Genomic DNA, 143,420 nt, shown 5'->3' with positions numbered 1-143,420 from the left:
TAGGGGAGTGTATTAGCCTGGGCTCTCATCCCAGTGTGTGAGGGTGCACTCCAGGGGCTGTCAGGTGACCTGCCCCCTTACCCTTCATCTCTTATTTCCTTGGGACAGGGTCTTTCAGTGAACCTGGAGCTGGGTGGGGTCCAGCAGGCCCCAGTGAGCTTCCTGTCTCCTGCCTGCATGCATGGCCATTCACAGGTATTTTAGGGTTTGGTTGTTGGTTGGTTGGTTGGTTGGTTGGTTGATTGGTTGGTTGGTTGGGTAGGTGGGTGTTTTGTTTGTTTATCACAGCAGCAGAAAGCCGACTAGGACAGGAGAGAAAAGCCAAGACCCTGTGGGATCTCCAGGTTTTAGAGACTGGTAACTACGTGGAAAGTTACAACTAAGAAGTAAAAAGAAGAAGGGATAAAGGTGAGAGAAAAAAGGAGGGGACTATCCGAGATATGGCGGAAGAGCGTAGGCTGAGGGTCTTATCCTAAGCTGGGTGGAGAAACATGAAGAGTCAGTCCTAAAACCTAGCTGAGCAAACTCAAACACAAGCAGAGCTATCAGCAGACATCTGCAGAGTGGATGTGGATATTAAATAATAGATTAAAGGAATGCTTATGGACGAATTCCTGGCTCAGCAGTGCCGAGCTGAAGGGTGAAATTCTCAGATCCCTCTGGCTAGAGTAGGTTCTACGTGGTATGGTGTGGCAGAGGGGGAGTGGGGGCCACTTGGTCTCCTGTCCTAGTCGGCTTTCTGCTGCTGTGATAAACACCATGAGCAAAACAGCTTGGGGAGGAAGGGGCTTATTTCATAGCACAGTTTGTAGTCCATCATGAAGAAAGTCAAGGCAGAAACCCAGGGTGCAAACCTGAGGGCAAGAACTGAGGCAGAAGCCACAGAGGTGTGATGCTTACTGGCCTGCTCAGTTTGCTTCCTAAAACAACGCAGGGCCAGCTACCCAGGGATGGCCTCATGCAGAGTGCGCTGAGACCTTCCACTTCAGACATAAATCAAGAAAAGGCTTTCCCATAGGCCAACTGACGGAGACATTTTCTCAACTAAGGTTCCCTCTTTCAGCTAACTCTAGCTTTTGTGAAGCTGATAAGAAAACAAAGCAAAATCAGGACACTGCCTCATTTTTTCTTTGCACAGTAGATCTAATGCTTAATCCTTATCCTTGCCCACTCTACTTCTTTCTCACTTCTAATCCTATTAACTAAAATTTGAATATACTTTATACTATCCTTAGTTGTTTATTCTCCAACAGATATTGGAGTCAAAAGGGACATTGTTATTAATTTGCTAGTACAACAATCACATAGTGTAATATCAAGCAGCTGTGGTTGCTCTCCTACTTAATACCCTACTTGGGGAATATTATACAGCTTACACCAGACACCTTGAGCTCCTGGTCTGAGGAATTATTTTTTGAACTAAACACTCAATTCTATCACATCCAAATCCCACTTGAACATTACAAAATACATCAACTGAAAGAATATAGCTGATAAAAAAATAACAGCAGATGCATAAATCCCAACGCAGTAACATAAGAAACAGGAAAAACAAAGATGACTCCAAAAGTTATTAACCCTACAGCAATGACATCTAGTGAGAGTGTGTGAGATGAAATCCCAGACTGAGAACTCGGATAATGATAATGATCTTAAGTATGTTCAAAGTTACACCCTCACCCCCCAAAAACCAGATGAACTATAAAACAAAGAAAGAGGCAGATGGCGTGAAGGAGCAATTCAAGAAAGAGACAGGCATTCCAGAGCACACCCCTGTGAGATGCAGCAAACAAAAGACGGTAGTAAGCCAAATTCTAACACACTGTGGAAGTTTCCAGCAACAGGACGGTCAAAAAGACAGCACATCTGAGCTCAATAGCAAGGAGGAAGATCAGAAACAACCCAACAAGGTCAGAGATAAAATAGTAAAAAGGGACCAGGGCGAATGTCAGGGCACACAAACATTCTAAAAAGACTAAATGTATGGGTTATAAGCATAGAAGAAGAGGGAAATCTCATTTTAAAGGTATAGAAGATAATGTAAAAAAGAATCGTAACAGAAAACTTCCCAGAATTTGGAAAGGAAATGCTAGTGCAGATATGAGACATTTAGGACCAAACAGACAAAACTAAAAAGTTCCTTCTCGCCTCATATTTTAATTAAAACACTAAATACACAGAACAAAGAAAGCAGGTTGTAAGTTGGCACAGAAAGGCACCAAGTCACCTACAAAGGTGGGTCCCTTAGAACCCTATCAGATGAGCCAACTGAGAGTTTTAAAGCAAGAAGAGACTGGGATTATGCATTTCAGGCTCTCAGAGATAACAACTGCCTGCTCAGACTGCTATATCCAACAAAACTACCCGCTATAACCCAAGGGGAAATAAAAACTTCCCATGGTCAAAACAGACTAAAGAAATTTGTGGTCACCAAGCCTGCCTGTGAAGGAACCCTCCAGACTAAAGAGGAAAATAAGACCTCCATGAGTCCTCGGGGAAAAAAACCATGCTAAGATACCAACCAAAAGAGGAAAAAAAATACCAAATTTCATAAAAATTAACCAAAAGACAGGAATCAATACACAATTTTCAATAAACCTATGGATATTAGTGGTTTTATTTCTCCCAATCAAAAGACAAACTAGTAGGTTGGATCAAGAGTCAAGAGACAATCCAGGCCTAGAATGACAAATGTTGCCACATGTTTTCCATCCTGTGTGAGTCCTGGCTTTGTGTTTTTTAGATTTCCATGTTTCATATGGAACATCTGCAGAGCTCAGAAAGCAAGAATGGATCCTTGAGAGGGAAAGGGAAGAGGTCTTAATGGATGAGAAGATAGCAGAACACGTAAGATCTGAAGGTGTGGGGGGGGAATACTGGGTGTTAATGGTTTTTGTTGGTGTTTTATGACCAACTTTATTTTCTCTATGTTAAAACAAAACAGCAAAAACAGAACCAGCTACTACTTTCTGTGCACAACATCTAACTTCCTGTGCACACAGATCAGGGTTTCTGTGAAGGCGATCTTGTGACATCGTCCAGGCTATGGGACGGTAGGATGGGAAGAAGAGGGGATAAAGGATATATGAAAACCCTTAGGGAAACCTACTACTTTCTAAGCTAATTTAAATAGATATGATTTAAAAGAAAGTTTAACAAAGGCTCCCTGCATGGATGGACAATGCTCCCTTGGAAGACATGAATTACTGAAGGAAAATCTCAGTGCTAGGGGAATACTGTCCTCTGAGTTACTGGCAACGAGCTTTCAGAGGCCACTAAAACAAAACAGGCCATTGTCTTTGCTCTTGATTACCTAGCAGAACGAGATGGTACGATCCTATTGCTGAAGCCACAGCATACTTTGGTTGCAGGATACAGAGAAATCAACCAGAGGAATTATCTGAACACTGCTTCCCTGCTGGCTAGCTTTTATAGTACCAGGGGGAGCTATGCACGCTATTGGGAGAGAGAACTCGTCAACAGTCTTATCCTCCAGTGAACCTTGCATACTACAAGACTGTCCTGCCAGACAAGGTGTACCTACTAGTGTTACTGTGGCATGAGTGTTATGGGGACAACCACCACGTTCTGCTTTGACTTGAGGCCTGATCCCCAGGAGGACGGTTCATACCCGGTACTGTAGATCTGATCAAAAGATGCAGCTGAGAAGATCATAATACCTAAGCAGGGGACATGTTGTCAAATTGCCTTTTAAGTATTTATGTTTATGAATTCATATATGAGTGCTGCCCTCAACCTTGGATAGAGAAGCTTCTCTAGTGAGGGGCCAGCAGATAATGCTGAGACTCACAACAAGACCAGGATACTGAGGATGAGTGACAGCGGAATGCTCTTCCCTAAAGGGGACATCCTCTTCAGCTCCACCCAGGGCACGGGGAATACCGAGGAAGAGGAATCAGAAAGAACGTAAGATGGGGAGGAGTGTGCTGCTGACTGCTGCCTTTGGGGCGAGCAATGGTCCTTGCACACATGAGCTCACGTCGGCAATCATGATCTTCACTAGACCTGCACGGACACGGCAAGCTGATGAGATCAGTCAACATTCCAACAGGCAGTGCTAACTGAACTCACTTGTTACAAAAAGCGGAGATGGAGTGAAGAGGGGGACATGTTAGGGCAATGGGAGGAGCGGCGAGATGTCTTAGGGTTACTATGGCTGTGATGAGGCACCATGACCGAAGACACTTGGGGAGGCAAGGGTTTATTTGGCTTTTGCTTCCACATCACAGTTTGTTATCAGAGGGCATCAGACAGAAGATGCTGCCAAAGCCATGGAGCAGTAGTGCTTTCTGGTTTGTTCTTCACGGCTTGCCCCGCCGGCTTTCTTACAGAACTCAGGACTATTGGCCCAGGGGGGACCCGCCCCCCCCCATCAATCACTAATTAAGAAAATACCCTACAGGCCTACCTGTAGCCCAATCTTATGGAGACATTTTCTCAGTTGAGGCTCCTTCCTCCTAGATGACTCTAGCTTGTGTCAAGATGAGATGAAACTAGGTGGTAGAGATGAGGAACTGGGGTGTATATAATCAAGATGCATTGTATACACACATAAAATAGTCAAAACAGTTAGAGATGATCCCTTTAAAATAGAAGCAATTAATAAAAAACCAACATTACAATCCACACCTTGTTTACTTGACACACAAACACCTTTAACCTCTTATTCTTTGTTTCCACAGATGGTCTTGTATTTATTTTGCAATGCAGTCCACATTTTAAAAAAATCTCCTGTATTCAATATTCCCAACAAATTAAAAGCCCAAAGACTCTTAACTGTGAAATCCATTTAGTATAAAGAGCATGTTAGAGACTTTACACATATAAACAGGATACTATCAAATGAATAGTTACACCAAAGCAAAGCCAAAACCTAGAAGAGAAAATGTCAAATTTTACAGCTCCAGTGACCAGTCTCTTGGACTCCTGGTGTAATCTCCTGATCTCCAGAGGGCTGCCATGTGCAGCACCCATAGCTTCTCTGGTAGGCATAGGCCACCTCCATGCCACACCTGAAAGGCTGTGTGGTGGGAATCCCCAGCATCTTATATCCTGTGGTCTCCATTGCAACAAAGGCTTTACTTTCACCAATGGCTTTTCAAGGCCTCTCTGCAGGAATTCCAACACTGCCCCAAGGTACCGAGTCTCAGACCATGTATGACCCCCTGCATACCTTCAAAACCAGTATTACATGGATGACAATGGCCTGGACGTGTAGGCTAGCCCACTTTGATGGCAGCTGTATAAACACTCCTGTGCTTTGACCTGAAGGAAAGACTTTCCTATGGTCCCGGTGAAACACAGAATTCACCTCTGTGGTGCTGAGCTCTTTGGCCAGCACAGCTGCTTCTTTGGCCCATTTCACCAGCACAAACAGATTCTCAACCTTAACATCACACGAACACTCCCTGGTCCCGTTACAGTGAAGCCCTTATAATAGGGCTCACTGTCTCTACTCTCAGCGCTACCACCTTTCAAGCTCCCACAAGAACCACTCCTTATTCTGTGAGCACTCAGCGACTTTTCCAGCCCAAGATCCAAGTCTTCCACTTTCCTCTCAGTACACAGAGCAAGGTGAAAAGGACACGCGGTCAGTTATAGTGCAGCCACGCTGCTTCTTGGTCCCCATCTTCCTTCTGTTGCCCTGATCAAACACCCTACCAAGGGAACATTGGGAGGACATGCTTTATTTGGATTAGAGTTTCACTACAGGAAGTCACAGAAGCTAATGTTTGAGAAAGCTAGGCATGCTACACCGGCAGTCAAAACCGGAAAGAAAGGAAAGCATGCAGGCCTGTTGGCTTACTTCCTGGCTTGGTCTCAGACAGCATCTTTCTCTTGCACAGTTCAGGGTCCAGCCTAGGAACGGTGCTGTCCCCCCACTGACATGCTCACAAGTCAATGAGGCTCTCTTTTCAGGTTATTCAAAGTTGTGTCCTGCTGACGATTGAAGCTGGCTATCACCCTCACACACGTTGGGATGGTGAATTTCACTTTTCAGTTTGGTGAGATTTAGTGAGGGATTATGCTAGTTGATGTGGGAAAGCCTGTCCACTGTGGGCAGTACCAGTCCCTGGCTGGGATCCTGGGCTGTATCTAAAGGAGATAGGGAACACAAACCTTTATTGTGGATGTAACACGGTCAGCTGCGTCAAATTACTGTTGTTCCAATTTCCCAGCCACAGTGGACTGGAACCTGAATCTTGAGCCGACATAAACTCTCAAGCCCCTTGGTCATGGGGTTTTATAACAGCCGCAGAAACTAACTGTGCTGGTTTGAATGCAAACAGCCCTCATGGGCTCATGTGTTTGAATTCTAGATTCCCAGTTGGTAGAACTTTTGGGGAAGGGTTAGGAGGTGTGGCCTTGTTGGAGACGTGTCACTGGGGTGCGCTCAGAGGTTTCAAAAGCCCGTTCCATGCCCAGTTAGTGCTCTTTGCCTCATGTTGTGGATCAGGATGTAAGATCTCACTATTGTTCCAGCACTGGGTCTGCTTGTCTTCTTCCATGCTCCCCACCATGGCGGTCACGGTTCACTCTGGAACTGTAAGCCCCAATAAAGGCCATGGTTCACCTCTGGAACTGTAAGCTCCAATAAAGGCCACGGTTCACCTCTGAACTGTAAGCCCCAATAAATGCCATGGTTCACCTCTGGAACTGTAAGCCCCCAGTAAAGGTCACAGTTCACCTCTGGAACTGTAAGCCCCTAAGACACTATTTCTTCTGTAAGTTGCTTTGGTCATAGCACTTTGGTCATGGTGCTTTGTCATAGTATCGTAGTAACAGGAATTTAAGACAGTAACACACACACACACACACACACACACACAAACCAACAACAAAACTAAATGAAATAATTTGACAGTGTCGTGTCGAGTGCTGCAGACGTCAGTGCTCCATCCATCCTCACCATGCTGGTGTCCTTGTTATGCTCTCTGGGAATGCTCCTCGGCCCTGATGACCCTCCCTGCCACTTCAGTTAATATCATGCTTGACTGGACACTTGGTGAGTTTCCCCTTTGCAGCCAACCTAAGGACTGTCCAGCTCAGGGATGAGCCTGGGAGGTAGAGCAGGCCTCGCTGGGTCACAGTTTTGTCTCTCTCACTCGTCTCTCTCCCTGTCTACTGTCCCATTGCCACTCTCTCCCTTTTCACCTTTGACTCTGCTGCCTCCTCTCTCTGGCCTGCCCTCCTCCACCCTCCTCTTCCATCATTTACCTTCTTCCTCTTTTCCTTCATCTCTTCTCTGCAAACCCTAAGCACTCTTAGCATATGAGAACAGGTCCTGGCTGGTACCCCATCTCATTACCCAGGTTCCATCGGTGATTTGGAATCCCTGTGGAAGTCCGTTACCTCTGCTCAAGCACTTTTCTAGAGATGAGCTCTTTAAACCTGTGTGAATGTGTGGGCAGTGGGGGGATGGGTATACACATGTGTTCCTGTGCGCACAGAAGCAGAGGCCAGAGGAAGTGTCTCCCTCCGTCACTCCCTACCTTATTTCCTTGAGATGAGCTCTCTCACTGAATCTGAACATCATTGTTTTGGCCAGCCTTATTGACCAGCAAGATCTCAGGATTTTTCTGTCTCTGCCCCATCATGTTGGGTTACAGGCACACCAAGGTATGCCTAGCTCTTCCATGGGTGCTGAGAATCTAAACTCAGGTCCTTGCGCTTGTGTACAGCAGGCACTCTTAGCCACTAAGCCGTCTTCCCAGCTCCCATGCATGCCCTTTACTGTCTAATGAATTTTTATGTAGCCTTTGAAACATAGGTACATGAATTAGGTGTACAAATCAAACACTGATATAAATCATGAAGAAATTCATTTAAAAACAATTCTTTGATATACACATAATTTTACCATTTATTAAAGATGAAAGCAAATTTGCATGCTAATGAGATGGATGTGCCTGTTCATTTTTACATAAAGAATTAAGTCTTGGCTGAATATTTAATGCTGCAGGATGTCGAGCATCTTCAATGTTTTTCAGAGTTGCTCAATATTTTGATTTTATAATCATCCACGCTGAGAATAGCACTTTGCAGAAATACATGGTACAAAATGGTAGATGCATGTTTAGGGCCATTTCATAAACTGTAGGAAACTCGGTCCTAAACCCAAGGCAGGGTTCATTTAATGACTTTCTTTTTTAATGTAACTCAAGTCAGAAACTCAAACAGCAATTTTTAAAGTCAAACACTCTAATACAACGCAATCCAAATATCTACTAATTTGATATTTGCATGCTGAGGAGTGACGGGGGAAATAGGGAAAGTCTGTGTTTTCTGTAATTAAACAGCTCTGTCACTGTGAGAGCAGAAAGGTTTGCATGTACATCTGAAGGGCTGAGATCCAGACCAAGAAGGCAGCCCAGTCTGTAAACGCTGCACAAGGGTGAGGACCTGAGCTAGTCCTTATCACCATGGACTAGACCCACAAGTGTCATGGCACACACTTGTAGTTATGGTACTGGGGAGACAGACAGACAGAACCCTGGGGCCCATTAGCCAACCAGCCTGGAACTCTGTGAGCCCTAGGTCTCAGTGAGAGACTGTCTCAAAACAACAATAGTCTGGATAATTCTTGAGGAATGACATACAAGGTTCACCTCTACCTCCCTCCCCCATACAACCTACTCCTCACAATCCACTTCATTTTATAACATTTGCTTATAACTGTCTGGAATCTGAGCTGAGGAATTTCATTGGATGATGTGATGAACCAATGCTTCGGTGACGTTGCATGTTGCCGCGTGGGTGAACACTGCAAGAGATACCTTAGTTTCATGGTGAATTTCATTTTGAAGGAACTTGCTTGTTGCATGTTTAGAAACTTTTCACTGGTGACCACCACGTTCAATCTCATGATTTCACAGCGTTGGTGCAAGGAACTGGGTTCTAGAAGAATCTGTGGCACGCAGTGGAGAGGCTGAAGGCAGTGTACTAAGGCAACGGAATGACTGCACCCTATAATCCCTTTACTGCTGCAGATTAAACACAACTCCCTGCCCATGCGCTCATTTTCTTGGAAAGAACTCAGACACTTCCCTAGAAGTTCTGCAAGCAAGGCCAAGAATCGAGTGGGAAGAACCAGCAGAACAACAGAATGAGTTAAGACGTGTTTCCACAGTGTGTTGGATGTTCTGGCGGAGAGCAAGGTATTGTAGGACTCCTTAGGAGATGTCCTCCATAGCTTTAGCTGTCAGTTTAACAACCTAGTCACCTGAGAAGGGAGTCCCAACTGAGAAATTGCCAAGATCGGATAGGCATATGGACACTTTTGTAGGGATTGCCTTGATTGTGAAAAGATGAAGAGATCCCAGAGGGTACCACCATCTGTAGGCAGGTAGTCCTCAGCTGCATAAGAAACCTAGCTGAGTCTGGCAGAGAGGTAGCAAGCAGTGTTTCTTTATGGTTCTTACCTCTAAGTTTCTATTAGAATTCCTGCTCCGGCTTCTCTAGATGGGACTTGGACCTGGAAATGAAAGCCAAGTTGCTTTTGGTCAGTGTTTTGTTGTTATTGGATTTTTTTTGTTTGTTTGCTTGTTTTGGGGTGTGTGTGTGTGTTTGTGTTTAATTACGGAAACAGAAAGGACACTAGAACAGAAAGGGATACTGGGGAAGTGGGGTATGGCTGTGATGAACCTGATCATGTGACTTTCTACGTCTTTGAACTATTTCACTGGGGGATTGTGGAATTATCTAGAACTTTGGGCTGGAACTTCTCTCAGAGTTTAATGGGCCATAATTGTGGAAGCTTAGAAGTCAGTAGATCTGAGAGAAATGTGCTCTGCAGAGGCCTGGCTTGTGAAGTTTCACAGGGAAAAAGCACAAGCCTGTCAAGACTTGGGACACAGCCTGTGTGTGTGTGATATCTTGGATTAAGAATTTGTGTGTGCTCATCACCTGGGTCTGACACGGCTGTGATTGACAGGCAACTCCTACCACCAAAGTGAAACCTTTTCCACTTCACTAGGATGACAGGAAAGTCTTCCCTCAGAGTCAGCACACAGAAGCTGTGCTCCATGGGCACCAGAGCTATGTCTCCAGCTGGCAGCCCAATTTGTTAATGGGTAAGAATCTCCACGTGCCACTCGTTTTGAAGACAAGAAAGCTGCAGGATTAAATAGGTTCTAATCTGAGGTTTGGCACGATTGGAGGAGCCAGGGGGGCACCGGTGAAGGTGCAGTCTCTGTTACAATGGAGCCTGGGATACTGGAGATACCAGTGCCGAGGAAAGTCCACCAAGGATGGCGGCAAGGCTGGAGTGGAGAGGTGGAAGCCTGCAACAAGCTGTGTGCCTTGTGAGTGGTGGGGCTGAGGGAGTAGGACGGCCCAAGCCTTTTGAAGCCAGGAGATCACAAGTTGGTTCCAGATGCTGGACATGGAGCGCTAGGATCTGGGTTGACAATGCTAGAGTCTGGTTTGGCTCTGATCAGAGAGTTTCCATGCTCCAGTTCTTTTCTTTGAAAAGAATAAAGTGCACAGTTTTTTTATGTTATGGGAACTACTGCTAAAGGACTTTGTACCTTTAAAGAGACATTTAACATTTAAAGTATGAGAATTACTAAAGACTGTGAGACCTTTAGAAAAATATTTAAAATTTGTTTAATTTATGTATTTGCTTGCATGTAGGCATACGCACCACATGAATGCTTGGTGCCCACAGAGGCCAGAAGAGAGCATTGGCTCTCCTGGGACTGGAGCCGTAGGCGATCCTGAGCTGCCGTGTGGGTGTGCTGAGAACTAAACCTGAGTAATAGTGATTTTAACCTCTGAGTCATCTCCCCAGCTCCAAACTGTAGCACATCTAAAGTTTTATTATGCTTTGTATTTAATATTAACAAGCTATCTTGGGGACAAGGAGTTGAAAGTTCGTGGTTTAAAGTGCCAGCTTGTGTATCAGGTTGGCAAGGGGGTGGTGTGTGCTAATTAGCTTGACTGTCCTTGACACAGCCTAGAGTCAAGCGAGTAGGGAGTCTCTGTTGAGGGACTATTGGGATTGGGTTGTTTTAGGAGCATGTTTATGAGGGAGAGGGCCAAGCCTACTGTGGGCGGCACTATCCCTAGGCAAGTGGTCTTGAGAAAGTTAGCTAAGCATGAGCCAGCAAGCTTACTTCACTAGGATTCCTGCCTCCAAGTTTCTGCCTCTACTCTTCTCAGTGGTTGACTGAGACCTGGGCATATAAGAGAAATAAATATTTCATTCCTGTGAGTTGGTTTTGGTTGTAGTGTTTGTTTGTCTCCAAAATAGCAAGCGAACTAAAAGGGGAGACTGGAAAGTGAGGAGGACAAGGCAGTGGAGACCTGGACTCCAACCTCCCACTTTCTTCATCAAGCTCTAATTGGTTACTTTCCCCACCGCTGTGACCAAACTCCAGACAACATCAGCTCAAAGAATGAAGGGTTAATTTTGGCTCACAGTTCCGGGGTGCAGTCCCTAATGGCAGGAGAGTCATGGTAGTGGGGTGGAGGACCTGAAAGCAGCTGGTCACGCGTCTGCAGCCGGAAGCAGGCAAAGAGGAAGACTGCAGCGTAACTCCCTCCCTCCTTTTCATTCAGTCTGTGCCCAGGACATGAAATAGCAGTGCCCACACTTAGGGTAGGTTTTCCTATGTCAAACTACCACGTGTAAATAATATCAGACATGCCAGTGCTGACAACCAGGAATACTGTCACAGTCCTAGTCCACCATGGGATTCTGCTTCCGGATCCACCTAAGTGAGACCCACCTTCAAGGAAGTGACCTGAGTCATCTTTGGAGCACCTGGTGCCATGTCTGCTCTGAACTCAGGGTGGGTGGGCTTTGTGTTGTCTTCACGAGCTGTGTAATGCACCTGTGTATACAGGACTAGCTGGAGGGAGGGGGGCCCTGAGAGTTCCTACTAAGCAGGTTCCCCTGAAAGATGCTGGGCATCATTCTATGGGGCGTGGCATCAGTGAGGACTTGCGGGCTTTGCTGTCCAGTGAGCACATGGATCTGGTAGTACCCTGCCGGTATCTCAGCTGGGATGCTGTGTTTATTGCCTCCCTGCGATTGAACTTCAGAGGCCAAGCTGCTCCTTCCAGAGACTGCTTGTCATTGCCCCTGATACCGTGATAGAGTCCAAGCTCAGAATCCTAGCCTCCAAAGCCCATAGCCAACGGTGACAGTAGAACCAGCTTCGGGGACTATGTAGTGGCTGCTCTCGGTCCTGCTGCTGGACCTCAGTCACAGAAGTGGTGGGGAGCATCCTGTCCAAGGACTCCAGGGTCTCTGGAAGGCTCGCCTCCTCCCTCTTCCCTCCAGCTTCCTGCACTGATGGTATTGTCTGCCCGGGGGACTCATGAGATATTGCTTCCCCCAAGAACTCAAACAACAAGGAGATATCTGATGGTATAGTTTCCGAAAGACCTGTTCCCGAGAGAGCCTGCTTTGGAATGACTGTCAGCTTCTTCAGTGCCAAGGCTGCCTTCCTTGGGGATTATCAACATATGGAGTTTCTTTTTAATTTAAAATAAAGCAGACTCCCATTCCCGTTCCTCTCTTGCCTCTGTCTCCTACTGGCTGGCGTTCTGGCTGTCCTGTAAACATGGGAGTGTTGTGGTCTCCTAGCCTTTGTCAGTTTTACCTGGATATTGTCAACCACTCCCTTGGCTTGGCCATGCTCCAGGGGTCCCCTAGCAGCCCCCATTGTTGCTCATTTCAACCTCCTGGACCTCTTGACCTCTAAGCCAGTGAATCTGTGCTGTCCCCTCCCTAGCTAGTCCCCCTATCCTGTTCTCAAGCTGCCAGAGACAATCCAAAGAAGAACTTCCAGGGTGGAAAGGGTTTCCCCTGCTCATTCACACCTGCCTGTGTTTGCCCAGGAAAATGTGCCTCTCACCTTCAGTGTGTGCTACCTGTATTCATTACTGCAGCCCTGTTTACAGGGGAGGAAACTGAGGGAACAGATGTCTCTCCTCTAGCCCATAAAACCTGTCACCAATTCTGACCCCAAAGCATGCTCTTGACTCCGTGGGAGTATCCCTGGCAAAACCCCACAGTGGTCATTAAGTCACCTATATCTCGCCTCAGGGCTGGAGATGTCATGGCGACCTCAGTGTCATGGTATAGGTACTCTGAAGGCCGTGTTTTTTCAGATGTTAGGGTTTTCACAGGGGTTCAAGTTCCTAAGCTTTGAGCAACCAAAGATAGGGTGGGAGAGAGAGAGAAGACACCATGTGGCAAACCCAGCCTCCACCCTCTCACACACTTCTCCCTGGTCCTCTCCCAGCCCCCGAAGCCCCCTCCCCAGCTGTGACATCACCAGTCACCCCTCCCCCCGCAGGTGACAGCCCTGTGATCCATCACCAGCCATCTGCTTTTTTGCTGCCAGAGACAGGAGAGCCTGGAGCTGGCCCCACTGGGCTGGGAGGCAGCTGCACCCTGCCCATCACTGCCCACAAAAGGCTGGTTGCATCTGTCCATTTGGACTCCCTGCCCCTCCCCCCAGCCCTCCACCATCTGAAGATGTAACGTCTTCCTATCCAGGCCTGGAGTTTCCAACCAGACAGCTCCTAGAGACTTAGCAATGAGGTTGAGATTTGATGAGATAAAGCCTTGGGCATCTGTGAACCCGTGTTCTGGGTGCAGGCTGGGATAAAAGGCTGTTTGCTTAATGCCCAGACCAAATCCAACCCAGGGCCTGGCGCTTCAGAGAAGTGTCTCTGCTTTCGCCTCTTGAAAATTTGGGGCAAGATCCAAGCACTCATCAGTCTTATCCACCTCTTGAGAAGGGTGGATTTTGTAAAGTAACGTGGAACTGTTTGTCAAGAGAGAGCTGTCCAGCTGCTTCGCAGGCTCAAAGCCGGCATCTTCATTCTTTGGGTACAAGATGTAAGCTGTGAATCCCAGTCTCTCTTTCTAGAGGGGAGAGTCAGATGGGCAGGCCTCAGAGAGATTTAAGTAGCAGGAAAAGAAATGGACACCGAGCTTTGGCGGGCTCTTGTTTCCTAAAGTGTGTGGGGGAGAGGTGAGTGGAGAGTAACTGATTGAGCAGCAGACTTTTTCCTTGAAAAAGAAAAAAATTAAAAAGGGCTTTTTTTTTTTTTTGTCTCTACCCTGGGACAATGACCTCCCCCAGACAGCAGCCCCACAGGCCCCTTCAAAAGGGCACAATTACCTCCATAGCGTCTGTCGGTTCTGCTTGACTTGGAGAAATGGCTCCCTCCTCGGAGTTCCTAAAACATTTATCATCCCTGCGATTCCCCGGGCAATTAATCAGGTGCTGCCTTGACTATCTCTTCCAACGCTGTTGTATCGAGCGACTGTTTAACCCTTATCAGCAGCGGGGCTTTCCACAGCTTGTCTCTCTGACTCAACAGGAGCTTCTGGAAGGCCAAGCAAAGGTCCACCCATCACTGTGCCCTGTGCTTAGTCCCTGAAGGTGTCTGGTCTCTTCACCAAGAGGGTCTGTCTATCCTGAGAGATAGCATTTGCATGCAGGATGCTTAGCATCAGACTGAGACCCACAGTGCTCACAAAGGGGCCATCTGTACTGGTGTCCTCATGAATACTGCCACTGATTTGTTTGAACATGATTGAGTATCTGTGGTTTTTATTGTTTGGATTTTTAAAAAAGATTTGTTTGTGTGTGTGTGTGCGCACAGAAGAGCAGGTGCCCTCGGAGTACAGAAAAAGGCATCCCTTGGAACTGAAATTACAAACAGTTGTAGCCATATAACGTGAGTTCTGGAACCTAACTTGGGTCTTCTGTAGATCAACAAGCACCACTGAGCCATCTCTCGAGCCCTGCCTGAAGACTCCATCAGTGATTATTGCGGAGCTGGATATATGCCATGTGTGTGGGGGTCTGAGGGCAGTCAGTCTGTCCTTCCACTTCCAGCAATTGAGTTTAGGTTATCGCGCTTGTATCTTGAGCAGCAAGAGCCTCATCTGATAAGCAATCTCACAGGCCCTCAGGATGGATCATCTCTGGGTTCCAGGCATTGTGCTTCTGTGGGCATTTAGAGCAGCAATCATACTTTTTCCCGATGAGTTCTAGGCTCTGTTCTCTATGGCTAGCAAACTGTCTGCTTCAAAGGCTCTCCAACTGTGTTACAGTTGCTCAGTCTGGGTGAACGTAGTTGTTTTGATCTAACGTGTAGTCTGTGGCTTTCAAAGGACAAAGGGTTTGTGGATAGACCTCTCCTACAGTCCCTCCACAGACGTCAAGAAGGAGGGTCAGAGGGAGTGGGGTCACTCTGCTAGTCTGGTGTGGGGGTTCTGAGAGGCCCATGTCCAATGTTGCTGGAAAATGTTTGTGATTCAGCAATTCCTTTCTCCAGCCCAAGGATCCAGGTAGCACCAGCATGTTTATAGGATGGAGGATACAGGTAACACCGGCGTGTCTATGGGATGGAGGATGCAGGTAGCACCAGCGTGTTTATAGGATGGAGGATACAGGTAACACCGGCGTGTCTATGGGATGGAGGATGCAGGTAGCACCAGCGTGTTTACAGGATGGAGGATCCAGGTAACACCGGCGTGTCTATGGGATGGAGGATGCAGGTAGCACCAGCGTGTTTATAGGATGGAGGATACAGGTAGCACCAGCATGTCTATGGGATGGAGGATACAGGTAGCACCAGCTTGTCTATGGGATGGAGGATGCAGGTAGCACCAGTGTGTTTATGGGATGGAGGATGCAGTCATTGCAGGTAACCCAGCCATTGGTTGTCCTGTACCTGTGCTGATTCCTCACCTGCCTGCAGAGGCTCCTGGTTCCTATGCGAAGAATGAGGGTACAAGGGGAGTGGATGAGAGCTGTCATGATCCCCCAGATGAACTCTCACAGATGGAAATAGGTAGGTGTTGGAGGGAGATGCCTCCCTTCTAGATCTTTCTGACCTGGACTTTTGCCCTTTCCTGATTCCCTCTGTGTCCCAAGGCCCCATCATCTCTCCCTGCATATCAAGGTCTTCCATTTACAGGTGTGCTGCCCTTTGTGCTGGGAGTACCATGAGGGCAGAGCCCAAGATGTAGCAGAGCAGGAGTGGGCACAAGAATTACAGTGCCCCTGCCATGGTTGAGAGCCTTATAAAAAAAAAAAAAAACCATTTGGCGCATTCTTGCAGCCAGTTAGACCCTGGGAGTAGGGGAGCTGCCGGTCTCTCCTAGCCTGCAGATCATCCCATTCAAATGTGAGCATTCAAACCATGCCTCACTCCTGCCCGAGGTTTACGACTCTCCCGGGGTCCATTCCATAGCCCACTTCTCAGCTGAAGCCTGATTTGGGGGCAGCTGAGACCAGCCCCAAGCCCCAGAAGGAAAGAAACCTACATCTCCCCAAGGGCCACCAGCCAGGGACAATAGATCCTCTGTCATTCAGTAGCGAGTATTACAAAACCTAAACACATTATCCTGGCCCTGGTGAGACGCTTAGGAAATAAAACAGATTTTACAAACACACATAGACATGAGAAATGAGGCGAAAACACGGCTGGGGCTGAGGGACTCCAAGGTGACCTCACCCCCAGCTGGCCCTGAAAGAAAAGAGAATAATGTGAGGCCATTCTGAAAACCTCAGGCTATGGGCAGCCTTTCAGAGAGGAGCTTACCCCAGTCAGGGTGAGGTCAAGCCTGGCAGAACCCCACAAGGCAGCTGCAATGGCCCATTCTCGTTGTCAATGAGATGGCATTCGGGACCTCTGAGGAGGCCCACTCTTCCTATGGAGATGTTTGCAGAAGGTTTCACTGAGGCAGGAAGGACCACTCTGAAGACAGGCAGCCCTGTGCCATGGCAGGGGCCCCAGTCTGGATAAGAAGGAGAAAGAAACCAAGGTGAGCATCATCTTCACGGTGGTGGGCCGAGTGTGACCAACTACCTCACCCTCTGGCTGCTGTGCCTTCTGTGCCATCACAGACAGCACCCTTGAACTGTGAGCCAAGATAAGCTTTTCCTTCTGTAAGCTGCCTCTGTCAGGCATTTTGTCTTAGCAAGGGGAAGAGTTAACTAATACGATAACCTTATTTGGAGATTCTTCAAATAAGCCAATATGTGGGGATCCTGTTGAGAAGAGAGGATTTTTTTTTTTTTGCAGTTTTTGTGGTTTTATTTAAACACAAATAAAACATGCATGCAAGCCCTCTACTCATTCTTTTCGCTGCGCAGCCTGGTGTTGGGACTGGTGACTCTGATGGCCGGCTGTGCTGCTCTTTCCACGATGGCTTTTCGGATCTTGGAGGAAACATTGTGAGCGATCTCACACAGTAAGACTCATACACATCAGCAGCTCCTCCAGCTCCTTGACACTGTGGACCAGAAACTTCTGGAAGCCACTAGGCAGCATGTGCTTGGTTTTCTTGTTGCTCCTGTAACCAATGTTGGCCACCAGGCTCTGGTCCTTGAATCTTCTCTGCACCCTGTTGTCAATACCTCTAGGTTTCCTCGAGTTTCGCTTAATCTTGACATATAGATCTGACTGGTGCTGGATGAACTTCTTGGTCCTCTTTTTGACGATCTTAGGCTTCACCAGAGGCCAGAGGGCAGCCATGATGCCACAAAGGAGATGGCAGCCACCTCGCAGGTAGCGCCGAGGAAGAAGGCAAGAAAAGAGGATTTAAAAGAGTCACGTGGCAACAGAGCAGAAACTAGGGTAATGTGGAACACTCACCAGCCAAGGATATGCCAGGAGCCACTGAGACCAGAAAAGGCAGAAGGGAGCCTTCCCTGGAGCCTGTGAGTGCAGCCACATGCCTAGACTTCTGGCCCATGCAAGTATCCCCGACTATGTTGTTTCGTGTCAAAAGAGCGTGATTCCCCAGTTGCTTCCAAGAGTGTCTCCCCATGCTCGACTCCATTGCTCATGGAGAAGCTGAGCCCCCACCCTGCCCCCCGGGTAGGTATGGGGGTTGCAGAAGCCAGATTCAACAATGACATGAGCTTGTGCAGGAGACACAGCTCACTATGCAGTTTTTCATAGAAGTGAGGGCAGGTAGAGCTGTGACCAGTGCTGTGTGGGCCGCTGGTTTCCATGGGCAGTGGAAGAGAGAGGCTTTCTCACCAGCAGACCTTGGAAAACCACCAGAGCCTCATCCATCCTTTGGGTTGCAGATGGGAACTTACAGAGCAGATAAATACGTTGTCAAGGAGATGAGCAGACCAGGCCAGCTTACGCTCTAGAAGGAGAGATGGAGAGATGAGGTACCAGAGGGGAGTCCTGGGGAGGCCTGCTAAGGACATAGCTGGAGTCATCTTTGAGCAGTCACCGATCAGGTTGGCCCTGGACAATAAAGAATGGTGTCCCAAGCAGAATGGGCCATATGTGCAAAGGCCCTGTGCAGATAATTGGCTAGTGTCAGTGACATTCTTTTTATTTTTTTATTTTTGGTTTTTTGAGACAGGGTCTCTCTAATGTGGTCCTGGAGCTCACTATGCAGATCAGGCTGGACTCAAACTCACAGAGATCACCCTGCCTCTGCCTCTTGATGTTCTGGAGGCCACAATGGCTGGATAACAGGAAGGCCTGGGAGGCGGGTCCCTAGGGAGGAACAGGGTTTCTGATTTGTTTCTTAGCAACGGAAAATGCCCTAGAAAGGAGGCCCCTTCACTGCCTGCTGGAAGTCTCTCAGGACTACCTTTGTAGAGGTGAACAGTATCTCTGAGGAGTTTGAGCTCCCTGTAACAGCTCCTCCAGGCTAGGGGACCTTCCTGGAGAGGTGTGTGACACTTGGTAAGCAATGCCTGAGAAGTATGGGCAGGGGAGTGGGGTCAGGAATACCACATGTTAGTCATCCTTCATAGAGAACGTCTTGATCTCCCCAAGCCCCAAGTGTTTCCTATCTCCTAACCCTGGGGCATATATATGTCCCATTTACAAATATTTGTTATTTGACTGTCTATTCTGCTGGTATTTTAGAGGCTAGTGACCACAAGGTAGGTGAGGAGAGAGGAGAACGGCAATAGGGGTGTGTAAGCATGCAGGTGCTATAAGACAGATGAGATGGGCCTCAGAGGGAGGCCAAGCAGCTCACAAATCCAAGCACAGAATGTTGCTTTAAATGTGTGGCACCAGGGGCCAGGATTGCCACAGCTCTGCACAGGAAAGAACCTTTCTTTGGGGGAAAGGGCTTGAGACAGGGTTTTCCGTAACCAAGGCTGATCTTAAGTTCCACCTTAATTACTTCCTGTGGCTATGATAAGACACCGTGATCAAGGCAACCTCTAGAAGACAGAATTCATCTGGGGTTTATGGTTCTGGAGGCTTGGAGTCCCTGGTGATGGAGAGAGGTAGCACCATACAGGTAACTGGAGCAGCAGCTCAGAGTTTGTAGTAATATGGGTGGCGGGGCTGCGTCCCCAGCACCCCAGCTGCCTGCCCGGCTAGCTTATGCCCGAAATAACAACACACAAACTGTATTCATTTAAACACTGCTTGGCCCTTTAGCTCTAGCCCTTACAGGCTAATTTTCACATCCCAATCAACCCGTCTCTAATAATCTGTGAGCACCGGTCTTACCGGGAAAGATTCAGCATGTCTAACCTGGCGGCTTGCTTCATTGTGTGCGTCTGCCCGGGAGAGCAGAGCATGGCATCTCTCTGAGGCGTCTGCTCCCGAGAGGAGAGCTGTGGAGTCTGAGCTCACTTCCTCTTCCTCCCAGCGTTCTGTTCTGTTTACTCCTCCCACCTATCTTCTAACCAATGAGGGCCAAGCAGTTTCTTTTTATTTAACCAATGACCTTCCTCCATCAAGAGTTCATATTCTGAACTGCAAACAGGAAACAGCAAAGCACAGAAGATAGCAGGAGGCTTTTCAAACCCTGAAGCCCACACCGGAGACAGGCCACACCTCCTCCAACAAGGCCACACCTCCTCTACAAGGCCACACCTCTGATATCTTCCTAAACAGTTCCACCAACTGGGGACCAGGCATTCAAACACATGAGTCTGTGAGAACGGTTCTCATTCAAACCACATGTTCCTTTCCCTGCCTCCATCTCCTAGGTGTTGACATGCATCTCTGCACCCAGCTTCTCATTGTTGTTGAGACAGAGTCTAACTCTATAGCCCAGGCTAGCCTGAAACTAACTATCCAGCCTAAGATAACCTGGGGCAATGTTCCTGTCTTAGTCTTGTAAGTACTGAGATTATGGACTACCAGTCCCTCCCTCTACTCCAGGGAGGGGGTTGAGTTCAGAACCTGTGCTCTATCCGTGAGCTCTGTCCTCAGCTCTTCTTTTCTCTTTTAGTCTCATGAACCTTTTCCTGGAGACCTTGCTGGCCTCCTTCAAAGGCCTCAGAGCTCCCACCACCCAGTGTGTCCTACTTTAGTTTCTATCGCCATGACAAACCTCCCTGAACAAAAGGAACCTAGGGGAGAAAGGGTTTATTTCTGCTCACAGTTCCAGGCTGTAGTCCATCCTTGCAGGGAAGCCAAGAAGAGAGGACACGAAATCAACCGTCACATCCCATCCACACGCAACTTTGTGTGTGCCTGGGCTCAGTGTATCTTTTCCTCAAGCCCAGGGAATGGCACTACCCACAGTGGGCAGATCTTCCCATGCCAATTAATGTAATCAATACAATCTCCCAACAGTCATGCCCATTAGCCAACCTGATCCAGATGGTCCCTCATTGAAACTTTCTTCACTGGTGATGCTAGACTTTGTCAAGTTGACAATTAAAACTGACCGCCATAACACAGCCTCCTGTCAACTCGATACACAAACATACCATATTATATTAAGCCATAACTTCCCACCTCTTGTCCTTAACCGTCTCATGGTTTTTCCCTTATAATGTAAAATATCATCCAACCTTTAAGTCCAAATAGTAACAATTCCAGCTTTTTGAAAGTCCAAAGTTTCTTCACTGTGAGCGCTTATAATCTTAATCAGATTGTATACTTTGACCATGTAATAATGGCATAGAGAAAATATCCTTATTCCAAAAGGGAAGTGTGGTGGTTTGAATGAGAATGACCTCCATGGGCTCCTAGATTTGAATGTTTGGTCAACAGGGGGTGGCACTATTCTCTCTCTCTCCCTCCCTCCTTCCCTCCTGTAGATCCAGATGTAGAACTCTCAGCTACTTCTCCAAGCCATGTCTACTTGTGTGCCACCATGCTTCCCACCATGATGACAAATGGACTAAACCTCTGAAACTGTAAGTCAGCCTCAATTAAATGCTTTCTTTATAAGAGTTGTGGTCATGGCTTCTCTTCACAGCAATAGAACCGTGACCAAGACCGGAAGTATTAACATTAAAAGTAGCAGTGAACAATCACGTTAAAGTAAAACCAATGCTCAACAAGGAAACACTGACTCTTGCAGCTCCATATCCAGCATCTTGGGATGGTAAGAAAACAAAAGTCCTCTGGGCTGCAGAAGACTTGGATGGCCACAGCCCAGCTATAACACTGCACACACAACTTCTCTTGCAGGTGCTGGTCACCTGTGCTCTACACCTGCAGTTTCTAGCAGGCATCTCAGAATCCTCACAACGCCAGTGTCTTGGGATGTCTCCATCACAACTGAAGCTTTACCTTCACAGCTTCACCAAATGGCTTCTTAGGGCCTCTTTGCAAGGACTCCCATCCTACCAGAAGGTACCTGGCCTTGGCTGAGCTCCACAAATCTCCTCAATCTTCTATCTTTGCCTTTAAAACCAGCAGCTTGTGGACAATGCCTATGGCATTGACAAAGTCTACTGATAGCTTGAGATTTATCCCTGTCCCCTTGAACCACAGCCGCGTCACCTTCTGTGGGATGACCCTGAGAAAATATCTTCCCATTGTCTCAGCAAAGTGTGGGAGCTCCTTTACAATAGTGCTGAGCTTTCCACCAATCACTGCTGCCTCTTCAACACCACCCCAAATGCCATCCTACCTTGAAATTTCCCCTGGTAAACAAATCAGTTGATCATCTTCAAACTTAACCCTGCTGAAGCTCTCATGACACATAAAAAAACGCAGCTAGATTCTTGGCCGAAATGTCACGCGCATGCCTCCTCGCCTTCTTCCCCCGTAAAGTCCTTGTTCCCTCTGACACTTGATGAGCTGGCCTTCCATTGTTCTGTTTTTCTCAGTGTTCTTCTAAGCTCCCTCATGGACACCCTATGAAGGTCTGCTCACGACATGCAGCAGACGCTAGCCTAGAGTTCCAGACTCTCCCACTCCTCCCTCCCCCCAAGTTCCAAGAGCTTAAAAAAATCCACGTGGCTGGGTGTGTCGTTTCTGCCACTGTTAAAAAGCCCCCGTCAAGAGCAGCTTAAGAAAGGGTTGGGTTTTAGCTCATAGTTCCTGGCCCAGCCACCATTATGGAGAAATCAAGGTAGGACTTAAAACTGACTACATGCCATCCACGCACAAGAACAGAGAGAAATGGAGGGAGTGTATGCCCCTCTCAGCTCACTGTTTACCTTTGTAGACAGTCCAGGACTGAAACTCAGGGAACTGCACCACCCATAGTGGGCGGGTCTTCTCATCTAAATGTGCATAATCCAGATGACCCCCCCCCCAATACACAAGCCCATGGCCATGCTGATCTAATCAGTCCATCACTGAGACTCTTCTTCCAGCTAGATTGTGTCAAGCTGACAAACTGAAGCTAGCCATCACATAGCTGAACCGGCCGAGGTAAGTCCCAGTCCCCTGGAAGTGTGCCCAGAGCTAGTGGTACAAAGGCCCTCCTTCATGGCTCGGAATATGCAGAGTTTCAGCTTTCTTCTCAGAAGGAAAAGTTCCCTGCAGGTCCTGCCCACCAGTGCACACATGTGGGATTGATTTGCTCGCCTGCTAGTTGGCCAGCGTTCCTCCGCTTACTGTACATTCTTTCCTCTTCTCCAAGTGAAACAGTCACAGGGTGGTCTCCCAGGACACTCTCTCCAAATCTGGACTGGGTGGAACCTGATGCTGTGAAAATGCCAGAAGTCCTATCTCTTTGGAGGTCCCCACCTCTCTCCCCTGCACAGCATCCCGGGGCGGGGGGGGGGTGTGGAGGGGTAGGCGCCATGTGTTTCCGGAGTCTTCTCTGCTGTCACCACCTTTCTGGGTGAGGAACAGTGCCACTACCTTTTAGTGACTTTCATTGGGTCAGGAGTTCCAGGGACATGCTCCCCACGGTGTGGTGCGGAGGTACGGTACTTCCAACCTTGAGAGAACAAGGATTTTTCAGGTTCAGGAAGCTGCCAGCAATAAGACACTCAGTTGTCAGCTGACTGCTTTTGCTTCCAGGGTATATCTGCAACTCCTGGAGCCTTTGGGGCTGCACAGTGTGGGGGTCATGCTGTGGGGCTCCAATAGTCAAGGGATGGGATACTTTTGTGATCTGAAGATCCACCAGCACCTGACATGGGCCAACTGGACTAGAGAGATGCTCTCCTGGCCTGCCTATTCCCCAAGCATCCCTCACTGAATTCCCTTGGGCTCTACAAATGGCCACACCTGGGGCACAGACTGACCAGAGAAGCTCGGGGCAAAGGGCTTTCTTAGAGTCATTATCTGCCTTGCATCCCTCCTTCCTCACCTTTACCACCTCTTTTATTCCTCCACGTGTAGCCTGGGGTACCTTAAAAACAAAAATGAGTGGAGAGATTACACAGTATTCCTGCGATCATTCCAGTAGAGGAGAGAGAGGAGTCATTCGGCAATTCATCAATCTCAGACAAAATACATATCAAAACGGGTAGAGAGGAGCAAGAAAAAGAGGATGGGGAAAGGAGGGAAGGGGGACAAAGAGTCTTCATTGCTGGCCCTTCATGTGTGGTTCACATAGGTCTAGATGTTCTGTAGAAACTTCTGGAGAGAGGCTGTGCAGTCTTTCCCTTTGGAGCGGCAATGTGGGCAACTGATCACGGGGATGCAAGAAGGAGGCCACCCAGCAGGTGGGAACTGCCAGTCAAACCCTGAAAAGAAAGTCTGCCCCAGATCTTTCTCTAACACGGGTAGCTTGGAAGGCTCACGTTCCTGCTTCTGCCCACCTCAGCGCTGTGAGCATTTCAAAACCACAGGCTGAGGCCCATGAGTTGGCACAGTGGATGAAGGCTTTTGCTGCCAAGCCCAGCAACCTGAGTTTGATGCCTGGTACCAACATGGTGGAGGGACAGAACTAACCACACAGTTGCCCTCTGATCTCTATACCGGTAGGAACTGGTACTATCCAGTTTATACTTACCACACAAGTCCTTTTCCAACAGTATTACTGGCCCCTCACCTTTGTCATTTGCCAGTTTTTTTTTTTAATACCCTTCCTCTTTCCTGGCCCCTCTCCCTGCAACACTCAATCCCTGGACAGTTTCTTGGTCTCTGCTGCACCACCACCTCCTCCAGAGGCCTTTTCTGAGCATCCTTTTGCCATGTCTAATTTGTGCTGGGAGACAAGGACCTTGTGCCTTGCTGGCTATGTTTCCCCAGCAGCCACTCAGCCAGTGTCTCCATGCTTTGACTCCCTACCTTTATGGGCTATTAGGTACGACCGTTGTGGGTAAGATGAGTAGTTCTCCCAAATGACATCTTTGAAAAGAGAATGAGTGACCTCAGAACATCCATAAGAAATATCTGAAGCTACTTCTTCACCTGCAAAGTGGGAAAGAGGGTCCCCAGAGATGATTCATGAGGGGTGTAGAGCACAGTTATAAAGACAACACCCAAGATGGGGAGGCACAATTGGACAGCTGCCTGGAAACTCGTGTGCTCTTCTATGAACCAAGAGCCCGGGATGTTTCTTTCATACCAACTTCTACCATTACCCATTTGTCTGAAAATACCAAAGAACTGTGTGGCCAAGGAGACCCTGTGAACAGTTCCAAGCTGCATCCTTGGCTCCCACTGCCCCGATCCTGTAAAGGAGGCCTGCTGGGGCTTCCTTCTTCGAAACTAAAGTATCCCTAGTTCTGCAACCATCAACATATGTCTAACTCTGCTTCCAAGGCCCAAGGGAGCCAGATGGGGAACATCAGCCTGGCAGCCTCCAGGGAAGTGATGGTCACCTTCCATTTCTCCCTTGGGTAATGCCGGCCATCAGTAGTTCAACATCGCTCAGAAGAAGTGTCTCTTTACACTCCTTTCTGGGTGGGTGTGGGCTTGGCTTCCAAGTGGCAAAGGATCTGATCGTGTTCATGATTCTTCCTACCCCAGATTTTCCTAATCCCTCAGAAGTCCCCAGAACTAAGGCACATCTACCTGCATTGCCTCATCTGACAGGAGAAGCCCCTAACATCATGGCACACTGTGTCCTGAGCCCACCTGTCTGTCCTCCATATGCTAGCTCATGCGGTCACTCTTTGTGATATGACAACTGCCTGCTCCACGCTCCCACCCCCACTGTTCTCCTAACAATCTGGATCCCTGGAGCTATCAGGTAAGCCAATCATGTCAGATGTGGCGCCCACACTGGCCTCCTGTGACACTCAGTTGGAGGTGGCTTTATCCCCACAGCGAGGACAGCTTTTATCTCTTAGGAGGCTCAGCCATCCGTTAACTATTCATTTATTCCTTCATTCTCTCAACAAATATTTACCCAACCCTTGCTCCGAGTGAGGACAGAACAAAAATGAATTACGCACACACAATCTCACAGCTCTCCATGGTGCCAGAGGGGAGATAAGAAAATCTGTGCTAGCAACTCATTGTGGGGCTCCCTGTTCTTCTTAGCAGCTGGGGTCTGCTGCTAACAATGCCCTGCTCTTCCCCCGGAAAGTGCTACTGTCCCCTCTTCTCAGCTGGTGTGGTGTGTCAGGGAGGGGGCAGGGTGGGCAGTGCTAGATGGTTTGTTAGCCCATAAACTAAGCAAGGCCAAGGAAGGCTCAGTGACCTGGCTGTGGCCTGTGTGTGATGCGGGGAGGTGATCTGATTTCATTTTGGTACCTTTGAAGGGATGGCCCATGGATCTAGTAAGGACAGAAGTTACCAATGCAACTTGCCAAGGAATTCTTCCATCTGCCGTTGACCTGGGAAGGAGTCCTAGGGGAAGAGCTTCCTGTCTGGACAGAACCAGAGAGAAGAGAGTACAGCCAGTATCCACATGTGACCAAAGGTTACCTGCTGACCAGCTGTCCAGTGTTTGGTAGAGAGATGTTGTGTTCCCAGTAGGCTCAAGTTCTCCCATGGACTGTGCCGTTTCTTCACCCCCTGCATCCCACACTTTTGAACTACATCTAAGTCTAAGTGATTTTACCCTTAAGTGAAAAAGTAACACCAATTAGTTAGCTGGATGTGGCCCTTAGGAGGGACAAAAGCAGGAGGATTATGACTTTGGAGCTAGCCTGGGCTACATTGAAAGAGCTTCAGCAAAAAAAAGTAATAATATTAAGAGAGAAAAAAGAAGAGATCAGCTGGTCAGATAGCTAAGCGATGAGACACTGAAGGCCTTCACAAGGACAAGGGAAGATAATAATTCTCTGAGATGCGCTCAGGGCTACTCTTAGCTTCCAAAAACTCGATTTCCAGTTCACACTGTTCCGACTTGGGCAAATGGCTTCTTCTCCTTAGAACACACAACCGCTAGGTGTTTATCCTCTAAATGTGTTTGTTCTGTGTATTAGCTACATTTCTCAGTGCTGGGACAACATGCTGGACCGAGGCAACTTGAAAGAGGGAAGGTCTCATTTGGAGTCAGCCCTCAAGCTGATAGTCCAGCATTGTAAGACCGCAAGGCATTCAAATCCAAGATGCAGGGAAGGGTAAATGTTGGCACGCAGCTCAGTTTCTCCTCCTTTCCCAGTCTAGGACTGCAGCCTAGGGGATGGTGCCGCCTACTCTCAGGATGCGTTTTTCCTCCTCACTTACCCAGTTTAGAAACGACCTCTAACATCTATCTGGTGGTGAGTCTCTTAGAAGATTCTAGATTCTACTAAGCGGACAGTCAAATCAGTGAAAGAGAAGCACCCCAGCCAGGAGACTTGACCAGGAACTAGCGTCTACAGGCTGGTGACCTGGGAAGATGCTGCTTGCTAAGGGGCTCCACGCCCTGAAACGATTGCACTGCTGTTCCCAACACAACTTCTTAACACTGCTTCTCCCCTATTTTCCCCTTTGATTCCAAGCAGAGGAGGGCAGGACCCTGCATTAAATAAACAGCCTGGGTGCTGCTGTGACACCCAGTCTGGGGGCCAGCCTATGGGATGGTGCCACCCACCTTCCGGAGGTCTTCACTTCTCGGTTATCCAGTTTAGAAACTACTAGGAAAACAGCATGGAAAGCTACACAAATGACCCAGATCCACACGGTCCTTTTGTCAGAGGAAGCTTTTGTCTAGAAAGAGCTGCTTTGAGGGAGGAAGTCTGTGCCCCATGGAAAGATGGGTTTCTGAAGAGGCGGACAAGGCCTCCTAACAGAAGTGGGCAGGAAGGTCTGTGGTTCAAGCCCAGACAGACATCAGCACATTCAGCTCCCACCATCTCTGCAGATAAGAGAAAGACAGAGGCACAGATGCCATTTTACCCTCACTCTTCAAAGAAAAATCTGTGTGGCTTTTCTGGCCCATTTTGAAAGATGCCTTCCCTCAGGCATGCTCTCAAAGTAAGATCCAAACTCCCGCCTGCGTCTTCCAAGCCCAACAAAACTGGAGCCAGCTTCATGTTTCCCAGTTCCCTTGCTGCTTTCCCTCCTTCTGTCTGCTCCAGCCTGCTTGGCTCCTTCCTGTTCCTCGAAGACATCCTACTTATGCCACGACACAGTCTCGCCCTCAAAGTGGCCTCTGCACAGTCCCACCTCGCTTCCCTCGGGACTGTGTGCACAGAAAGGTCTCCTGAACTACAGAGGTTCCACGAGGACACTGGCTTTCTATTGGCAGTTGTCCCTCTCAAAGTCCTCACTGTTTGCCTTCTGGTTTCTTCCCTCAGAAAAAAAATTATTGTAAGACAGGACTGCTCTGGTCTTGTTCTTCACCTATGAGTTGGAAATGGGGCCAGGGCCACAACGGACATGTCTGCCAGGGAAGCAGAATTAAGAGTTATGTGTAATGAATGTGCTAGGGTTTATAGAGACGGGTGGCCAGTCCTGGAAGTCGGCAGGGAGTCTGTTTAAGGATGTGTCTCTGAACTTCTGTGGATGTCTGAGGTCCATAGGACAGGCCCCTGGGAGGAAGGAGGAGAAGCACGGAGAGCGGGAGCAGCCTGGGTAGAGTCCCAGGACAAGAGTGATCATTGTCTCTCACTGTGGGGCTGAGGGGCTAAGGAGTAGCTCTTGACTGGGAGTCAGTTTACAGGTGAGGGTGTAGGTGTTGTTGGGGTGCACATTGCATACTTCTTGGTTACAAAAATGGTCAGCACCTCCCCTTCCTTCCACATCTTACAGGAGTGTCCCCGGTGGCCTGTTGAACTATAAACATACCAGGAAGAGAATTCTGAGAACTGCAGGTGCACCAGCCAAGGGAACCCATTCCCCAGTCTTCATCACAGGTCTGCAGCAGCCTTGATTGATGGAGTGAAAAGCAGCTCTGGGCTCCTCTGTGACTCACAGAGACAGGTACCTTGGCCTCTGAGTGGTCTAGTTTCTGCTGTCACCTCCAGTCCCCATCTTCAACATCTACAGGCCCGTGAGACTGTCCCTTCTGTCCAGAGCCCGAGGCTCACGCACCTTTACAGATTCCAGCTTCACATAACACCTGTTTGGAGTCAGTTCACTTCAAGGCTGAGTCGAGCTGGTGTCTGCACGTACTTCTCTGCACCCTTCTCTGGGAGGACTATTATCCTACTTGGACACCCCCACAGTGAAAATATATATGTACTTTTTGTTTTCTCACATGAAATTCTATGTAGTAGGTTTTTTAAATTTTCTTTTTATTTAAAAAAATTTTTTTTACATGTATTTGCTTAGAAGGGGCACACGTAGAGGCCAGAGGTCAACAGCCAGGATGAGTGCTGGGAGTCGAACACAAGTCCTCAGGCTTGTGCCACAGGGCCTGCATTCCTGAGCCATCCTACCTGTTTCCCTCTCTTAGTACTGTATCTCAGAGATCTTTCCAGATAGAAAGACACAGAGCCACCTTATTCTAATGGCGGTATGGGGATCTACAGTGAAGGATCTTGGGTAACTCATCTTGTTGCTTTTTACCAGACACTAGGAAGTCTCAATTTCGGCAACAGGTCCTTCTCACACATCCTGGATTGTGTCTCTTCACTTTCTGTGCACAGCTCCCTTCTGGTGCGCCACAGGATTCAAGAGAAACATCCCCTCCTCCAAGAAGCCCACCTAAAGCATTAAACGTTAAGTTTCGATATGGTTTGGCCCTTTGTCCCTCACAGGCCTACAAACCAAAATCTTGGTCTGCATTAAGATGGTGGACTCTCCTGGAGGGTAGCCTGGTCAAAGTGGGGTCACTGAAGATATGTTCTTATATGGGGTATTGAGGTTCAGTCCTTCCTCTTGCTCTGTCAGTGGTCTCTCCAGCACACTCCCCGCCATGATGTCCCGCTTCGACACAAGCCTTGAAACAACAGTGCCAAGTGACCATGTACTGACATCCCTGAAACTGTGAGTGGAATAAACATTTCTTCCCTCTGTGTTGATTGTTTCCAGCTATTTTGCCCCAGCAATGGGTGACTCACACAGGCTGGCCTCTCTCCTTTGGCTTCCAGGTACACACTGCATACCTGCTGTGAGGCACTGTTATATTAGCAAATGTCTATTCACCCCAGATAGGGAGCCCACAACAGACCAAATAAAGAGACTGCTAAAGTCCTTCTTGGAGAACTAATGGATGTTATTGGGTTACTTACAGAAGTATGCATGAGGAGTGATTCATAACTGCATCGCCAAAGGCCACCCCAGCATGGATGACAGCTCATGAAAGCTGGGACCCTGGAACTTACTGCACAGTCTGCAGGCACAGGCAGCTCAGCTGGCCTCAACTTCTTGCATGCAGCCTGACCCATCTAAGTCTCACCCAGGCATCTCATCTAGCCAGTTTCAGGAACTTCCTGAAACTGTTCAGTTGGCTATTTCCTGTGTCCCAAGGAACTTCCCTATGGAATGGGATGCTTCACCTTTCCTTCGAACATCTTGAACCTTAGTGAGTTACCTCCACCATAAGAGATTGGCATGTCTGTCCTTCCTGTGTCCTGGCACTGTTTACCTTCGTCAACACGCAGTAGGATCTCAATGGCTTCGCGAGTTCAGTGAACAGCCGATTTCACGGACTGACTCCCGGGGCCTCCCCGGGTTGCCTCGCTCATTTTGTGCATCTAATGTCAGTTTCCAGACTTATCACTACTCTACCATTGACCGGAGCTTCGCCACTGTCAGGGCTGGCATCCCTCTCCCCGTCACTGGCACTCGGGGTTTCCCCACCTGCTCTGTCAAGAAAACGTTCGCTGAAGCGCATCTCATCGTCTCCCCACCGCCACCGCCTGCGTAGTCACTTCGGCATATTTTGCCAAGCTCCATTGCCCGCTAATTGTTTCCCGTCTGTTGGCTTTGTGTCCCCGGGCTAGACTGTGTGTTCTCAGAGAGTGTAACTGCTTCTGCGACACTATAGAATCCCCTACAATACAGTGCTTATGGAAGCTGCTCCATAGTTCAATAGAGCAATTGGTGCCTTCATTGATTGGGTAAGATTCCAATACTGATCGCTGGATGTTGCGATCACAGGAAACGCAGAAAATGACAGCGCCGTTGTCGCAGCAGCGGGTCCAAGTCACACGGAGAGTACCATGAAGGCCCTTCCAAACACCCCACATGTTCAGTCCCTCATACCCTAGACACCAAGGTCATGGTTGACAGCCTTCCCTTCAGAAGACACACCCAGTATGCACCCTCCATTCCCAGATCCTGAAATCACCCACCCTAGGAGGAGGAGACACAGGGTACCAGCGTGGATGTGATAAACTTTATTCAGAACCTGGAGTCTAGATATTTATTCAGACATAATTTGATATGAGTCCTGCTCCTTTAGCTTTATTTCCATCAAAAGGCAGTGGATTCTTCACCCCAGCCTGGTAGTACAGCGATGCCATAGCTGATATGGCCAAAGGGAACACTGAGCTTGGTTTAGAACTGAACATGGAGAGCAGAGAGAAAGATGGAGCCAGTGATATGTGCTTATTTCAGACAGCCCAACCGAGAGGTGAACATTGATTCAGACTGCGGGCTGCAGATGAGTCATCCACTCTGAAGGAGGAGATGTACCAGTCGAAGACACAAAATCACCGCCCAGGTTCATATATCTTCTCATTAACACACAGTTCCCTGTGGCTTAGAGATGCTGCCTGCTGACAGGTAGAAAGCCCTCAGAGGAAACATGGCTCAGGGGCAAGCCAAGCAGGGCCTATCTTACACTCCTTCCCCATCTGGTGGGGGTAGACAACATAAAAACACCAATACAAGGTGGGCCAGCGTGTTCTGTAAGCCATGGCTGACTGCAGTTTGTGCTCAGAGAAGTGGCTGAAGTCTCAGCAGGGGATGGACGAGGGAAGCGCTTCCTTGCCAACACCAGAGTTCTGCCTTGAAAGGCAGATAGAAATTTTGCAGAAGAGGGTAGTGTGGAGGGAGGCATTCACAATAGAAGATAGCAGCTCTAACAGGGACAGAAACAGCAAGGAGAGAGTGGAGGTGGGGGTGGTAGGGGGCATAGAGATACTTCCGGCTTAGTAAGGCAGTCTGAATCCACTTCTTCTGCAGACACACGTGGGCAGAGCGATCTTTCTAGAAAGAAGATGGCTTGGGAAACGCCCGAGTGGGACCAGGGCTAGAGTCATGGAGTCCAGCTCGACTAATCATTGCTGCAATCTCCCAGGCTAAAGAGGACAAAATCAGTACAGAGGCTGTGAGGAGGCCCTGGAGGGCAGACAAGCGTTTGGTCATTTAGACTCCGTATTTTGATCTCTGGTCATGGATGGCATGCCAACCAACCATTGTCAGGACCAGAGAGAAGCCAGACACTCATGCTATACCTGCAGAACGTTCCGGAAGCTCTGTGCAGCTGGAAGCTGACAACAGAGGGAAAGTAAAGGGGGGGTGGTAGAGTGTATGGAGATGGTCCAGGGTGACTCCTGAAACAATAGCAAATGAACGGTAATGGGATAAAATATGGGGTTGGTCCAGAGAAAGACTCTGACAACCAAGGCGAATCAGCAATGAGTTCCGGAAAGAATACATGGCAACTGTGTAGGTCACACGGTGGCTAGAACACTGACTAGACACAGAAATCTGGTGCACCTGAACACAGGGCACCCCTTTCTTGGCTCTACTACACTTGTTAGTGGGGTCTAACCCCGGCCCCTTTACCTTCCTAAATTATGGGAAGCGGTCATAAGACTGACCTGGGGGTGTGATCATTATTTCCTACCAGTTTAGGGCTTAGAGCTAAAGATGTGAGCCAAGACTTGTCAATGAGAGTCAACTGTAAGGCTTTTGTTAAAACCATTGGGAACACAAGTGTCCTGCTTCCTGCTGGGGTTGTGATATTGTAGGACACTCATACAGAGCTTTCTAGATACCAATTTGTCACCCCTCAGGGAGGCTGGTCTGTGAATGAAAACCAACACAGAGGAAGACAGAATGAGCACACACCGTTCGCCCTCCAGATCCCGCTGCGCCTAGGGATTTTGTTTACTTGAGTCAACAGAAGTTGCTTTAAACTTAAGCCAGTTTGATTTGAGTTCTTTCATTTGCAACCCGAAGAGTGCTGACCCCACGCATGGCTATCTAGTTAATGAGAAGCTTCTGGTGACAAAGGAACATTGGAGAGAAGGCCAGCATCTAGCCCTGCACCACACAAATTACCAGAGTGGGTCAGTGGTTATAAAAACAAAAAACCCCAAAACTAGAAATTGACAAGCTGGCTGCATCTCAGTACCTGTCAGTGTGAAAACGCAGTGATTTCCTTTCTGTTACAAGGGATGAGTCATGCTGATGAAGCCCGACTTGGCACGGCCATTTCACGCGCCTGCCAAGGGCGATGGTTATGATGGGAGCTGATTTATTTGAGGCCACATGTGTTAACATCATCTCAGCAACAGAAATGAAGATATGCTTTGCTGCTGTGTGCTGTTCCAAAGAGGCTCCTTGCTTGGCCAGGGAGGCCAAAAGCCAGGATGTTAGCTATTGTATGAGTCCTGAGATTGATCAAATGTGGGTTCTGAAGAAGGAGAATCCACTCCTCACAACATGGATATAGTAAGGGGGTGCTTTTTTTTATCTGTGCAAAGAAGCCATTTCGAGAAAGATCCAGAAAAGGGACACCGAGTACTCAGGCAGCCTGGACAAAGAGGATGCCAGTGTGGCTGAGGAACCACACTAGCTGAGGATTTCCACTCTCTCTGTTCACATTACCCACTTGGCATCCTGTCTTTATAGAGTTTTCTTGTACTTTCCATTTCAGGGTAATCTTTCCAGGTAGAAATCCATCCATCTACCCAACTTTTCCATTCATTCCACAAACATTTATTGCACCAGACTGTAGGGGGCGCTAACTCTGGAAGAAGGCATTTCCTAAGCAGAGTGGGAAGAGCCCATCCTTGCAGGGAAAGCTCTTCACCAAAGCCTTGGAGCGTAAGCAGCTTACACTGTGGAGCCAGTTTGAAAGGGCTTTGGATGCTGGCCCTCCATCCCTGGGCCTGAGGGTCAAGCCCAACACCAAGAACAATGGGACCATGAGAAGAAGAAGAAGAAGAAGAAGAAGAAGAAGAAGAAGAAGAAGAAGAAGAGGAAGAAGAAGAAGAGGAAGAAGAAGAAGAAGAGAAAAAAGCAGTGATGAAATGAATCCTGTCGGGATAAATCAGATGAACTCCCACACTATATTCTAATACAGCCATGAGAGCAGAGACTGACGCTGACGCTTGGAGAGAAAATGAGGAGAGAAAATACTTAAGATGGAGACCAGCCCATCCATTAGCTGAATTTTTTTCTGCCAACCGAGAGGGGACTGTCATTGCTTAGTATTAGCGATAGCCCAGCCGAGAGAAACACCTGCGTTATGCAGGCAGCTGAAGACAGCTGCTGTGGTCAGAGGGAGCTGTCTTGGGGCCTCCACCAGGCAGTGACATGATCAGATTTGCGCTCTGGAAAGGTCACAGCGGCTGCACTGCAGAGGGACGGGTGAAGGAAAAGAGACGTGTGGCTGTAACAGGGCTGCTGGAAAAGTGCACATGATGAAAGCTAGACTCTGGGCACCTGAAGTGGGGAGGTAAATCCCTCGAGGGCAAGAGTTTGGGTCTGCTTGCCCCCTTTGACTAACTGCTGGCCTCTGCCACCATTAGGATTTGAGAAACAGTTCTACCGCTGAATTGTCTCGGACAGAAAGCTAATGACGTCTGCATGAAATGAAACCGATGTCTCTTGCTGTTCTCGGCTTTGGAATGAGCATCGGAGCTGAAGGCAGAGCTGGGACGCTTCCTGGGGTCAAAAACCCTTGAGGTTGTGAGCAGCAATTTAGATGGACAGAATATAGAGCTGCTGTTTCCAGTGTCTGCCCATCCGATCAGATCTGTGCAAGTGACTGTTGCTTGGATGAAGGGATGTTTGCTGCTCATCTGGGTGAGAGAACAGCCACCTGCCTTTTCAGAAGGTGTTGGTCTGGATGAGCTCAACTCCCTTCCTATGAGGGAACATTATAGCCACATCTGGATTCCCAAACCATTAAACAAGAATCTCCAATATATGCTTGGATGATGTTCAGTTCCCACAACTATACCTTCCTCTTTGGGAGCGCAGAACCCAACCAGTGCTTTCAGATGGCCGGACTGCGGCAGGAGCAGCTTCCCAACGGGCTCACTGTGTTGAGGATGAAAGGGTTTCCCAGCCACATCTCCTTTAAATTCCTTCCCTAAAGGCTGTGTGTCTCCCAGTGCTGCAAACCCATCTTGTGGAGCCACTAGCCTGCACTTGAGAGCCTGCTCTTGCTGCCGGCCTGTCTTCACAAAGCAAGCCCATGTTTATGGCCCCCTTCGGCACTGATTGGGATGACGAGGAGACAATGGAACACTTGTTTCCCAAAGGGACTTCGTGGGCCCACTGGCAAAACATTTGAGAGTGGGTCTGAACCCAAGAAACAGGACAGGGAGGCTCTGCAAGCTTGGGCAGGATTGCGGAGTCCTACCCCAGGCCAAAAGTGAGTCATAGTGAAAGCTTTTACAATATAAAACCATCCACGTAGGTTTCAGTTTCAGGCTAACACATACTTGGTCATGAGGGAATGCTTTTAAAAAATCTGAAGCTACTTGACAGAAAAATAAAGCAGCAAAAAATATTGGAATACAATGATTTAATTCCCCCTTCCCTCCCCACTCGGTCCTGCTCCCCTGTAATGTGGGTCAGGGCCTACATGGATATGAGCACAGACAGGCAGGCAGACAGGCCTTATTCCCAGCTCTTAACAGCAGTACTGGCTCAGAACACTGCTCCTCCATAAGGCTGGGGCTTAACTGCTCCAGGCTGCCTTCTGGCCCCTCTGCTCAGCTTCTGAATTCTTCCTTCTCCCTGCTCCTGGGCTCTGGAGTTGCTTGAGGTGCCTGTTTGGAGACTAAAAGACTCCTTGTTCTATTATTCATAGATGCGAATACTGTTCATTTTTCTCAAAGAGATGCAGCTTCATTGGTCTCCTAAATGTCCAACAATAAATATTTAAGATTCACCAGGAAGGGTCATAACACAACACCAGGAATTTCATTAAGCTTCCCTAATGCAGAAAATGAATAAATTACCATTTTATATATTATTTGCCTGGGATCTGACAGTTTACAAAGTGCTTGTTTTTGATCTTCACAATAACCCCTGAGAGGTGGACAAGACATAGACTGCAAAAATTATTAAAATCGAACATATGTATACGTATACTAAAAGAGGACTCTAAAGGCTTTAGAGACACTGGATGGAGGTCAGACTATTTTGGGAACTTAATTTCAGGTCTCCCAATATTAGTGCACGTATTTAAAAACCTTTTTATTTAGAACTTGTTACAAGCCAGATAAGGCGGCAGTGGATACAAAGATGACTAAAATACAGCCATCCAGTGTAGGAGGCAGATCAGGTTCTAGCCAGAAGTAAACAAGTCCCTGCTTTGCAAGAGAGGGATGTGTGCTCTAAAGAATGGAGGAGAGAAAAGGACCACGGCTGTGTTCCTGCCTAAGCCCTGCTTGGTGGTTGTTTACTAAAGCTCTGTGCACTGAAAGGAGGAGGAAGAGGAGGAGGAAGGGGCTCTGCCACGTGACTGGGGGGCGGCTCTCACAGGCAGGGTCGGCAGTCGGTTGGCAAGGGAACTCTTCCTTCCCTCATTGCACAGCTATCTCCCGGGGTCTACACAGGTTTCCTTGCTTTTCGCTCCTCGAGATGAACCTGGGGCCTTGGCTTTGGGGCCGCCGAGTGCAGGGCTCTACGGTCTCCAGTGGGGTCTGAGTTGCTTGTCATCCCCGGAACAGCCCGCAGCTGATAGTCTGTTGCTAGGGGAGTGGGCGCCGGGATCCACACCGAGCTCTGAAGCCAGTCCTCACTATTCTTGCCATCAGCTCAAGCAGCCATCGCTGCTCGCCGGCGCCTCGATTCTTCTTCCATACTTTCATTGTGCTATGTACCTCGAAGATACGTTTCATAGGAATGCTTAGTTGCACACGAATGTACAAACACGCCCCCTTTAAGAGGAAAGGCACCCGGGACACCCGCACCTGACCCCACAGGGCTCTGACGCTAGGCCTCCCTGGAGTGCCGGCTTGGTCAGCCTCGGAGAGACGTAGGCGACCCCGAGTGTGGCCAAAGTGTCCCCAGTGTAACCCCCAAAGCTGTGGTCAAGACTGTGGGCGATGCACTCCAAGCATCCGCGCTGCAGAGATGCTGTCACTTGGGCTTGCCGTGGCCCCGTCTGTGCTCTAGAGACGCTGGCAATTGCAGCCCGGGGGTGGGAGTGAGGTGGGCTCGGCGAGTGACCCCCCAAGCCAAGCCACAGTAGCAGTGAATCGGATGCATGGCTCTAGAGACTGGGAAGCCACCCGAAGGCCCAGCTCGGTGGAAGGCAAACATAGCCACAACACCAAGTTCTTTTGCGGGGAGTGGGACTGAGGCGGTCTCTAAGTTAGCAGGGAACTTTTCCACTTGACAAGCACAACACTGTAGTGGGGATCTAACGACCCCCTGACTGCCCGCAGCAAGGCCGGCAAAGCCTGGAGCTCAAGCTATTTTTTTTCCCCCAGTTCCTTTTCATCGCCTGGTTGTTTTTCAGATTTTTATTTTTTTTTTTCAGCTTAAAAAAAAAAAAAAGGGCAAAACCATCTCAGCAGCGCCAGCCGCCTGCAGTGGAGCGTGCCCGGCCTGCAGAGGCAGTCGTCTCCCACTTTTTCCTCCGCCCCCGCTCAAGACTAGGCTCCACGAGAGCCACGTTCTCTCACTTTGGCAGTTCTAGTATAAGTTCACAACTGCCTGGACCCCAGTGGTGGTTTTCAGTTCCAGAGCCAAGTTTTTGAAGCCAGTTTTTTTGGGCCAGGACGCCCAGCCCAAAGCCTGCACACACTTAAGAAAAGGGAAACAGGGCACCCCGGGAACTACCCCGGAGAGGGCGGAGCGCTCCCACCCCTGGGGCAGGGCAACAAGGGAGTTCCCTCTCCGGAACGTTGCAAACAAAGCCCATGAATAGCGCAGGGGGGCACCCGCGAGAGACGGACAGGAAGAGGCTGGGGGACCGTCAGAGCCGGGACCACTGCACGGAAACGGCGTTGGGGGCAGGGCTGCAGCCTTATCCCGGGATGGAGGGTGCCGGCGAAGGAGTGAGAGGCCGGGGGGTCAGGCCGTGAGGTCCTAGTGGAGGCCTGCAGCCTGCTGGCAGTGGAGGACCAGGCCACCCGAGAAAGAAAGGGGTCAGGTCACTCTGAGCCCTAGAAGGCGCAGTCGAAGAGGAAGGGAGCTGCAGACACTCCCTTGTTCTGGGCTCAGGCCCTTTTCGTGTTTGGAGCAGGCCTTTTGTGAGGAGAGTTACCCAAATCTCCGTGTTAGAGCCACATGCCAAACACCCAAACGCTAAGTTAGGGTTAGGAGGCCAAAACCTTTTGGGGGCGGTCCTAGGAAATGAGTGGGTAGGGGTCTTTCCCATTCCCTCTCCTGATTGGTGCTTTAGACGCTTGTAGATCCACGCCTGGATTGGGGAGGGGTCTGCAGGACGTTAGATTTCGACGCTAGGATTGGGGGGATTCTAGTGCTTAGAGATCTGAGCCAAGCCTTTGGTAGGGGGAGCCAGACAATTGGAAAGCCTAGGTGATTTTTTGGGGAGGGGTCTTTGCGCTTTGGCGGAGCGCAAAATTGCGCCGTTTTTTTTTTTGTTATTTTTTTTTTTTTAGCCTAAGGCCTTGTAAAGAGAGGTTTCTGTACAAGGGTGGACCAGCTAGACCAGACTAAGAAAGAAAGTGAAAAAAAAAATCAAGATTATAAGGGGGTGGGGGACCCTGGAAGGGGGTTCACAAAGGGTGAGACATGGCCACCAGGCGTTTAACCGACGCTTTCTTGTTGTTGCGGAATAATTCCATCCAAAACCGGCAGCTGTTAGCCGAGCAAGTGAGTAGTCACACCACCTCCAGCCCTCTGCATTCACGTAGCATTGCTGCGGTGAGTCTCCTGGCGGCCTCTCCAGACACACAGTGTGTGCACTGCGGCTCTGCCTGTCTGTCTGTCTCTGTCTGTCTCTCTGTTTAAAAAGGAAAAAAAAAAGAAAGAAAGAAAGAAAAAGAACAAGACAACGGCGATTAGGATACTTAAGTGGAAGGGTTCCTTAGCCAGGGGTCATGGGGCACCTACAACCCCCAAGGGGCACTGCAGTATCAAGCCCTCTCTGCCTTACTTTACCCGTCTCACTTCCGTGGTCCTCCTAGTCTTCCTCTCCCAGCTACCTCGTTGTCACAGCACGACAGGCAGCTTCAATTTACATATGTTTTAGCCACGAGGACTTGGAATCTAGGCCTTTCTCCAACCTTCTTTTTGTTTTGTTTTGTTTGGAGTGCTCCCCTTCCCCGCCCTCTTGCAATGGCTTCACTTTGGTTCTTTGGGTCAGGTGGTTGGTTAGCTGACTCAAATCCTTGCAGAGAGAACTCTCCCCCACCCCCACCCAGGAAGGAGTTTTGTGTGGGGTGTGTGTGGGGTTGGGGGGGAGGTTGGGAGGGTGTGTGTGTGTGTTTGTGTGTGTGTTCATTTTCTTTTCCCACCATTTTTCTTCAAATGGCCCCAGTCCTCGGTGTAGCCTGTGCACCCACGAGTAATTGCTTTGCTGTTTTTCCTGGGGCTCATGTTGGTGAGACTGCAGGGTGCTATGCGCTTCGTTTTCCATTTCCCACACAGGAAATTAAGCTTTCCCCTCCATTCGAACTTTTTTTTTTTTAAAAAAAAAACCATGATGTGGATGTGAAAATTAACCCCCCAAAATAGCACATGGCTTTTGATTTTATTGACCGGAACTTCACTTGGTCTAGCAGTAGTGGGTTTTTTTTTTTGTTGTTCTTTTTCAAAGCAATGTTCCAGAAAGATTGCTGTATTTGGTTTGTTTTTGATGGAAGCTTTGACTTCCTGAGCCTCAGTCTACTGCCCTCTCAGATAGGGGCAGGTCTGAATGGTCCAACCAGACGAATATTGTTGGCTTTGTAATACCTTTAATCGAAAAGGGAAGGTTTGAATGGAAGCAGCCTTAGAACATAGGGGCATGAACCTTAGGAGGTTGTATTTGAAATACAGTTTGGGAAACCCTGCACCTTTGCACCTTTCCTACCTTTTAGATGCTGCATTGCCTTTTCATCTTTTCTTTTATCATTTATCGAAGTGCTAATGAAAAATTAAGCTCTGTGTCATGATTGTCATTGTGTTGCCAAGACAGTTGTCCCTTTTTTTTAAGTCACCGTGGAAATTATGTTTGGCCATATTATTCACAGAAAAGGGATTTGAAGCCGTGTGAGCAGTTTTTAACGATTAAGGTTTCAGATGTAAACTTTGGTCACAAGGCATAGACAACTACCTCCGAGTGTATAGGGGCTTCTCTTTGCATTTATATTTGAAGGGTTTTTACATTTAAAGGCTGAAAGAAATAATATTATATAGAAATAAGTAAAAAAAAATCTTAGCATGTTCATTCTAACACGGCTTTTGAAAAAGAATCTTCACAAATTAAACCGAGAAATAGTGAGTGGAGACGGGATGAATAGCACTGGTGGGTCTTCTCAGTTATGTTAAATAAGAGTCGTCTGTTCTTTATGACTTAATTTTATGCTACCTCATGGGGAAGGGGGAGAAAAAAAAAAACCAGAGCTAAACCCATACTAACGCTTCTAGGGCCTCAATTTTAATTGATGAAGAAGATATTGTTTGGTTTTTTAAATTTAATTCTGTATGTTCAAAGCATCCTATGATGAAGAAGATATTGTTTGATTTTTTAAATTTGATTCTCTATGTTCAAAGCATCCTGAACCTTTGGGTAGCGTGATAAAAAAAAAAAACAAACATTAATTCAGAGAGTTTAAAAACACGATGTCTCCGACAGGCAGCTTTTCTAAACTACGGTGCTGAGTCCAGCTGCTTTTTAAATGTGTTTCTAAGCAAGACTATTTGAATATGTATCTGTTTGCCTACCTAAATATGTGGGGAGTAAAGTAATTTAAAATGCTTAGCTGTAGTATATGGTTTGGAAAAGCAGATGATGTCAAGAATTATACAGATCCATTTAACAAATTCGGACAGCATTTTGAAAATGATTTATGAATGCAACTAAAATTCATGTTTAAGTTAAGAATGTTAACAATATTTTCATATATCATGCTATTGAAAATACTGAATGCTTTTATTAGCCGGTGCTTCCGGCATTTTCCTGCAATGGCTACGAGGAGTCAAGTCCGTGGAAATACCTGCACGATCAGTTCGGACTACTCAAAAAAAAAAAAAAAACAGATTTTTGCAGTCTAACAAAAATAGTTTGCCTAAGTTAGAATTTAAAAGGCAAAAACACATATTCACAGCTCTATATTTTAATTGTGTTCATTAAGAAAGCAAATGCATGCTGTAAATATCTGTGTTTAGAATGAAATGTTATATTTTCAGTTTGTTTATAAGTTTTTTTCACAGATTATTGCTGCACATAAAATAATCAAGAATGTCAAGATATTAACAGTAGAAATTGTAATTTTTTATAACTTCTGGAAATCAAGAAAGCATTATTGAAGAAAAAGATATTTTTAAGACAATTTTTAGAAACTCTTGCATCGTTCACACGGTGCTTTTGGCTCAGAAAAATTTGAAAACCACATTTTGACTTTCAATTTCAAAACTATCTGGTAAATCAAAACTTTATCAGTCAGCATTGAATATGGACAAGATATTAGATGATATTAGATTATCCAAATAATTATAATTAAATTTGCTAATTTTATTAGATAGCTATGAAAATATTTAATATTGAAATGGAACTTATTTTATATATTCTGCTCTCAAAAATAGAGGAAGCAGAAAAGCAAAACATTTTTAATTGTTGAATCTAGTGATGCTGATACATGCCAGGACATTTTAAACATTTTAATTGTTGAATCTAGTGATGCTGATACATGCCAGGACATTTTACTGCTTTGCATTTTTCTCAATATAGTTTCTAGCTTGGAGAAATTATAAATAAAAACTTTAAAAGTATGTATTTGTCTTAATCAAATGAGACAAAAGAGACAATTTGTAAATGCATATTTAAACTTATATAATTAAAAGGGAAGTAGCTAAAACTGAGAATTTGATTTTAAAAAATCATTACTTGGAATTTTAAATTTCTAATTAGAAGGGAAAACTGTAGACACTGATTTTAGTGTTTGTTGTCTCATATGTAATTAAAAATAAATATCTAAAATGAAAGATTTTATTTATATAAAAATTTAATATTGAGCTTTCACATCCCTATTGAGGACAAAACTACAGAAATGGATTACAAAGTAGTATGTGGATATACATATCTTATACACCTCAAAACAAACCTCGGTGGAAGCCTTAACATTTAAAAACAGTAAGCCCATACTTTTAAATAGTGGTTTGAAGAGAAAATGACAGATTTGTTGGTGATGGTTGCAGCAGGAGGCTGTGTATGCACAGAGATTTACGGCTAGGTACGGGGAAATGTGTGATGAATAAGGAGGGGTTTAAGGAAAACTTGCAAGCAGCAAAATAACCCAACAAAATCCCCCCCGAGGACCAGACTGGACGTAAAGGCCTTTGGTGCAATGTCCCTTTTTATGGAACCCTCATGTTTTCTTGCTAGACTCTTCTGTGATGGATCGGCATTCTGGCAGCTGTCATCTTTTACTTCTGAATTGTCTTTTCCTTTATCGATGCCAGCAATTTGTCTCCCACTCTAGGGTCTGTCTCCTGGTGTTTGTGGCTTAGGACACTGATTCTTCCTGTATGTGGACCCCACCATTGCCGTATTCCCTGGAGGGTTTTTTTTTTTTAGACTCAGCTGTCCCGGGTCAGACGCATAGTTTAAGTTCCTTTGCTGTGAATGAGGACTGATTTTTCTGTATTCTTTTTAAAGCTCAGCACAACAACTATAAGAAATTCTACTCATTTATATTTTTGTGTTCATATTAGTAAGGTTAATTTTGTTAAAACAGAATGGGGTTTGATTTTTGTGTCCAAGCCAAAGGCACTTGTTGGTACTTTTCAGGAGCTGGGTCCTGCCTTAAGTCTGGAGCATCCATCACAATGTCCCTCGGCAGCATGTGATAAAGGCAGAGTGATGGATGGAAGTCTGGGAATTCAGTCTGAGCCCTGCTCTTCTGTGGATGTAATCTTTTTGGACATCTTTAGTCTCCTTGCTAAATTGAGGATTTTGAGTGAGGTGATCTCCGGTGGCTCCATCAATTCAACAGTGTTTCTGCCGTTCTGTTTTAATATTTGTTTCTCCTGACCAAAGCACACAACCTTACCTTTAAATTGAAAAGGAGAAATCTATAGTCAACAACAGTGTTGGCTGTCAGCTCAAGGCTACGGAGGAAAAATACTTTAGAGTAGCCCAATACTGTACAAAAGTAACTTTTTGACATCTTGTCTGCCAAGCCCAGGGTTGAAGTCAGTGCCTCGTACAGGCAATTGCGAGCAGCTGGCTTCAGGAACCTGTGAGGATTTATAAAGTTAAATAATAATTAAAAAATAAAATCTTGGAATGACTGAAAAGGGGGAAGCTGAGTTGGCTAAGGTGCCGTGTTGCTCTTGTTCTCGGCTCTTGAGATGAATCTGAACCAGGGTGGGATTGCTTGGCTAGTGTTGACCACTGATATATACTCTGCTGTAAAAGCGTGCACGATCTATACATGGACGCCAATGTTAATTACTCCTAAATTAGTTTGAAACTAACCCATTATTTTTAATAAAATGTGTACTTTGTGTGTGCGTGGGGAGAGAACCTAAGGATTAACTGTGGTTTTAGGAACCTGAGGTCCTTACTCAGTCTTGAATGTGATATTAGTGAAGATTTATGTGTGCTTACTGTGTGCCTGGCAAGGCTGAGCCTTTTCCATGTGTGACCTGTGTTGTCCTGGATGAAGTTGGTGCTCATGGTTCAGATGAGCAGAGTGATGATGGGTAGAGGAGTTAGGAACTGACCCCGTCACCCATCTCGCGAATGTGGGATTGTGGGCCACAGTGGCCCCGGCTGCTTCCCCAGTGGGTGTGGAAGAACTTACTTGTTTAATTACATGTTTTTGTTTTTTTTTTTTCTCTTGCTAGCCTGGTTTTTTTACTTCTTTTTGCAGCCGTCCACGGTCAGTTTTAGCTTGCTCATCGTAGGGCCTCAGTCTGCTGGAAAATCATATCTTTGTCTGTAGGCTCCAAGTATGAAATCATTGTATATTTCTCTTTAGATATATTTGCTTTTCTGCATGTAAAGGTTCCATTTGAGCTGGGAGACTGACTTGTGAACGAGGGTGCTTTGTTGGATGAAAGTGAAGCATACTTTTATTTTTGCAGCAGCAGGAAGAAAGTAAACACAAGTATAGCACAGACCTGTGATTCCAACTCACTCGGCTCAGCTTGTCCAGACCCCTGAACAAACACGGATGCGCTTCCTCTTCTCAGTTCTCTGTAGGAAGTTCTTTAGACTATAAATTCCAAATGCTACTTGGAATTTTTCAATGTTTGCTTGATTGCTTGCCATGGGCAGGTCACAAGCCGTGGTTTAGACGATACAAAGGTTTTAGAAGGTGGTGATGGACTGTATTATGGTCTTTCCTGATTGTGATTCTTGTGTTTTAACTCAGGTCTAAATGACCAAATTTCCTGGGACTTTTGGGGCAGGAGTTTTGGAAACCGTCTGTTTTTAAGAAGGTAGAATGAGGGTGGTCTTTGAAAAGGTGGTATTCTGAGTTCAGTCCTGATGTGCAAACATTCCAGGAACGATTAATGGCAACAGCGAGGCTGGATGGTGGGGTGGAAAGGGTTGGTGCACCTGAGCTGCCCCCGTCCACGTCTTCTGGCTGGGATATTTTAATGCGTAGTTCTGAGTGTTTGTAAGTGTTGCTTTTAATCCTAGAATCTCATGATTGTAATTTCACCTCTTAGCGCCTAGTAATTGTAGGAGTGAATAGAAGAGGATGTGTGCGGCCAGCTAATAACCCAGCGGCACTGGCTCAGGTGCGAGATGGCTTAGACTGTGGCTCACGGTGCCCCTTCCCTCTTAGGAAGGCCCGGGAGGACTCAAAGGGGTCTAGGCTCAAGCCCCACAGCAGAAGATGTCATCCATCTGGGATATTGATAAAAGATGTCTGTGCTGTGTTTATGGATCTGCTTTGCTTTTTTTAAAAAATACATTATTTTTTCTTTTTAAAGCAAACTGAGATGAGGTAGTTCATGGCTTGTTCTCCTTGAGCCTCTACCATAGCAGCTTGTGTGCACCAGCAGAGTGCAAGAGTGCAGAGGCTCTCAGCTCCAAGATGCTCTCATAGATTTCTGTGCACAGGGATTATGTGATTACTTCGTGTGTGGATTTTGTTGTTGTTATTTTGATTCTTTTTTGTTTTTGTTTTTTTGGGTTTTTTTTTGCTAGCATTATGTGATAGTATTTTGGTATTAATAATCAAGCTTCATTTGTACTACTAATTTTTAAATAAGAAAATTATGTTATTTATTATTTTAATTTACTACTAAGTATAAAAAAATCAACACAGTTATTGAAATTCACCACTAATTATTTCCATGATCGATACTGTAGGGAAAAAGGACCTTGTTGTTTAGATTACCTGTCATTAGTAACTGTCTCTTAGAAGATAGCCTTTCACATTGGTCTAAACAAGAAGCTTTAATTTTCAACTGAAATTTAACCCTTGAGTGTCCATTTCCTCCTTCCCACACTGGTGAAGCTGGGTCTTTTTCCTGTCTGCTTTGTCTCCTTAGCTTACAGTACCCTGTAGCCATCCACATAGCTGTGCCCAATCCCAGCACATACAGGAGTGTTTCTTTCTCTGTCTATTTGTGTCTCCATCACCGGGGATAAAGCCGTGGCCATGGGGTTTGATTTGTACTGTCCGTGGGTAGATTGGCTGCACTATGATTTGAATGTAGCCATTGGCAAACAGTTTTGTGGGTTGTTTATATTTTAATTCCATTGCATTTGCTGAGCTGATTGTCATGTTAAACTATGTATTTATATGACACGGTAACGTTATACTTTAGCATTTATTTTATCTTTCTGAGGAAATTTAGAGGTGATATTGCAAGTGATAATTGATCTTTATGAAAAAAAGATTACCTCTGTATTTTAGTAAAACAGAGCAAGTATGTTTTGCTTGTTTACAATGTGTTTTAATTTTCACAACTATTTATAGATTACTACCTCCTTTACCAAAAGAACTGCAGTAACTAAACACACAGGTTGGTGTAGCTGTTCCTAAGCGGGAAGACTCCAGGGCAGCCTTTGAAGTGTTGGGTTGTGTAGTCACTTGGTTAGGTTGATACTGTCTCCTCACCTGATGGCCTTGTGTGTCTGTCTGCCCATGCCTTTCTGCTTTTCCTGCCCGGACGGCCCGACGGCAACACCACAACTGCAGGAGCTGGATGAGGTACTGTGCTTTGAGTATTTTTGTATGTTGGGTGGTTTTAGTTTATAAAATACTGTTTTCCTGCAGTCTTTGGTCACATACATGACACTAGCCATAGCATACATGTAGAGTTGATTTGAATTACTGTATGGAATGTATTGACTTCATACTTCGCCTGTGTTCACACCCTGTGAAGTGGTAACTGAGAAGGATGCTTAGGAACCATGTCTACTGTTTGGGAAAGTTCTCAGTTTGGAAGCAGCCACAGGGGAGAGTTGCTTGACTGGGAAACAAGCTTCCTGCTTATAGGTGATGACCTGGGCTCCTGATTTCTGAGATACAGGGGATATAGTGGTTGAGGTGGAGCAAAGGGGGACAGGCCATCTGACAGAAGCTTCAAGTAGGTGGGGAGGAGCCATGAATGCTGCTGCCATCTGGCTGGTCTCTCATGCTCCTGATGAAGTAAGGAGTGCTGTGTGTTTCGGCTGCTGCTGCAGGGACCACATCTGCCCTTCCTGACAGCACCTGCTTGACCTCTTGGTTTCTTGTTAGCGTCTCGCTGGGAAAGCCAGGAGAGTATGCATCCATATCATTTGGTTTCAGTAGCCCTGCTAACAGGGCCAGGAGACGGGATGGACACTCCTACCGACCACATTAATGGCCCTTTCTGTCTCAGTGATGAAGGGGCTGTGCCGGCTTTTCTGAAGGCAGGTTGACTTGTTTGAATATGAAGGTTCTACAGAAAGGCAGTTCAGGGGTCAGGATCACTTCCTTTTGTAACCTGCAGGTGCCAGCATCTGGGTTCGCTCTAGCCTTATATTGGGAGAGCCTAAACTCATGGTCGATGATGCCAGCACACTACACCACTCAAGCACCCTGTCTCGGGGGCTTTCTAGTCCTCATGACTTCAGGAGGATCTGCCTGTAGGGACTAGGGGCATAAGCGTCCTGACCTTTGGTCAGCTAGCAATGGTGATAGACTCCTGTTTCTTTCTTTTTCTTTTTCTGCATGTTAGGAAAAGGTAGATGGGACTCCATTAGCAGGATGTACCTCCTTGCTGAGCGGGTTGCAGCTGAGGAAAGGAGTAAGGTTGTGGGAGGGTTGGTAAGAGGTTCTAACAAGAGACACTTACTCTAGCCCCTCCTATAGGGCAGCTTCTAGAGATAAGCCATGTGTGTGAGGAGCTTGCAGGCCCACGTGTGTTTCTTTGGGGGTTTTGATCAGCATGTAGCCTAGGCTGGTCTCCAGGTACTGGGGTCACAGATGTGTGTCACTCCATCTGATCCCTGTTTGTATTTCTTGTGCTTAGCATCTGTGCACAGGACCCTGGCGGAAGTGCGGTGCGCTGAGCAGCCTTGTACTTGTACTCTTGGCTCTGCACGCTTCACTTCCCTCCCTTCCCCAGCGCCATTATGTTTTTCATGAAGTGTAGCTTCCAGAATTATGCACAACATACTTTATTTACCTCATCCATTCATTCCACCCATTTACTGTTGACTCATTCAGCTAATTATAATTGTGTGTTCATTACTGTGAAGTGCCAGGTGCTGAGCGGGAGCTGGGGATGGAGCTGGGGAAGGTGTCCAGAGGCTCCCTTTACTGAGGGAGAGCAGGCTTTAAGGTCGTGTCTTCTGGGAGTGGTAAACATCTGCCACTTGGGTGTCCTGGCATGAAGCCATGAATCTGAGAGCCCCTGCCCTCTCTACAGGTAGCCCTGCAAACATACATGTTAACCACTCTCTTCCTTAGACTAAGGACCCTGGAGACACTGCTTCCTTTCTGCTCAGGGAATAAGCAGTAGAGTTTTGGCCAAGAAGGAGGCCATTCTCTATCCACAGTGTTGTCCAGTACAGTATCCATTCCCTCCTCTGTCTTCTGTGCCTGGTCTTTGCATTTTCTGCCTTGGATAGATAATCTTCCAGAAAATAGGAGCTATTAAAAATTATAAGGTATAAAAGTCAGGATCCCAAACTACCTAGGCCTACTAGCTAGCCCTTGTGGTCTTTAGCAGGAAGGGTTTCAACATCCACTGAAGGTAGGAGCAAGCCCTAGGGAAGGATTGCTCTTCGGTTGCAGAAGTCAAGTCTGCAAGCATGCTCAGTGCCGTGGTGGTGGGCAGGAGCGGCTACTCCTCTTTCTTTCTTAGCTTGTGTATATTGAGTAGTATCAGTGAGTTAGCAAGACTGTCAAGACAGTGCATGAGATTCCCAGGGAGGAGAGTCAGTGAGTTAGCAAGACTGTCAAGACAGCGCATGAGATTCCCAAGTTTTGTGTTCTCTGTTCTGGCTGTTCAGTAAGTGTTTTCAGTAATTTCATAATGAGAAGAAAGCATTATTTTTTAATCTCAGAATAAGATAATATGGTTGTGACTTCAAGATTCTTCTGTCCACTTGCTTGTTTACGCCTCCTCGAGCCTGGCGATTTCTTAGACCGTGTTGTCTGTCCTTGTGCTCGACCTTCAAGATAGACAGGTCCATTGCAAAAGTTGCTAGGCTGTGGTTTGTAGCGTCCCTTCTGGACTCTTGAGTGTTGAGTGCTCATGCAGCCGGCTTCTGGTGAGAGCTGCGCTTGTTCTGCTGTTGAACTTGTTCTACTGTTCCTTGATCTCACTGTGCTAGCGTACACATGCGACAGGGTGTTGTAAGCGTGGAAGGCTGTGATTCGGAGCAGCAGGATCTCTAGGACAGGTGCGCATGTGTTTCTTGCCTAGGTCAGGAACTTGTCTGCAGTGGAGGCTGGTGGGGGACTGCTGCAAGCAGTGCGGTCCGCTTCAGCTGAATGTTCAGATGTGGTCTGTGACCTTATTTCAGATGATGCTAGTCCAGGTGAATTTAAAGATGCCATCTCTCTGCATCTTCCAGTTTAACATGCATTTGTAAACAGTGAAAACAGTGCAGCCTGTTTTGTTGATACTATCTGTGTTGTGACACACACGGGAACAATGCAGACCGGACATGAGCTCTATGGCTCAATAGTAGATGCTGTGGCAATTTCAAGTTGTGCTTTGTGTGATGTTCTGGAATTGAGCTCAGGGTCCACCCCTTGTGGTGCGAAGCTGTCAGGATCTGCTAAACACACACACACACACACACACAGCAGGCCAATCAAGGATGTTCTTGGTGGCTGTGGAGTGGAATTGTTTCCACGGTCGTTAGCAAGACTAGCCTGGTCAGACTTGAGTGCTGGAGCCCCTCCAGTCCCTGTGTAGATGCCACAAGAAGAGCCCAAGCCCTGGCCCTCCTTTGCTGTCTTAAGTGTAGCAGCCCTTTGTGCTGGCTGGTTTGCTTAGTCAACTGCAGTTGTATTGCGTGGGTTGCTAAGAGTGAGCTTGTGGGGCCCGGTGGGGATTCTGGAACCAGCTGGCCAGGTTTTAGTCTGCCACAGTAGCATGGTGCCTTAAGGCAGGCTACTTAACTTTTCTGAGTTTAAATTCTGTGTTTATGATTGAAATAATGGTCCTCAGCTCACCTATATTTTGTGAGGATTAAAATAATAAATTAGTGAAGGCTTAAGGTGGCTGAGGACCGCCACCAGGACCTGCGGTCAGCAGCACATGTTTGAAGGGCACACCATTAGCTCAGGCACAGATGGAACTTGGGCCTGCTGTGGTGACGTGGACAGTGGTCAAAACCCCCAGGCCTTGGGTCCATTTCTGTCATCATGGCCCTTGTTGGATGCTGGGGCAGGTGGAGGCCAGGCTACCGGAAGTGTGTGCAGTGCTGAAGATGACAGTTGGAGTGTGAGCTGGTACTTAGGGATCATAGGCTTATTCCTTGGAAAAATTTTAACGTTGTGTGTGTGTGTGTGTATATATATATATATTAGTTTTCCCTTCATTTTTGGGAATTGTTAGGTAAGCAAATATGAATTTGACAAATGCTTGAAAAACACACACATGTGATTGCAAGGAAGGAGGGTAGTGGGCGTTGCTCATCCAGTGCCTCAGTGTGCCCAGAAAGCTCGCAGCAGAGTGGACAGCGCCTCTTGGCCACTGTCCTTTGGTTATCATTTGGGTCTTTTGAATTAGTATTTAAAAATTCTGTGCTTTGCAGGACCTCTAGATCCTTTCAGATCCATTCATTGCCCCAGGCAAAATAAATAAATAACCAGGCCAGCCTGTGATTTCCCTCCCACTTGCTGGAATTTCAAATTTAAACAACAAAAGCTATCTGTCATTTCAAAGTAAGGTAAGTACTGCCAGTGGACATGCAGCTGAAGCAAAGCAATGGCTGTCTGCCGACGGTGCTGCTGAGACTGGAGGATGGCTGTGGTCCACACAGTCTAGTTAACCCTTTGAGCAGCTCTTGGACACATGTTAGCGTGGGGCTTGTGCTCTTGTGACCGAGGTCACGGGCCCGCCTGATTTCAGCAGCAGACCCGTTGCTTTCTCACCCAGCACATTCCCGCTCGCTCCTGCTGCCCTGGCTTTAGAGCTTGTTCAAGAGCGCTTTCCTTATGGAGCTGGGTTTCTGATGTTTTCATTACATTTCTGTAGCCAAATCAAGTCAAAGGCGTGTCCACAAGAATGTCCAAGGAAGTTAAGAACTGATGCAAGAAAAGATAGGAGTGGAGTTGAGACCCTAGTGTGACAGAGGCAAGCTTGTAACACAGGCACGTCATTTCCCCAGCCTTTCCACACCCTTTCAGGGACAGTAGGGGATCCATGTCCTAGCTGACCTCTGACCGTCTCTCAATGTCCGTCATTCTTTGTAGCTGGCTGATGACCGCATGGCACTGGTGTCAGGCATCAGCCTAGATCCAGAAGCAGCGATTGGTGTGACAAAGCGGTCACCTCCCAAATGGGTGGACGGAGTAGATGAAGTAAGTGAAAGGACAGCTCCAAGGGCTTTGTTTGCTTGCTTGCTTGTTAAGTCTGGGTAGTGACATGGCTTCAAGTGTCTACCGAATGGGTCAGTTTGGCTCCAGATATAGTTGTGTCCTCAGACACGCTCACATGTTGATATACCACACAATAGAGTAAGAGTGTGTCTGTCTGTCTGTCTAGATGGTGTGGGCTTACCATTAGCAGCAACTACTTGATTTATAGAAAGAAATGAAAAATCATGGAATAAGAAAATTGTCTGCTAGTTTGTTTTAGATGTATTTATCCATTTATTTATTTACTAACCTTGATTTTTTGAGGCAGGGTTTCTCTGTATAGCCCTGGCTGTCCTAGAACTTACTCTGTAGACCACGTTGGCCCTGAATTCAGAGATTTGCTTTCTTCTCCCTCCTGAGTACTGGGATTAAAGGCATGCAACACCGCCCCATCTGGCTAATTTTATTTTATGGGTGATAGTGTTTTGCCTGCATGTATGTCTGTACCAGTTGTGCACCTGTGGAGATAATAGAAGGACATTGGAGCCCCTGGCACTGCAGTTGCACAGATAACTGTAAACCAGCATGTAGGTGCTGAGAACTGAACCCGGTCTTCTACCATAACAACAAGTGCCCTTAACCACCGAGCTTCTCCCCAGCTTTTTTTTTTCTTTCTTTCTTTCCTTTCTTTCTTTCTTTCTTTTTTTTTGCAACTTGAATTTAAAAACTTATTTGTGTGTCAGTAAGCCGCTAAATTCAGCTGAACTCAGAGTCTGGTGCAGTTCATCATCTTGAATGCAGTCTATCTGCTAGGCATGAGCGGGATTCTTGTGACTTCGCTTGTTTAGGTACAGTATGATGTTGGCCGCATAAAACAGAAGATGAAGGAGTTAGCCAGCCTTCATGACAAGCATCTGAATAGGCCCACCTTGGATGACAGCAGCGAGGAAGAGCATGCCATCGAGATAACCACCCAAGAGATCACACAGGTGAGGGCACCTCCAGCGCCACAGACCCCTATTATAAACCCAGCAGGTGATGTCCTAGGGTTTTATATTCCTGCTGGAAGCCCTCACAGGGACTATGAGTTGCCAGCATGTGTGTGGTTTTCTTGGAGGTCTAGGCACTATTTTTCGGTTGTTGGTAGATCCCACTGTGTTTGAGAATGTAAAACTCGGTGCAGCATAGTAATGCATTTGATCATTTGATGTTAGAGTGTAATTGCTGTCTCACACCAGGACTTGCAATTTTATGCTAAAGCACAGCTCTGTAAGAAGACATCCTGGGGATTTTATTGGAAACACTGTTTAACCTTTAGGTGGTGTGACTCTGTGTTTAATTCGCCTTCTTACTCTGAGAGTAGACATCCAAATACCTGCTCTGAAGCCAAGTCACCAGGGCGATTTCTCCCTCAGTCTCTGACTCTGCCCTCCCATCTGTAAAGTGGGCATAGAAACCACACTGGTCCCTGCCTTGTGCTCCTCCTGTAGGAAGTGAAGGAATGGTCGGGCATACAGTGAGTGACAGGGCGTGGAGTGAGCAGATTGGGGCTCACCATAGACATCGTACAAACAGTCTACAGTGTGTGTACATGAAACCTCTAGCCAGCCCTACACACACACACACACCTACCTACCTTACCCAACCCTTCATATCAGTCTGCAGAGCAAGGTGCCTCCTGGCAGAGGCCTTGGTGAGGAGAGGCCTCTTGATGTAAGCCAGAGCTATTCTCTCAGCTCTTCCATAGGTGCCAGCGTGCTGTGCAGGCCCTGCCCAGCCAGGCGAGAAGGGCCTGCTCCGAGCAGGAGGAGCGGCTGCTGCGGAACGTGGTGGCCTCCCTGGCACAGGCCCTGCAGGAGCTGTCCACCAGCTTCCGGCATGCACAGTCCGGCTACCTGAAACGTGAGTGCTGCCGGTCCTGGTTGAGGGACTCTTGAGTAAGAAACATTGTTTTCTGTCCTCCTTTGGGGCTGTTTCTCTATCCAGCTCTTGCCTGTCATTGTTAACAGCTAGTTAGGCACATTGACAGCTTTTCAAGCAGAGGAAGCTGCTTCCTTGGGAGACCCTTGCTGAGGAGGAAAGGCCTGGCTCCTGGTGCGGTGCTATAGACAGTTCGTGCCCAGCCAGCTGGCCCTAGCTGTCTGCAGACTTGGAAAGCCGCAGCATATTTAGGGAGGAACACTTGTTGCGGTGTGATGGTGAGCTTTGGAGTTCTGAGGACACACGTGTAAGAGCCAGTTCCTCCTCACAGGGACATCTACATAGCCCTGGAGCTTGAAAGTAGGGTGTAAACACCCTGTTGCTGGGTTTTTCTGTATTGTCATTGTAGTGGGTAAAACCCCGCTTACTCCAGAGACCCTGCCCCTCCACAACCTACACATCTGTTTTGATTTTGACCCCTCACCTCAGAATCAGAGCGCTTACTAAAGATCTTCCAGGTGAGAATATTGGCTTTGTGTTAGTGTGTTATAAGATCAGTTAGAATAACTATTTCTGTTTTGCTTAGAGAGTCTCAGATGGTTGTATACTGTCTGTCTTGGCATCCAGTGAGTCGGGCATTTAGAGAGTGGCTGCCCAAGTGCCCCGAACACTTGCATGCTGTTGCAGTGCTTTAACACAAGGCCCCCCTGGAGGTGGGCCTCTTCAGACCTGTTTGGGGGCCTCCCCTTGCTGCTGGCTTTTACTCTTTAATGGTGGAGCAGTAGTCATATGCATCCAAGTAAAGTGGGCTCCTGTCTGGTAGGCATGAAGAACCGAGAGGAGCGGTCCCAGCATTTCTTCGACACGTCAGTGCCACTGATGGATGACGGAGACGATGCTGCCCTGTATGGTCAGGTCTGTGATGAAACCCGCATCTGCCCCCTCTTTTCCTAAGTTCCTTGCTCCTGTGCAGTTTGGGGATAGGGAGTGCTGCTGTCTTGTGTCTACCAAGTTGTCCTTACCACAGGCAAGAATAGCCATGCTGTGTTTTCTTCCCAGCTGTCACAGGGAGGCCTAGAGTGTGCTTCCCACAACCCGAGACACACAGACCCATCCTCAGGCTGTTTGTCCACTTCTGCTTCAGCTGCTGTAGTACACACTGTGCTGTTTGTCCTGTCAAGGAAGTAACTTACCTGTTGCCAAATGCTTTATAAAAACATTTTCAGAATTTGTTTTCCGTAAATGTTGTCTGAACTGGCTTGCCACAGCTTTCCTAGCAGGGAGACTCTTGTGTGGACAGGGTTTCACGGATGAGCAGCTGGTCCTGGTAGAGCAGAATACACTGATGGTGGTGGAGAGGGAGCGGGAGATCCGTCAGATCGTGCAGTCCATTTCCGACCTCAGTGAAATCTTCAGGGACTTGGGAGCCATGATTGTGGAGCAGGTGTGTGCCCTTTGGGGTGTCTTGCCCTTCCTTCCCTGTGGTCCTTTCACCCTGTACTCCAGTTGGGAAAACATTCAAATGTGTGTTCCTCACACTGCATGTGTTTGGGGGACTCTGCGTTTTCGGGTACTGTGGGCTTTTGTCATTCCCTGTGAAAATGCCATATTTTTAATCTAGAAGAAAAAAGGAATAGAAATTCTAATGTTTTTCTGCTTTGCCCCAAAGATATTCATGTGCATGCATCCTTTGGAGGCTCGGTGGACTCTGACCAAGCCTGGCCTAATTCTGCCATTGTACAAGATTCCCTTCTGACAGTGCAGATTGTTGTGGAATGGCTGTTGGAACCACCAGCTTTTAAGTAGAATTAAATCGTTGTTCATTGTTACAATCTGATTAGGGCGTTTTATTATCTTGCCAGCAGGGATTTGTTTGGGTCCTGGTCCCCTGAAACCAACTACAGAGTAGAGCATTTGAGGCCCTATCAGAGCCGGCTGGTTAACTGCTGTGTTTCCCTGTGAATTGCCGTCTTTTTTCCATGCTTCCTCTCAGAACCAAGAGACTGTTTAATAATCTGTCCTTGGGATCCAAGCTGTCATTTCAGATGGTGATCGGAGCAGCCTGGCCATGGGGGAGAACCTAGCTGGTAGTCTCCGTCCACCAGGCCCCAGTATCTGAGCAGCAAGAGTGGAAACCCATGGCCCTTTGCTTCCCAGAGCCCATTTCTCTGAAACAGGTCTCTAAGCCCTAGTACATCTGAAGGTGGTATTTCTATAGGAGCTGCATCAAAAACAGAAATCCATGTGGTTCTTGCTGCAGCTGACACAGCACTCTCTACAGAGTGCCTGGCACTGCTCAGGAGTGAGTCCTGAGGTCTGTGACACATGCATGTCTCAGGGCTTGAAGTTTAGTCTCCCTAGCTGTAACTGACTGTCTCTACTGTCTCTTATTACTCAGGGTACAGTCCTTGACAGAATTGACTATAATGTTGAACAGTCCTGTGTCAAGACTGAAGATGGCTTGAAACAGCTTCACAAGGTACCAAAGTTCTCTATGCTGGGTCTTTAGGAACTGTTATCAAATCCTGGGGATTTCTAGGAAGATCTCTTCTGTCGCACATCCTCAGCCTAGCACACAAAGGGGTAGAAATGGGAGCTGATGTCATGCTGCAGCTTGGTTGTCGGGCAGGCCTCATCAAGAGGCCAGACAAGCAGGGGTCCTCCTGTGGGCCTGGAGCCTTCCTTCTTGCTTTCCATCTTTCCGAGTTTTGTTAGAGAAGTCAGTTGATTGGCCTCTCTTGGTGTGGGCTGAGAAGCCATCTGCTTGTTGCTGGTAACTTATGGTTGTTGGGGGTTCACCTCTGACAACTTACTGGTGAAAGACTCTCAACAAGGAAAGAAATCTAATTACCCCTTCCTGTGTCACCTCCAGGGAAATTTGTAGACAGTAGGGTGGGCTGTGCTCTTGCTGTCAAGGGAGCTCTATCGTGGGGTTTGCGTGTTTGTTAAATTTCTTTTTAAGAATTGGGTGAAAATCATTTTAAAAATCCTACAGTCAGTTATGAGAAATGGACTCATGAACACCAAGGTCATGTGTGCGGTTGGGCACAGGCCTCCTGTAAGGGGAATGCAGCCGGCTCTTCTAACAGATCACTTGTCCATGATGCCCACTGGTGCCTCTGGCCATGTGGTGAGCATTGCCCCAAGTCATGTTCTTCTGAAAGTGGAAAGCACCCTGTCTCATCATGGTTCCAGGTTGCAGGGTCTGGCCAGAAGCCCTGTGCTGCACCTCCCAGGCTAGGGACAGGTCTTGCTTAGTGGGTGTTTGGAGTAATGGAGGCGTCAGCCTTGTCTCACAAGCAGGAGCTCCCTGAGCTTCTCACTCCATAGTGGGTTTGAGGTGCTGCTAAGTTACCTGTCAATCCTGGAGTTTCCTAGGGAATATGCTTTGTGCTGTGATGCAGACCCAGGGGGAGGGGCGTCTTCTCCATGGGAGACTGGGTCTGACAGAAGCTGTGACTTTTCTTTTGGTCTGGAGTATTAGAGTTTTCCCAGTGTATGGTCTGCATTGGCTCCTTGGTTCTTGGGGTTGCTCTGAGGAATGGGTCTGTCCTCAGCCCACACTGTGGGGAGGGAGCTGAGACTTGGGAGTTGCTCCCATTGGCCAGTTCTCAAGGTAGTCTCCTGTGCTGTTTCTAGGTGAGGAGGAACTTCTCTGGGTGAGTGGTAGATTCCCTAAGGATGCTAAGCTACAGTCTCAGCAGTCTCTGAGCATGCTCTCCTTCTGTGGGGATCTGTGTCAGTCGTCAGCCATGTGAAAGACACATTGATGGGGAGAGAGGAGTACAGGGGTCAGTGACCCCAATGCTTCTGTAGGAGAGAGGGGTGCAGTGGGCAGTGACTTTGGGCACTGCATAGAGGGGGAGGTTGCAGATGGGGCTTTGGGAGCTCGTCCGTGTGCCATCAGTCATGGGTAAGGATGGGATTGGTCCTCAGGTGTCTCTTAAACCAACAGAAATGGGCACATTCACCATTTCTTCCTCAGACAATGAGGTATTCTCTTTCCAAATTCAGAGGAAGTAGAGACAGGGCCTCTTGGGGCTACTGGTTCCGTGCTTCCTGGTCACTCTTTCCTGTCCAGGGAAGAAAGACAGTGTCCATTCGTCCTGGGAGTGGGGACCTTCCTGAGAAGCCAGAGAAGGAAGAAGCAGGCCAAGCTGAGCTTGGTTTTCTTGGCTTCTGTCCTCACAGCAGATCTGAATGTTCACACTGAGGGAGGGCCACCCTGCAGGGCCCAGGCTGGTGTGAGGTCTATGGGGAAATGATGCCTTCCCTCCTCTTTTGTAGGCAGAGCAGTACCAAAAGAAGAACCGGAAGATGCTTGTGATCTTGATCTTGGTTGTCATCATCGTAGTCCTCACCGTGGTCCTCATCGGCGTAAAGTCTCGCTAGTGGCGCCAAGTTCTGGAGCGTGCTACTGCATGGGTTCCTTGGGTAGGAGGGTTTGGCTGGCACCACTTCACTGTACTGCCTGCAGAGCACAGCCCACTGGCCCAACGGCAGCTGCGGGCCTTCCTGTGGATGCCCTCTCTTGGTGGACTGGAGTGCAGGCATGGCTGTGGGTTTCCATCTCTGTCCAGGGTTTAAGGACCTGAGGCTGTTGCTGAAGAGACTGGCCCTGTGGCCAGCTGTGATCTAAACACTTACTAGAAAGTGAGGGAATGCAGGTTTGCAGGCCTTGCTGAGGCACCAGTGTGGTGTGCATGTGCTTACTGCTAGTGCTCACGTCTGAGCAGCATGTTCAATAATTTTTCAGAAATTTTTTTTTTAGCCATCTGGTTTTTAAGAAGTTTGGTACCAAAAATTTATGAGTAGAGGCAAACTGCCTCTTCATCTTCCCAGCTGAAAACAAACCAAGACGTTCTTCAAGAATTTATAATCCGTTCCCCATTAACTTAATTTAGCTTCTCCATCACAGTTAACGATCAGAGTAACAAAGTGTGAAAAATAAGAAACCATCATTGATGTTAATTAACACATTTAGACGGGCCAGTTAAACCAGCTTCATGCGTTTAAATCAATTGTAAATAGCATACTCCTCATTCAGAATTTTGCACTGCATTTTCTGCTGTAAACCAAGAGGGGTTACTAAGCAAAACCTCCTGAATCAGAGAGTTGGTCATTTGAACTGACCTCACATTACAAGAAAACTTGATGGTATCATGAACTAGATTGAGCCATGTGTCCCCAGCCGTTCTTCCTCAGTCCGTCACTTACAGTCTAGCTATGTAATCACCTGTCCAAACCCGACTCCACTTAGTGAGCTGTAAATTACACAGAGGCCGCTTTAGATGGGCCACCCCATTTAGGATTAGTGGATCTCAAATTATTAACCAAACATCACTCCATTTCAAAGTAAAATATTCTACCCATGATTTGATTTATCGACTCTTCCATTGCCACTTAACAATGCCCAGAAAGCAGGTATTCCTGAGGACAGTGAGAGCCTCGACTAAGGAAGCCCTCTGTGTGTGCTTGCTGTGTGTGTGTGTGTGTGTGTGTATGTGTGTGTGTGTGTGCCCACGTGTGTATCACATGCATATCAGATCACTAGAGTAAGGTTCTGTTTACTTCTGTTTATCTACCGGTGCTTGGGTGCTTGGCAGGACTGGAGAGGTGTGGACAGTGTTGGAGTCAGAAGATGAGGTGTGTGTCTGACTTGCCATCTTCATTGATGCTGCTATACTTTTAGTGGTCTTTGTGTCATTTTCGATAGCTTTTAAAATTGTCTCTGCTTCTCTTACGTTATTTAAGAATATGGTCCTTTTGAGTGTGTGTGTAGACAAATGTGTGTATTTACAGACTCACTGCAGGGGGAGTTCAGAACTCCAGCTCGTGCAGAGTTACCCTGAGCTCAGCCTCCCTGCTCAGGCTGTGGGACACTGAGGTCCAAAGGTTTACCAGACCCCTTGACGACATTAGTAGGGAGGGTTGGAAGGGGAGTTAGCACCTACCCCATCACTTTAGAATCAGGAAAGGGGGGTCCTACAGGCCTCTTTTCCTGATTTCTGAGGTTAGACAAGCTGCTCCTGGATGGACTGGTCAAATTAGGGGACCTGCTTTAAGCAATCTGTGGAGGCCACGCTGAGTAATTATGAAAGCCTTGAAGAAAAGTGACCTTTTAAAAAAGGATCACCATTTATTTATATTTATTTTCCTAAGTAGGGTTTTTTTGTTGTTGTTTTGTTTTTTTTTTTTTTTCTTTTGGTGGGGGGAGTTAGTTTTCCCCCAACCCTTCTGGGTAACCTAACAGGTCTGGTTAGAAATTGACCTAAGGACCTGTGGGAAGAGGGACTGTCCCCTTGTGCTTGAAGACAGTATGGTTCTGATATGGGCCCAGCCACCCTGATGGCCATCCTTAGGGGGCATGGACAGGCCTGCCTTGTATGTAGCTAGATCCACAGCCGTGTATGCTAGCTCTTTGGGGTCCCTCCCCATTGCACTTTTCCATTGAGCCTGTTCTTGGGGGAATATCAGAAATGTGTGAGGACACAAGAGGGATTAGTGCCAGGGTGCTGGTAGGGACCTCAGGATAACTGACTTTGGAAGAGGACTCTTCTATCTGCCGACAGCCACTGTCTGTGGGCTCATCCTGCCCTTCAGTCTGGCTGTGGAGGTGACAATCACATCTCTCCCTGTGCCTGGGAAGTGCCCTGGGGAAGAAGCCCAAGCCCTGGATACTACCTTCTTCCATGGTCCTCGGTGACTCCTGTAGAGTGGCGGGAAGGAAGGGGACAAGTGCTGGACCTTTGGGGCCCCTGATCTTTCGTAAGACTAGCCTAAAACTGCTCTCTGTCTTTTGGGGCAGGGAGGGGGTTGGGGTGCTAGCTGGGCCACTGTGTGAAGCAGTGTGTCTAATTTAACGGATGTACCGCTTTCTTTGCTAATTGAGAGAGCATTATTTATTTGTTTTGACACAAGTGCTTGCAGTGTTTCATCCCAGCTAATGGCTTCTTAAAGGTAATAAAACCCTCCAACCTAATTGGCCAGATAAGACTTTTTTCCTTGTGTGCTTAAATAAAGCAATTAGTGAAGCGCTTCTATCCAAAATGACTTTTTTTTTTGTCCTGACTAATTTACTGTTACTGGAAACTTTGTACAATAAAGTGATCTCGCAGACTGAAGAGCATCCCGCATTCCTATATTAATGTTAATGATGGTCACACTCTGTCCACATGTGTCTGTGTTAGCAGGGGCCTGGCCACATATGGGGTCTCTGGGTCCGTGGCTATTTATTTCGTGCCCGAGGCCTCTGCCTCAGTGTTTAAAAGTCAGTTTGTCTTTCTAATGGAGGCCTGCAGAGGGACCAATCAATTTGCTATCCAATATACAAAAAGGGAAACCACATAAAAGACATAATTATTTTTCTTTATGAAAACACACTTTATGTGAGCATGTTTGGCAGTCTTCGGATTGTGCCCAAAGTGGTTTGCACGTGCAGGCTCTAGGACCTAGCGTTGACAAATGCCATCCTCCAGAATGGAATGACAAACTTAAGGAACAATGTCTGCTAGGAATGTCCAGGTCTTCTTCCAAGGCCAGAGCAGAATGTTGATGCTCATTTGCGTGTGTACCTGGGAGACAGACATGATGGAGGGCCAGAGTTGGGTAACTCTCACTGCCAGTGAATCCTGTCAGACAGGTGGTCAGTCTTGAGTGCTCCCCAGAGAGCTTGCTGAGCCACAGATGGTGTCCTGCACTCTGTTGTGTGGTCCCTTCCTTCTCATCAACCATTAGCGAGCTCAGAAGTCACTCACTGTCAAAGGACAGCCATCGTCCCATGGTGGTGATGCTCGGTCTCTACGTCCTGCTGTGGGAAGGCCTGTAAACAGAGACTGGCAGCTGCAAGGGGATGGTGTGTTTTCTGAGACAGGGTCTATGTAGCCCAGGTTGCCCTTGAACTTGTGACCTTGTCTTTACCTTCCAAGTGCTGGGATTATGGCAGACAAGTGCAGGGCTGTGGTGGCTCAGAAGGGGAGCACAGTTACATTTGCAATGGGGTCTTTGGTGATCTGGGCTTTGAGTGGTCACACCGGAGTGCGCACATTCCACTTACTAATTATCAGTGGACATCGCCATTACGCAGACTGCTCTGAAACTTGGGCATTAGGTCAGGGTTGGTGAGCATTTGGCCTGTGTGACCCTTTGAGTCTCATTTTTCCTGTCAGAGGACTGGATGTATGTGGACTCACTCTGCTAATCGTGGTGAACATCATCTGTGAAATAAGAGCAGCCTTCTTTATCTGTCTGCCATTGCGAGGTCATAAGCAGCCCGCCCATCTACCCAAAGATGCACGTGAATGCCATGGCAGAGCAGGCCAACTGTGAGCCTCCTTGCTTTGATGGTCAGGATCCCTTCTATCTCTGCCACATGGGGACCATGTGAAGAAACCTTTTCATGGTGAGCTGCCATTAGGTAGATAAAGGGCCAGTGGCATCTGTGGTTGTACAGTAGGGTGTAATTTCTTCTAAGGAGGCAGTGCTGGTCCATCTGATGTGTTTTGGGAGCTTAGCTCTGCTCAGAGCCTGATGTGTGGGTCTCAGTTGTATATTTCTGTGTTTATTGGCCCTTTGAAACCTCTGGTTTTTCTCTGCGTTCTCTCGACCACCCACACAGCACCTTGCACCTTGTGTCTGATGTTTTCGCGTAGTTGTTTTGTACTGAAGGAAAGCAGACCCTGCAAGCTGACGGGTGTCAGAACAGCTAATGAGGGCACCGGCGGACATGTCGACAGCTTGTGTAGAAGTGCTTCCTATCCGGGGCTCAGAATTAGACTGAGGGACGCCAGCTGTGTGCATCTTGTCCCCAACTCCATACCACCCTCAGACAGGCTAAACCCGGCAATGCTGGGTTTTCTTACCACATCAAGGGGCCTTCCACAGAGCCAAATGGCAGAGACTCGTGCACAATTATCTGGCCAATTGAGGCAAAAGAAAATAATCATTTGTCCAATTGTGCAAATGAGCTCTCTGGACTGTCCTGAATGCTGCGATAATTGTGTGGTCCTCCACTTTCCATCCCATAATCTGGCAAAAATGGGCTATTTAAACAAGGCTCCATTTGAGAATGCACATTCAATCAGGCTTCGGTGAAGCACACCACTGGGTGTAGCATTTTCTGTTTGTCAACTATAATTCTATAATTGCTTTAAGCTAACCATCCAAATTCCACCATTAGTAATCACTGTTTCTCATTTACAGATGTGATAGAGGCCAAGGGCCCTGTTTGTATCATTTGATCTCCTTCTCCCAGGAAGTGCTGAGGGAATCAAATGCTTGTTTTTTTTACTTCACGTTCTGACCCAGGGCATCAGACCTCTGTGCCTTCCCCTTTCCCAGATGGGGAAACTGAGCCCCATAGCAGGATGTGCTGTGGTCACAAGGCTGACGTAGCTCAGACCTGGAACTGTCAGCCCCCTCATTTCTAGACCAGCGCTCCGTTTTAATTGTTCATTTCTTTCCATAAAATTAAATGACCTTCTTCAAGAAAGATTTAATGGTCAAGATGGGATTTGGTAAAAGCTTCCTCCAGGGTTTTTTCTTATTACAGAGATGATGCCAGGCTGCAGCTAAGAGAGACTCGCAGACAGTGGTGAGCCATTATCCCCAGTTGAGCTCTGTGTAATTGGTGCGAAGAGATTGCGGCTGACGAATCAGCCTGCTGCTGAACAGAAGAGTGATTGTGTGCTGGCGGGCCCAGTGGCCGCACATGGGAGCTCGCAGTTGTTTACAAAAGGTATATGTGTGCATAGAACGCTCACGGAGATGGATAATGTCATTTTAAAGTTGTAAATAATAAAAAATAGTCTCGGGTAGACCTGATTTTACAATTGCCTGAGAATGCGGTACTTCATTTCAACACTATGCGATGGCTAGAAATTGATTTTTTTTTTAAATCCAATTAAGCCTCAAGGTTGGTTATCCATTTAAAAGGTCGGATGAGTTGAACAGTGACAGTACCTTCGGTTCATGCTAATAATTAGATTTACACAGAGCTCCAGCCCTCATGTCTGCCTCATGGAGGCTTATGTTTTCTGTTTGCATGGCTCCCAGCTGTCCAAGCCCCCAGCCCATAGTACAGACAAACCAGCAGAGCAGGGGGACCCAGACCTCCTGAGTCCCCAAGCTGGTAACTGACCCAAGCTTTCAGAATCCTCCCTGAAGATTGTGTGTGGGTCACAGCACCTGGATGCCCCCTCTTCTGTAGCCCTGGGAGTCCTGGGAGATGGGAAGTCGCACCTCATTTGAAGATTTGGTGCTGTCCAGTTTCATGTGCAGATTAATTCAATGCAACAAATAAATCCTGGTTTTAAAATGGCCCTTGCGGAGTGTGTACCTGTCACCCAGAGAGAAAGGCTTCAGAATGCCCTTTCAGAGTTCTCGTGGGTGATGTGTGAGGTGTCACTGTATCACGAAGATGTCGGGAAACCGTGAGACTGTGTGGAATGCTTTCTTCTGTGCGTGGGCTGGAGTGTCCACTCAAGCTTCCAGACTGCCGAGGTCTAGCATTTCATCCTGCACTGTAATGTGATGCATTTCAGTAAGCTCCACCCATAACCAAACCAGCCTGAAATGAGAGACTTGTAGAACATTCCATCCATAACTATGAACTAGCCTGAAATAAGAGACCTTCCACAACTTTCCATTTTTAATTATGAACCATTCTGAAATAAGGGGCCTTCCAGAATGTCCACGCCATAGCTGTGAACCAGCCTTACATAAAGGTCCTTCCAGAATGTCCATTCTATAACTGTGAACCAGCATTACATAAAGGTCCTTCCAGAATGTCCATTCTATAACTGTGAACCAGCCTTACATAAAGGTCCTTCCAGAATGTCCATTCTATAACTGTGAACCAGCCTTACATAAAGACCCTTCCAGAATGTCCATTCTATAACTGTGAACTAACCTTACATAAAGGTCCTTCCAGAATGTCCATTCTATAACTGTGAACCAGCCTTACATAAAGGTCCTTCCAGAATGTCCATTCTATAACTCTGAACCAGCCTTACATAAAGACCCTTCTAGAATGTTCATTCTATAACTGTGAACTAACCTTACATAAAGGCCCTTCTAGAATGTCCATTCTATAACATATACATAAATACACACACATAAATAGCCTTACATAAAAATCTAGAATTTTCCATCCATAACTTTGAAACAGCTTAAAAATAAAGGACCTTCCAGATCCTGTGAGAAGAAAATATTGAATTTGCTTCCTATTGCTCACGGCTCCAGACAACAACAAAGAATTTCAGGTTAGCTTCTTGCCTCCCCCACCCTTTGCTCACACCACTCAATTGCCCAAATCCTCAGCAACAGATTTATGATTCTTTTTGAAAGGGCTGCGTTGGAAAGCACAGATAGACGTGTAATAAACACAAGGGTGTTTGGGAAGTAAATGTGACGCAGGTTGCAATGACTCATTTCAATACACTGGAGGAATCCGCCTTCTTACAGGATCCTGCCGGGGAAGGTTTTTCCTCAGGAAAAGATTTGATCAGAAGAAACATTCACCCCCATTTTGCCTTTCTCTAAGTCTCTCTGTTCACAGGTTGAGTTTGCTTAAGGGACTGTGGGACTGTGGTTGCTGTTAATCATCTCCCCTTCCTTCCTGCAACCTCCCCAGTCCCAAGGCTCTAGGTCTTCAATATGCCCTCGAAAACTTTTGCAACTACAGAAATAATTGTGCTGGTGTTCAGAGGTAAATAGGAATTGAGTTCCTGAGACATGAGGGTTATTGCTGCCTCGAGCTTGGAGCCTAATCAGGGACAAGCTCAGCCCCTCCTCTTCTCCAGAAGTCTCCAGACCTGGTGTCAGAGGACCAGGTTCAGCTTGTCAATCAATGGTCCCACTAGTCTGTCTTTACACACACGTTCTCTCTTGTCCTGCTGATGGTGGAGAGTGAAGAGAGTCAAAGAGATGAGATTGCATGACCTGCCTTTTAAGCACGGTGCAAAGATTGTGTGGTACCTTTGTGTCAGATGCGTGGAGGTAGGAGCTATAAAGAAGAGGCAGGCGAGATAAACCAGAAACTAATGGAAACAGCTACCTGTGGGGGTACAAAGGTGATTTCTGAGGGATGAATAGAAGCAGGGACAGGAACAACCCCTTTTCCAGCATTCCTTTTTACAGCTAGAATTTCTGAGCTGTATAAATGGTTCATGTATTCAGAAAATACAACAAGAAGCAAGAAGAGAAAACCTTCACCTGGACACAAACCTAAGTGCCTGTCACAGATAAACCACACAGAAATGAACCGACATGTTGGTGGGCATGCTGCAAGCATACAAAGAACAAAGAAATGGCAGGTGTGTGGTCAGGAATGGAGCCTGGTGCTGCTTGTGCTGGCTGGAGAGCAAATGATCATCCTTGGGAAGGTGGGTGGGTGGCAGGAAGAAGGCTGCAGAAGGCTCAGCATGGACGGCGTCTCCAAGTCCATGGTGTACAATGTTGGCTCATCTCAGCCCAAAAAATAGGACCAAAAGCCAGGACCCCATGGCAAGCAGTGATGTGGGATCCAAGGCACTCCTGCCTAACCAACCACTCCCAGTGCCCGCCAAAGGAGACACAGCGTCCTAGAGAAGTGACTGGCTAGAATTTGGGCAAGAAGGAACAGAGTGAGCTAATCATCTTATAATCCCAGACCAAACAACAACAGCGAACACTTGTAAGAACGTGTTAGTTACATGGACATATGAGCCAGCACTACAGGGCTGCTACTGATCACAGCAACTGTACTGAAGACAGGCAGGCAGGTACCTGTGAGTGTTCTTAAGGGCATGGATCAGGGTGCTGGCACCCTAGGGCCTCAGGCTTGGTTTAATTCCCTGCCTTGCTCCTTTTGGAGACAGAAATTCTGCATTTTCATTCTATATTGGATTTAAAAGTTGTAGCCAGTCCCAGGGAGCGAGAAGGAGATTACTGCTCAGAAGTAGCTGGAAAGAACATCCTACAGGTTGAAGCCACAGGACCATTATTTGCACCTAGTGGAGGACAAGGGTTGGATCTGCTGACACTAAAGACACGGAGTTGGTATTCCCAGGACATCCCAGCAGCCCCAAAGTGTCCCTCCAGCCGTGGCAGGGGTCTCAGTTTCCCCACTAGGAAAAGAGAAAGGTTCTATCTAGTAGGGGAGATAGCCTCTGCCCCTCACAGCCGATGAAACAACCGTCTGTCCTGGTGCCCGGCTCAGAACACCGAATCAACAAAATAAGATCACAGTTACTTCCTTCTGTCTCTCCTGAGGAAAGAAGACCAACAGTGCAAGCCAGAGCCCTTTGCTGCTGTGCATATATTAAATGAGGGAAGTAGGGACTGGGAACGCGGCCCAGTTGGTAGAGTGCTTGCCTAGCATGCATGAAACCCTGAGCTTATTCCCAGCTGCTAACGGCACACACCAGCAAGCCTAGACTTAAGGGGCAGAGGCAAGAGGATCTAAAGTTAAATATCAGCTTCAGGTACACGAGTTCAAGAGCATGGTAGGCTATATGAGTCCCTGTCTCAAAAAATTATTTTTTATAAAAACAAATGACAGAAATGGTGGTTATGAATGGCAGAATTTGGTTTCTAAAGCAGGCATTGATTTTTAATTTTTTCATTTATAAAGGGGAACTATCTTCTTATTGTGAAGAGATCCCTCAGACCCCACTTAAACCAAATGTAAGCGGCACTTAGATCCTATGCCGCCCCATGAGGGACAGTGCAAAGCATAATATAGATTGTTGCCAAACACTTTTAACCCAAATCCAATCGTGAGGAAGCAGACAAATGCAAACTTGGGGCTTTTACGTGACATGTCCGTGTTCTGAGAGGCAGAGGCGGGGATTATTCCGGATTCAGGGAGACTAGAGAACATGACAGCCAAATGGAACACCTGATCCTCGCTTGGATTCTGGATTTTAAAGGCAGAAGCCACAGCGGATGTCTAAGGACAACGAGGATAGCTCTCGGAGACGGTGTTAGAGGATAGTGTAGACTCCTAATAGGCCTACATGGGCCATTGCTGGGGTGATGTGGTCCAGCCAGTGTTCTTGTTCTCATGACACAGTCTGAGGTTCATAGGGATAAGCGTGCAATTTGATAGGAAACTATGTTCACAAACACACATGACTATGTATAGATTATAAACACGCGTGGCTTGCTGAAGGGTGCAAAGATGCTCTCATTGTCCTAGCTTTTCAGCTTTCCATACTTAGTGAAAGTTTCTGTTTTTGTTTCCACCTTTTCAATGTTCTAGAGAAATGTGGTTTCCACGGCAATGAGCTCCTCTTTCTTCAGGGGACTCTGATGTGAGCAGAGGTGAAGCATCTCCTACCACCAGTTACAGCAAGCAGTGCAGAGAAGGCATTTCCTCATCTTAGGGAACTCAGGACACGTTACAGAAAGGCAAGACAGACATCACAGCCTGAGGCAGCGTTCAGGAAGGTCACATAAGCATTCTGGTCTTCACTGGTCTGGGCTCACTTCTAAGTTGGTAGCTTGAGGAAAGTGTCATAGAAGGGATCACCAGACCAGACCTGGCCCCCACTTCCTTTGTGCTAACATTATAGATTATTATCAACCAGTAATGAGCCTGATTTTATTTCCCATGAGTCTTAATTGTGGCGCTTGCAGCTGGTGTACAAGAGCAAGTGTAAGCCTATGGCTAAGGGTGTGTCTTAGGCACGTGCTGGGTCCAGCCACGTGAGTTCAGATATCCCAAGTGGACTGTGTCCTTTACTGCCCCAGGGCACCCTATAAACAGTTACTTCCTGAAGCAGTATCAGACTGCCAGCAAACTTCAACTCATTCCTCAAGACCCAAGTGAAAGGTCTTTCCCAGCCCACAGGGTCTTTCCTGCCTCAGTCCTCTCCCAGCGACTGGGTGTCTGGATTTGTGGCTGTGTGACTCCTCCATCCACACCTTTAAGTAGCTTTCACTCACTAGTGCTCTCTTTGGACTGTCCAAAACTGATGTTTGCTGTTGAACTGAGGAGGCTGAGGCAGGAGGATTGCAAATTCAAGGCCAGCCTAGGCTAGAGATGAGCTTAAGACCAGTCAAGTGACATAGGACCCTGAAAATGGAAAGAAAAATGAAGAGATCTAGAGATGGGACTCAGTGGCAGAGAGCTGGCCCACTGTGATGAGGCCTTGGGACTCAGTTTCCAGCACCAAAGTAAATACGTGAATGCATACCCGACAGGCGAATGAGTGAAGATGCTACAAACCACGAGGCTTGCCTCTCATGCCAGATCCACCAGCATGGAAAACTTGTGGATCAGTGCATCTAAATGACCTTAGGGGACACATAGGGGTTTTAGAACTGTGTCCCAGAATGCGACTTAATACCTCCTGAGAGCCGTTCTCTGCTTTCTTCCAGAAGTCTCTACTGTCCTGCTGTTTCTGAGCTGCCGCTGAATGCCCCATTGGGTGTGGAATTGGTTTCAAGGCATCAAAATTGTAAGTTGCAAAATCATAGTTGCAAGATCTGGTCATTTGGCTTAAACTTTCATGTTTTAAAATAAAGAAAATTATGTAGAGGTTGAGTTTTTCCTTGATGGTGAGGTGGATTAATACCTTCATAAAAATGCTCCTAAACAAAGCAGCCCCCCTGTTGTTTATGTTACTGCCTGTGACGTCTGCCGTGAGAGGGAGACTGTTTACTGAGACTACCTGCATCTCATGCATGTCGTCCTGAAGGAATCGCTAGGCTCCCAAGTGGGATGCTCTCATTGGTTTGGATTTCTTCAATTTGGGGGGTGGCATAAAACTAGGAATCGGGAATCCTTGCTCATATGAAACATCTAACATTCCCCCTTGCTCTGCATGCAGTGAGTGTTCAATGAATGTTGGCTGAACAGAAGCATCCATTCATCTTCGTGATCCACAGAAGTCATTTCCTCTATCCATAGATATGGGCGGGGGGGGGTGTCTGAAAGTGTTCCAGATGAGTGTGTGTGTGTGTGTGTGTTCCAGATGAATGTGTGTGTGTTTCAGATGAGTGTGTGTGTTCCAGATGAGTGTGTGTGTTCCAGATGAGTGTGTGTTCCAGATGAGTGTGTGAGTGTGTTCCAGATGAGTGTGTGTGTTCCAGATGAGTGTGTGAGTGTGTTCCAGATGAGTGTGTGAGTGTGTTCCAGATGAGTGTGTGTGTTCCAGATGAGTGTGTGTGTTCCAGATGAGTGTGTGAGTGAGTGTTCCAGATGAGTATGTGTGTTCCAGATGAGTGTGTGAGTGAGTGTTCCAGATGAGTGTGTGTGTTCCAGATGAGTGTGCGTGTTCCAGATGAGTGTGTGTGTTCCAGATGAGTGTGTGTGTTCCAGATGAGTGTGTGTGTGTTCCAGATGAGTGTGTGTGTTCCAGATGAGTGTGTGTGTTCCAGATGAGTGTGGGTGAGTGTTCCAGATGAGTGTGTATGTGTGTGTTCCAGATGAGTGTGTGAGTGTGTTCCAGATGAGTGTGTGTGTGTATTCCAGATGAGTGTGTGAGTGTGTTCCAGATGAGTGTTGTGTTCCAGATGAGTGTGTGTGTTCCAGATGAGTGTGTGTGTGTGTGTTCCAGACGAGTGTTGTGTTCCAGATGAGTGTGTGTGTTCCAGATGAGTGTGTGTGTGTGTGTTCCAGATGAGTTTGTGAGTGTGTTCCAGATGAGTGTGTGTGTGTGTGTTCCAGATGAGTGTTGTGTTCCAGATGAGTGTGTGTTCCAGATGAGTGTTGTGTTCCATATGAGTGTGTGAGTGAGTGTTCCAGATGAGTGTGTGAGTGAGTGTTCCAGATGAGTGTGTGAGTGTTCCAGATGAGTGTGTGAATGAGTGTTCCAGATGAGTTTGTGTGTGTGTTCCAGATGAGTGTTGTGTTCCAGATGAGTGTGTGTGTGTTCCACATGAGTGTTGTGTTCCAGATGAGTGTGTGAGTGAGTGTTCCAGATGAGTGTGTGTGTGTTCCACATGAGTGTTGTGTTCCAGATGAGTGTGTGTGTGTTCCAGATGAGTGTGTGTGTTCCAGATGAGTGTGTGTGAGTGTTCCAGATGAGTGTGTATGTGTGTATTCCAGATGAGTGTGAGTGTGTTCCAGATGAGTGTGTGTGTGTATTCCAAATGAGTGTGTGAGTGTGTTCCAGATGAGTGTGTTTGTTCCAGATGAGTGTTGTGTTCCAGATGAGTGTGTGTGTTCCAGATGAGTGTGTGTGTGTTTCAGATGAGTGTGTGAGTGAGTGTTCCAGATAAGTGTGTGTGTGTTCCAGATGAGTGTGTGTGTGTTCCAGATGAGTGTGTGTGTGAGAGAGTGTTCCAGATGAGTATGTGTGTGTGTTCCAGATGAGTGTGTGTGTGTGAGTGTTCCAGATGATTGTGTGTGTGTGTGTTCCAGATGACAGAGTGTGTGTAAGTGTACCAGATGTGAGAGTGTATGTTCCAGATGAGAGAGAGAGAGAGAGAGAGAGAGAGAGGGAGAACATAGAGGCCAAAGGCTGACTTCAGGTGTCTTTCCTTACAGAATCTCCATCTTTGCTTTTGTTTGTTTGTTTTGGGGCAGAGTTTTGTCTTCACAGCTGTCTATGTTGCGTGTGTGTGTGTGTGTGTGTGTGTGTGTGTGCTTGAGTGTGACACAGTGCTCACAGAGGTCCAAGACCGTGCATCAGAGTTGGTCCTCTCTTCCCATGAGGAAACTGAGAACTGAACTCAGGTCATCAGGCTTGGCGACAGAGCCTTATTCACAGAGCCATCAAGACCCCACCTTCCTTTTGGGGTAGTGTCTCACTGAACCTGAAGTTAACCAATTGGCTAACACTAGCTGGTCAGCGAGCTCCAGCAATCCTCTGGCCTCTGCCTCCCGAGTGCTGGGGTCACAGCCCACACTAGCTGGTCAGCGAGCTCCAGCAATCCTCTGGCCTCTGCCTCCCGAGTGCTGGGGTCACAGCCTATCTTTTTACACGAGTGCTGGGCATTCAAACTCTGTCCCTCATGCCTGTACGGCACACACTTTCCTCACCAGCCTGTCTCCCCAACCCCTCTGAAATGCTTCTCGGCTCCCATTCTGCACTCTGGGCAAACTCACGTCTGTCCACCTCCACCCCCACCCCCAGGGTCATTCCTGCAGGAAACATCTTACAGGGAACTGGCCTGTGGAGTCCGACTTCACCCACAGGGATCAGCTTGATCCTGCCACCCTCTAGGTAGATTACAGTTGTCTTGGCACCTTCCTGAGTGCCTCGCGCCTCGCACTGTATTTGCAAACACCGTGCACTCAGGATAGATCTTCGAGGAACACTTAGTACCCTTTACCAATGTGTGAAAACATGCAGTTGCTGCAAAAAAAACATCTTTTTCAAGAAAGATCCAATTAGCGTTGCCTTCTGTGTCAGGACAGCCAGTATTTCAGGGGAATTCCCTCGGCTCATTCAGCTGCTAGTCTGTGATGCCCCTTCCATGCCGGTCTTCAGGACTGGCCTGCTCTGGCCTGTGTGCTGCCACAGAACCCTTCAAATCTGAGGGACTGGACACCAGTGGACACCATAGATGGCTCGTGGGTAGTGACACAGGCAAGTGGTGCCTTCGGGGTTAGTGGGATGGAATACCGTGCTGTGAATCTGGTTTTGCTGGGTTTTTTTATTTATATTCTCTCTCTGTGTCTGTCTGTCTGTCTGTCTGTCTGTCTATCTGTCTCTCTCTCTCTCTGCCTTTCGCTCTCTCTTTCTGTATGTGTGTGTGGGGGTGGGGGGTTGTGGGTGTGAGTGGTTGCCTCTTAGTTCATGGATAACTTACAGATGTTGGTTTGCTCCTAGATCTGGGGTTAGAACTCAGGTCTTGGGTCCTATTCTCACTGAGCCATCTTGCTTTGCTACTTGTAAAGACTGATAATAAAGAAGAAATTCAGATTAAAAGTGACATACAAGACTGGAGGTCGCTCAGGGGCACCAGCACCGTGTCTGGAGCAGTCCAGACCTTGGGCAGGGTTGGGTAGCAGCTGGCTCCTTTCAAATGACTTCCCATAACCTCCCCACTCTGTCAACTTTTCTTCCCCAACACAGGTGACCAAGTGCAGGCTGCAGGGGCTGCTGCACGGTGACCTTTCTGGCAAGGGTTAGACTGAGGAGGCGGCCCACGCTGAAAAAGAGGGACCTGCATGCCAAATTGTCCGGCCCAGTGGCCACGGCAGCCTCTGGCAAGGGAGACAACATCGATCGAGTCCAGGAACCAACTGGAAGGCGCTTGGGTAGGAGCTGGAGCGGTTCCAGGGACTCCTGCGCCACTCGTCCCCAACGGTGGCCCGGAAGGCGCAGTGCGGCCCGCGCCCCGCCTCCGCCGGCGCCCCCTCGCGCCCCGGGTGGGCCCTGCAGGGCTGCGCGGCCAGGCAGCCGCAGCGAAGGCGGGGCGCCGAGGCCAGGCGGGCCGGGGCGGCGCCGAGCCGGGCCGGAGCGGGGCGCTGGGTGCCGGGCAGCCGGGCTGGGAGTTTGGGGGGGGAAGATGGCGAGCGTGGGGTTGCAGTTCCAGGCGAGCGCCGGGGACGCGGACCCCCAGAGCCGGCCCCTGTTGTTGCTGGGCCAGCTGCAACACCTGCACCGCGTGCCCTGGAGCCACGTCCGCGGGAAGCTGCAGCCCCGGGTCACCGAGGAGGTGAGCGGGCCGCGGCCGCCATGCGCCCGCCAAGCCCAGGCCCCGCGACACAGGCTCCGCCTCGCCCGCGCGTCTCGCCGGGCCCTGGGCGCAGGCCCGCGACAGGCCAGGCTTTCTGTCCCGATGGCTCTGGCCTCAGCGAGGCTCGGCCCGTGTCGCCGGCCTGCCCAGGCCGAGCCACCTGCATCCGTGCCGCCGGGCCTGGCCTTCCAGAAAACCCAGTGGCAGCCTTTCGCGTGGCCTCTGGCCTCGAGACCCGCCCGCTTCCATGGAAACTGGCCAAGGCCCAGGAACCCGGCTTCCACGTGTTTGAAGCAGAGGGTCCCCAGACAGGCCTTGCCAGCCCGAGGCGCAGTCCCACGAGGGTGGAAGGGCGCCAGAGAGTCACACAGCTGCCTGGTGGCGGCCTGGGTGCTGTAGACAAGCAGGCGTGGCCTGTAGGGCATCTCCTGACACAACACACATTTTGAAGCCTGGACTGTCTCATGTCTCCTTTCTGATCTAGCTCTGGCAGGCAGCTCTGGCCACGCTCAACCCCAACCCCACGGACAGCTGTCCCCTCTACCTGAACTGTGCCACAGTGGCAGCCCTGCCTTCCAGGGTGAGCCGGCACAACAGCCCTTCTGCCGCCCACTTCATCACCAGGCTTGTGCGAACCTGCCTGCCTCCTGGAACCCACCGGTGCATCCTGGTGAGTGCTGAGCCAGAGCCCCACTGCGCTGACCCTTCAGGGTACTCAGAAGGCCAATGGCCCACCTCAGGCCTCAGGTCGAGCATTCTCGCCCACGTGACCTCCCCCTCTAACTCTCCAACCACGAAGTGATTTACACCAGATCAGTTTGCATGACAAATCAGAGGCCAGCTTAGATTTATTGAGGCCGGTCTTATGTCTGTGCCCTGCTTGTCTGCCTGGGAAAGAGTGGACAACGTCTGGTGGCAGACGCGTTTCTCACGTGGCCTCAGGTTACTGTGGGTCCCAGACCTCTGGGTTTGTCCACTGTAGAGCTGGTGTTGAAGGGTCCCAATGTCATCTCTCTGTAGCCTCAGCCCCACCCTGCTTCTCTCTCACTACAGATGGTCTGTGAGCAGCCTGAGGTTTTTGCCTCTGCCTGTGCCCTGGCCCGGGCCTTCCCACTCTTCACACACCGCTCAGGGGCGTCCCGGCGCACGGAGAAGACCGTCATGGTGGAGTTCTTCCTGGTGGGACAAGACAATGGCCCGGTGGAAGTGTCCACCTTGCAAGTGGGTGTCTAGAGGTCACACTGCCCACTGGGAGCTCCGGTGGTGAGCTCTTCCCCTCCCTTTTCTGCAGGACACTATCATGTTGTGTTTTTAGGTCCCCGTTCTCTTCTGTTAGTGTTTGTTTAGTGCCTGCTCAGCACCTGGTACGGTTGTGTTTTGATTCTGGGTTGTTTTACCCTTGGCTGGAGAGCATTTTTATGTGTGTGGTCTCACTGAAGCTGGGTACTTCATGTGTATACTGGAAACCATGCCCAAGCTGTCAGTCAATGGAGGTGCCTAACCTTGGCTATCTTCATACAAAGCTGTCCCCAACCCCACTGTTTTGACGTCACTTCCACCCAACAGCCAGAGACCAGCTTGTCCCTCCACTTTGGTCTCAGGAAGGCTATCACTTTGAGCCCCAAGCAAACCCCTACTTGAGGGCTTTGTTTTCTGTTTCCTTGACAGAGTTAGAAAGGGGCCATGCACCACCTCTACCATCTTGAATCTGCTTTCTGCGTTCTTGACAACAGTCTAGTTGCTTTACTCCTTTTAACCTCCTTCTACCTACCCACCCAACCTGGTTTGGTTGGCGTTTTAAACTCCTTCTTCTACCTACCCACCCAACCTGGTTTGTTTGGCATTTTAACCTCCTCCTTCTTCTTCTACCACCCACCCAACCTGGTTTGGTTGGCGTTTTAAACTCCTTCTTCTACCCACCCACCCAACCTGGTTTGGTTGGTTTCTGAGGGCCACGGTTTGGCCATCTGTCCTCGAAGCATACACACCGATTCTCAAGCCCCTGACTCTCAGCTGCTCCCCCAACCTGCCTTCATCCGGCTACATTCCCTTTCCCTCTGCCCTCAGTGTCTCACTCTGGGAGGTGTCTGCTGCCTCTGGATTTTACCTGGCAATGGCCACTGAGACCATGTCTGTTTCCTCTCCCTGGAGAGTTCCTTCTGAGTTATAGGCCCACCCACTTCTCCTAGCTCCCCGCCAGGAAGCCTGCACTTAGCCCATCCCTTCTGCACTGCTTCCCACCCTCCCGCAGCAGCTGCCTGCATCCCTCAGCCAGTCAGATGTCTCCATGTCTGGACCCTCTGTGGTCTTGTGCTGCCTCCTCCTTTCTCCTCGGTAGGGTGTCCCCTCGACCCCCCTTCCTAGAGCTGTGGGCCCCGCGGACTCTTAACTTGTTGCTCTACCCTTGTATCCGCTGGTATTGCCCCCCAGTCGCCTGAGAGTCTGTCAGGCTGCCTGGCATGTAGCAGGCCGTACACAAGCATGTACGGAAGAAGTGAGTGGATGTTGCTTTTTTTCTGTCGTGTAGGAACTAAGGCTTCTAGTCCCCTCACTCTCACTCATTGCTGTGTGGAGCTCCATGCCTGTGGAGGGTCTGCAGGGTCATACCTGCCTCCCTTGAGGCTGGTGCATGGCCCAACACACATCCCACACAGGCCGCCGGTCGCTGACAGGTGGCAGGGGCCTCACGAGCACAGCTCATATTTGAGCTGTCAGCTCCCTGGTCTCTACTCGGAGCCTTCGAGGTTTAATTACCTGGGCCAGGCAGTGGCTCCAGTGATGATCAGACAGCGGGGGCGGTGGCCGGCTGGCAGAATCGACCTGCGCCTGCCCTCCTGACATACAAGTCCGGGGGAGGTGATGATGAACTTCAAGCTGCTGCCCTGCGCCTCCGCAAGCCCCTTAATATCTGTTTCTTCAGGCCAGCACAGAGGCGCTGACGTAGCCGGCTGTCTCTGGCTTCCGAGGTTCAGGGTACATATGATTAAATGAAGGGAGAGGTCCGCTCAAGTCAGCTAAGAGGAAGACAGGCATGTGGCAGAGAAAGATGGGCAGCCGGGGTCTAGGGCTGTCCTGGCTCTGGAGAGACATGGTACCACACTTCTCTGGATACCTCTAGCGTCTTCACTCACTATCAGGCTGGCTCTGAAGTGTCCTTAGCTCAGGGCCAGAGGTCTGGCTTCGGTCTATGGCATCAGCTTCCTGTCTTCTCCTGGGTCTTCTGAGACTCCTGAGTTCCATGAGACAGAGCTTGGTCCTGTTTCTCTCACAGCAGTGACTAGGAAGGCAGGGTGATAGGAAGACAGGGGACTCATGGAAGGCACCCCTCAACATCCTGGGGTGATGTGTAGGGGATCTCCAAAGCCCCTGTTCCTACCTGCCTGTGAGCAGCCCAGAGCATCCTCCTAGAGTCTCATGTCTTCGAAGTCTTTGGTCCCTGGGGAACTGAATGAGGAAAGGACATTCCTCCCCACTCTGTCCCAGGGTCCCAGTGATGAACTTTGTCTTTTTCCCTAGTGTTTAACCAATGCCACAGAAGGCGTGAGGCTAGCTGCCCGCATTGTGGACACACCGTGCAATGAGATGAACACAGACATCTTCCTTGAGGTTTGTGACCCTTCTGCTAGAAGAGGCGCCAAGCTGGGATGGGAGGGTGTCTGGTCCACAAGGAGAGGCCAAGGAAGCCTGAAGTTTGTACTTTCTGTGGCCCAGAAAATTCCAGGGCCAATTCCATCAAATTCTGGAGTCCATCTTGCTCAAAAGGCCAGCTTCCTCCGCTGAGGGCATGGGTAGGATGGGGCCTCACCGAGGCCATCTGTAGGACTGGGGCCACCATCTGCAGGAAGCTAAATGTGCAGGGCCAGCCTTTTCCCCTGGGCTTCGTCATGAGAGGTGCAGCCCCTGGCCTCTGAGGTGGTTCCTTTCCCACCATGCAGCCATGGATAGACTCATCTTTGGCGTGAAGCCCAGCCTCGCCTTGAGTCAAGCCTTCTTTACATGTCTTTTGTTGTTTTTTCCCATGAATATATCCAGGAAATTAGCCAAGTTGGAAAGGAGTTGGGGATCACCCCTACCATCATCCGGGATGAGCAACTGAAGACCAGAGGATTTGGAGGTGTGTAGAGTTGTCCCCCCCCCCATTCCTCCAGGAGAGACTGAGGGTATCTAGGTGGCAAGGACGGTATTTGGTACAGGATCTCCAATCTCTTCCTACTTGGAACCTGAAGGGGATCATACTCGGTTTCAGTCCCAGACTGAACTGGGAAGCAGAGCATCCCTGGGGGAGGCAGGGGCAGCCTTCCAGACTCTGAAGCTGATCCTGGGAGCCACTCGACCCATGTCCTTCCCGTCTTTGGTCTCTTCCTTCCTTCCACACCACTGCTCAGAGAGCCAGCTCAGCAGGGCCTTCTGTTCCTCGAATACACAAAGTCGTGGCCATTTTTTCAGCATCCTAGAGGATAGGATAGTGTTCTCTGTATAGAACATCTTTACTCCAACATCCATTCACTGAGGGCTGTCCTCACTTACATGCCTCTCCCAAGGCCACCTCCTTCTCGGTTCTCTGTACCTAAAGGCTGGAGGAAAAGCTGTGCTTCTTGAGGTGCTTTTAGGCTGAGCAGGCAAAGGTCACCATCACAGTGGCCTATGACTATGTAACGAGGTCCTTCAAAGGTCCAAGTCCCTCTGGGCTCAGAAAGCAGCTCTCTTGGTCACAAACCTCTCATGACTTGGGGTTTTTTCTGGCCACAACTGTGCTGTGTAGACTTCAGAAAGTAGCTGCTGCAGGCTGCTGGCTAGCCTTGGGGCCTCAGAGCAAAGTGTCAGGACAGTTGAGAATCGTGACCAGGCAAGATGTCCACCTAGTCTGAGAAGGCTTTGTTGCTTCTGAGTGCTGTTACAGACACCCTAGGACCATGTCAGTCAAGATGCCAGTGCTCATCATTGGTGTCCTTGGAAGTCGGCTGTCTTAGCCATGCCAATTCCACCCCCCCACCCACGCGCCACCACACACATGATCACTGAGGCAGAGCCCCTTTATGTTGAAGTTTCTCTGAGAGGTAGCAGTTGCCGTGGGTCCTGCCGGATGAGTAGGAGATTGTTAGATGGTCATTTTCGCCCTCATCATGGTTGATAGACCCTGAGGTCTATCCTCTGTGCTCAGTGGGCTCCTCTTTGTTTGGGAAGTGGAGAGTGAGCAAGGGAGGCTATGTTACACAGGCCATGGGAGCGGCTGGAGGAGGAAGTCTCGGAGCTCAGGGTAGAGGGACCTCTGTGGGTGGGAGAGGCCTTGAAGCATCACCCAAGAATCATCTCACAATGCCGTCCTGACTTTTCCTCCTGGACATGGTACAGATATTTTTTTCCCTCAGTGAGTTTCTTGCCTAACAGTACTTTGCGGTCTTAGATGTTGGAATGGACCTAAGTTTCCCATCCCACACTGGCCCCTAGCTGGCGGGGGGTGAGTTGGGTGAGACAGTTAGCATCAACATCAGAGTCTGCAGGGCCCTCGGAAGTCTCCACTGGTGAGTCTACACCTCACACTTTCCCTTTTCCTGCACAGGAATCTATGGGGTTGGCAAAGCCGCCCTCCATCCACCTGCTCTGGCAGTCCTCAGCCACACCCCTGATGGAGCCACACAGACCATTGCCTGGGTGGGCAAGGGCATTGTCTATGATACCGGTGGTCTCAGCATCAAAGGGAAGGTAAGATGTGGGTTTTGGAGTGCAGTTCAGACCAGCGTGTTCGAGTACCTAATGCATGAGGTATCGGGAGGGGGCGACTGTTTTATTTAAAATCCCTCCTCTTGTATCCAACACAATTATTTCCAGGACGACTCAGGGAAGGGAACTGATAATGCAGGTTAAGATAACCTGATTGCAAACACTCTCTTCTACTGAATTCCACATATATTATCCTGCCGGTTGAAAAGTTTGAAAAGAAAAATATTCCAGTCCAAATAAAGAGAGCGGCAGCATATTAACACTTCAAATATCATTAATGTATTTTAATAGGGAAAAACTCACAAAACCAGCTTTCATCTCGGTCTCTGTTAATTGCTAATGGACTACAGCATTAAAGAAGCTTATTCGGGTCTCTCGTCCTGTGAATCTGATGTCATCCGGCTTGCAGATATCTGTGTTGGATGCACACGGGAGCCAGGGCTGTTTGTCAATCCTGCTCAGAACCCCAGAACACTCCTACTTTAACTCTGAGGCGTTTCTGTCACCCCAGACAATTGACACCAGAAGCTCCTGAAAAAAACAAATCCCAGTTTATACTCTAGAACTTGCAGCGGTGGCCATGCGCTCAGATCTCTGTGTGCCAAAATATCTCAAACACCACACTCTAAGACTTGCAGAGAATGGGAGAATGGTGGGCCTTGGGGTCAGTCACACTTTTCTCATCAACTAGGCTTCTGAGCCGGAACTGAGGCCTCGCTGTCCAGACCCTGCAGTCAGCTCAGCAGCCTTACTCCTCTGTAGCGTTCGCGAGTGGGTGACGGTTAGCTGAGCCTGTCCGCCAGGGGCAGCGGCCTTTTTACTTCATCCACAAAGAACAGGCTGCTTAAGGGGAAAAGTTGGGTGAGCACAAGAGACCATGTTAATATGGTTTAAAGCAACAGTAACCACAAAAATTGCTTAAACTTCAAGCAACTGAAGATTTGGGGGAGGAGTGTTTATTTCCCAATATCGAGTATAAGCAGGGTAGCTGCTTTATTGCTGTTGGAAAACCCCACCCGGCCCTGAACCTGGTCATGAACGTGGCCCTACACATGTTCATGCACCTGTCCCTGCACCTGGCACAGCAACCCTGAGTGCTGCTGTCTGCAGTAACCTTCTTTCTGATGGGAGGTGAACTCCTGCTTACTCTCGCATTGTCTTGGTGGGTCAGAGCACGGACTGTGACTTCTCTAGAACAGACCCCTCATGTGTGCCTCCAACTCCTGTTGCTCAGGAGGAACTCTGGGCTGAGGTCCTCTCGCTTGGCCATGTTGTATGGCTTCCAAGAGTCCGTCGACTGGTCCAGGTAACTGAAAAAGCTTCCAGAGCACAGGGTCCAGGCCAGCCTCCACAACTGAGACAGCAGCTTTGTCCTCCCATGGTCAGACTAACTTGCAAACATGTGGTAAACACAAAGATCATGGTGGGCACACTGGCTGTTCTTAACCAGCCCACTTGTCCCCAACCCTTGGAAACATTTCATCTGAATTCAGGGTGGAGCAGGGGTGCTTTCTGAGCCTTACTGAGCACCAGGCATGGGACAAGACAGTGAGGCTCCAGGGGTTGACACAAAATCCTAGACCTGACCTGCAGTTGCCTCCACAGCCCCACTTAAGGGGCCAGTCGTAAAACTCAGATGAGCAAGAGGGAGCATGTAGTGGCCCAGGAGCAAACCACGTGGAGCGCTGGCACTGCCCTTTTCAGTTCTGTCCGCAGAGAGTTCAGTGGGAGATGGGGATCAGTGGGGTGGCAGGTCCTAGGAGGCATCAGACGTCCCTCCTGACCTTATCACACCTCCATAAAGTACCAATCCCAAGCGAGTTTGGTTGGTGATGTTGGCAATTGCCTGGAGGCCCCATGCAGGCAATTAAAATTGGGGTTCATTTGAAAATCAAACCCCATGAACTGTAAAGCGTGGTGAGGATAATGTGACTTTCAAATGAGAAATGGTTCCATGTGGGACACTGGACATTCTGTCAATCTCTCCTTCATGGGTACCTAATGGGACATCTAGGTTCCTTATCTTGCCTGCGCTGAGTGCCGGCTGCCACGCTGTCTCTGTGGGAAGGCATCCAGACAGTCTGGCCGCACACATTTTATAACGGAAGAGTCATGTCCCATGGCCCTGAACACTCTTTGCTATTCTATCCAAACTTGACAAGTATTTTTAAGCGATTGTTCTGATATGGGGCCCGAAGCAGTAAATGAGCTGTCTTGAGCTTCAGATTTCCGTTTTGTACGTGACGGCTAGATCTCTTGGAGGCTGTGAGCACACGGAGCTATGCATGCCAGTGCCTTTCTGTGTACTCCCTGCTACCAGGAGCCTCACATTCCTGCATGTCACCGTTAGCTCATCAGAGAAGTCCTTGAGCACAGGGAGGCTGTCAAGTGGCATACACGAGTTTCTCAAACTACCCCCTTGTGCTGGAGAGCTTGCCTCAGTGCCGGAGGTGAGTGCTATCCCTGTAGTCTCCCAGTGAGGGCTTGTCCTGTTATTACCATGTCGACACCTCATCTGGAAACCATCTCTTGGCGCTGCCGCCAGCAGTGGCTGGCTAGGCCTGTCACTGTCGTGGCTGCCCTGTGCTCTGACTGGCCTGGAAGTGTGTCATCATGCACTAGGGACAGTGACTCACACACAGGTGGGATTTTTTTTAACCTTTTTTAAAGATGTATTTTATGCATATGAGTGTTACGCCTGCCTGTACGTGCACCACACACGAGCCTATGGATGGTTCTGAGGCACCATATGAGTGGTGGGAACTGAGCTCAGTCCACTCAGCAAGTGCTCTTAGCCTCTGAGACATTTCTCCAGCTCCAGGAGCCTTTCCAGACTTAGCGGTACCGATTCCTGGAGGGGCTTTTTACAAGTGAGGTCGCCATGATGTGGTTTTCCAGGAGTGCATGAAGAATGACCAGTCCTAGTCACTGCCAGGCTACAGCCTCCGCTGGACCAGGGCTCTGACACTGTGGTCAGCATGGCTTTCCTACATGTGTGTGTCAAAGTGACAAGAGCAGATGGCACCCGAGCATTGAGAACCTTTTCCTTTGTAATGGCAGAGGTGACACCGGGGTGGGAGGGGCTGGAGCCCTCGTGGAAGCAGTTGAGCTTTACTGAAAGCTTGGCACTCTGCTTAGGGGGTGACACGTATGCAAGGGCACACCATGTTCCATGCACAGCCGTCACAGACAGTCTCCGGGTAGGTCATTGTGGAATGGTTTGCTGCCAGGCCTGTGGAGCCATTTCTACATCTCCAAAGCCTGTTCTTTCAGGATAAGAAGGTCAGAAAGATGCATAGAGTTATGAAAGCAGCACAGTTAAAGTACAAAAATGTATCCAGCTAAGACCCAGGACTGAGGTAATACAGTAAGGACTGCATTTCAAGATAAGACTCTTTCTGGTGAGGACTGGTATTATTTATTTATTGTGTTTAGTGAGCTACACATTTTTCTCTGCTCCCCTCCCTTGCTCTATCATCCTCTTCTACCATTTTCATAATCCCCCTGCTCCCAATTTACTCAGGAGATCTTGACTTTTTCCACTTCCCATGTAGATTAGATCCATGCATATCTCTCTTAGGGTCCTCTTTGCTGTCTAGGTTCTCTGAGATTGCAGACTGTAGGCTGGTTTTACTTTGCTTCATGCCGAAAAGCCACTTATGAGTGAATACATATTATATTTGTCTTTCTGGTTCTGTGTTACCTCCCTCTATATGTTTTCTAGATCCATCCATCCATTTGACTGCAAATTTAAACATATCATTATTTTTTTACCGCTGATTACTACTCCATAGGATAAATGTAGCACATTTTCCTTATCCATTCTTCAGTCGAGGGGCATTTAGGTTGTTTTGGGGTTCTGGTTATGAAAATTAAGGCTCCTATGAACCTAGTTGAGCAAATGTCCTTGTGGTATGATTGAGAATCCTTTGGGTATATATACCCAGAAGTGGTATTGCTGAGGCTTGAAGTAGATTGTTTTCTAATTTTCTGAAAAATCGCCAGACTAATATCCAATGCAGCTGTATCAGTTTTTAACCCCACCTGCAGTGGAGGTGTGTTCCCTTTACCCCACATCCTCTCCAGTGTAAGCTGTCATCGTGTATTTGATCTTAGCCATTCTTACAGGTTTAAAATGGAATTTTAGAGTTGTTTTGATTTGCATTGCTCTGATGGCTAAGGATGTTGAACATTTCCTTAAGTGTTTTCAGCCATTTTAGATTCATTTGTTGAGAGTTCTCTATTTAGGCCTGTATCCCATTTTTTTATTGGATTATTTACAGTTTTGATGACCAGTTTCTTGAGTTCTTTGTATATTTTGGAGATCAGCCCTCTGTCCGATGTGTGGTTGGTGAAGATCTTTTCCCATTCTGTAGGCTGTTGGCTGTGTCCTTTGCTTTACAGAAGCTTCTCAGTTTCAGGAGGTCCCATTTACTAATTGTTTCTCTCAGTGTCTGTGCTACTGGGGTCATTCTTAGGAAGCTGCCTCCTGTGCCAATGCATTCAAGTGTACTTCCCACTCTCTCTTCTGTGAGGTTCAGTGTGGTTGGTGTACGTAGAGGCCTTTGATCCATTTGAACTTAAGTTTTGTGCATGGCGATAAATATGGATCTATTTTCATTTTTCTGCACGTTGATATCCAGTTATGCCAGCATCATTTGTTGAATGTGCTTTCTTTTTTCCATTTTAAATGATCTGCTTCTTGTCAAGAATAAGCTGTTCATAGGTGTGTATGTTGATATCCTGGTCTTCTATTCAGTTCCATTGTTCCTCCTGTCTGTTTCTATGCCAATACCAGGCTGTTTTCATTCCTGTAGCTCTGTAGTAGAGTTTGAAGTCAGGGGTTGTGATGCCTCCAGAAGTTTCTTTATTGTACAGGATTGTTTTGACTCTGCTGGTTTTTTTGTTTTTCCATATGAAACTGAGTATTATTCTTTGAAGGTGTATGAAGAATTCTTCTGGGATTTTGATGGAGATTGCATTGAATCTGTAGATTGCTTTTGACAACATTGCCATTTTTACTATGTTAATTCTACCAACCCAAGAGCTTGGGAAATCTTTCCATTTTCTTGTGTCTTCTTCAATTTCCTTCTTCAAAGATTTAATGTTCTTGTCATAGAGGCCTTTTACTTGTTTGGTTAGAATTACTCAAGACATTTTATGTTATTTGTGGCTATTGTGAAGGGTGAAGTTTCTCTGATTTCTTTCTCAGCTCATTTATCATCTGTGTAAAGGAGGGCTACTGATCTTTTTGAGTTAATCTTGTAGAAATTTTGGGGTCGTTTTAGGTAAACTATCATATCATCAGCAAATAGGGAGAGTTTGACCTTCCCCCCGCCCTAAGACATGTTATTTTTTAATTGTTTATATTAAACTGTGTATTTTTTCTCTGCTCCCCTCTCTTCCTCACCCTTCTGTTTCTAGCCTCTCCCATGATCCCCCTGCTTCCAATTTACTCAGGAGATGTTGACTTTTTCCACTTTCCATGTAGATTAGATCTCTTATGTCTCTCTTAGTGTCCTCTTTGTTGTCTAGGTTCTCTGGGATTGTGTACTCTAGGCTGGTTTTTCTTTGCTTCATGTCTAAAACCACTTATGAGTGAATACATATTATATTTGTCTTTCTGAGTTTGGGTTACTCTCTCAATATGATATTTTCTAGATCCATCCACTTGGCTGCAAATTTCAACATACCATTATTATTTTTAACCACTGATTATACTCCATAGGGTAAATGTAGCACATTTTCCTTATCCCTTTTTCAGTGAGGGGCATTTAGGTTGTTTCCAGTTTCTGGCTATTACAAACAATGTTGGTATGATCATAGTTGAGCACATGTCCTTGTGGTATGATTGAACATCCTTTGGGTATATACCCAAAGGTATTATTGCTGAGTCTTGAGGTAGACTGTTTCCTAATTTTCAGAGAGATATTGCCAGACTGATATCCAATGCGGCTGTACCAGTTTTCATTCCCACCTACAGTGGAGGAGTGTTCCCTTTACCCGACATCTTCTTCATCTTGGCCATTCTTAAAGGTGTAATGTGAAATCTCAGAGTTGTTTTGATTTGCATTGCTCTGATGATTAAGGATGTTGAGCATTTCCTCAAGCATTCTCATCCATTTTAGATTCATTTGTTGAGAATTCTCTATTTAGGTCTGTACCCCATTTTTTGTCAGATAATTTCTAATTATGATGATCAATTTCTTGAGTTCTTTGACTATTTCAGAGATCAGCCCTCTGTCTGATGTGGGGTTGGTGAAGATCTTCTCCAGTTTTGTAGGCTGCCATTTTGTCTTGTTGACTATGTCCTTTGCTTTTCAAGAGGTCCCATTTATTGTTTCTCTCAGTGTCTATGCTACTGGGGTCATTCCTAGGAAGCTGTCTCCTGTGCCAATGTGTTCAAGTGTACTTCCCCTCTCTCTTCTGTAAGGTTCAGTGTAGTTGGTTATATGTACAGGTCTTTGATTGATTTGGACTTGAGTTTTGTGCATGGCGGTAGATTTGTATCTATTTTTATTCTTCTGATGATATCCAGTTATGCCAGCATCATTTGTTAAATGGGCTTTCTTTTTTCCATTTTAAATGTTCTGCCTCTTTGTCAAGAATTGGGTGTTTTCAGGTGTGTGCATTGATATCCAGGTCTTTGATTCGTTCCATTGTTCCTTCTGTCTGTTTCTATGCCAATACCAGGCTGTTTTCATTCCTATAGCTCTGTAGAAGAATTTGAAGTCAGGGATTGTGTTGCCTCCAGAAGGTCCTGTATTGTATAAGAGTGTTTTGACTCTGCCGGTTTTTTTGTTTTTTCCATACGAAGTTGAGTATCGTCCTTTTGTGGTCTGTGATGAATTCTTCTGGGGATTTGATGGACATTGCATTGAATCTGTAGATTGGTTTTGATAACATTACCATTTTACTATGTTAATTCTACCTACCCAGGGGCTTGGGAGATCTTTCTCTTTTTGGTGTGTTCTTTGATTTCTTCCTTCAAGGATTTAATGTTTTTGTCATAGAGGCCTTCCACTTGTTTGGTTAGAATTACTCAAAGACATTTTATGTTATTTGTGGCTATTGTGAAGGGTGATGCTTCTTTGATTTCTTTTTCAACCCATTTATCATCTGTATAATGGTGGGATACTGATCTTTTTGAGTTAATCTTGTATCCTGCTACATTACTCCCGGTGTTTCTGACCTGTTGGAGTTCCTTGATAGAAATTTTGGGGTCCCATTATATAAACTATAATATCATCAACAAATAGTGAAAGTTTGACCTTCCCCATCTCCCTTAGACATGTTATTTTTTAATTGTTTATATTGAACTATATATTTTTCTCAGTTCCCCTCTTTTTCTTTCCCATCCACTTCTACCCTCTCCCATGATCCCCTGCTTCCAATTTACTCAGGAGATGTTTATATTTTCTACTTCTCATGTAGATTAGAACTTGTATTTCTCTCTTTGTGTCCTCTTTGTTTTCTAGGTCTCTGGGATTGTGGACTGTAGGCTGGCTTACTTTGCTTCCTATCTTTGGAGAGAGGGAGTTGCTTTTTGGTTTCTGGCCACCCAAAACTGAAATAATCACACAGAAACTGTATTATTTAAATCACTGCTTGGTTCATTAGCTTTAGCTTCTTATTGGGTAACTCTTACATATTAACTAAACCCATCTACATTAATCTGTGTATGACCAAGTGGCAGGTGCTTCCTGGCAATGTTTTGGCATGTCTGACTCTGTCAGCTCTATGGCTTCTCTCTGACTTGCCTTCTTCCTCCCAGCATTCACTTTAGTTTTCCCAGCCTAGCTCTGTTTCCCTATAGCTCTACTATAGGCTAAAAATGGTTTTTTTATTCATTAACTAATAAAAGTATCACATAGACAGAAGGACCTCCCACACCATTTTCCTTTTCTGTTTAAACATAAAGGAAGGCTTTAACTTTAACATAGTAAAATTACATATAACAAAACAGGTATCAATTAAGATTTACAGTTACAATATTTATATCTACTTTATGTTTTATCATAACTAAGGAAAACTGTAACAATTAATTCTTCAACTCCATCAAAGACTCCAGAGGATACATTACCTAATTAAACAGGAAGTACATTGTAAGCAACTTTTAAAACTCTAGAATTGACAGAGTCATCTAGCTGCCTGGACAGTTACCCAAAGCTTTTTCTGTATCATTGGTGTTTCCATCTTCAGCCTAAAGGCTCATAGTATCCTGCATACTTTTCCATGAAGTAGAAAATTTCAAAAACAGTTCCACCTATATTGTCAGATTGTCATCCACTTTCTTCTGTGTCCTGCAGAATGTCTCTCAGTCTCTTTCATGAAACAGGAACCCCGAAAGCCCTTTCTCACCTTTAGGCAAGTTCAGCAGGTATTTCCCTGTTGGCCCTGTATGTCCAGTCAGGCAGTCCAGTCAAGAACAGCCTTTTGCCCAAGTGGCTAACCGTCTCCCTATGTAGCCTCTTCAATGTCCATCATCTCCCTGAAGTAGATTGGTGCTGCCAGGAGCAGATGTGTTTCACTGTCATGAAAAATCCTAAATTTTTATTCTGAAGGGCTCTGAAAGATTTGAAGAATACCTAACTAACTGAAATATATCTCTATATATCTAGAAAATCTAACTAACATGACTATAATCTTGACTATTATAGAAGACTATTAACCTATATTTCTTAATTATACATTACATTTTTAAATGAACTAAACAAACACAATATCTTATTCAAGAGCAGAAATATATGTATACTGTATAACAAAATTTACCTTAAATTTGTATCAATAAATTAAGATCCATACCAAAGCAAATTATTTATCTCTATAGCATATCCCCCTTTACATGTAAACAAACAATTATAAACCATATTTGGGAATATGGGTTTAGTTCTGTCCATACTTCTTCCTGCTATTTGGGGGTGCTATTAATCAGGTATTCCATGGTGTATCCTTTGTGGTAAGTTCATCTCAGTCAGCAGTTGGACAGAGTAATTTTTTGAGGGTGTTCACGGCAACCTTTCAGGGGGTTGTGCTCTATCAAATCACACCAATCTGGAAGCAATCCACTGGTTCTCATCCTCTGTGGAAACAAGAGAAGAACCTCTTTTCCAAAACAACATATTCTTAGACTCAAATTGTGAAGTCAACATACCTTTATAATATACATGCTGGTCCATACATTGAAATGTCTCTCTGTACTTAGCTCCTTCACAGTCAAAATATTCAAAGAAAACACAGTAACATATATAATCCAGATGCTCTGAATTTTCCATTTTTATGTGGCTTATTTTTCGTTACTCCTCTTAATCTATGACTATCTGTACTCTGTCTCTTTAAAGACTTTACCCCCCCTTTTTTTTAAAGCATTAACCTTATGACTCCCTATACTCTTTTCTTCTCTCTCCCAAGCCTATGTACATTTATCCAATACTGTGACTCATCTGGATTTGTCTTTACTGCATATTTGTAAGTCTTAACTGTCCAAGAGCACTTTTTAAAATGCTAAGTGCTTCTTTAAAACTTATGCTGTGCCATTACTATGCTATATATGGTACTACCTGCTTGCCTGCCCCGCACAGCGTGTGGAGCCACTTGTGCCTCTGAGAGCCATGCCCACAGCCCCATTCTCAGCACAGCCAGTTCTTGTCACCATTGAACAAGCTGCAGCAGACTGCTCACAAACCCCACTCATGTGTTCTGTAGCCTGTCCTGCCAGAAAGAGTCAGAATTTGCACTGACAGCAGGGTCCAGAAAGCTGGCATTTCAAAATGGCATGACTTTTTTCCTACTATGGCTGAATCAGGAAAACCTCTCTTAAAGGAGCTGCGGCAAGCTGCCAGCTGAAAAAAAAAGGTGGTTAAATTTGTTTGTTTGTTGTTGTTGTTGTTTCTGGAGTTCTTTCCCAAGCTCTCTCTCTGGTTTTACATGGATTTAGTCCACCATGTTGGTGTGCCAGTTTGCAGAATGAGGCTGCTTGTTGATTCCTGGCCACACAGAAGCTGTATTGATTACATCACTGCTTGGTGCATTAGCTCCAGCTTCTTCTTGGCTAACTCTTACATATTAACTTAACCCATCTCCATTCATCTGTGTATCGCCACATGGCAGTAGCTTACAGGCAAAGTTTTGGCATGTCAGACTCAGGCAGCTCCATGCGTCTCTCTGACTCTGCCTTCTTCCTCCCAGGATTCACTTTAGTTTCCCTGCCTAGCTCTGTTCCCCTGTAGCTCTGCTATAGGCCCAAAGCAGTTCTGTTATCCATTAAACAATAAAAGTAACATATAGACAGAAGGACCTCCCACACCTACATGTTTAAAAGCCACTTATTAATGTATACATATTATATTTGTTTTTCTAGGACTGGGTTACCTCTCTCAATATGATATTTTCTAGATCCATCCATTTGGCTGCAAATTTAAACATTTAATTTTTTTTTACTGTTGATTATGCTCCATAGGGTAAATTTAGCACATTTTCCTTATCCATTATTAGGGCAAGGGGCATTTAGGTTGTTTCCTGGTTCTGGCTATAACAAATAATGCTACTATGAACATAGTTCAGCACATGTCCTTGGAGTATGATTGAAGATTTTTATTGTATATACCCAAAGGTGGTACTGCTAAGTCTTGAAGTAGATTGTTTCCTAATTTTCAGAGAAATTGCCAGATTATATCCAGTGCAGCTGTACCAGTTTTCCCTTGTACCTGCAGTGGAGGAGTGTTCCCTTTACCCCAAAAACTCTCCAGCATAAGTTGTCATCAGTGTTTTAGATCTTGGCCATTCTTAAAGGTATAAGATGTAATCTCTGAGTTATTTTGATTTCCATTGCTCTTATGGGTAAGGATGTTAAACATTTCCTTAAGTATCTTTCAGCCATTTTGCATTCATCTATTTAGAATTGTCTATTTAGGTCTGTACTGCATTTTTTTTTTATTGGATTACTTACAGTTTTGATGACCAGTTGCCTGAGTTCTTTGTGTATTTTGGAGATCAGCTCTTTGTCTGATGTAGAGTTGGTGAAGATCTTTTTCCCATACTGTAGGCTGTTGACTGTGTTCTTTGCTTTACAGAAACTTCTCAGTTTCAGGAGGTTATTGTTTGTCTCAGTGTCTGTGCTACTGGGTTCATACTTAGGAAGTGGCCTCCTGTGCCAATGCATTCAAGTGTACTTCCCACTTTTTCTTCTATGATAATCAGTGTGTTTGCTTATATGTTGAGTCTTTGATCCATTTGGACTTGAGTTTTGTGCATGGCGATAGATTTGGATCTATTTTCATTCTTCTGCATGTTGATATCCAGTTATGCCAGCATCATTTGTTGAATGTGCTTTCTTTTTCCATTTTAAATATTCTGCTTCTTGTCAAGAATAAGCTGTTCATAGGTGTGTGTTGATATCCGGGTCTTCAATTCGGTTCCATTGTTCCTTCTGTCTGTTTCTATGCCAATACCAGGCTGTTTTCATTCCTGTAGCTCTGTAGTAGAGTTTGAAGTCAGAAATTGTGATGCCTCCAGAATTTCCTTTATTGTAAAGGATTGTTTTGACTCTGCTGGGTTTTTTGTTTTTTTATGTGAAATTGAGTATTGTCCTTTTGTGGTCTGTGAAGAATTCTGCCAGGATTTTGATGGAGATTGCATTGAATCTGTAGATTGCTTTTGGTAAGACTACCATTTTTACTTTGTTAATTCTACCTAACCAAGAGCATGGGAGATCTTTCTCTTTTTCTGGTGTCTTCTTCAATTTCCTCCTTCAAAGATTTAATGTTCTTGTCATAGAGGCCTTCTGATTATTTGGTTAGAGTTACTCCAATACATTTTATTATGTTATTTGTGGCCATTGTGAAGGGTGATGATTCTCTGATTTCTTTCTTAGCCCATTTATCATATATGTAAAGGAGGGCTATTGATCTTTTTGAGTTAATCTTATATCCTGCTATATTACTGATGGCATTGATGAATTGTTGGAGTTTCATGGTAGAATTTTTGGGGTTGCTTATGTAAATTATCCTATCATCAGCAAATATTGAGAGTTTGACCTTCTTCAACTGCCTGAGACATGTTATTTTTTTAGTTGTTTATATTGAACAATATAGTTTTTTCTCTGCTCCCTCTGTTTCTCTGCCCTCCTTTTCTATACTCTCCCATAATACCCTGCTTCTAATTTACTCAGGAGATGTTGACTTTTTTTTTTTTTTTTTTTTTTGGTTTTTCGAGACAGGGTTTCTCTGTTGTTTTGATGCCTGTCCTGGAACTAGCTCTTGTAGACCAGGCTGGCCTAGAACTCCCAGAGATCTGCCTGCCTCTGCCTCCAGAGTGCTGGGATTAAAGGCGTGCTCCACCACCGCCTGGCAAGATGTTGACTTTTTACACTTCCCATATTGATTAGATCTCTTATGTGTCTCTTAGTCTCCTCTTTGTTGACTAGGTTTACTGGAATTGTGGACTGTAGGCTGGTTTTACTTTGCTTCATGTTTAAAAGCCACTTATGAGTAAATACACAGTATATTTGTTACCTCTCTCAATGTGATGTTTTCTAGATTTATCCATTTGGCTGCAAATATCAACATATCATTATTTTTTTTTACCATGATTATACTCCATAGGGTAAATGTAGCACATTTTCCTTATCCATTGTTTTCAGTCAAGGGGCATTTAGGTTGATTCCATATTAAGGGTAATATATATAATGCTTCTGTGAACATAGTTGAGCATATATCCTTGTGTATGGTTGAGCATCCTTGTGTATACACCACAAGAGGTATTGCTGAGTCTTGAGGTAGATTGTTTCCTAATTTTCAGAGATGTCGCCAGACTGATATCCGTGCAGCTGTACCAGTTTCCACTCCCACCTGCAGTGGAGGAGTGTTCCCTTTACCCCACATCCTCTCCATCAGAAGTTGTCATCCGTGTATTTGATCTTGGCCATTCTTACAGGTGTAAGATGGAATCTCAGAGTTGTTTTGATTTGCATTGCTCTGATGGCTAAGGATATTGAACAGCCATTTTATATTCTCATCTGTTGAGAGTTCTCTGTTTAGGTCTGTTCCTTTTTATATATACAAAGGATTATTTCCTATTTTGGTCACCAATTTCTTGAGTTCTTTATATATTTTGGAGATCATCACTCTGTCTGATATGAGGCTGGTGAAGACCTTTTCTCATTCTGTAGGCTGTTGACTGTGTCTTTTGCTTTACAGAAGCTTATCAGTTTGAGAAGGTCCCAATTATTAATTGTTTCTCTCAGTGTCTGTGCTACTGGGGTCATTCTTAGGAAGTTGCCCCCTGTGCCAATGTGTTCAAGTGTACTTCCCACTCTCTTCTGTGAGGTTCAGTGTGGTTGGTTATATGTTGAGGTCTTTGATCCATGTGGACCTGCGTTTTGTGCATGATTATAGATTTGCATCTATTTTTATTCTTCTACATGTTGATATCTAGTTATGCCAGCATCATTTGTTGAATGTGCTTTTTTTCCCATTTTAAATGGTCTGCTTCATTGTCAAAAATCAGGTGTTCATGGGTGTGTGTGTTGATATCCTGGTATTCGATTCGGTTCCATTGGTCCTCTCGTCTGTTTCTATACCAATACCAGGCTGTTTTCATTCCTGTAGCTCTGTGGTAGAGTTTGACGTCAAGGATTGTGATTGCCTCCAGAAGTTTCTTTATTGTACAGGATTGTTTTGACTCTGCTGGGTTTTTTGTTCTTCCATATGAAACTGAGTATTGTTCTTTGAAGTTCTCAGAAGAATTCTGCTGGGATTTTGATGGAGATTGCATTGAATCTGTAGATTGCTTTTGGTAAAATTGCCATTTTTACTATGTTAATTCTACCTACCCAAGAGCACAAGAAATCTTTCTCTTTTCTGGTGTCTTCTTCAATTTCTTCTTCAAAGATTTAATGTCCTTGTCATAGAGGCCTTCCACTTGTTTGGTTAGAGTTACTCCAAGACATTTTATGTTATTTGTGGTTATTGTGAAGGGTGATGCTTTTTTATTTTCTTTCATAGCTCATTTATCATCAGTATAAAGGATGGCCACTGATTTTTTTTTGAGTTAATCTTGTATCCTGCTACATTACAGATGGTGTTGATGAATTGTTGGAGTTTCATGGTAGAATTTTTGGGGTAGCTCCATGTAAACTATCATATCATCTGCAAATAGTGAGAGCCTGACCTTCCCTACCACCCTCAGACATGTTATTTTTTAATTGTTTATATTGAACTATATAATTTTTCTCAGCTCCCCTCTCTCCCTCTCCCTTTCACTCTCCGTGTTCTCTGTGCTTCCAATTTACTCAGGAGATGTTGACTTTTTCTACTTTCCATGTAGATTAGATCTTGTATTTCTTTCTTAGGATCCTCTTTGTTGTCTAGGTTCTCTGGGATTGTGGACTCTAGGCTGGTTTTACTTTGCTTCATGTCTAAAACCACTTATGAGTGAATACATATTATATTTGTCTTTCTGAGTTTGGGTTACCTCTCTCAATATGATATTTTCTAGATCCATCCACTTGGCTGCAAATTTCAACATACCATTATTATTTTTAACCACTGATTATACTCCATAGGGTAAATGTAGCACATTTTCCTTATCCCTTTTTCAGTGAGGGGCATTTAGGTTGTTTCCAGTTTCTGGCTATTACAAACAATGTTGGTATGATCATAGTTGAGCACACGCCCTTGTGGTATGATTGAACATCCTTTGGGTATATACCCAAAGGTATTATTGCTGAGTCTTGAGGTAGATTGTTTTTCAATTTTCAGAGATATTGCCAGACTGATATCCAGTGTGCTATACTAGTTTTTACTCTCACCAGCAATGCAAGTGTGTTCCCTTTACCCCACATCCTAACCAGCATAAGTTGTCATCAGTGTATTTGATCTTGGCCATTTTTATACGTGTAAGATGGAATCTCAGAGTTGTTTTGATTTGCATTTCTCTGATGACTAAGGATTTTGAGCATTTCTTTAAGTGTTCTCAGCCATTTCAGATTCATCTGTTGAGAGTTCTCTATTTAGATCTGTACCCCATTTTTTATTCTATTATTTCTAATTTTGATGGCCAGTTTGTTGAGTTCTTTGTATACTTTGGAGATCAGTCCTCTGTCCAATGTGTGGTTGATAAAGATCTTTTCCAGTCTGTAGGTTGTTGACTGTGTCTTTTGCTTTACAGAAACTTCTCAGTTTCTGGAGGTCCCATTTATTAATTGTTTCTCTCAGTGTCTGTGCTACTGGGATCATTCTTAGGAAGCTGCCTCCTTGCCAATGTGTTCAAGTGTACTTCCCACTCTCTCTTCTGTGAGGTTCAGTATGGTTGGTTATATGTAGAGGTCTTTGATCGATTTGAACTTGAGTTTTGTGCATGGCGATAGATTTGGATCTATTTTCATTCTTCTGCATGTTGATATCCAGTTATGCCAGCATCATTTGTTGAATGTGCTTTCTTTTTTCCATTTTAAATGTTCTGCTTCTTTGTCAAAAAAACAGGTGTTTGTAGGTGTATGCATTGATTCTGTGTCTTCGATTCAATTCTATTGTTCCTCCTGTCTGTTTCTATGCCAATACCAGGCTGTTTTCATTCCTGTAGCTCTGTAGTAGAGTTTGATTTCAGGGATTTTGATGCCTCTAGAAGTTCCTGTATTCTATAGAATTGTTTTGACTCTGGTTGGTTTTTTGCTTTTCCATATGAAACTGAGTATTGTTTTTTGAAGGTCTATGAAGAATTCTGCTGGGATTTTGATGGACATTGCATTGAATCTGTAGATTGCTTTTGGTAAGATTGTTATTTTTACTTTGTAAGTAATTCTAACTACCCAAAAGCATGAGTGATCTTTTCCTTCTGGTGTGTTCTTCAATTTCTTCCTTCAAGCATTATTGTTCTGATGTGGGAGTCCCCTCTGTGTGCTGTGATTATTATAAATGAATAATGAAACTGCCTTGACCTGTTGTTAGGGCAGAACTTAGACAGGCATGGAGAACCGATCTGAATTCTGGAAGGAAAAAGGCAGAGTGAGAGAGAAGCCATGGATCCGCTGCCAGAGTTAGATGTGCTGAAACCAACCTCGTGGTGATATACAGATTAATAGAAATGTGTTAAATTAAAATTTAAGAGTTTGCCAATAAGAATTTTGAGCTAATCGGCCAAGCAGTGTTTCATTAATGCAATTTCTGTGTGATTATTTCGGGGCTGAGCAGCTTGGTGTTCGGTAACCAAGAAGCTCTCTCCTTCAACAATGTTCTTGTCATACAGGCCTTCCACTTGTTTGGTTAGAATTGCTCCAAGCATTTTATGTTATTTGTGGCTATTGTGAAGGGTGATGCTTCTTGATTTCTTTCTCAGCTCATTTATCATCTGTGTAAAGGTTGGCCACTAATCTTTTTGAGTTAATCTTGTATCCTGCTACATTACTGATGAAGGAGTTTCTTGATAGAATTTTTGGGGTCACTTTATGTAAACTTGATATCATCAGCAAATTGTTTAACCTTCCCTACCGCCCTGAGACTGTTATTTTTTTTAATTTTCTATATTGAACTATATGTTTTTTGCTCTCCTCTCTTACTCTCTCTATCGTGTCTACCCTCTCCCATGATCCCCTCCACCCCCGCTTTCATTTTACTCAGGAGATCATGAGTATTTCTACTTCCCATGTGGAATAGATTTTGGAAGTATTTCTTAGTGTCCTCTTTGTGGATTAGGTTCTCTGGCATTGTGGACTGTAGGATGGTTTTCCTTTGCTTCATGTCTAAAAGCCACTTATGAGTGAATACATATTTTATTTGTTTTTCTGGGTCTGGGTTACATCCTTCAATACATTGTTTTCTAGGTCCATACATTTGCCTCCAAATGTCAACATATCTTAGTAGTAGTAGTAGTAGTAGTAGTAGTAGTAGTAGTAGTAGTAGTAGTAGTATTTTGCTGCTGATTATAGTCTATAGGGCAAATATAACACATTTTCCTCATCCATTTTTTTTTTTTTTTGGTTAAGGGCATTTATGTTGTTACCAGGTTCAGGCTATGACATACAATGCTCCTATGAACTTAGTTGAGCACATGTCCTTGTGGTATGATGGGGCATCTTTTGTGTATATGCCACAAGTAGTATTGTTGTGTCTTGAGGTAGATTGTTTTGTAATTTTCAGAGATGTCGCCAGACTGATATCCAATATGGCTGTACCAGTTTTCACTCCCACCTGCAGTGGAGGAGTGTTCCCTTTACCCTACATCCTCTCCATCAGAAGTTGTCATCCGTGTATTTGATCTTGGCCATTCTTACAGGTGTAAGATGGAATCTCAGAGTTGTTTTGATTTGCATTGCTCTGATGGCTAAAGATATTGAACAGCCATTTTATATTCATCTGTTGAGAGTTCTCTGTTTAGGTCTGTTCCTTTTTATATATACAAAGGATTATTTCCTATTTTGGTCACCAATTTCTTGAGTTCTTTATATATTTTAGAGATCATCACTCTGTCTGATATGAGGCTGGTGAAGACCTTTTCTCACTCTGTAGGCTGTTGACTGTGTCTTTTGCTTTACAGAAGCTTATCAGTTTGAGAAGGTCCCAATTATTAATTGTTTCTCTCAGTGTCTGTGCTACTGGGGTCATTCTTAGGAAGTTGCCCCCTGTGCCAATGTGTTCAAGTGTACTTCCCACTCTCTTCTGTGAGGTTCAGTGTGGTTGGTTATATGTTGAGGTCTTTGATCCATGTGTACCTGCGTTTTGTGCATGGTTATAGATTTGCATCTATTTTTATTCTTCTACATGTTGATATCCAGTTATGCCAGCATCATGTGTTGAATGTGCTTTTTTTTCCATTTTAAATATTCTGCTTCTTGTCAAGAATAAGCTGTTCATAAGTGTGTGTTGATATCCGGGTCTTCTATTCAGTTCCATTGTTCCTCCTGTCTGTTTCTATGCCAATATCAGGCTGTTTTCATTCCTGTAGCTCTGTGGTAGAGTTTGAATTCAGGGGTTGTGATGCCTCCAGAAGTTTCTTTATTGTACAGGATTGTTTTGACTCTGCTGGGTTTTTTTGTTCTTCCATATGAAACTGAGTATTGTTCTTTGAAGTTCTCTAAAGAATTCTGCTGGGATTTTGATGGAGATTGCATTGAATCTGTAGATTGCTTTTGGTAAGATTGCCATTTTTACTATGTTCATTCTACCTTCCCAAGAGCATGGTAGATCTTTCTCTTTTCTAGTGTCTTCTTCAATTTCTTCCTTCAAGGATTAAATGTTCTGATGTGGGAGTCCCCTCTGTGTGCTGTGATTACTATCAATGAATAATGAAACTGCATTGGCCTGTTGATAGGGCAGAACTTAGTTGGGCAAGGAGAGCTGATGTGAATTCTGTGAGATAAAAGGCAGTGAGAGAGAAGCCATTGATCCCCTGCCAAAGATAGTTGTGCTGAAGCTTTGTTGTTAGGCCCTGACCTCGTGGTGATATACAAATTAATAGAAATGCATTAAATTAAGATTTAAGAGTTAACCAATTAGAATTTTGAGCTAATTGGCCAAGCAGTGTTTCATTAATACAGTTTCTGTGTGATTATTTTGGGGCTGAGCAGCTGGGTGTCCAGTAACCAAGGAGCTCTCTCCTCCAACAATGTTCTTGTCATACAGGCCTTCCACTTGTTTGGTTAGAATTACTCCAAGACATTCTATGCTATTTGTGGCTCTTGTGAAGGGTAATGCTTCTCTGATTTCCTTCTCAGCTCATTTATCATCTGTGTAAAGGAGGCCATTGATTTTTTTTGAGTTAATCTTGTATCCTGCTACATTACAGATGGTGTTGATGAATTGTTGGAGTTGTTTGGTACAATTTTTGGGATTGCTTTATGTAAACTATCATATCATCAGCAAATAGTGAGAGTTTGACCTTCCCTACCACCCTCAGACATGTTATTTTTTTTAATTTTTTATATTGAACTATATAACTTTTCTCAGCTCCCCTCTCTCCCTCTCCCTTTCACTTCTACACTCTCCCATGTTTTCCCTGCTTCCAATTTACTCAGGAGATGTTGACTTTTTCTACTTTCCATGTAGATTAGATCTTGTATTTCTCTCTTAGTGTCCTCTTTGTTGTGTAGGTTATATGGTATTGTGGAATGTAGGCTGGTTTTTCTTTGCTTCATGTCTAAAAGCCACTTATGAGTGAATACCTAGTATATTTCCTTCTGGGTCTGGTTTACCTCTCTCAATATGATGTTTTCTCGATCCATGTATTTGTCTGCAAATTTCAATATATCACTAATTTTTACCGCTCATTAATACTCCATTAAGGGAAATATAGCATATTTTCCTTATTCTATCTTTGGTTGAATGGCATTGAGGTTGTTTCCAGCTTCTGGTTATGACAATGCTACTATGAACATAGTTGAGCACATGTCCTTTTGGTATGATTGAGCATTTTGGGGGTATATATTTAAATGTACTATTGCTGAGTCTTGAGTTAGATTGTTTCCCAATTTTCAGAGATATTGCCAGACTGATATCCAGTGTGCTATACCATTTTTCACTCTCACCAGCAATGCAGGAGTGTTCCCTTTACCCCACATCCTTTCCAGCATAAATTGTCATCAGTGTATTTGATCTTGGTCATTCTTACAGGTATACGATCGAATCTCAGAGTTGTTTTGATTTGCATTTCTCTGATGACTAAGGATTTTGAGCATTTCTTTAAGTGTTCTCAGCCATTTCAGATTCATCTGTTGAGAGTTCTCTATTTAGATCTGTACCCCATTTTTTATTCTATTATTTCTAATTTTGATGGCCAGTTTGTTGAGTTCTTTGTATACTTTGGAGATCAGTCCTCTGTCCAATGTGTGGTTGATGAATATCTTTCCCCATTCTGTAGGCTGTTGACTGTGTCTTTTGCTTTACAGAAGCTTCTCAGTTTCAGGAGGTCCCATTTATTAATTGTTGCTCTCAGTGTCTGTGCTACTGGGGTCATTCTTAGGAAGCTGCCTCCTGTGCCAATGTGTTCAAGTGTACTTCCCACTCTCTCTTCTGTGAGGTTCAGTATGGTTGGTTATATGTAGAGGTCTTTGATCGATTTGAACTTGAGTTTTGTGCATGGCGATAGATTTGGATCTATTTTCATTCTTCTGCATGTTGATATCCAGTTATGCCAGCATCATTTGTTGAATGTGCTTTCTTTTTTCCATTTTAAATGTTCTGTTTCTTTGTCAAAAAACAGGTGTTCATAGGTGTGTATGTTGATATCCTGGTCTTCGATTCGGTTCCATTGTTCCTCCTGTCTATTTCTATGACAATACCAGGCTGTTTTCATTCCTGTAGCTCTGTAGTAGAGTTTGATTTCAGGGATTGTGATGCCTCCAGAAGTTCCTTTATTGTACAGGTTTGTTTTGACTCTCCTGGGGTTTTTGTTTTTCTATATGAAACTGAATATTGCTCTTTGAAGGTGTATAAAGAATTCTGCTGGGATTTTGATGGAGATTGCATTGAATCTGTAGATTGCTTTTGGTAAGATTGCCATTTTTACTATGTTAATTCTACCTATTCAAGAACATGGGAGATTTTTCCATTTTCTGATGTCTTCTTCAATTTCTTTTCAAAGATTTAATGTCTTTTCATACAGGCCTTCCGTGTGTGATTAGTGTTTCTCCAATGTATTTCATTTGTGGCTGTTGTGAAGGGTGATTCTTCTCCGCTCTCTTTCTCAGTCCTGTTACCATCTGTATAATGGAGGTCTTCTGATTTTTCTTTGAGTTTATCTTGTATCCTGCTACCTTATGGAAAGTGTTTATGAATTGTCAGAATTCCTTGGTAGAATTTTTGGGATCTGTCTTATCATCAGCAAATAGTGAGCGTTTGTCCTGTATTTATTTTAAATCAGAATTTGTCAATTGGAGTTGGAAACCTATACAGCAGAAACATGTGTAACAACATAGGTAGTTCGTAAGAGGTGATATTTGCATTGGTGTCGGGGGGCTTCAGCTTAGACCCACCAGTGAACTGAATATGGCAGTGTGTCGTTACCACCTACTGATGACTTGATGGTAATGTTTTAAGATATGACTAACATACTCTCTTTCCAGCCAGATATTAACTAGTAAACATAGAGAAGAATTGGCATCAGTCTAGGCCTCCCCAGTAAAGCTCCAATGCTGGGCAAACATAGGCCAGTGCAGGCGGCTTCTGCTGTCACTGCAGGCATAGCTGGAAACAGGGCTGTGAGGAGTGTGAGTGTCTGGCAGGAGGGCAGGGATCCAGGGCTGTTGCTTGGAGGACAAGTGAATTAGGATTCAAGGTAAGCTGTATCCTCCCTGTGAATGGAGATGGAGGGACCAAAGTCAAGCATAATCTGTTTGACTGTAGTTGGACCCAACTCCTAGATACCAGAGCCGCTCACAGTGGCTGCTAGCCTATACTCAGGTAGGATGGGATTGACATGAGTCTGGGGTTACTCCAGTCCCTCCTTAGTAGACACAGCAGGAACCTGAGGTAAGTAGGGAACATAGGCAAAACAGCTTATTGGCAAACACTTCACCTCCAGTCTGTATGAGGAGGGACCCGCAGTTCTGATTGCCACTGGGAAGCCTGGCCAAGCTTCTTGAGGTGCTGGCTGGATGGCTCACTCCATGTGAGACTCTGTCTTTATGGAGTTTGGGTGAGGAAGAAGACAGAGGTCCTGAGTGTAGACTCCCAAGATTGCCTGTGGTCAAGGGCTCTGTGGGAGAACCCAGACATGGTAAATCTGGCCAGTGGGTAGCTTCTTGGTCACCTTCTATTGTATTATCTTTTGCTCTGTAGCTCTAAAGCTGCACAGAAACACAAGGTCTATCACCACCACTTCTGAACCTCTCTTCCTCTTGCTTTGGTAGAAGACTCTTTCTGGGTGGAGCGTTTCATGAATGGCGCTCAGAGAGGCCTGTATAAGACAAGGCCCTGGTGTGCTGTGCAGATTGGAGCCTGTGAGCCTGCTGCCAGCTGTGTCCATGTTCGTGTGGCTCATTCCCTCTCTTCTGGTTCTTTGTGTCCCTCTAGACCACTATGCCAGGGATGAAGCGAGATTGTGGGGGTGCCGCAGCCATCCTGGGAGCCTTCAGAGCTGCCATCAAGCAGGTAAGGGCATGAGTTCTCGTTTTCCTCCTTCAGACTTTGCCCTCCTCTCTCCCCGATTCCACTTCCCTGACCGTGGAACTTAGCAGGGATTGTTTGGTAAGAAGGCCTAGCTTAGAGTGCCTGATGAAGGAAGCAGCCATGGCTGGACATGTGTGGAGAAGTCCTTCTCTCCTGTCGGTGATTTGGCATCTAAGACATGCTGGCAAGGAAATGCTCAGCAGGTCAGTTTTGGACTTCCCACCAGCCAGTGCTGCGGTACTCACTGATGGGCAAGATGGGTACTGGACCTACAGGTAGCTGCAGCCAGTAGCTTAAGGGTTCTGAGAGCCCCTCACACACCCGCATATACACACAAGAGCCCCTGCCCTCCCCTGGTTAACTCACTTGTCCACTTGGCCCTGGCCTCTCCCTCCATCGTCTTGAAAAGGAGTATGCCTCAGAAAGACTCTCAGAATGAACACAGCGGCAGTGATGCGGCCCACAGGATACCTGATGTAGGGAGGGCCACTTGTTTGTCCTGGCCGCCCGGCACAGCCACACTGTAGGGGTCACACTGAAGGAATGCAGAAATGGGGGTGATTACTACTGGCAGGAAGAACTGTGGAAGTAAAGTTATCAGTCCCTCAGTAGCAATTGTTTGGGGGTAAGAATGATGGTTAGGAGGTTGAGTCAGGAGGATTGCTCAAATCAAAGGTTCTTCATATGCTGTGTAGTGAAGTCTGCTGCATGGTCTGAACCCTAGAGGGCTTTGCCCCTTCTAGCAAGGATTTCCCCAATTGTACCTTCAGCTCTGAGCCCTGCTTCCTGCTCCTGGGGGCCCTACTAGTCTGTCTGTCTGCTACAGTCTGCAGGTCTGAGAGCACCTGGCTCTCCCTTCCCTTTCACCCCTTCCAGAACTTCTGGTCTGTAATGGGACCTCTCAACCTGCTTCTCCTCTTAGGGTTTCAAAGACAACCTCCATGCTGTGTTCTGCTTGGCTGAGAATGCTGTGGGCCCCAATGCCACCAGACCTGATGACATTCACCTTCTGTACTCAGGAAAGTAAGGCTAGCCCTCTCTCAGCTCTGGAACTGTTGTTTAGACTTTGGGCTTCCTCCCAGAGCCAGGCTAGGTCAGTCTGAGCCTAACCCAGGGTGTGGGAGAAGCCTACCCCTGCCTCCCACCTGGGATGTTCCTGGGGAGGGCACATGTCACGGAAATGGGGGAGCTGCAGGGACTGGGCTCTCCAGTAACAAAGAGGGTTGGTTGCTCAGCACTCTGGCCAGCTGAATTCCTGAACTGGGGTCTGTGTCACACCCAGGACTGTAGAGATAAACAACACAGATGCTGAGGGCAGGCTGGTGCTAGCTGATGGGGTATCGTATGCTTGCAAGGACCTGGGAGCTGACATCATCGTGGACATGGCCACACTGACTGGAGCACAGGTGGGTGTCACACATCGCCCCTGCAGCCTCCATAGGCCTGAACTCCTATTGGCAGCTGTCATTTGGAGACAAGGAAGTGTACGCTCGTCCTGTTGCTGTTCCCGGCCCTGTCTGTCCTCCTTTCGCCTCCCCCATGGTGTGTTTCTGGTGCCTGTGGCTCTACTTCTGCCATTTGTGTTTCTCTTCTGTCCTCCCTGGCACGGTTGCTTCTTTTGTGTCCTTTGCCTAGGGCATTGCCACAGGGAAGTACCATGCAGCCGTGCTCACCAACAGTGCCGAGTGGGAGGTAGCCTGCGTGAAGGCTGGCCGGAAGTGCGGGGATCTGGTTCACCCGCTGGTCTACTGCCCCGAGCTGCACTTCAGCGAGTTCACCTCTGCCGTGGCTGACATGAAGAACTCCGTGGCGGTAGGTGTGGGCCTGCACTAATGTGCAGAGCTGTGCCCCTGGGGAGTCTGTGAGCCAGGAGACCAGTGTGAACAGTGCAGAGGTCAGGTGTGACTTCATTCAGGACACACTCAGTGAACATGCTTGGTGAACAGACTCCACACCGGGGTCTGACTTAGTTGCCCCTTCAGGTTCTTTGTGGTCCTCCTGTGTCCCGGAGGAGGTAGAAACCTTGTTCTAGGTTGGAGCCATCTGGTCAGCAAGTATCTCTGTGCCTAAGGCTGCAGGATAAGGGTAGGTTAGATAGACTGTCCAGACTCCTCCCACTGCTAGGAACAGGATGTCACCAGCTGTCCCCTCCTGTCCTCAGGACCGAGACAACAGCCCCAGCTCCTGTGCTGGCCTCTTCGTTGCTGCACACATCGGATTTGACTGGCCTGGGGTCTGGGTCCATCTAGACATCGCAGCTCCGGTGCATGCTGTAAGTGCCTCCGGGGGGCTCCTCAAGGCCAGGTGACCCGAGCCCCCTTGCCTCAGAGCTGCTTCTGAGATCATCAGAAAGATTCTGTGTTGTGCATCAGATTGCCTGTGGCCCAGCCTCCAGCCAGCTGTGGTCTCCCTGACCTCTGGTCTCTTCATCCCTGAATAACTGCTATGTCGCAGTCCTCCCTCCCGGCCAGCCTCGCCTGAGCTGAACAGGAGGCATGGGCCTTCTCACTCTGAGCTATGGCTTCTAACTAGGCTATGCCCACCACCTCTGAGCATGTCAGGACATTTGCAGCCTCATGGCCTAGGATTTCCACCTTCTCTGTCCACAGGGCGAGCGAGCCACGGGCTTTGGTGTGGCTCTCCTACTGGCACTTTTTGGCCGTGCCTCTGAGGACCCGCTGCTGAACCTGGTGTCCCCATTGGGCTGTGAGGTGGATACCCAGGAGAGCGATGATGTGGGGCGTAACTCGAAAAGACGCAGGCTCGTGTGAGCGTGTGAGCGCTGCTTCCCAGCTGGTGACGTGGTTCCTTACCTCACTGTACACTGACTGATTTGAAGTAATTGGAAGATTAGACCTTGAGATGAGTTTGGCTTCTCCTTCTGTGAGCTGTGGTGGTGGGTGTGGCTGCTCCTCTTCTAGAAGACAGCTTAAGGTGTGGTGGGGTCCGGGGAAGACTGTCACAGACCGCCTGGGTCGGCTTCTGCAAACTCACTGTCCCTTGTCCCACACCTGGGACACCTCTGTGGGGTCCGGGGAAGACTGTCACAGACCGCCTAGGTCGGCTTCTACAAACTCACTGTCCCTTGTCCCACACCTGGGACACCTCTGTGGGGTCCGGGGAAGACTGTCACAGACCGCCTAGGTCGGCTTCTGCAAACTCACTGTCCCTTGTCCCACACCTGGGACACCTCTGTGGGGTCCGGGGAAGACTGTCACAGACCGCCTGGGTCGGCTTCTGCAAACTCACTGTCCCTTGTCCCACACCTGGGACACCTCTGTGGGGTCCGGGGAAGACTGTCACAGACCGCCTAGGTCGGCTTCTGCAAACTCACTGTCCCTTGTCCCACACCTGGGACACCTCTGTGGGGTCCGGGGAAGACTGTCACAGACCGCCTAGGTCGGCTTCTGCAAACTCACTGTCCCTTGTCCCACACCTGGTCACCTCTGTAGTGAGTGCGCTTCCTGATCCAGGCCCTTGCTCTAGCTGGGGCTCACTGGGGTGGCCATCCAGCCTATGTCTTGATAGATGTGACTGACTGTTAGAGACCCTGTTCTGTGAAGCAGGAAGAGCCTCATGGCCCCCTCCAGTTCACTTGAAGTTGAATTAAATACGACCACAACACGCCATTGTCTCTGCTCATGTTTCCCTGCTCCCCTGTCTGATAACCTGTCAGAGTCAACTAGATGGCTAGTTGAACTGGTTTGAACTCCAGCCCAGAGCTCTGGAGTCTGGGGCAGAGGACAACAGCCCTCAGGTCTAGGCCTGCTGGCCACCTGCTTTGGTTTTCCGATTGTCTCCATACACTGCGAGATGACTTCGGAGAGCCTCTGTTCATATTGGGGTGGACATGACTTCCTCAGCTCTGAACCTGAGTCTCTCCAGTTCCTACCAGAGAAGCCCTAGGCCACAAAAGGCCTGGTTTGGAAACCACTTGATTCCCGGGAGCCCAGCCAGGTTCGAGGTCTGTACAGCACACCCGGGCTGCAGGGACTACAGGGGCAGCCGGCCTCATAGTATCTAGGAATAAGTTCTCTCCTGCTTTCTTTGGTTTTCCCACACAGTGCATCCCAGACTGCCTGAGAGGCAATCGGGGTTAGGCCCCAGTGAGTAGGACGTGTCTTCCTACACCTTCTCTAAGAGGCCACGAGACCAGGGCCTGTCGGTAGGTTTGCAGAATGCATGCACTGGGATGTCCTGAGTCCACTGACAACTACAGTCTAAGCGCTCTCAGGCACCAGGTCTGACTGCCTTGGAAGGGAGGTGCCTGTTTCTGGGTCTGACGCCATGCAAATGTTTATTAGCTACTTACTGTATGCTTAGCCCCAGGTGGACCTGGAAAGTCAAAAGCCAACTCCTAGGTCCCAGCCCTAAATGAGAAACCCTGTGTGACAATTTCTAGTCACTGTGGGTAGTGGTCAAACGAGTGAGAAACTGGGCTTCTGCGCAGGGAGAGGCGTGGTCAGGCTGGAAGGCAGGAGCCTTCATGGGTCATTAGTTCACTTAATTGCTTGCACTAGGCAGCTCTCGCCAGCTTCCCCTAGAGACACCCCAGAGGAGGTAGGGGTCACCGAGGTGGTCTGGCTCCTTCTCTGGGGCAGCTGGCACCATCATTCCCCTTCCCCATCTAGGGAGCTGTGCCCATGTGGACACAGGAAGCAGGGTCACAGAGCAGCCCAGGAACTGAGTCTCCCTTGTGTGGACACAAAGGCGGCTACAGGGCTAGGAATCCAGCTGGGGACCAGCTGCAGGCTCAGGGCATGGATGGCATGCCCAGTGTTGGGGCTTCCAGGGATGAGCCAAAGGCTCTGTTTTCCCCAGGGCCAGCAGGCTTAAGGATACAACTGCTTCCCCAAGTGCTGCTCAAACCCCAGCGGAGTCACAAGACAACTATTGGGGGACATGGACACCCCTAGAGTCATGCAGCCTGGGCTCTGGAGAACTGCACAGAATTCTGACATGTGCCTTCCCTGTGTGGATGGGGAAGACGTGCAGAGGCAGCTGGGCCGTCACCACCACCATGAGGATGGCGGTTGGCTTTAACTGTCAGCTTGACACAACCTAGAATCACCTGGAGAGAAGTCTCAAGCAAGGGAGTGTCTGCACTGAACTGGCCTGGAGGCATGTCTTTGGGGAGTTGTCTTAAGTTAAATGCTGCTGAAAGACACAGGCTACCCTTTGTAGGACTACTCCCTATGCAGGGCATCCTGACCGTGGAACAGTGGAGTAGTTGACCCTGAGGTAGGCTGTGGTTGTCACCACCATCACCACAGTGGAGTCCTGGCACTTTCAAGGAGGGAGTAGAGCCTTCAGCTTCCATGCTGGGAGCTTGGAAGAGCACAGATGATTTTTCCTCTCTGTTAACTTAGGGAGCTTTAGGCAGAGCCAGGACCAGGAGCCTGTGTGTTTCCAGTGCTAAGGGAACATGGAGACACATACCTGAGACCCCTTAGGGAGCAGTGTAAATGGCCTGAAGATGCTTAGAAGCATGGTGGTGGGGGCTGGAAGCCATGGATTTTCTGGCTAGGGGTATCTTGCCCAAGCTCACCTTCTCTGGACAGTCCTGTGCCCCCAGTCACCCAGTGTCTGGATAGTCCGTATAACCATGGGCCCAAGTACCTCATCTGGACCATTGCCTTGCAGGAGACAGCCGGCCAATCTCCATGCTATACCTTGAGGGAGTGGGCTGTATGAAAAGGGTGTTGTCAACAGCCATGAAGGTACCCCACGCAGGTTGAAGAATCATAAGAAGTCACTTCCCCCAAATCAGTTCTCCCTCTCTGTGCCAGCAAAAAGGCATTGAACAGCTTTCCATAGTTGACGAAATACCCGAGGGAACCAATAGGAAAGCAGACATGTTCATCTGGGTTCATGGTTTCAGAGGGCTCCATCCAGTTTGTCTTGTTGCATTGATCTGCAGCAGATACAAGGCAGCGTTGGGAGCAGACAGCCACGGAGGCTGGGAAGCAGAGGGAGTGCCCTTCAAAACCTGCTCCTGCCCATCAGGCCTTGCCACCCCAGCACTCAATGTGAGCTCCTCAGTGGCTATTCCACCAGTCCAGTTAGCACCCTGCCTAGTTCCCTTTCTCTTGCTAAAACCTGGCAGAACAGCTTAGGTGAGAAAGGACTTTAGCTTAGAATTCCCAGCTACACAGTGGAAAGCCATGGCAGCGGAGCCTGAAGCAGCCGGTCCCATCCCATCCACAGTAAAGAGCGGAGAGAAATGAACGCATGCATGCTTGTACTCAGCTCGAGGTGCTTAGGGAATGGTGCCACCCACAGTAGGTTGTGCCTTCCCAAATTATTTAACTTAAGGCAACCCATGCTGTAGATAATCCCTCACGGAGAGCCTTCATAGATGGCGCTCGGTTATGTTATGTTGACAGTGAAAGCTATCCCTGACCCTTTGATCCACCCCTTGTCATAGCACCACTTCTGAGCACCGCTGCCTCCAACAGTCTCCCCAGAGGACAGATCCCCTCAAAGCTAGGTCCAGACTGCAGGGAGGAACCCCTCCAACAGTCTCCCCAGAGGACAGATCCCCTCAAAGCTAGGTCCAGACTGCAGGGAGGAACCCCTCCAACAGTCTCCCCAGAGGACAGATGCCCTCAAAGCTAGGTCCAGACTGCAGGGAGGAACCGAGGCGAGAGCAGTGCTAGATCCAATCACCTGCTGCTACTTGGGCCTTGGAAGGTCCAGGGCTTCTCCAAGTCACCGCAGCAGGAGAATGGTCCTTCTAAGACACGATGAGTATTTTAGGGAGTTGTCTATGCTCCTGCCCCTAAAGAGTGCTGAGGTGGCCTCTGAGGCCCTTTGAGATGGAAGAGATAGGGGCTGGAGAGATGGCTGAGCCAGTAAAGTCTTTGCACGGAAGGAAGCAGGAGACCCTGGACTTATGGCACCCATGGGAAAGTCAGGCACAGCAGTGTGTCTTCAGTCCCAGCTCTGAGGGGTACAGACATGAAGATCCTTGGAGCTTGCTGATCAGCCTGTCCAGCAAACGAGTGGAATACAAATTAGACAGACAGTTGAGGAAGGACACTGAGTGTCAAACTCTGTCTTCCGTATGGAAACACGAGTACCCACATATCCACATCCTCCTCCCCCCACACACGCACACAGGTGCGCACGTGTGATTCCATACACACACAACCACACACAAACACATACAAAAATATTTTTTAAAAGAAGGGAGCCACCTGGAAGTTATTTCTACAGGGGTTGTACCAATGAATAATTAGGGGACCCCCCCACCCCTACTGAATATATCTCAGTGTGATTCCTTCAGAGGCTGGTAACATCAGACACCTGTCCCTAAACCTTTTCTACCAAGCCCTTCCCAAGAGGATATCCTGTTCAGGTACATCCCTTACACCACCCTGACCTCTCCCCCACACTTCTGCTCCTAGCTCACTCCTAAAGCACTTCCTGCCAACATCTCCAGTGAGTTCCCCAGCTGGAGGTCTTCCTGGAAGGTTGTGCCCTGGCAGCAAGGACATGCTGTTGTGGCCCCCGAAAGCTTTCCATGGGGAGCTGGCCTGTGATCCCAGCAGGCCCCTCCTGCCCAGTAAATGCCTGTTGAATTTTCTACTGTGATTTCCGCCCAGAGCCTCCAGTTTAGATTGTGTTCCCTGATGAATTAGCATTGAGCATCTTTGTTTATTTGTTTGTTCTTTAACAAAAGGTTGTTTTGGTTTGAGATCCAGCAAAAATACACGCTGCGTTCAGCTTCCTCTCCATTCAGGACTTGGTAAATGAGTTGTTTTCCAGTCTGTTCTGAGTCCTTGCCTCAAATGAGCCTCCAACAAGATAATGCGTTTAAAAGCCCTTGGAAAAGTACCAGCCCCACGCACATGTGGGGTACTGTCATCCTCTGAGCTCTCAGAAGACAATCCCTGCAGCTGGCTCACTCCAGCCTCCGCCCCCACACTGGTCTTGCTGCGAAGCACCAAGATAGGGCTCAGATGGGGGGGGGGGCTGCCTCCAGGCTGGTTTTCCAGAGCCCAGAACTTTCTCCACTTCAAGAGGCTTGGGGTTTGTGGTCCAGCCACTGCTAGGGGGACTGGCAGAGAGGACAGGTGCAAACCCCACCATCCTTAGAGGAGAAGACCTGTCCATATCCATGTCTGATCTGAATGCCGTTTTGGCTTCCTTTGGGCCCTGCTGTGGTCCTGAGGGGTTTTTTTTTTTTTCTTTTTTGAGATCAATCCAGGGAGGATGCTGTAGTCAGAAAAGCAAAATCAAACCTCCCAACTCAAAAGGCTCAGAAGCCTGCTTCTTATTCCCAATCTGCCATCAGAACAAAAGGCGCCTCCAGCCAGAAGTCTCTGTTCTTGTCGGCTGGCCCTGCCCTGCTCTGGGGTAGTGAGGGGGGAGGATGAACCTTCATTCCCTCCCACGAACCTTTCCTTGTTTGTCATGGTCTGGATGAATCTCTGTGAGATTCATACCCGTGCCTAGTCTGCTATGCACTCAACGGCTTGGAGCTCTAACTAGCTTCTTCACTCCCCAGCAGCAGGCCCCACCTGCATGTAAACACCCTGAACCACATACCCCTCTCTTGGGATTGTCTTCCCATGCTGAACCTTAGAAATCAGTTGTTAAAAGAAGACAAAACTGCCTTGCTGGAGGCTGGAGGAAGCTGTGTGTAGATTCCAGGGGACCTGTCTGGGGAGAACGTAAAGCCTAGGGCTTACCTCAGAGACTGGCATTATCCCAACCACAGGGTACCATGAGCCATCCCAAGAATAGCTAACATGCCACCAGCAGTTTTCAGCTTGCTAGACAGCCAGGATCCTTGTCTATATGCTATGATCTTGTCCTATCCAGCGTCTACAGAGACTCAAGGTTACACAGATCCCTGATGCCTGAGTGCGGAGTGAGGGACATGAGATCTAGGATACCCTATGAGCAACAAGATCTGACTCATACCCTCTGCCATTTGTCCCACCCCATACAGGGTAGCGTCCCAAAAACTGCACATGAGAGGTGAGTCCAGTGGGCCAGTCTGTGTATGGCCAGAGATGGCGCTTCCAAGACACCAATGAACAAATACTCAGGATGCTCTATGCATGTGGCCCTGGGCTCTGAGCCTCAGTTTTTGCATCCAAAAGCCCTACAAAAGCCTCATGGCATTGTTTGGTAGTGATGTCTGGGATGTGACCTCAATAGCACTGGCAACAACAATGATGAGAAAAGAGAAAAGAAAATCATAGTTGGTGAAAATCCTAAAATGTCGTGCATCCCAAAGGACTCCTATGGCTGGAGCATGAAACTACTTGACACAAGCGTGAGACCCACAGGTCATCGCCAGCCCCATGTACAGATACAGTCAGCATCGGGAGCTTTAGACAGAAGGAGCCCTGGGCCTGCTGGTCAGCTCACATTGCACAACCCGTGAGTTCTGGGTTCAGTGAGAGACTCCATCTCTCTCCAAAGGTACAATGAAAATAGAGGGTGATACCCAAAGCTGCTTTTTGTCCTCCATGTGCGTCTTCCCACAAGTGTGCTTGAACACATACACACCCTCAAGCAGACATATCCAAAACACTATTAACTGAATATAAAGGAGAAAACATTTGTAAATTACATATCTAATAAGGGACTGACCCAGAATACTTAAACACCTATAACTCAAATTATGTAGCGGAGCATTGTCTAGCAGACACAAAGCCCTGGTTCTTCTTCCCATTCTCATTCCCCCAAAGCGAGACAGACCAATTTAGGTGAGCACAATGGCAGGCACCTATAATTTAAGCTACTTTGGAGACTGAGCTGGGGGAATCGTGAGCTGGGGGCCAGGTCAGGCTACACAGTGCGAGCTCATCTCAAAGGCAGCAGCAATAACAAAGCCTTTAGGAAACAGTGACAACAGAAAACAGCCTAATTCAAAAACGGGTGACGGAGTTGAATAGACATTTTTCCTAAGAAGATACACAAATGGCTAATGAGCGCATGAAAAGATGTTCAACGTGACTAATGGTTAGAAAAATGCAAGACAAAATTACAGCGAGATACAAGCTCACACCCATTAGGGCGGCTGCTATGCAAGGAACCCAGGAGATAATGAATGTTGATGAGGCTGGAGGGAAATTGGAGCCGTCACGCGGGCTGGCATGTCGCGTGGCATGAGCACCGGGGAAACAGCCTGCTGCTCTTCCAAAAGTTGAAGTACGATTATCCCATGACACAGCAGTTCTCCTTCTGAGGACATCCTCCAAGAAGCCAAGGCAAGGGTCTCGGAGAGATGTGTAGGCCATGGTTGTAGCTGTGTCGTTGGCAGTAGCTAAACACAGGTGCTAGTGTAGCAGGTGTGGAGGGATGAGGGCGCAAATGCAAACATCTACAATGTGTATGGAGTGGTCCTGAGGGAGGAGGGCAGCCCAGACCCAAACAGCAATGTGGATGAACCTTGGGACCATTCTGCCATGTGAAGTAAGCCAGTTACCATCCCATTCACCAGTTCAAAGGTGAAACGAGAAGGGTGCTTTCAGGGCTGAGGGAAGCAAGGAGAGAGAACTAGTTTGATGGCATTTTGTTGAACAGGATCAGTGGCGTTCTGGAGGTGGGAGGTAGGGGTGGGTGTAATAGTTCAACACTGAGCAAGATGGTAAATTTTATATTGTGTATATTTTTATCACAATAAAAATAATACATATTTTTGTAGAGGCTGGGGAAATGGTTCACTTGGTAAAGTGCTTGCAACACAATCAGGAGGACCTGAGTTTGATCCCCAGAACCCACATAAAAAGCCAGCAAGGTGGCTTGCTTGCCATCCCAGTTCTAGGGGTGGGGATAGGAGCTGTTCTTTGATCCTAACCTAAACAGCAGGCCCTGTACCAGCAGGAGACCCTGTCTCAAAACACAAACAAGAAGACAGATTCTGAGGCACAAAAGTTGACCTCTGGCCTCCACATGCATTCATGCACATGTGTATACATACCTGAACATATCACAGACATAAACACACACATACAAAGAATAACTGAATAAGAATGGGCTCTGGGCTACTCTGCTGGGAAAGTCAGCTGGTCTGGGAACAGTGCGTGGGCTATGAAGCCAGCAGAACTTAGACCAACACTCTCGTCTTAGTAACTTGGAGACTTGGAGTTTCCCCCAAGTCTTCCACTTGTGTGGCATGCCTGGTGATCTGTTGAGGTATCCTCTAACACAGAACACATCTGTTCTGTTCCTCACCGAGAGCTGTTGGGCTGGATGGGACACTCTTTCAGTCAAGGCCCCACCTGAGCCAGGAGGACATCTCCAAGGCTCCCTCCTGGAAGGCTGAGCAGTTGACCAGTGATGATGTAGCTTCCTTCTCCATGTGTTAGGCATCCATTATGCACTGGCTAAATGTTTAAATGTTCTTGCCCAGAGATACATTACTGAGGCGGGGAGGAGGGAAGAGCCCGGAGGGACAGAGGCCAGGGCCTGGGTCTCAGCTTCCTCCCTTCCCAGATGACCCACCTCTGTCCCTTTGCTCTGCTTGCTCCAATCAGCCGTCACTCAGCCCTGGGAACTCCAAACAAGACAGCCACACACGGCTCCTTGAGACCCCCAAAGGAAGACATCACATCCTTCTGTGGTTGGGAGACATCATGGTCCCATTTCCTCCCACGCTATAAATAAACAGCTGGCAGATGTGGGGCCAGCAGAGAGGGCTACGTCATCTCTCTCCTCACCTTTGAATGCATTTATATTTATTCATCCAACAAGCATGCATCTTACTCCTCCTCAGTGTCAGATGCCAAGAGGCAATGTTGAAAAGATAATCTCCAGTTTCATGATGGCCATAACCTAGCTGGGGTGGGGTGGGGGTGGGTCTTCATCAAATTGTCACACAAACGAAGACACTAAAGACTGCGAGAGCCTCCCCAAAACCTTGGCAGGTGATGTGATGAGGACGTTTTGGAGACATCATTCAAAGACGAGACAGCTGGTGGGCTGGAAAGATGGCTCAGTGGGCAAAAGTACTTGCTGTGCAAGCCAGATGAGCCAAGTCTGATCTCTTGAGCACACGTCAAGAAGGAAGGAGATGACTGATTGCACAAAGTTGCTTCTGAGCTCCACATGCTCCCCTTGGCACACGTGCTCATCCACATACAGCGCGCGCGCGCGCACGCACACACACACACACAATTATTTTTAAGGGGCAACTAATTGAGCTAAGAGTACAGAGATGCAAGTTTTAATGGAGCAGAAGATAGGGAAAATTTATGCAGACAGAAGGAATGCGTGTGCATCTAGGAAAGGCAGTGATAGGCTGATGGGACAGCACCGAGGCCCCCGTCGTTGGAAAGCAGAGTGGGATGAAGGAAAGTGGTGAGCTGGGAGGTGGAGTGTAGCAGGAGCTCAGCCAGCCTTGGAGCGCCATGGAAGCCTTCATGAGGAGTTCTGAGCAAAGAGTTCAGCAGAATCCATATCCATGAAGGAGCCCAGCCTCCTCAGAAGCGGTCTCCACTCACCCATGTACCTGGAACCCATTTTCACACAGAGAAGCCACTGGTATAAAAGGAGGTTCTATGTAGTGTATAGTTAAGGTGCACCAGGGCACCTTTCTGCACCCACTCGAGGCTCCTCCCCATCCTGCCATGTGATCTTTGTCCCAATAAGTCCACCATTCACAACCCAACCCTTTCTCTTGGCACTGGAGAAAATAGTAAGCATCTGAACCTCTCAGGAGACCCCCAAGGGCCGAGCATAGTGTCAGCGATTGTTGAAAATCTAGAAATAAATGTGAACCTTCAATAATACAAAAGCCAATTGCCTAAAAATGCCCCTGGACTGAAGGAGGAAACTGAGGTATGATGGTCAATCTTCATTGTCAGCTTAACTGGACTTTGAGTTACCATGGAAACACACAATGAGGGTGTTTCCAGGGAGGAGGGAACACCCACCCGGAATGAGGTGACACCAGATCCTGGGCTGTGGTCCTGAGCTGCCTAAAAATGAGGAAATGGGCTTCCTGGTGCTGCTGCAGTTCCATCAGATGCCCAAGCTCCTTTGGCTCTGGCGTCCTGCCGTGATGAACGGTGTCCCTTTAAATGTAAGCCAAACAAAGCCTTTGACCTTTTGGTTGCCAAAAGGTTGGTTCCCAGCAGTGGGAAGAGTAACTGATATACAAGGGGAGCAGGCTGCCCGAGCTTTGCCCCTGAAGATACTCCAGCCTCTGACACAGAGCAGCTGGACTCTAGCAGAAGAGCCCTGTTCTTTCTGCCCAAAATGCAATGCCAAAGCACTTGGAGGTCAAAGGTCTGAGTAACAGCACTCACCATCAGTCAAGTCCAGGCTAGTCTCTGAGAGACACAAAGAGCGCCGTCAGACTCAGAGGACATAGCTGACTCCGGAGTCAGCTTCTACAGGAAGAAACTGGGAGCTCTCGCAGTGTGAATGAGGCGGGACTGGTTGTTAGATTGCCAAAGGAAGAAGAAGAGGAGTAGGCAGAAGGGTGGGAGAGAAGAAGGGGGTAAGGACAAAAGAAGAAGGAGCAAGAAAAGGAGGGAGAAAGGTGGAGGGGGAGGGGGGACAGGAAGAGTGCTCAGAGAGCAGGAGGAAGAAGAGGAAATGTACATTTTCCAAATGGTTTTTACCATTTACCCATTCTTCTTACACAACACAGACATCCAGGAAAAAAATGAAACATTACTCAGTCTATCAAGAAGAAAATCAATGGACGAAATGAAAACACCAAAGAACAAGACAAAGAAGCAAACACAGCGGTGGCCAAGCTGCCGTGAGGTGGCCTCTGTGCGCACGTTATTGAAGACCGGAAATCAGCTGTCCGAGCAATCTCCACTCAGGTAGCACTGAGAATCTTGATGCAAATGGGAACATCAAAGGGAAAACAAAGGAGAAAAGGCTATAAGAGAGCCACGGGATGTAGTGTGGCCCGAAAGACACGAGTGTGCAAGAGCTGGGGCAGTCTCTGCAGGGACTGGAGCCTTCCCAGGGCACCAGGGTCCCCAAGGCCATCAAGCCATCATTAGCATTGACGGGCACAGCTGCTATACCATGACGTGGGCATTAGCGTCAGAGAGAAAGTTCCGGGTGAGCGGTAGGTGGAAATGAACAGTATTCATCTTGAAAATGTTTGTAAACGAAAAATTATTTTCAAATCCAAGGCTAGTTAGAAACCAGTTAGATCAAAGTTCTAGAATTGAAGGGTGTGGGGAGACAGTATCTGAAATAATGACCTGGAGTGGGGTCACAGCAGGATGAAGAAGATGGAGGGCAGGGTCAGTGAGCTGGTTCAAGGCCAACAGAAATGGTTCCGTCTGAAGAACGGAGAGGAAAACAAAATGTATCAAGAGGTGGGTGGCTCGGGGACTTGTGGGACAGTGTTGTCCCTGAACCCAATGAAAGAGATCGATGCAGAAAAATATTTCTCTTTTTTCTTAAATTCTGTTTTCAATTATGTTTATCTCTGTGTATCTATGTAAGTGCAAGTCCCACAGAGGTCAGAGGTGGGCTGGAAATTATAGATGGTTGTGAGCTGCCGGGCAGGGCAGCTGGGACTTCTGCAAGAGCAGTACATACCATTAACTGCTGAGCCATCTCTCCTGTCCAAATTTTTCTTTAAAATTTCTTTATGTAGGGCTGAGCCCTTATGAGGCGTCCCCTGTCCATGTCAGCTTGTCTATTGCTGTTGCCTTTGGTCAGCTCGTTTTTAAGCAGATGTACTGAAATGCACAGAGCTGAAGATATAGTCTTTCCCAGGGAAGAGCACACCAACTGGATATCCAATACCAAATGGTCAGCCCTGAAAACATACAGAGAGACATGCAGGCACACAGACAAATAAATAAATGTAATAGATTTTTTGATATTATAGTATAATTTAATCATTTTCCCCTTCCTTTTTCTCCCTCTAAATCCTCCCACATACTCCTTGCTCTCTTTCAAATTTATGACCTCTTTTTCAATAATTGTTACATACCTATATATGTGTGTGTGTCTGTGTGTGTGCATTCCTATCTCTCAGTACATAACTATAATCTACTGAGTGATAGGACTGTACCGGGGTATCCTAGTCCACAAAACAAGCATTACTGGACATACACGAGCAGATGGGCCCAGACACAATAACAGTTTAGGATCTCAGTCCCCTGCCCTCATCAGAAGGTTGATCACCCAGAGAAAATAAGCAACAAAGAAACTACAGACTTAGACATCAGCAGACACCAGATGAATTTAAAAAACATTTGCTGTTCACAGACCATTTTGCTGAGTAGTGAAGGACTGTACATTCGTCTCAAAAGTTCCTAAAAACTTCTATGAAATTCTCATATTTTAGGCCACAAAGAAAAGTCTTAACAAATGCAAAAAACAAACAAAAAACCTGAAATAGTTTCTTGTTTCTTGTACTTTATCAAACCATAATGGAATACAACCATAATTCAATAAGAAAATAATATGGGGAGATTGAGCAACATAAGATTGAGAGATGGTGGACCAATGAAGAATTAAACGAAAGTGAAAAAGACTTGCCCATAACCTGGGAGCCACTGAAGAGTGATTTTTTTTATTAATAAAGAAACTGCCTAGGCCCATTTGATAGGCCAACCCTTAGGTAGGAGGAGAAAACAGAACAGAATGCTGGGAGAAAGAAGCTAAATCAGAGAGTCGCCATGATTCCCCCACTCCAGACAGATGCAGGTTAAGTTCTTCCCTGATAAGCCAGCTCATGGGCTACACAAAATAATAAAAACGGGTTAGATCAATATGTAAGAGCTAGCCAATAAGAGGCTGGAACTAATGGGCCAGGCAATGTTTAAAAGAATACAGTTTCCGTGTAATTATTTCAGGGCATAAGTTAGCCATATGGGCAGCCGGATGCCAGGAACATAGCCCGCCGCTCCTCATATTACAACAAAAAATTTATAGTTTTAAGAGCCTATATTAAACAAAAAATTCAGAAAGAGTCTGGCATTACATCTAGGGGATCCAACACCCACTTCTCATCTCCACAGACACTGAAAACATAGGTGTTACACAGAGAAAAAACACCCATGCACATAAAAAGAAAATATTATAAAAATTTTAACACTATGAAAATGATTATAGGATGAAGCAAAAGGGATCTATAGACTCAATAATATATATACCACTATTCCAAAGATATTCTTCCCAGAACTCAAAAAATAAATATTAAGGTAAAATGAATCACAAAAGATCCAGAATTTGAGAAAGCAATTCTGAACAAAAGAGCAACAAAGGCAGCCTACAGATGGGAAAAGATCTTTACCAACCCCACATTGGACTGAGGATTGAGCTCCAAAATATATAAAGAACTCAAGAAACTCAACATCAAAACAACAAATAATCCAATAAAAATGGGGTACAGACCTAAACAGAGAACTCTCAACAGATGAACCTCAAAGGGCTGAAAGACACTTAAGGAAATGTTCAACATCCTTAGACATCAGAGAAATGCAAATCAAAACAACTCTGAGATTCCATCTTACACCTGTCAGAATGACCAAGATCAAAAACACTGATGACAACTTAGCTGGAGAGGTTGTGGGTAAAGGGGACAGTTCTGCATTGCTGGTGGGAGGGCAAACTTGTACAGCTGCTTTTGAAATCAGTATCATAATTTTTTAGAAAATTAGGAAACAGTCTACCTCAAGACTCAGGAATACCACAATGCTCAATTATACCACAAGGACATGTGCTCAACGATGCTCATAGTAGCATTATTTGTCATAGCCAGAACCTGAAAACAACCTAGATGCCCCTCACCTGAAGAATGAATAACGAAAATGTAGTTCGTTTACACAATGGAGTACTACTCAGCAGTAAAAAATAATGACATGTTGAAATTTGCAGGCAAATGGATGGATCTAGAAAACCAAACATACTGAGTGAGGTAACCCAGACCCAGAAAGATAAATATAATATGTACTCATGCATAAGTGGCTTTAGATATAAAGCAAAGAAAAACCAGCCTACAGGTCACAACCCCAGAGAACCTAGAGAATAAAGAGGACCTTAAGAGAGACACACATGAAACTACATAGGAAGGAGAAAAGACAAGATCTCCTGATTAAATTGGGAGCATGGGGGTCCTGGGACAGGATAGAAGGGGAAGGGAGGAAGGGAAGGGAGCAGACAAATATGTGTGGCTAAATAAAACAATAAAGAAAAAAGAACTGGGTAGGGCTAAAAACCATCTAGAAACTTAACACTGAGCTTAAATAAATGGGTATTTATTTTTAAAAAGAAGAACAAAGGAAAGATCTCGATGTCTGATCTCAAATTACAATATCAGGTTATAGTAACAAAGATGTGGTACCATCACAAAACAAACCTACAGACCACATGAATGGGTTAGAGGACCTAGAAATGAGTCCTCACAGTGACAGCTATCTAATTCTTTCTTGAGTGAGGGTGCGTGTGGTATGTGTGCCTGTGTGCATGTGTGTGTGTGTGTGTGTGTGTGTGTGTGTGTGTGTGTGAGAGAGAGAGAGAGAGCACCTGTGTGTGTGTGAGAGAGAGAGAGAGAGCACCTGTGTGTGTGTGTGTGTGAGAGAGAGAGAGAGAGAGAGAGAGAGAGCACGTGTGTGTGTGTGTGTGTGTGTGTGTGTGTGTGTGTGTGTGTGCCCATGCTTGTGGAGACCAGAAGTCAATCTTGGATGTGATTCCTCAGGAGCCACCACCTTGTTTTGAGATAGAATCTCTCACTGGGACCTGGGACTCACCAGTCATGCAAGGCTGGCTGGCCAGAGAGCCCTGCAGAGTTCTCTGTCTCTGTGCCAGCACTGGGATTCCATGCACACACCGCCATTCATGAGCACCAGACTCAAGACATAGTGTCTGCACAGCCAGTGCCTTACCTGCTAAGTTGTCACTACAGCTCCTGGTTTCTTATGAAAGGGACAAAATCATTGGGGGAAGGCAGTCTTTCAGCATGTGAGCTAGGAATACTGGATATTTGCAGGCAGAATTACAAAGCCCGTTCCTTACTTTGTACCCAAATCAAAAGGTATTACAGAGCCGGGCGGTGGTGGCGCACGCCTTTAATCCCAGCACTTGGGAGGCAGAGGCAGGCGGATCTCTGGGAGTTCGAGGCCAGCCTGGTCTACAAGAGCTAGTTCCAGGACAGGAACCAAAAGCTACGGAGAAACCCTGTCTCGAAAAAAAAAAAAAAAAAAAGGTATTACAGACTTTAACATAAACTTGAAACTCTGAAGCTACTGTGGGAAACACCTCTAGACTCAGTATAGATGAACGACTGCTTTCTGAAAGGGCTCCAGCTGCTCAGGGGATAACAGCAGGAATTGACAAATGGACTTGTATCAAACCCAAAAGCTCCCCACAGCAAAGGAAACAATTACCACAGAGAAGAGACAGCTGCGAAGGAAGACGATCTCTGCCAGGTACAATTCTGACAAGGATCAATACCCAGAATATATAAAGTACCCACAAATTAAACAACAGGGGGCCAGAGAACATTCCAGGGCCATGAAAGCAGAAGAAATCAGGGAACACCATAGGACAGGAGAATGCCAAGGGTTCAGAGGACAGCCCTGGGCCCGAAACCACCCAGGAAAGCAGGCCTCCAGCTCCCAGAGCCCCAGAGATCCCCAAAGAATTCAGGTTGGAGAGACCAACAGCTCTCATTTCCCCTTGGCCATTCAGCACCACATGGAACCTACTAGAACCAGAGGGATTTGAGAATGTCATCTTTCAACTCAGGAGAGTTGTGTCAGTAATTCATCCTGCAGGTATGCTTTTAGCTCTTAATTTTAATGATTTTCCCTTCTGCCTTTACATAGATGTCTCCTGATGGTTTTGCTTTTATTCACACGTAGCTCCGTTACTTTGGGTTAGGCTCATGGTTCTTCACCTTGTCTGCTAGACGGTTTTCTTTATTATCCTCTCAGTGCACACACTCCCAGCTCTTCATTCCTTCTTACCCTTGTCTGTATGTCCTCCCCCTTTTACTTCTTTCAAATATTTTAAATTTTGTTATTTTGTTTTTTTTTGTCTGTGAGCTCTTGTCTGCACATATGTCTGTGTACCATGTGTGCTTGGCCAGAAGACGGCATCCAGTCCCTGGAACTACCGCTCCAGATGCTTGTGAGTTACCATGTGGCTGCAGGGAATTGAACCAGGGTTCTCTGTAAGAGCAACCAGTGCTCTAACCACTGAGATTCCTCTAGTTCTTCCTTTTACTTCTTAGTTATCACCTTGTATATAGCTCAACAATCCCTAAAATCTGTAGACCTGACAGTACCCAGCTCTCATCTCTCAACTACTTTACCCACCTTGATTATTTTCCTCTTTTCTTCAAAGTTGATCTAATACTTAATCCTTATTGCTACCGACCCCATCTTTTAAAGGTTGCTCTAGTCCTTATCCTTACTTATCCATCCCCTCCCCCTCCTAATCTTAGCTAAAATCTGTGCATATTCTATACTATCCTTGATTGTTTATTCCCCAGCCATTTTTTTTTTTGAGACTTCTCTACATAGCTTTGGCTATCCTGGAACTCACTCTGTAGACCGGGCTGGCCTTAAATTCATAGAGATCCACCTTCTTCTGCCTTCTGAGTACTGGGATTAAGGGTGTGTGCCAGCACTCCCAGCATCCTCCAGTCTTTTTGATGTCTAAGAGGTCACTGTATTAATTAACTGTTGCGACAATGCCAAACATCTGTGAATGCTCCCCAGTTAATACCCTGCTCAGGGGATATTGTACTTCTTACTACAGCAGGCACCAGGGGCTCCTGGCTGCAGAATTACTTCCTAAATTAATACCCTGCTCAGGGGATATTGTACCACTTACTACACCAGGCACCGGGGGCTCCAGACTGCAGAATTACTTCCTGAATTACCACCTTCAAATCCCATTAGAACAATGCAGGTACTGCAACTAAAAAAATACAGCTGAAAAAGTTAAGCCAAGTAAAGAAGTAGCAACAGAGTCATAAATCTCAATGCATTAACTGAAGAAACACAAGAAGCTAAGGCAGCATAATTAAATCCCAGATAGAGAACTCAGGTGATGATCATAAGTATCTTCAAAGACACAACAAACAGCTGAGCAAGAGAAGGAAGGTGGTAGATGATACCGAAGAGGACTTCCACAAAGAGATGGAAAACACTGGAGCAAATTCATCTGAGATGCTAAAAACACAGTATAATAATCCAGGGAAAACCTGGGGGGCTGAAGCCATGGAAAACCTGGGGGGGTGGGGAGCCACGGAAAACCTGGGAGGGGGAGAGCATCACAGTAAAAGCATGGATCAAGGAGGAGGCAGAATATCTGAGTCTGAAGACTTGATGAGCGACAGAAACAGTCTAATAAATTGAAGGACCAAAAAGAATGACTGCTGGGATTGCCAAGATATACAGGAAACTCTGAAAAGACAAACTGCATGCATTACAGGTGTAGAAAATGAAGAACAAGCTCATTCTAAAGATACAGAAAATATTTTCAAAAGAATCAAAGCATAAAATTTTCCAGAGTTAGGAAACAAGAAGCCAATTCAGGTATAGGAGGCATTTTGGACACTAAACAGACAAGACCAGAAAATATCCTTTTCTCCCCGTTCATAGTAAAAACACTCTCTAAAGGCTAGAATTGATAAAGTGAATGAGGCTTATCAGACTGGTTCACAGGATGTGATCCAGGCAGTCCAACAGTGGTGTCTCACAGTGGCAAAGCTAAGGATACAGTAGGTGTTCAGTCCATGAGGCTGGATGTCTCAGCACTCCCAATCTGGTGCTGGAGGTCTGGAGGATTACTGGAGAGCTCCTAGTCTTCAGTCTTCATTGGAATCATTCAAGGACATTGGATCAAATAAATGATGCAGCAACAGGATAGACAAACAGGAAGCAGGCAAATAGCAAGTGCTCTCTCTTCTGTATCATTGGATGCGGGCTGCCACTAGAAGGTATAGTTAGATTCAGGGAGGGTCTTCCCACCTCAGATACTCTAATTAAAAAAAAAAAAAACCCGCCGGGCGGTGGTGGCTCACGCCTTTAATCCCAGCACTCGGGAGGCAGAGGCAGGCGGATCTCTGTGAGTTCGAGGCCAGCCTGGTCTACAAGAGCTAGTTCCAGGACAGGAACCAAAAGCTACGGAGAAACCCTGTCTCGAAAAATCAAAAAAAAAAAAAAAAAAAACCCTCACAGGCATGCCCAGCAAAATTCACAACCAAGATTAACGACCTCAAATACTAAATATCGAGAACAAAAATGGTATGTTGAAAGTGGCAAGAGAGAAACACAAGTCACATCAGATTCCACAACTAAGTCTTTGAAAGTCAGCAGGGCCTGGAATGCTCTATTTAAAGCTATGGAAGTGGACAACAACCGCCAACCTAGGCTACAATACCTAGCAAAACTCTCTGTCACACTTAGAGGAAAAATAAGAAGTTTCCATGATTAAAACAGGCCAAAGGAATTTATGACCACAAAGCCAGTTCTACAGAGGACACTTGAAAGAACTCTAGACTAGAGAACAAATGAGTCTCCACAGGAAAGAACAAGAGTTAGGCTGGAATAGGGCTCTAAGCAAGAGGTAAAGGAAAGCAATGCAACCCTTACAAAATAAACAGAATAACAGGAATCTACACACCACTTTCAACAATAATTATAAATATTAGTGGCCGCAATTTCCCAATCAAAAGACACAGACTAGTAGAATTAATCAAAACACAGGAACCATCTATGTGTTGTCTTCACAAAATATATCTCAGCGCTGGGTGAAAGGATGTAAAGATATTTCAAGCCATTGACCCTAGCAAGCAAGCAGGTTTCACCACTGAAATACCTGACTTCACACCAAAGCTGCTGGGAAAAAAATATGAAGATAGTTATTTCTTATTGATTAAGGGAACAATAAACCAAGAAGAAATTACTATTCTAAACATACATGCCCAATATGAGTGTCTCCAACTTCATAAAATAAATAATACTGTATATAGAATCTCAAGTTGGCCCAGCAAAATCATAGTGGGTAACTTCAATATGTCATTCTCCTCGATCAACAGATGATCCCAACAAAATATAAACATAGGAATACCTGAACTAGATCTTAGACCAAATGGACTTATAGACATCTACAGAATATCTTATCCAAATACTGTAGAATATTCTTTTTTTTTTCAGCAGCCCATGGAACTTTCTGTAAAATAGATCATCTTTTAAGATATAGTGCAAATCTTAACAAATATAGAAAAACTGAAATAATACCTTATATTTTTTTTCTGATTACAGTAGAATAAGACTAAGCCAACAGCAAGAAAAATCCTAGAACATACACAAAACTGTGTAGTTTAAACAACAAACTATTGAGCAATGAATGGCTCTTTGGAGTCATCCCCAAAATTTAATGGTAATAAAACACAACCTACCAAAACCTATGGAATATAAGTTTATAGTTGTAAGTGCCTATTTTAAGAAAGCAGAGGACCAGACTGGAGAGGTAGCTCAGCCTTTAAAGACTAAGGCTTATGACCAAAAAGACAAGAATTCAGAGCACCAGACCTCTGGTTCCAGAGGGACCAGCAAGCACTTTGTGAGGCAGTAGAAACATTGAAGAGAAGCAAACAGAAAGATCTGAAATGGAAGAGATGATCAATCAAATTTTTAAAAAAGTTAATGGACAAGACCATGCAGAAGAATGAATTTCAGGGATGGAGGATAAAGTTCAGATGCTAATATAGACAGACTTATGGAGGATAAAGTTAGGATGCTAATATAGACAGACTTAGGGAGGATAGAGTTAAGATGCTAATATAGACAGACTTAGGGAGAATAGAGTTAAGATGCTAATATAAACAGACTTATATAAGGAGGAAAAAGAAGTATGAGTGAGATTTTCAAGAAGTCTGGGATGCATTCATGGGGCCAAACCTGACAATTTAAGGTATGGAAGGAGTAGAGGTAAAATTAAATGGAATAGATAGGCTAGTTAAATTATAGCAGAAAAATCCCATAAGTTTACGGAAAAAATCAGGCATCCAAATACAAGAGGCACACAAAACTCCAAATAGATGTGACCAAATAAGAAACTCTCCATGACGTATTATAATTAGGATGTGAAAAATATAAAGTATAGAAATAATCCTAAAAGCAGCATGGAAAAGGGTCAACTCCCAGACTACTGCAGAAATGTCAGCATTACCCCAGAGTTTTCATCAGCAGCCATAAGGCTGGGAGAATATGGAAAGGAACATTCCAAGCTCTGAAAGTAAACAACTGTGGGAAGAATTCTGAACCCTACAAGCTTGTCTTTCAAAACTGATGAGGAAATAGAGGTATTTAAAGACAAGCACAAATTAAGACTATTCATGATGACCAAGACAGCATCGCAGAAAATTCCTAATTGAATATTTTATAGGGAGGAAAAAGAAGGACTGTTTCATGTGACTATAAAAGTGTACATCTTATGTACACAGTGGGAAAACAAGCTAGACTTAGGGAAAAACCAGCCATGTCCAACACTGAGCAAACCCTCAAACCAAATACTAGAGAAAAACAAGAAATATCAATAATTCAATAAAACAAAACATCACCTAATAAACTTATGTGAAACAACAACCTTTTTATAACAACATTAAGTGCAAATGGCCTCATCACACCACTAAAATGACACAGACAAATGGATTGGATTAAAATACAAGAACCAACTGTATGCTATCTCTAAGAAACATACTTAGCTACCAAGTTATCCAGAAAATTTAAAATGAAATGATGGAAAACAAACTACCATGCAAATGGAAAAGATAAACAAGCGAGGATAACTATCTTTGTACCAGACAAAGTAAACTTTAAACCAATAACAATTAGAAGAGATAAAAAAGGGGTTGTATTTTAATAAAAGGGACAATTAATTGAGAAAATATAACAATTGTGAACATTTATGCATCAAATATCGGAGCACCTGGCAACTTAAGGCAAATGCTAAAGCACTGAAAGACCACAGAGGTCAGACATGCTGATCGTGGGGGCTTCCTGCTCATATTTAGAAGGTTTTTCCAAGCTAAAAACAAGAAAAGAGACTGCAGAACTTACATACACTAAAAACAAACTTTATAGATATAGATAGAAAATTCCACCCAACAGATAAGGAATATGCATTTTCTCAGCATTACAAGGGATCTTTAACAAAATTGATAATATCATAGGACAGAAACCAAGTTTCTACAGATACAAAATAAATTATGCAAATTGAGATTGCTTTATAGACCTTAATAAAATAAAGCTAGAAATTAACAATAAGAAAATACAGAAAACATAAAAATACTTAGAGACTAAATAACATATATTTAAATAAATAGTAAATCATCCAACAAATCAGAGAGGAAATTTTACAATTACTGGAGACAAAATGATAATAAAAACACATCATATCAGAACCTCAGGGATGAATCCAAGGCAGTTCTAAGAGGGAAGGTTACAGTGGTAAGTGCTTATATTAAAAAACGAAAACAAACAAATAAGAAAAAATTCATAGAGGCACCCAATAAACAACCTAATGATGCATCTCAAGGGTTTGCAAAACAAGCTCCTAATTCCAAACACAGTAGATAGCGAGAAATATTAATAGTAAATAAAAGATTAGGGAAAAAATTAATGAAACAGATTAAAAGAATTATATACAAAATCAACCAAAAAAGTTGTTTTCTAAAAAACATAAATTTAATAATATTGACAAACCTTTAGCCATCTGACAAAAAGAGAAAGTGAGAAGAGACAACCTGACAAAATTAGAGATCAAAAGGGTGCTATTATAACGTGGAATCCCATGAAATACAGAACATTACTAGAGATCACTAAGAAATCTTAAACTCTAAAAAGCTGAAAACTCAGAAGAAAGAGAAGAATTTCTAAACTCGTACAACATCTCAAAGTTAAGTCAAGAAGATGTAGGTAACTCAAATAGGCTTATTATTAGCAATGTAGTCAGGCTGTCATCAAAAGCAGCCTCTGTCGCTGCTGAAGCCTATCAGACTTTGAAGGAAGATCTCATACCAGTCTTTCTTAACTTCTTCCACAATCAAAAGTGCAGAAACACTACTAAACTCATCCTGTGAGGCAGAGTAATATTCGCCTATCAAAACCAGGGAAGGACACATCAACAAAGGAAACATCAACCGTTACTCTGATGAACAAAGATGCAAGATTCTTCAACACAACACTTGCAAACTGGATTCAGAAACACATGAAAGATATTAGGCATTACAACTAACTGGACTTCATCCAAAAGAGCAAAATTGATCCAATATACATAAATCAACAAATACAATGCACCGTATAAATAAACTTAAGGAGAGAAATCTCATAATCATTTCAATTGATGCTGAAAAGGCAGAGATGAAGTTTAACGCACCTCTGTGGTAAAAATTTGCAGACTTCAGGAACAGATGGCACATGCCTCAGAATCATAAAGGCTGTACAGAACAAACCTATAGTCAATATTACAGGAAGCAGAGTTAAACTGAGGTTACTTCCTCTAAAATCAGGAACAAGACAATGGTGCTTTCTCTCCTCTTGTACATGACAGTGTTCAAAGTGTTAGCTCTAGGAGTGAGGCAAGAGAAAAGAGGAGAGGAGATAGGCCATCCCACTACTCTATTGGCAGATGACATGATTCGTAACTTAAAAGACCCCATAGGATCTACTAGAAAACTCTTGCATGTAGTAAACATTTATACAGGCATACAATTTTCTGAAACTGCCTTTGCCCTCAAAAAATTTGAACTGTGGATCTCTGTGAGTTCAAGGCCAGCCTGGTCTACAAGAGCTAGTTCCAGGACAGGAATCAAAAAAAAAAAAAAAAAAAAAAAAAAAAGCTACAGTGAAACCCTGTCTCGAAAAGTCAAAGTTCAATCTGCATTTGTAAGAACAGTGTAATGAGGTTTACTGTGTCTTAGATTTTCTATGCAATCAATTTTTACAACCTAAGCTCATTGCACAGCTTTAAAATTACATACTCTTCTTTCATGCACTAACCCAGAATAGTGTATATGTGTGCATGCGTGTATGTGTGTGCACACTCGCGTGCACAATCTTAAACAAAGCAATACCTTATAACTGTTGGAAGCAACACATGAATCTAGGTTGATCACATCTGCTTGAGACTTTGAGTGACACTGTGCATCGCTTGGTGTCAGATAAGTACCATCTTCTCCGTTAAGGATTTCAGTGAAGAGTTTCATGCTCTTTCCTGTACCATGTGTCTTTCATGCTGTTCAGAGAAGCCCTCTGTGAGGAAAAGGCACAGCAGGACCGGCAACAGGGATCCATGAGACACATACAACAGACAGGTTATAGACAGGACAATAATCACAAACTACAGATAGACGGGATGCACAGGGAGGGATGTGGAGAATTTAAATGTTGGCTCATTCTTAGTCAAACTACTACAAAAGGAAGTAATTTTTGTGATTCCTTAATGTGATATTGACAAATTTGGGCACTATCCAAGGTTTCTTTAACGTGTTAATCAGCATACACAGTAAAATCTCAGGATACAACTACATACATACATACATACATACATACATACATATAAATATGTGCCTTCATATGTACCAACAATACATACTCGGAGAAAGAAATTTAAAAAATTATCCCATTCAAAATAGCTCCAAATTGGACTAGAGAGATATCTCAACCATTAAAGGCAAGGGCTACAACCAAAATAACTCCAAAAAGTGTAAATATTTAGTAGTATTCCTAATCAAAGAATAGAAAAACCACTACAATGAGAACTGCAAGATGTGGGAAAAGGAAATCACAGACAATACAATGTGATGGAAAAACATTTCAAGTTCCTGGACTGGCAGACTAAATATTATAAAAATGGATATACAATCACATTTAATCTACAGGTTTAATGAAATACATTTGAAAATTTCAACGTCGTATTTTACAGGTTTAGAAAAAATTCAAAAATTCATATGGATCTACAAAAGCCCATCAATAGCCAAAGTAACCATAAGTAGTAAGATTATTGCTGGAAATATGACAATCCTTGACCTCAAATTACACTTCAGAGCTATAGCACTAAAAACAGCCTGGTACTGGCATAAGAGCAGAAACAGAGACCAATGAAACAGAAAAGAGGGCCTAGAAATAAAATAACAAATGCATGGCCATTTGTTTTTTGTTTGTTTGTTTACAGAGGCAGCAAAAGCATACATTGGGTAAAAAGACTGCCCATTTAACAGACGGTTCTGGAAAAACTGGGATCTACTGGCAGATGAATACAATTCAATTCAGATCTTTCACCTTGTACAGAAATCAATTCAAAATGGATCAACAGTCTTAACTTAAAATCTGAAACACTGAGGCTTCTAGAAGAAAACTGAGAAGACTCTTCAAGACCTTGGGGTGGACAAGAACTTTCCAGATAGAACATCAATAGCACAAGGAGCAGCCCCAATGACAGCACATGAGATGCCATAAACACACTCAGTGTATGCACACCAAACTATGCTTGGAGCACAAAGACAGCCCACAGAACGTGAGAGAATCTTTACAGTATGCTTCAGTCAAAGGGCAAGTTTCCAGAATTTGTGAAGAACGTCAGACATCAAGGAACACAGAAAAAAAAATTGATTATCAAGCAAAGGGCAAATACATCAAACAGGCAGCTTTCATAAAAAGCAGAGGCCACTGAGTCCAGCAGCAAGAGAAGATGGTGGTCTCCACAGGAGTCAAAGGTCTTCAGAATTTTTGCTTGTTGGAAGAACTTGAAGGGCAGAAAGGAGTAGGTGATGGTGCAGTTAGCTGGGGCCTTGAAGTTGATGAAGACATGACACTTACAAGGTGGACAGGCATCATTATTGGGCCACCAGTGACAAACTATGAAAACAGAATTTATAGCCTGAAAGTAAAATGTGGATCTAAAGACCCCGAAGCTCCCCCTCAGTTAAATTTGTAACAAAAATAAATATGAATGAAATCAATAATTCCAATGGGATAGTGGGTGCATGAACCATAACAGTGTTAGTAAAAGGGCAAAATTCCTATATCATTAAAGTTGTCCTCCAAGGAAACAAGACATTCCATGAGAGAACCAGATGTAAACAATATCTAGCCACAAATCTAATCCTACACAAAGTACTAGAAAGAAAACTCCAACCCAAGGAAATCAGCTATACCAACAGAAACACAGACAATAGATGATCTCACAGCAGCAAACACCCCCCCCCTCCGCCGCAAAAGGGAAAAGCACACACAATAACATCACCTACAACAAAAACTAAATGACAGGAACTAACAATCACTGGTAATTAATATCCCTTAATGTAAATGAACTCAACTCACCTATAAAAAGATACAGACTAACAGATTGGATACAAAAACGGAATCCATCCTTCTGCTGCATCCAAGAGAAGCACCTCAACCTCAAAGACAGACATCACCTCAGAGTAAAGGGTTGGAAAAAATTTTCCAATCAAATGGACCTAAGAAACAAATTGGGGTAACTATCCTAATATCTAACAAAATAGACTTGAAACTAAGATCAATCAAAAGAGACAAAAAAGGACATTTCATATTTGTCACAGCAAAAACCCATCAAGAGGAAATCTCAGTACTGAACATCTATGCCCCAAATACAAAGGCACTCTCATATGTAAAATAAACATTACTAAAACTTAAATCACACATGAAGCCTCACACACTAATAGTGGGAGACTTCAACACTCCACTCTCACCACTGGACAGGTCAGTCAGACAGAAACTTAACAGAGAAATAAGGGAACAGATGTTATGACTCAAATGCACTTAACAAACATCTACAGAACATTCCATCCAAACATAAAACAATATACTTTCTTCTCAGAACCTCATTTAACATCCTCAAAAAATGATCACATACTTGGTAACAAAGCAAATCTCAATATATACAAAAATTTCATAATAAGCCCACGTGTCTTATCAGATCACCATAGCTTAAAGTTAGAATTCAACACTAACACTAGTTTCAGAAAGCCCACAAACACATGGAAATTGAATAATGTTCATCTGAATCACCAATGGTCATGGAAGAAATAAAGAAATAAATTAAAGACTTCCTGAGGTTCAACAAAATGGACCACACAACAAACTCAAACGTAAGGGACACGAGGAAAGCAGTATAAAGAGGAAAGTTCATAGTGCTAAATGCCTACATTAAGAAACTGGAAACATCCCACACTAACAAGTTAACAGAATACCTGAAAACTCTGGAACAAAAAGAAGCAAACTCACCCATGAGGACTAAATAACAGGAAATAATCAAATTGAAAGCTGAAATCTACAAAATAGAAACAAAGAAAGCAATACAAAGAATCAATGAGACAAAGAGTTGGTTCTTCGAGAAAAATCAACAAAATAGACAAACCTTTATTCAAACTAAACAAAAGGCAGAAAGAGAACATCCAAATTAACAAAATCAGAAACAAAAAGGAGGACATGACAACAGACATGGAAGAAATCCCCAAAATCATCAAGTCATATTTCAAAAACCTGTGCTCTATAAAATTGGAAAACTTAAAGGAAATGGACAACTTTCTGGATAAATATCACTTACCAAAATTAAATAAAGACCAGATAAACAAATTAAATAGGCCTATAATTGATAAGGGAATAGAAATAGTCATCAAAAGTCTCCCAAACAAAAAAAGCCCAGGATCAGATAGTTTCAGTGCAGAATTCTACAAGATTTTCAAAGAAGAACTAATACCAATACTCCTCAAATTGTTCCATACAATAGAAACAGAAGGAACATTGCCAAACTCTTTTTACAAGGTTACAGTTACCCTGATTCCCCAAACACACAAAGACAACACTAAGAAAGAGAATTACAGACCAATCTCATGCAAGAACATTGATGCATAAATACTCAATAAAATACTGGCAAACTGAATTCAAGAATATGTCAAAGAAATCATCCTCAATGACCAAGTAGGTTTCATACCAGAAAGGCAGGAATGGTTCAACATATGGAGATCTGTCAATGTAATCCACAATATAAATTAACTGAAAGAAAAAACACACAATTGTCTCATTAGATGCTGAAAAAACCTTCGACAAAATTCAACATGCCTTCAAAATAAAAGTGTTGGAGAGAGCAGGGATACAGGAACATACCTAAACATAGTAAAGGCAATATACAGCAAGAAAACAGCTAACACAAAACAAAATGAAGAGAAACTCACAGCGATCCTACAGATATCAGGAACAAGACAAAGTTGTCCACTCTCTCCATATCAATCCAATATAGTTCTTGAGGTTCTAGCTAGAGCATTAGAACAAAAGGACACCAAGGGGATCCAATTCAAAAAAGAAGTCAAACTCTCACTATTTGTGGATGATATGATAGTTTACATAAGCAACCCCAAAAATTCTACCAGGGAACTCCTACAATTCATAAACACTTTCAGTAATGTAGCAGAAAAAAGATTAACTCAAGAAAAATCAGTAGCCCTCCTGTACACAGATGATAAATGGGCTGAGAAAGAAAACAGAGAAACATCACTGTTCACAATAGCCACAAATAACATAAAATGTCTTGGAGTAACACTAACTTAACAAGTGGAAGGCCTGTATGACAAGAACTTTAAATCTTTGAAGAAAGAAATTGAAGAAGACACCAGAAAATGGAAAGATCTCCCATGCTCTTGGGAAGATAGAATCAACATAGTAAAAATGTCAGTCTTGCCAAAAGCAATCTACAGATTCAATGCAATGTCCATCAAAATCCTAGAAGAATAATTCACAGACCTTCAAAGAACAATACTCAATTTCATAGGGAAAAACAAAAACCCCAGCAGAGCCAAAACAATCCTGTACAATAAAGGAACTTCTGGAGGCATTACAATCTCTGACTTCAAACTCTACTACAGAGCTACAAGAATGAAAACAGCCTGGTATTGGCATAGAAACAGGAAGAACAATGAAACTGAATCGAAGACACAGATATCAACACACACACCTATGAACAACTGAATTTTGACAAAGAAGCAAAAAATTTAAAATTGAGAAAAGAAAGCACATTCAACAAATGGTGCCGGCATAACTGGATATTAACATGCAGAAGAATGAAAATAGATCCAAATCTATCGCCATGCACAAAATTCAAGTCCAAATGGATCAAAGACCTCTACATATAAGCAACCACTCTGAATCTCACAGAAGAGAGAGTGGGAAGTACACTTGCACACATTCGCACAGGACGCCACTTCCTTAATATGAACCCAGTAGCACAAACACTGAGAGCAACAATTAATAAATGGGACCTCCTGAAACTGAGAAGCTTCTGTAAAACAAAGGACACAGTCAACAGCCTACAGAATGGGAAAAGGTCTTCTCCAACCCCACATTGGACAGAGGACTAATCTCCAAAATATACAAAGAACTCAAGGAACTTGACATCAAAAGAACATATAATCCAATTTAAAAAATGGGGTACAGACCTAAATAGAGAGCTCTCAAAGGATGAATCTAAAATGGCTGAAAGACATTTAAGGAAATGCTCAACATTCTCAGCCATCAGAGAAATGCAAATCAAAGCAATGCTGAGATTCCATCACCTGTCAGAATGGTCAAGATCAAAAATATGATGACAGCTTATGCTGGAGAGGATGTGGGGTAAAGGGAACACTCCTCCATTGCTGGTGTGAGTGCAAACTTGTACAGTCACCTTAGAAATAAATATGATGATTTTTCAGAAAATTAGGAGACAATCTACCTCAAGACCCAGCAATATCAATGTTGGGAATATACCCAAAAGAGGCGCAATCATACCACAAGGACATGTGCTCAACTACGTTCATAGCAGCATTATTTGTAAAAACCAGAACCTGGAAACAGCCTAGATGTCCCTCAACCGAAGAATGAAAAAAGAAAATGTGGTAACTTTACACAACAGAGTACTACATAGTAGCAAAAAAAAAAAAAAAAAAAAAAAAAAAATTCAGCCAAATGGATGAATCTAGAAAACATCACATTGAGTGAGGTAACCCAGACACAGAAAGACAAATGTATGTATTTACTCATAGGTGGCTTTTATACATAAAGCAAAGAAAACCAGCCTACAGTCCACAACTCTAGAGGACCCAGACAACAAAGAGGACCCAAAGAGTGACATGCATGAATCTAATGAGGAAGGAGGAAAAGACAAGCTCTCCCGAGTAAATTGGGAACTTTGGTATCAAGGTGTCATGGGAGAAAGTAGAAGAGGAAAGGGAAGAAAGAGGGACAAGTAGAGAACAATGTATCGCTCAATAACAACCCTAAAATTTTTTTTTAAATTTTAAAAAATTTGTCCAAGAACTAAGCCATCTAATAATAATAATTCCCATCTAATATCCTCAAAGGAAATATGAAGTTTCCACATCCACCAGAAGGACAGATGTACAACAACTGATTTTAGTGGACTTCAAACTTGTCTTAAATCAACAGCCTTGTACTTGTTCTAATGTCTTGATTAAATATCACCATGCAAACTGCCCACACATTATGTTGAAGGATTCCAGCTGGTAAACATGACCCTGACAGTTGTAAGATTATATTTAATATATGCACACCTATTATTCTTTCAGCTTGCAAGAGAAGTACAGCACAATTTTTCTTCCTCTTCACAAAGCACTGTCATTTATACATGAGCCTGAAGTATGCAAAATTGAATTTAGGTTTTCCAAACAGCAGCACGACAAAGGAGTGTCAGATGGCAGTGGAAAGCTTTGTCTTTCTGAAAAGTAAAGCCTCAAGAAGGAAGAACAGAGATGGCAGGCTTTGCCCATTGTCCTTAGACCACAGCGAGCTGTTTCAAGTAGCAAGGATAATAAGTAAGACCCAATTGTGTTATGTATTGAAGTGGTGTGGGTGCTGATGACTACAGCATCAAAATAGCTTCAGAATTGCTTTAATAAGAAGATATTTGGGGGTATTGATGGATCTCTGTTAAAAGCTGTTCCCATTTGTCACATGTCACAGACATGATAAATATTTGTTTACAGTCTTCGTTACATAAAACATGGTTAGAAGTTCTAAGGGAAGTCAACAAAAAGGAAATCAGTATAAGGATATATGATGTGAGATTCAAGTTATTCTTCAAACATAAATAAAATACAAAATGTATTCTCAGGAAAAAAAAAAGAAGAAACAACTATCTTTAAAAGTGTCCAGTATCCCTGGCCATCAGGGATCTCTCTGAGAAACCACCTCACCCCATTCAGAATGGCTGTCAGCAACAACTCTGATCACAAACACTGGAGGGGATGTGGGGGAAGCAAAATGTGTATTCACTGCTGGTGAGGGTTCAACTTAATACAGTTGGAAGATTTCTCAAAAAGTTAGAAATAGAGCTAACGTGTGACTGACTATATATGTGTGTGTGAGTGTGTGTGTGTGTGTGTGTATGCTATATACATATATGTACATATAGATGTATCTATGTAAACAGTCTTGTGGGTACAATAAAACATGCAGTGAGAAGAAGAGGAAGGGGTAAATGTGAGGCAATGAGGAAGGACATCCAAGCCGTGAAAGACAATTTGAGGCTAATCATTTTTCTAGTTTTAAATCTGCCATGAGTTCGTGTGTGTGTGTGTGTGTGTGTGTGTGTGTGTGTGTGTGTGTATGAAGCTCCGTGGCTTCCGGCTGGCTGCTCTAACAGTGTAGCTCACTGAGCAGGATGGATCTTTTCCGACTGTGAAGTTTGTTAAGCAGTATAGACTCTGGGTCTGACTAATCTGGCTTCATGCTGTTTTATATTTGCATGTTTTAATTATAAAAAATCCAAGACAACAATATAATATGGTGATATCTTGTTTGTACAAGTAGAGCTTGTTTGAATATCAGCAAAAAGGGGAGGGAAAGAGATATAATAGAACATAAGGGTAGATTATTGAATCCACCCTAAAAAGAAATAAAGGGGAATATAGAAGTAGGATTAAATGGTAGATTATTGAATAGACTTTTAAACCAAAAAAGCAACTACTAGTTTTAAATATTTTACGTTTGCTTATGCTTTTTTTATGTTGATACAAAGTTGATATTATTTTTGTTTGTTTGTTTGTTTTTGGTTTTTCGAGACAGGGTTTCTCTGTGGTTTTGGAAGAACATACTGTATATACATTTCTAATCTTATTCAAGGTATGGTACCTATGCAGGTCATTTAACAATGTATTGCAAATTTCTAGCCCTTAAAAGTTATTATTACCAACTATTTAGAATCATAAGGAAATGCAGGTTAGAATTAGTCACTTATTACAATTGAACTTGTAGTCATGTTAGGTATGTTTTCAAGGTCAAACAGATATATTTTAGATAGATAGTTTGCCATCAATCACTTCAGAGTTTACAGAATATGGCATTTAAGATGTTTTAATAAAATAGGTTCTTTTCTCTCTTTCTCATTTTTTTTTTTTAATAACAATGAGTCATGTCTGCTCCTGGCAGTACCAATCTACTTCAAAGAGGATAACATCAAAAAAAAAAAAAAAAAAAAAAACTCCACATGGAGTTTGCTTTCTTTGTGACAAAGGTTAGCCACTGGGCAAGAAAGTACTCTTGCCTTGACTGCTGACAGTCTGTTGTCCAAACTGGACAAGCAGGACACAAGAGAAAGGACTGCTTATCTTTGCCAAGACAAGGCAGAAAATCGCTCCAGACTTTCCTGCTTCACAGAAAAGTCTGTCAGAGATGCCAGAGCTGTAGGCCAAAGATGGATGCCCCAACATTGCAGAGGAACCTTGGGTGACTCTCCAGGCAGTCAGCTGTTTCTGTAATTTCTCACATTTTTTGCAAGTTACTTGCTTGCACATCCTGCTTGCTTGGGTAATATTTCCTTCTCAGGTCTCTGATGGATTTAGAGACTTTATAATTATAGATTTCCTTTTTACCAGATTCAGAAAAGAAATTCATTAAAAAAATGTAAAGTGTTTAAGGTTGGGAGACAAAAAAAGATAGTTTGGGTAATGCAAGTTAGAATAGAAAGTGTATTAGATACATCTTTTGAACTCACCAAGATAGGATATATAGAGGGTATTTTCTCTAAATTTTTCAATTGCTAATGGACTAGACATTGCTGATGCATTCATTGCCTGTATATAGTTTCTGTATTTATTAGATATAGCTTTTCTTATATTAGTTATAGCCTTCGTATTTTTTTAATTTTAGAAAAAAAGGGAAATATGGTGACATCTTGTTTGTACAAATAAAAATTGTCTGAAGATCAGAGGGAAGAGATAGCCACTAGCTAACCATAGATGTCTGTACAGACAGACAGGAAATGATATGGCTGGGTGGAGAGAAAAAGTGATAAGGCAGGAAGAAACAGGAACTCAGTCTATTTTCGGTTGGGAAGTTGAGAGATAAGGTAGCTCTTATTTGGCTCCTTCATCTCTCTGATCGCTCAGCATTTTCCCCTGTATCTGACTCTGGGCTTTTATTATTAACCTATTAGAATTCATGCTACAAAAGAAGCCAGAGAAGACTGGACAAATGGCCCCAAAGTTAAGAGTGAGTTACTGCTCTTGCCCAGTTCAGTTCCCAGTACCCACACCTAGCAGGTCACTACCACTTTTAAGTTCACCTCCAGTGGATCTGATGCACTCTTTCAGTTTCTTTATATACCCAGACACAGGTGGCAGTCATCCACACTGACATACACACACATAAATAGAAAAATATTTTGAAGTTAAAATCTTTTCATTAAAAAGAAGAAAAAAGAGAGAGAAATTAGAAAGACTGCAAGTAAATACTTGAGGACATACCTTTAAAGCCCCTGAAGAAGAAACCATACCTCACGTCACAAGAAAGAAAGAAATCGTATGATCAGGAAAGATATTAATGAAGTAGAAATTTAAAAGAAAATACAAAGAAACAGTGAAACAAAGTTTGTTTTTTGAAAAGATAAACAAGCTTAACAAACAGCCAAACTAACTAAAAGAAAGAGAAGATGATAACTGATGAAGCAGGAAACCAAAAGGGAGCCATCACAACAGATGCTGATGACGTAGACAACGTCAGTCTTGTCTCAAAAATACGTATTCCACTAAATTGGGAACTGTAAAAGAACTGGATTAATTTCCAGATACATGTATTATCAAAAATTAAACCAAAAGGAGACAAACCACTTAAACATATTGATAACAAGCAGTGAGATTGAAACAGTAGCTAAAAATCTCCCGAATAAAAAAGTCGAGGTGAAGATGGTTCCCCTGGTAGGCTTTATCAGACCTTTAAAGGGGAGCAGACTCCAAATCTCCCTCAAGCTTCTCCCTAGGAGAAAGGGACATGACATTGCTCTCTGGCTGAAACTGTGCTAGCCTGTTCCCAAAAGCAAACTAAATGGAACAACAATAAAAGAAAATTATAGAGTAGACTCCCTAATGAACATGGGAGATGAGAAAATTCTCAATAAAATACTTGTCAACTGAATTCAAGAGGCCACCAAAAAAGATCATTTACCACAATCAATTTGGCTTTGTTACAGAGATGCAAGGATGGGTCAATATATGTAAATCAATACGTTTCATTAACTACATAAATGGACTCAAGGACAGAAATCACATGGTCATCTCCATAGACTCAGAAAAGAATTTTGACAAAATCAAATATCCCTTCATATTAAAAGTCCTCAAGGAATCTGGAATTAGAATAAGCCTATCTCAACATTAGAAAGGATGGGTATGGCAAACTTACAGTCACCATTCTATTAATGGGGGAAATCTCAGAGCATTTCCACTAAAATCAGGAACAAGACAAGGGTGTCCACTTTCTCTAGGCTTATCCAATTTAGTACTAGAAGGCTTAGCTAACCCAAGAGGGCAAGAGTAGGAAATAAAGGGATACAAACAGGAAGGGAAGAAGTCAAAATGTTTCTGTTTGAAGTTGATATGATTCTATACAAAAGGGGCCCTAAAGTTTCTACCTTTAGAACTGATAACCACCTTCCACAAGAGGACAACATTCAAAATTAACACACAATGTCCCTAGTTTCTACATAGTAATGACAAGCACACTGACACAAAACCCTAGCTAAGGATGCGAAAGACACCTGTAGTGAAGCTTTAGACCCCTGAAGAAGACAGGAGCACACTAGAGGATGGGAAGATTTGTGCTTGTGGACTGAAGAAATAACTGTCTTACCAAATGCTGTCTACAGATTCATGCAATCCAATCAGATTCCAGTGGTGTTCTGCACAGACGCAGACAACACTATCTTAAAATTCATCTGGAAATGCGAGAGACCCCAGTTGGCCAAAGCAATCCTGCACAAAAGAGTACTGGGGGAGGTCTCAACATGCCTGATTTCAAGTTACACTACAGAGCCATAGTACTGGAAATAACTGGGCACCAACCCAAAAGCAGACTCAATGGGCCAGAACAGAGGGCCCCGTTTTGAGGCCACATAACTACAGTCATTTGAATTTTAACAAAGATGCTAAAAATGCACATTGACGAAAAGGCAGCATCTACCACCAATGCTGCTGGAAACCTGCCACTGAGTGTTTGGTGGGCTCTGCCTGTGAACTCAGCCCAGCGAGAATTTTGGTTTTAGTGTTTGGAAGGCCAAATCCTAAACGAAAGTTCTATTCAGGAAGACATACATGTTCTTCCAACAAGAGGCAGGTACAGATTCCAACTCAATTTACAAAGCCAGGTTTAAATTATTCTGCTTCCAAAGCTAAAGATATTCAAAGAAAAGAACTGGGAGACTGGGCCAGCGGGATGGCTTAGCAGGTAAGGGTATGTGCTACACAAACATGGCAACCTGACTTGGAGTGCCGGAGCCTACGTAAGGGTCAAAGGGAGAAAACCAACCCCACAGAACTGTCCTTGGGCCCCCACATCCACTGCCCCCCCACACACTATGAACACACACAGGATAGTAAATAATTTTTTTAAAAAAATCACTTTATACCTCATGAATTGATTTGGGAAAATCACCAACAAAACAACAAAGCAATATACAAGAAGGAATCCGCCATCAGCCAGTGCAGTTGATTCTGGCAAAGTAAAGCTGCTCAACTTTAGAGAACAAATTAATGCCATTTGCCACCTCAGCCTGTTACGGGAGGTCCTCCCATATTTAAACAAAAGGGGGAGGTGTTACGGGAGGTCCTCCCACTCCTCCAGCCTATCGCCGCTGGAGGAGTGGGAGGACCTCCCGTAACACCAGCCTACTAAATAAGAAAAGCCTCTGGTCATTTCAGCAGGTCAACGGAAAAGAACATGCTAGATCCAATGTCCAGTACGATGGAAATATCTCAGTAAACTGTGAAAAGTAGATGCCTTGCCACGGAGCCTTCTGCCTGCTGGAGGGATGCTATGAAAGCGGCAGCTGACATCACACTTAGTGGTGAAGGCCCCAGTGATGTGGGAGTGATTTCTTATTAATAAAGAAACTGCCTAGACCCATTTGATAGGCCAACCCTTAGGTAGGCGGAGTAAACAGAACGGAATGCTGGGAGAAAGAAGCTGAGTCAGGGAGTCGCCATGATTCTCCCACTCCAGACAGACGCAGGTTAAGATCATTCCTGGTAAGCCATCTCTTGGGCTACACAGATTAATAGAAATGGGTTAGATCAATATGTAAAAGCTAGCCAATAAGAAACTGAAACTAATGGGTCAGGCAGTGTTTAAAAGAATACAGTTTCCGTGTAATTATTTCGGGTAAAGCTAGCCGGGTGGCGGGACAGAGCCCGCCGCTCCGTATTGCAACACCCCAGCCCTTCCAACACCAGAGACAAAGCCATGGTGTTTGTCCACCATGGCTGTGCAACACGATACAGTAGGCTTCATGCTAAAAGGCAAGCGTGAACTCTGGGAACAGATGGTGGCTGTAACAGGGTGATGTGAATGCCCTCAATGTCACAGGGCTTTGTACGTCAGCGGGCTAGGGTGGTAAGCTCCATGTGTGTATTTCCCCACAATTTTAGAAAATTAAAAACCTTATCAAGTCCAAATGGACGCGGCACAGCTGAAGAATGGAATACGGAAGCAGCCGAGCTGGAGATGCGGTGGAGTCTGCCCAGCAAGTACGACTCTCTGGCTTGATTCTCACCTCAACGGCAGCCTCCTCGGGTGAAATATTCATTGAATGTTCATGGCAGAAATGACAAAAGAAAGGGTCAGTGGATTTAAAGACAGATGCAACATATCAGAGAGAGAGAAAATTGAAGGCCCTGGGAAGTGCAATAGAGCATGAAAAAGAAATAGAAAAGAATTGGCAGGAAGGAAAAAGCCTGTGCTTATTGATAGTTGGCATGCTCGTCTCCAACAACAACAAACACGAAAAACCCACTGCTGCCCACCACAAAAGGCCCTAGAATGCAAAATAATTTTAGTGAGGGTACAGAATTAAAGGGCTACAATGTAAAACTGGCCATGTTTCTATATATTAGGAATAAATATTTGAAACAGGGATTTTTAAGTCAGAGTCACACAGAGCCCACGGCAAGAGCCAAAGTGAACGGCATTCAACTGTCTGTCAATGGAGGAACAATTAAAAATGCTTTTTAGATTTATTTTTTATATGCCTCCCTCAGCCTGCTAGAGTGTGTGTGCACGCACACTCGTGGGTGTGTGTGTTAGTGCCGATGACCAGAGAGGCCAGATGAAGGTGTGTGATCCCCCTGGAGCTGGAGTTACGGAGGGCAGTGACTGCCTGAAGTGGGTGCTGGGAACTGAACTTAGGATCCTCTGCAAGGACACCGAATATTCTTAACAATTGCAATCTCTCTCTGGCCTCCAATTTCAATTTTTTTAATAAAATAAAATGGAGTGCGCGTGGGCATCACGCTTTCAAAAGGAAACGCAGGGTGCTGGGAGCTGGCTCGGCAGATAAAGAGCTTGCTCTGTGTGAGAGTCAAAACATGAATTAGTATCTGGAGCACCCATACTGGCAGTGGATGCCTCTAACCCTGGGGAAGCTGAGGTGGCTCTCAGGGCTTCTGTGAGGCCAGTATAGCCAAAGAGATGAGCTCTGGTTCAGGGAAAGAACCTAACTCAAAAACTAAAATGGAGACCGACTGAGGAAGATACCTAATGCTGATCTCTGTCCTACACACACACACACACATACACACACACACATACACACACACACACGTAAGCATACCCACACAATTGTATTTGACACATGCATACTACTTAATTAAATTAATTTAAAATGGCATTTTAAAGTTAATTACAAAAGCAACATTGCACATTTAAAAAAAAATCACACAATGAATTAACCAGAGCCAAAGACTACACAGCTCTGTGAACTTGTTTAGTTAGAGCAGCCCTTTGGATCTGAAGCTGTGAAGCTTCACGCTGGATTTCATACTTCCACTATCAAATATGTTTCTATGCACTTATCCCCCACGACAACAAAGACAACAAAACCCACAACCAAGGTAGAACTAGAACACAATTAGCTTTATATCTTCTTCCGTAGCCTGCTTTTTAACGTAAATGCTTTCAGTAATTTTTCAAGATTAATTCTACAATGTATTTTGATCGTATTTATTCCCTGCTTCTCCCAGACCCAACCTTCCTCTCCCCTCTCTGCTCAACTTCAAGTCCTCATGTTTTAAAAAATGCAATAACCTATTGACAGCAGTTTGCACTGTCCATATGGTTTTTCCCCCTAAAAGAAGGAAGCTGTGGTCGCCTTTTAGAAAGCTTAAGAACGGTGCTCCAGGAGGAGTAAACAATCTCAGGAGGGCAGACACTGTTCCCATCCTGCCTTGTCATGGTGGTCGGGTTTACAGCAATGGAGGAAGAATGGTCCTCCCGGGAGATGGGAATTAAGCTTTCCAAACACTTAAAACTGGGCACAGATTCAGGCTGGCAAGATGAAAAAGAATCCGTGGGCAGATGGTGGGAGGTAGCAGAGCCCTGTGAATGTACTCAGTGCTGTGCAGTGTACCCAGCAACAGGTTTGGGCGGTAAATTCCGACGGGTGTGTTTGGTCACAATTTTAGAGAATTTAAAAACTCAACACTTAAACACCAGCTCAAAGCTAGGAAACAACAACATGTCAAATGAATGTTCATTAAATGAGCTTTCATAGTGGAGATGGCGAGAAATAAAGGAAGGTCAGCAGGTGGAAAGAGAGACAATGGGACAGCAGATGAGCGAGCGCCCATCATCAGCCAGGTGACACCAATCAGTTGGGCATACACGCTTGCTTGAGGCCCAGGGGCGAAGAGAAAAAAAAGTTTGAAGAGAAATATCCAAAGTTTATTGAAAGTGGTGAAAAAAATATCATTGAGACCCCAAATGCTCATCACAATCAAAAACGAGATAATTATAAAGAAAAAATTGCGAGCAGAAAAATCTCAGTCCCCGAGCTGAAAAGCCAAAACAAAGAAAAGGCTGACTGCAGCTGGAAGAAAAGGCGCTCGGCAACTAGGGACCGCGCCACCCTTTCTTCGCCAGAAGGCAAGAGGGTGACGTAAGAATAAAGCTGGTTCTTTCCAGTTGATAAAAACAGGGGTGCTGGGGTTTGGGGAGATGACTAAATTGTCCGAGGAACCGAGTTTAGGTCTCCAGCACCAGAAAAGCTGGGTGAGGTTGTGTGCTCTTGTGTCCTAGAGCTGGGGAGGCAGAGGCCAGAGGAGCCCTGGAGCCTACTGCCCAGTCCTCGCAGGATGGGTGAGTTTGGGGGTCAGTAAGAGAGTTCAAGGTGGAGAGTGATTGAAGAAGATGCTAAACATAGACCTCCAAACGCATGTGTAGCAACCACACACACAGAAGAGAGAGAGAGACAGAGAGGCAGAGAGACAGAGACAGAGAACAAAGGAGGGAGGACCAATGCTGAAACTCAGAGACCACACTAGGGTTTTCTTTTTTGTTTGCTTTTGTTTTTGTTTATTTGTTTGTTTATTTGTTTTGTTTTTTGAGACATGGTTTCTCTATATAGCCCTGGCTGTTCTGGAACTCGCTCTGTAGGTCAGGCTGGCCTCCACGCACAGAGATCTGCCTGCTTCTGCCTCCCTAGGGCATGATTTCACCGCCATCTTGATTAAAGGGGACCATGTGGAGTGGGCCTAAATAGGAGGCAACCCCAGATCTCTAAGGTAGTTTGGACTGGGATAGATTTTTTGCATTATGGTTCATCTCCCATTCTAAAAACAAGGTGTTATATATATAACTTAAAGTATTAAAGCTGCACCTCAATGTTTTTATGCTCAAAAATGCACCTTGCTCTGCTAGCTAGGACTTTGTTAATTTAAGAGTCACCCAGGTGATAATGGTTATAAAGACGTAAAGGGAACATAACAAACAGCTGAGGTTTACAAATGTATGGCAAGACTAGAGTCCTAAAGAATGTGCAGTTGCAAGAATGGACCTAACAGTTTTAGAATTGCCAGGGCCAGGTGTTTGTCACCCGAAGTATCAGCTACAGTGAAATAGAGCAGGCTGAAATCTAAAAGACAGGCTGTGTAAGTGCCGTCGAAGATGGAGAGAAAGAGGTACTTTATTTTTGATATTGCAGGAAGACATTTAAGAGATTCTGATTTTTTAAAGAACAGAGAAAACTATGGGACATTTGTGCTTATAAAATGTTTTGTATTATTAATGTTTGGACTTAATAAAAGGCTGAAAATTAGGGTCAGATCCACAAGCACAAAATGCTAACCAGAAACTGGATGTTCATTTCTTGTAATGCAGAAGACAAAGAACTAGGCAGTTAGACAGAGGGCTTGGAACAGCATCCAAGCCTATGGGTCTCAATCCTTTGAAGGTTGTGCAGGAGTAGTCTAGGACCACCTGCATGTTGGATGCTTGAAATGAGATTCACAACATAGGCAAAACTGCAATTGTAAAATAACAGTGGGAAAATTTTTTAAAGGGGAGATCACTATAACATGGAAAACTATATTAAAAAGTCATAGCATTTAAAATGTTAACTAATGGTTTCAAGATGTATTTCTTGTTCAAGGTCTATTCAGGCTTAAAAGCATATGTTTAGCCTCCTTGTCTTTGTTGGGTTTAAGCTATTTGGATAAACTGAGTCATAAATTTTTGTATTGATACTAAGAGGAACTTCAGTTGAAAAAATTGTTGTTTTCTAAGGCTCATACTTAACAGAGATAAACCTACAAAGTCCTTTTCCCAAGGTCAGGCATTGGGTAAAGCTCTCATTCCCTCAGGTTGCTTGGAGAAAGTTCTTACTCCCTAAAAAGGATGCTACCCTCCTTATCTCTGGCAAAAGGGAACTGTGGCTCTTCCCTAATGAAGGCTGTGGTGCCTTAGTACTTGTCAAGAGTAATGCTAGCTTGGCCGGGCGGTGGTGGCGCACGCCTTTAATCCCAGCACTCGGAACGCAGAGGCAGGCGGATCTCTATGAG

The 143,420-nt window shown here is 45.5% G+C and overlaps 2 protein-coding genes and 1 pseudogene across 8 annotated transcripts; 2 read left to right on the top strand and 1 right to left on the bottom strand.

Annotated features, from left to right (window-relative positions):
- Window positions 1-17,132: 17,132 nt before the first annotated feature.
- On the bottom strand, window positions 17,133-17,538 carry LOC121440907 (annotated as a pseudogene).
- Window positions 17,539-38,332: 20,794 nt separating this feature from the next.
- Stx16 (syntaxin 16) lies at window positions 38,333-59,729 on the top strand. 5 transcript variants are annotated; one of them, XM_041641673.1, is made up of 10 exons: window positions 38,338-38,454; window positions 45,951-45,962; window positions 50,437-50,552; window positions 50,655-50,762; window positions 51,608-51,748; window positions 52,496-52,661; window positions 53,503-53,594; window positions 53,980-54,123; window positions 55,078-55,158; window positions 56,967-59,729. In XM_041641673.1, exons 4-10 carry the CDS (start codon window positions 50,670-50,672, stop codon window positions 57,069-57,071), a joined length of 822 nt encoding a protein of 273 aa, XP_041497607.1. In that variant the 5' UTR covers window positions 38,338-38,454; window positions 45,951-45,962; window positions 50,437-50,552; window positions 50,655-50,669; the 3' UTR covers window positions 57,072-59,729. The 5 variants fall into 5 exon arrangements, with proteins under 5 accessions (XP_041497605.1, XP_041497607.1, XP_041497606.1 ...); XM_041641671.1 differs by lacking the exon at window positions 50,437-50,552 and having other exon boundaries at window positions 38,333-38,454; XM_041641674.1 differs by lacking the exon at window positions 45,951-45,962 and having other exon boundaries at window positions 38,339-38,454.
- On the top strand, window positions 38,333-103,462 carry Npepl1 (aminopeptidase like 1). Of its 3 annotated transcripts, none has more exons than XM_041641668.1 (14): window positions 38,333-38,454; window positions 68,043-68,122; window positions 71,690-71,874; window positions 72,781-72,966; window positions 73,350-73,517; window positions 75,813-75,902; window positions 76,329-76,410; window positions 77,857-77,999; window positions 100,022-100,099; window positions 101,040-101,140; window positions 101,400-101,523; window positions 101,753-101,929; window positions 102,279-102,389; window positions 102,727-103,462. In XM_041641668.1, exons 3-14 carry the CDS (start codon window positions 71,785-71,787, stop codon window positions 102,886-102,888), a joined length of 1,512 nt encoding a protein of 503 aa, XP_041497602.1. In that variant the 5' UTR covers window positions 38,333-38,454; window positions 68,043-68,122; window positions 71,690-71,784; the 3' UTR covers window positions 102,889-103,462. The 3 variants fall into 3 exon arrangements, with proteins under 3 accessions (XP_041497602.1, XP_041497603.1, XP_041497601.1); XM_041641669.1 differs by lacking the exon at window positions 38,333-38,454 and adding an exon at window positions 62,204-62,415; XM_041641667.1 differs by lacking the exons at window positions 38,333-38,454; window positions 68,043-68,122; window positions 71,690-71,874 and adding an exon at window positions 71,998-72,275.
- The last annotated feature ends 39,958 nt before the right edge of the window (window positions 103,463-143,420 follow it).

Source organism: Microtus oregoni, unplaced genomic scaffold (assembly GCF_018167655.1).
Source record: "Microtus oregoni isolate MIOR12 unplaced genomic scaffold, Mior012 000071F_ref0000514, whole genome shotgun sequence".
Taxonomy (NCBI): Eukaryota; Metazoa; Chordata; class Mammalia; order Rodentia; family Cricetidae; genus Microtus; species Microtus oregoni.
This window is presented reverse-complemented; position numbering and strand designations above follow the sequence as displayed.

Excerpts from the sequence above, each read along its gene's own strand:
- Stx16 (XM_041641670.1), top strand. The coding sequence starts at position 38,374 with ATGGCCACCAGGCGTTTAACCGACGCTTTCTTGTTGTTGCGGAATAAT. Across the intron at positions 50,763-51,607 it reads GGGTGGACGGAGTAGATGAA|GTACAGTATGATGTTGGCCG; the intron begins GTAAGTGAAAGG and ends TCGCTTGTTTAG. Across the intron at positions 55,159-56,966 it reads GCTTGAAACAGCTTCACAAG|GCAGAGCAGTACCAAAAGAA; the intron begins GTACCAAAGTTC and ends CCTCTTTTGTAG.
- Npepl1 (XM_041641667.1), top strand. The coding sequence starts at position 72,126 with ATGGCGAGCGTGGGGTTGCAGTTCCAGGCGAGCGCCGGGGACGCGGAC. Across the intron at positions 76,411-77,856 it reads GAAGACCAGAGGATTTGGAG|GAATCTATGGGGTTGGCAAA; the intron begins GTGTGTAGAGTT and ends TTTCCTGCACAG. Across the intron at positions 78,000-100,021 it reads GTCTCAGCATCAAAGGGAAG|ACCACTATGCCAGGGATGAA; the intron begins GTAAGATGTGGG and ends GTGTCCCTCTAG.